The following is a 144,179-nucleotide window of genomic DNA, read 5'->3' as shown; positions in this document are numbered from 1 at the left end:
CACAAATTAGTATGATGCTAGCTCCCAATAGTAAAACACAAATGCAGCAGGTAAACGGAAGCAAGTATTTATCAAATTTTTCATAACAATTTCAAATTGTACTTATTTGCCATTGACAGTTTGACATATCTGTGTCGTTATTAAGGTGTGTAACATCAGACAATACTCTATGTGGTAATAAGTCTAGCATTAAACACTGTAACTTGATCAGATTGTAGTGATTATCACAAGGAAGTTGAATGTTCTCTTGCGACACATTATTTACCCTGAAGGTATTAAATGGTTTAGGTAATCATGTAGCGTTATTAGAAAATAGTCGTGTTCACATTCTGAGTTACACCCGGCGTAAACTTACGCTAACATTGCTAAAAATTCCACACACATTTTCCCTATATCTACCGAGTGTCCACACCAGGCCTACTCCTAGCACTACGCGGACCAATTCCACCAAGCATTCACTTGTGGCCAGCGTAAACATCAGTTACCACTTCTGGTATTACTGTGACCTTTTTCAACCACACGATATGTAATTTCGTAAGTCTGACCCAAAAAAGGTTAAACTTACACCGGGTGCCAGGCGTAGCAGTGTTCACATTGCAACTTACGCCTGGTGGAGATTACACCCAGCTCGCTACTCCTGACTTTTGTCAGACGTACGTATGGCGGAACTTACGCTGACCATCGTTCACACTATCACTACTCCTGGCAGTGCCTACTGCTACTCCTACTCCTAGCAACTTGCGCCGACCAAGTTCCGCTGGGCGTACGTCCGACAATGTGAACACAGCTAAGGACTCTGTGAGCTGGGTTGGTGAAATTTGATAATTTTGTTTGATGTGGAACTTATTTTTGTGACTTGATCTGATCTTTTCTAAGCTACTTGGGTGATCAAGTTGAAAATGTAAACAGAGATATATACGATGGAAACGTCAGGTTGTTATGAGAAGGATTTGGCAAGAACTCGAGCAATTGTTAAATGTATTTAGGGAATTTGTTTCATTTAGGTCTAGTAGTCTAGAGAATAATCTGGTGCTCACTCAGAAATATTTCAGTTTCTATCAGGAATCTTATTTTATTAGGATATATTATGTATCCAGTGGCGTAACTAGGGGGCCAAGGAGGGGGGCAACGTGCCCTGGGCGCTACCACTAGGGGGCGCCAAATCGGCCTCACTTAAAAAAATATTGAATATTCCCACACCACCACGTCAAAGATATTCTCGGGTGGGTTGTGTAGCCGGTGCCAATTTTGTTTCTTGCCCCGGTCGCTACCAACCCTATCGGTATGTTTCAAGGTAGATTTAAAAATATGCGATAGCTAATAATTAACAGGATCATGGTTTTGATATTGATATCATGATATGTCAAGGAGCTTGTAAAACAAAATTTGTACACGGATCATTCAAACGATTTTGACTTATGAATCCCGCTATGAGGTATATCATCATGAAAAATATGGTACAATCAAACAATATGAGGTGAATATCAACTAGGCAATTTGCTTTCCTGCAGTATTTTACAAAATCCATTTATTAGAAATATGATTCAATATTGCTCATGGCATTTTATACAAACTGTAGAATGTATTGCAGCAGAAAGATGGCCTTGTTATTGAATTCCAATAAGAGTGTAATTGTAACAGTGATGTTTCTCCACTATTAGCTTTATCACATAGGTAAGATGCCACACTCTTCTTCTTTTATAAACATCACATAACTGTAGAGGATGAATGGGTTAATCAAATATGTTACGGTTGTATGCCCCTTCATCCTTGTTCATTGCATTTGTCCAGCTGCAAATCCAACTTGATTATTACAAACAGCTCATTACATGTAGTTTGGATATGGGTTCTGTTTTGACGATCTGGACTCTTGCTATATGTCTTTTTCTTCAAATGTGAGATCAATCACAGAGTAGTACAAAACGCCACATTTTCATGTAAAGATTTGTAGCATTTAGTATTTTTCAAAGAGAACCCAAATTTTATTGTTTACATGTACCTCACATTGCTTTGATATGTTAACAAATTATTAATCAACCAGCAGCAAAAATATAAGTGTGCTTCTGTTCATGTAGATGTCAACTGCACTTGCCTACAAATTTATTAATATAATATTCTTCAATAATTGCATATATTTTAGTGATATTATGGGGAACCACATGACGCAACTGTAATTTTAAATTTTTAAAATAAAAGCTGAATCAGTTAGTGCCAATTGAAGCCTCCTGGTGTCCTTAAGAAATGTTGTAAATTCATCAATAGCTGAACACATGAATCAATATAATATTTTATTTTTTACTACAAATGATAAATGAAAACATTGGTAATGTATCATGTCACTTGTTACTGGTAATTTGCATTAACCTAAACCTAGTCTTTCTTTGTCCAACAGTTTTGGGTTGTTTTTTTTTACTTCTGTTAAGAATGAAAATATCAAAAAATTAGTAAAATATTAATTGCGGACTCTGTATACTTCCGTTTCATTGACTTATTAAGTTGTGTTCACAAAATGTTTATATCTGAACAGAATACTATATATAAGATGCAATTTTGTATAACGTTTTTCTGTAGTTATAGAACAGCACTATAAGATATACATTTTTTATATACCAATAGCAATCACCATTAACAAGAGACTGAACCATTCCTTGTTTTTTATAGGCCAAATAAAACAAATGTTATGTTACCCTTCATGACTGACAACAAATTTAGAACTGGGTATGAACCCAAATATTCCAAATTGGACCAGCTGTTTCAAATAAATATGGAAAAAAAGGACCCAAAGTGAAAATGTTGGATGTTTTTTCTGGTGGAAATGGTTTTTTTTATCCGATTTTTGAAATTGCACTGAAGGGGAACATAGTATTTCTTATGGCCTTGTATATATAGAAAACAATGTACATAGCTTTTAAATTGTGTTTAAGCTAGTTGAATGTGATAATATTAAGATTTATTTACGCACTTCAGAACAAATGTTGTCATGTATAACCTAAGTTTGTATGTTTATAAATTGAGTAAGTTTAATGCTTTCCGCAGAGATAAAACAGAGACAAGTATTTAAAAAACAAATTCACTGTAGTGTACATGCTTAAGCTTCAAAATAATGTCTGTAATTTTTTGAAATTTACCAAAACTAATATTCAACAGATTAGTATTGCTTTCTCTAATCGAAGTGCCAATCAATTTGTTTGTGAATCTATTAGTGTCAATTTAGGAAGGTCTTTCTGTTTGAGTAATAATCATGGGCAACTCCACCCATAGTATACACCATGTACACCCCTATGGAAGACATGACCATGGGGTGTAGATTTCAAATGAAGTCACCCATTTGAAATCTACACCCCCTGTGTGGTAGATAAGGTCATGTCTTCCATAGGGGGTGTACAGATTTCAACTGGAACATCTCAAAACATATCAATATCAACAATTTTGTTTGCATTTGGTTTTAAGATGTTATTCTTTTCTTTGACCATGACAAGGCTTGAAAAATAAGATTTATTTGAACTTGGACTTCTAGTTATGAGCATAACTAAGCTTACCTGTAGAAATTAATTATCAGATAAAATGCAAGTTCAACTATTAAGTTTAAAAATATGACTCAGAAGAATTATGCAGATTGCATTATTATCCAAAATACTCAGCTTTGATCAAATAGAGTAGTTTTGACAAAATACTGTGTACAAATATACAATGAATACATTCAGACAAAATACTGTTGGTACTAAAGCCATAATGTACATCAAATTTTAATTTTGTTATTCTTTACTCTAAATGCTGAAATAATATTAGTAATAACTGTCAGGAAAGGTTTCTATCCATTTTAAAGCAAAAATAAGAAGGTAAAGTGAAAGTAACATCACTGGCTATTTTGGCCGTAAAATTGACCATACAAATACAACAAATGTTGCTAATTCCATTTAGGTGTAAGTTGGGACATGTGTAAACATTACAAATATGCCAACAAAAATCAGGTTTGAAAAAAATACCAATTATTAGAAGATTGTACATAATGGCTTTAAAAGAAAACAGAGAGCAAAAATCTAAATATTTGCTTCAAATCATATGTCAGTCATTGATCGCATGTGGAAGTGGGTTGCATGCTTAATTAAGACTGAAATGCAGAAGAAAGAAACCAAGAATTGTATATCAAATAAAGTAATCATGGAGAAATTTTATAATTTTTTGCAGATTTCCTTTTACAAATTAATTGTACTGTTAACCGTCCAGCGCATATTCTTTTGCACAAGGTCCACTGCACATGCTTGAAATCACACACGTATACACGATGGTTAACACTGAAAAGGAACATTGCAAAAAATTATAATATGAACAATTTATTTTGTTTATATCTTTTTACATTGTGTCACATTTATGATAAATGTTGCAGATTTGGATGTGTGATTTCAGTTTAAATTGAAAATAAATGTTGAATTGCTTGATTTTATTGTATTATTAAAAAATATAATTCCCAAGTCTTTTGATGGTATTTTTATATAGAAAATGACATTACTAATAAGGCTATGTAATGTCAGGAAAATTAGTCTTGACGGGATACTCAGACAGTGTTTGATGCCCACATTGGGCTATTCCATTTAAAATCCACACTACCCCTGTGGAAGATTTTGGAAATATCTGCCACAGGGGGCGTATGCATTTCAAATGGAATGAACACATTAGGCAGCTCCATTTGAAACTCACCCTCCCTCTGTGGAAGATTCAGGTTGAATCTTTCTCAGAGGGTGAGTTTCAAATAGAGTTGATTAATGTGCTAATTCCATTTAAAAGTCACACTCCTCCTGTGGCAGATATTTCCAAAATCGTCCATGGGGGGAGTGTGAAATTTGAATAGAATAGCCGCTTGAAAGAAGGTCATAAGTGATTTGTTTTATACACTTTCTTGCAATGAACCAACAATTTAGTTCCACTTCTTATAAGTCAATTTGTCACCATCAAGTTGTTATTAAAAAATACATTATTTTTATTATTAAAGTTTCTTTTTAACAAGTGGAATCACTTTCTAAAACTAACGACCAAAGCATAATGGCTACATTGGCTCATATGCTGATTGCTAGAAGAGGACTCCGGTAATAACAGACCCTTAGCCATGCTGCACATTGGCAAACTAAAGTAAAGGGAAATTTGACTGCTATATAAGATACAGTTTGATATGGGGATATTTTCAGTCTTACAGTAAGTAACTGTTGATTGATATCAACTTGCATGTATCTTGATGTGTCATAATTTGATTGGAGCATAGTATATTGGTTAGAATACTCAATTGCTGTGCATGGAGCCCAGCTTCGATCCTTGGTATGATTGCATCCTGCATACGGCATGGAAGATGAAGGAAATCTTAAATGACATTGCTATTATGGTAGATGTGGAAGATTTCTCCTCTTTCTCTATAATACATTTTAGAAATTGTAAATTGAACCTGTACAAAATTTTCTGTTCCATGCACAGGTGGAACAAATAACTTGTATGCAGTGCTCGAAATAAGCCCTGTTGCAGTGCAATTTCCACTCCAAAATTCACCTCTTGCGATACAACTTTAAAAGTGTAGTGTAAAATTGCGATACCACATTGTAGTGACTTTATGTGTTGATTGTCTGAGACTGCACTTCAAATTGATCTGCGTCAGATGAAATTGCATCACAACTTTCAAAATGGGGTGCAAAGGTGCTCTCTAATGGGAATAAAATTAATTTGAAGACTGCTTGTATGCAATCAGTTGAAATGAATTGAGTGTTATCACCAGCTTCTCAGTCCAACCTTATGCATAATTAAGGCCTAATACCATAATGGTATGAACTGAAACTTGTCAGGACTATATTTTCTTGATTGAATAGCCTAACCTGTATATAGAATTAATAAAATATAATTCTTTTAATGCATAATTGATGTACAGATTTGTGTGTTCATTTATAGTTTGTGTGTAACAAATTGGGATAGAAAAAATTGTCGCATTACTCTACACCAGGGCCACAGAGAACCTATTCTTGAGAGGGCACTCTATTCATGTGGTTTCTTTTCCAACGCTAAAAGATCACGAATTTTGGTGGTTGGCAAATGAAAAGTGTCCGCACTATCGATTGATTACGTAACTGTTATGAATAATTTATTAGGTTTTTCAATGCAATCGCCTCGACCCATTAATACATATTATCTGTATTATCAAAGTACTTGGAATAGCAATCCGGTGAGTTCACTGAACTACGCCCTAATACTGATGGAGTTTTAATGGGGTTAATCCTCTCCATACACAGATGAACAAATACAATAGATGAAGGTCAACACGTATGACCTCCTATGTGACATGTTATATGTGATGTACAAAAACCTGAATATCATAAAGATCAGTATTCGTTTGTGCATATGAACTGCACGTTTACGTTGCTAAATATTACTCATTATATATTATGACAAATATTGGTATTATGACAATACGGTATATACATTGTATATAAAACGACTAATAGATCCTGCTATCATGGCGTCAGGTCAATGTTCATCATATCCCGTATGTTTCTTAAAATTCACTCATAGGCCTATTTGAGACAAATTGCTGTGCCCATTTTATAGGTGCACAAGTAGTCCGTGTTGTGTTTAATTTTCATTTCTTTTTAATGAAAGAATTAAGGTTTTCCACTGCACGGGGCCACAAGGGTGATACTAATTTTAATGCTATATTTTCAAAACGAATACGTGTTCCCGGTTGGCTCTATAGCGATTTCACAGAAAAGGTATTTCTAGTACAATGCAGCGTCGGACTCTAGCTGAGAGCGTAGCCTAAGTCATTATAGACTCCAATAATGGCTCTCCATACACAAATGAACAAACACAAAGGAGGGTAGTCTCCTCCGTGGCCAGCTTGATTTCGATGGAGCGAAACCATATTGGCTGCGGAGGAGACGGGTAATTTTGCCATGCAAATGAGCTGAGTGTCGTAGCCCTGCCAGGGCTACCAGGATAGGGTCTTCTTTTAGGACAAACAATTCAGCTACTCCAACTTACTTGTGAATGAGAGACTTTTCCATCAGTTAATCCCCTTTTTTGTGTTCAACCAGGGACCGTGTATAAAGGGACTGGAAACGGGATTATTGATAGCTATTGTCAAGCTATTGTTATCAGATTATCTTTCACGACCTTCGATTGTATGCGAGTCAGGGGCTATTTTAGGCGAAAAAAGTCACTGCACGTTGGCGATATAAAGTCTCGGTGATCAACAAGCGGCGGCGAGCTTCCGGGGAGGAGGGTGTTGGAGACAGCGGTGTAGGTAGGGATGTTCCTCCCTCTAATCATCAAAGACCCGAAAAAAATCCACTTTGCAAGCGTTGCGAGCGAAAAAAACATGCTTTTTTTATGGTTCTTCGGTCAAAAAGGTCCAAATTTGGCCAACTGCGAGCGTAGCGAGGAACAAATTAGGTTCTTTTTTAACTTTCTTGATCAAAATGTCCAAAAACATGGGAAAATGTCAAAAAAAATGTCCCCTTTTTCAAAATCAGCCACACCATCCCAAAAATTGATTCTGGCTACACCCCTGGTTGGGTTGGAGGGGAGTTCCCCCCTTCGAATTTTGGAGATTTTTAAAAATCACTCATTTGAGTGATTAATTTTTGACCGTATCAGTTACCTGTCCTGATTGGACACTCTGTACTACACGTCCCCGGGGGGGGGCACTCACATTTCCCAGCTATACGGGTATGTGCCGCGGCGACGACCCCCTTTTTTAGAGCCACTGGCCGTTCCTTAGACCCTCTGAATTCATTGTTTGCCCGCTCTGAAGCCCCAAAAATTTTCTAGCCGTTCCATAGACCCTCAGATCATCGATTTCCGCTCTCATCGGCATCTTGAGAGACGTGTTTTCTGTCCTACTATTTCAAGCCCAAAAGCAGACCCAAAAGCTACTTTTGCGAGCCCATAAACTTCAAAGGGAATTTTCCATTAATTTCTTCCCCATTGAAACACATTGTAAGGAATAAGGTGAACTTTGGGTGGGATTTTGGGCTCCTTTAGTAGTGGCAACACTGGTTGACTGATAATAAATAAACATTGCAGCAATGCCGATCGCGAGAGTCCAGCTGGTGAACATTTAGCTAGAAATAAATGATTTTGAGATCTCTTTTTGGAATAAAATTGCCAAATATGAGGAAAAGTACCTTAATAATTATGTACACATCCTTGCAGCTCTCCATAAACAATGAATTAAAAGGTAATTTACGATCTACTGGTCTAGTAAAATCGGGGGAGGAATGGCTGTCAAATTCTGCACACTTCACTCAATCATCTCATGGTCTAAGCATGACAGTTCAATGTAGTCTAAATGTTTTTCTATTCGGCACTGAAAAAATAATTCTTGTGGGTTTGTTTTTTATGGTGGGCTTTTGTAATGCTGCTATAATTATCAGTAGGCTAATAGCATAGATTGTAGGTCTACAGGGTCTAGTAATTTTGATTTGAATGCTGGTTTTGCTTTGTTGAGGTTTCCATCGTAATGGGCCAAACCAGACCTATTTTGCATTAATGATTTTCCTGATTAATAATTTAATGCACAATTCAAAGTGAAATCGATTCCTTCAAAAATCTGTGGCAAAAACGCAACAAAATTGAACCCTGGTTTGGCCTGCGGATTTAGTTTCCGAGATTTTTCAGATTTTGGCGGCCGATCAGTTCCCAAGACCCCCCTTTTGGCCAGTCAATCAGTTCCCAAGACCCCCCTTTTTGACCGGCCAATCAGTTCCCTAGACCCTCCTTTTTGGCTGGCCGATCAGTTCCTTAGCCCTCAAGTTCGAAACTGGCGGTGGCACACCCTACCAAAAAAAAATTTTCGAGTGCCCCCCCCCCGGGTACACGTCCTCCAGCTTCCGCAACCTATGATGGTGAAACACAAAAACCTTGCAATATAGTAATAATCAATGAAACCATTTATTTTTTCGTGATAATTTTGCAATAGATTGCACTCCTATAAAACTGATATGAATCAGATTCATTATTTTCATAACCTGCTTAAAATTGAAAACGAATGTGCGCGCTCTTTCAGTAACTGTGTGAAAGTAGGGAGTATTGCTGCAAGAGGGGGCTCTATTCTATAGCAATACTTTCCCAACCAAGGGTGTTGCGCGCGAGTGTCATAAACAGCCACGCGGTTTAAAGTTGTTGCTCCTAGTCGTTCTTTTTCCCTCGTTTTCTCCTTCTCTTCTTCTCCTTCTCTTTCTTGTTATTCTCCTTTACCATGTTTCCCATTCTTTTTCTTTGTCTACATCTTCCCTTCCTCCTTTTTCCTCATCTTTTCGATGCAAGATGCATGCATTCCCTGTTTATATCATGGTTATACTATATAAGAGGAATAACTCAATCTTATTTTGCACGGTTTTGAAGCGAGCAAGCAAACTGGATCATTTTGTTGAGCAAATCATAAATTATCTTCATATTTATACCCATTTTGAGTCCGCTGAAAATGCGTCTGAATACGATAGTTATCGTTCCTTCGATTTTGCGTTAATATATTCAAACTTTCTTCTGGATTGGATTGGACATCAATCAGCAGAAGTTATAGCTATCATCCATACCAACATCAGCTGTAGCATTTAGGAAGTTACCTCATCCAATGCCAATATCATCAGTAGGCGGTTACTTCATCAATACCAATATCATCAGCAGGCGGTTACTTCATCAATGCCAATATCAGATGATTACTTTATCAAGTATAATCTAACAGTAAAACAATTTATACCAACATTTTCTGAGTGTTTGCGAATGTTTTCGAAAACGTTTTGTGTTTGGTGAATACCCATCTACTGTTGATGTATCGATGAAGTGGTTACTTCATCGATGCCAATATCAGCAGTAGATGGTTACTTCCTCAATGCCAATATCAGCAGTAGATGGTTACTTCTTTAATGCCAATATCCGCAGTAGATGGTTACGTCATCAATGCCAATATCAGCAGTAGATGGTTACGTCATCAATGCCAATATCTGCTGCAGTAGATGGTTACGTCATCAATGCCAATATCAGCAGTAGATGGTTACTTCTTTAATGCCAATATCCGCAGTAGATGGTTACGTCATCAATGCCAATATCAGCAGTAGATGGTTACGTCATTAATGCCAATATCAGCAGTAGATGGTTACTTCATCAATGGCAATATCAGCAGTAGATAGTTACTTTATCTATGCCAATATCAGTGGTAGATGGTTACTTCTGCAATACTAATATCAGCAGTAGATGGTTACGTCATCAATGCCAATAGGCCTATCAGCAGTAGATGGTTACTTCTTTAATGCCAATATCCGCAGTAGATGGTTACTTCATCAATGGCAATATCAGCAGTAGATAGTTACTTTATCTATGCCAATATCAGTGGTAGATGGTTACTTCTGCAATACTAATATCAGCAGTAGATGGTTACGTCATCAATGCCAATATCAGCAGTAGATGGTTACTTCATCAATGCCAATATCAGCAGTAGATGGTTACTTCATCAATGCCAATATCACCAGTAGATGGTTACTTCATCGATGCCAATATCAGCAGTAGATGGTTATTTCATCGATGCCAATGTCGGCAGTAGATACAGTTCAGTGCTTTATCAATGCGCAGCATATGTATATAAATTTAGATGTAGGTTGTTACTTCATCGATACTAATATTAACAGTAGATTGGTATTCACCAAACACAAACCGTTTTCGAAAACATTCGAAAACGCTCATAAAATGTTGCTAGAAAACGTTTTACTGTTGGGTTAAAGTATAGAAATGGTATGAAACATTTGTTTAAATAACGTTCGAAAACATTCTGTAAAGTTGCTGCAAAATATTCTACTATATTATTTTGTTCTAATTCTGTGCAGTTTTATGTGAAGGATAACCTGATATGGCGATTGGCATTGATGAAGTCACAATCTGCTGCTGATATTGGCATTGACGAAGTAACCATCAATATCAATATCAGCAGTAGGTGGCTACTTCATCAATGCCAATATCAGCAGTAGATGCATGCAGGGGCGTAGCCAGCTTTCTTGGTCAGGGGTGGCAAATAAAATTTCGGGGGCACAGACAAAATAATTTAGTTGCATCATACAATATACGGCCGGTTTTGTTTTTGATAAAGACTGTACAAGTCTTCGAGCTTCCCAAAAGGCTTTATTGCGGTAATTTTATTTTGCACTATTTTTGCCCATTGTCAGGATAAAAATGGGCTTTATTACGACAACGTGCGCGGAGAGCAGCGCGAAAAATATTTGTATTTTACACTATTTTGGCCCATGATTGGGGTGAATGTTGGAGGAAAAGGGCCTCCTTGCCCTTTTTCCTTTGCCCTTCAGATTTTGAGAGGCACTTTTTTCTTTCATTTTTTGTCAGGGAGGGGGGCACTCTGCCCCCTGGCTACGCTACTGGATGCATGGTTACATTATCAATGTCAATGTCAGCGGTAGTTGGATACATTATTAATATCAATATCAGCAGCAGATGATTACTTTGTCAATGATAATATCAGCGGTAGATGGTTACATTATCAATGTCAATCTGCAGTGCATTATGTAGCCAGGATTTTAGTGTCGGGGGACAAAGTCAAAGTTTCGTCCCCATTTGTCAATTTTGTGTCCCATTTTTAGTCATTTTAAGGACACTTTACTCTTTATTGTTATCTTCATGTCCACGTCACATGCAACTGCATATCCGTATAGGCTGTGACAATAGTATCAATCGAGGTCATTATTTTAATTGAAAAAAGCCATAACAATGATAAAATTGATTAATTTCATTGAAGGTAACAGGTTTTCTTGCACAGCTTATTATTAATTTGACTATAATAAGTTCAAGCATCTAACGTCAGATGAACTGAGAAGGTTGGAGTGATACGACCACATCAAGCTAACATGGTAAGTGCTTTTCTTGATTAATGTTGTATTTATTTTAGCTTTGTTTTATTTTATATGAAAAGTATACCACGTCCTGTTTAAGTATTCTCTTCCAGACGGGTTAAATTATTAAATAATGATTATTAATGAATGAACTACTAAAGCTCGTGCTAATGTTATGAGGAGGTTTACGCGGGGAATGCTAAACGAATTTGAATTATTAAAGCTATATCAAGATTGCGCTATTGAAACCCTTTTTGACAATTTCTTTGAACGTGTTAATGTACAGGGTGTCCCCGTTTCGTAATTTCGTAATTTAATGCCCGTACCAAAAGTTACTGAATAAATGATGTGGTTGAGATCAGATATTCCTTAACCGTGTTTAGTTTTATTTGGTTCGGGCATTTAAATGCCTAAACATTAATGTTTCCGACGATGGAGTTTTTTCAGGGACACTATTATTAAATAAATAAAATCATTCATCATATTGATGCTAGTCACTAATTTAATGCTTGTCAAACGGTTCATCGCGATGTAGGAAGTTTTTTGTGTTTCTTTTGGGTGGTTCTGAGACTATAAATTCACGTTTTCTTTCAGAAGTACTTCTTTAAATCTCACATTTTACCCATTTACCGGAACGTGTGGATGATAAACTAAAAACAAGATTACTTGTTTAGTAGTTTTCACTGGTTCTATTTTGGAAAATTCGCAATGGGTCTGGCATGTTTGCGGAAAAAGCTTTCTTTTTTTTTAAATCGGGTGCGCCGCATTCGCACCTGCTGTCTGCCAGACACATTGCATCAGCAGAGAGGCGAGGTCTGCTTGTTTTCAGTTGACAATGTCAGTCTTCAGTGAACCGGCTATTTTCAGAGCGACCAAATCTTTAAATTTAGCAGATAGGCGAGGTCTTCTTGTACTTTGTTGACAAGGGGCAGTCTTCAGTGAACGGCTCTTTTCAGAACCGCAGCATATACATGTCTCATTCCTAGGTACTTTGTAAGAATTCAAAGCCACTTCTGACGAAAGCTTGACAGTTCTAAGCTTGTCCGACAGCGAACCCGCTAAAATCTTACTAATTGTTATAAATCAGGGGTGTGAAATCATCTCTCTTAAGCTGAATTCCTCTTTTTGGACATTTCTGTGAGGCAAAATTTTAGCTTTTTCTTTCATTTTCAGACCAATTTGAGCATATTTCAGCGCTTTTCCTCTTTTTTCCTCTTTTTTGAACAAAGTTCCTCTTTTTTCAATAGAGGTCACTCACATAAATTAATGTTACGCTTTTATGACTCTTGGTAAACTTGGAGCATATTTGATTTTGCTCCCTATTTGGGGGGGGGGGGGGGTCCTTTTTAGGTGATGGGTTCAAATACAGTTTGGCAGACAAAACTCTAATTCATCATACCCGAATCAACAATAATACAATATAGGTTGTTGCCATGCAGATTTTACGCAAACATGCCGAGTGAAGCTAAACTAAGCAGACCGTATTCCAAAATAAAATAGTCCGCAATGTTTTACAAAATACTTTGAAAGGGAAGTCTCATATCCTAGTCATATGACAAGAGTACACTCTTAGAAAAAAGCGGTTCTAAATATGCAGGACAACTCCAAAGAAAATGGTTTTTCAGGAAATTAAAAAAAAAAGTTAGTTCTGGTGTTACGTTCACTAAAATGACCCAGGCCAAAATCACCTGCTACCGAGTTCACTCAACACTAAACAAACAAACACACTGTTTATGATATTAAACAACTTATGATTATATCAGTTAGTGCAGTATGGCTGTCAATCAGATCACAATGCAATATCATACACAATAATTTAACTTAATTATTACAAAGATTTCCTAATGATTTGGTCACTTGTCTAAATCTCAGTTCTTGATCCAAGATCTGGCAATGTCCAAGATCCTGTCTACTCAAGGGAAACTTCTGATCTCAATCAAGCCTATGTTTGCACCATCCTAGCTGCATGTTAGTGTTTTCCAAATGGTCTTCCATGTTGACCATAAGCTCCTCTCTCGGAGATCTCTTGAACAAGCTCTTTGCTCCACTGGAAGGACAGATAACACACTATGTTAGTCTAACAAAATATTTCAGTCTGCCGTAAGTCGACAATAAAATCAAGCACTATTGACTCTAGACCGCCTTTGCGTATTTTATTCTCTCCAACACACAAGAACCGCGAACCAAAGTTCCGTCTTAGAACTTCATATTGCTCCTCTAATCAATTACTCTCCAGGCCTTATATCTAATTTGCTACCCTTCTGGAATAATCATTGCTATTTATTACAGCATTTCTAAAAATAGCTCATTGCCTCAACACAAACTAATCAGAATCATTAACCTGTGTACATGATTACCGTAATAGCACCACCAGTTAATGTTCTATAGAAACTTCTGAGGCAACCATGATCATTCTACTGGTTTACATTATGTATGATTGTTTACCAGCATTTTCCATTGAGTTTCCAGAATATTCTATGTACAAACCAATGGAGATATCAAAATAAGTGAAAATCAATGTGTAATTAAAATAAGAGTGTAGGCATGTAGGTCTACTATAATGATTGAGAAGGCCGAATTAAAAAGACTAGTTTGCGTCTGACGTCAGTGCAAAGGCGCGGCGTGATTGGTTGCTGTAGTGGGTTGATTTTGGCTTCATATATTTTGCAGTTAAATGACGCATACTTCCATGGGCGTGCCCAACCCTCCTCCACCTTTTCCAACTGACGCGTCGAAACACATAAAATGTTTGTTTCTTATAAAAATTAATGTATTCCTTATCATTTGTTTCTTTATTTTATCAGTAGTTTCAGCTATGGAAAAAAGTGTAGAAGCCCTATTTATTCTTACATTATAAATTGTTGCTTGTATTTATGCAGGTTGCGACCATGGCCCGACTACACCATGCACTTCTACTGGGACTCTTTATTGTTCTTTGTTTGACATTGTATTGCCATGCCCGAGACACACCTTCAACATTTAAGAAGATGCTGATGGCAGCAGGTGCTGAGAATGCGCTCAAGCAAGAACGAATTGACAGCGGACAACATGCATTACGTCGACGAAACGCACCCAAACCGGCCTTTCGTACCCAACTTAAAAGTCTTGGGAAAAGTGTTGATAAACACAACGAGGGTCATGTCATCGATAAGCGATCTCATGGGGGTCCGCATGGGGGTCTTGTTGACGAACTCCAACTCTTACTTGAGGATGCGCCACGTATGATGGAGAAGCGAGCATACATTCCCAAAGCCAAACATCGCAAATATAAACTACAGTCTTACTCAATTTCCAGGAAAACTTATAAACCTAAATCGAAACCATCTATTAATTCGGGATCTGCTGCGTCTAGTCTTCTTAGCGACATAACGAAGAAACTAACGAAAGAGCAAGTAAGCCAGGACAAAGAGGAAGAGGAGCAGAAGGAGAAACAAGAAGATACAGTCAATCAGATCCTAGCTCTTCTTGGAATCGCTCCTGCTTCCGATGACGAGGACGAATTGAATTTGAAATCCAAAAGCGTAATGACGATACGACGGGGTACGATGAATACAATCCTTGGCCTCTTGAAGAAGACGCTCCAGTAAAACGATTCGATCCATACGTGTTTCTTAGCGAAGAATACCAAGAAAAACACGCTGATAATATGGTAGCGCATCTGTTGAAAAAGCGATCAAAGAAAATGGAAGAAGAATTTGAAGAAGAATCGGAAGAAGCGAATATTTTGGAACCAGAGGAAATTGAAATCCAATCACCTCTGCACAGTGCTGACGAAAATCGCCAAGTCAAGCGGGACAGTGGATCTCGCCATCAGTCCCGTTTCGCGGCACCAGAACGTCGTAGTGTATCCTCTCGACATCAGATGTCCTCATCTGGAGATTTCATTCCACGGCACCCTCTTTCAGTTAAACATCGAAGATCTAGTGCTAAAAGAGCAGCGCCTGTGAAGAGGAGTCCGTTGTTTCTTGGTAAACGTTCCTTAACACGATTCGCCGCATGAACACTCGGTCATATTGATCAAACCTACCTATAAATGCTAAATAAACAACTCTGTTAACATTTTGCTTGCTATCAAACTCCGAAATCTATTTTAAGAATTTACAAAGTATCTACAATTCTACATGGAAATGAAAGATGAGTTATAGACCAGTGGCCACATCAACTTGTGGATGTGCTTTGAAGGGAATACTGCATGGGGCGATACTGGCTGCGGCATTAATGCACTGTTGCATTCGTTGAGAAAACGGACAAAATATCTGTTTAAAATGTTATTGACTTATAATTAGTATATTATTACACCAATACCCGTGAAGTTATAATATCCGGGGAAAAGATCTATATAAATATAAAATTGCAGTTATGTGGGTGCGACTGGTGTGACTATTGTTTTTAACATTTGTGAAATTTGGGTTTATGGCTTATGCGCCATGCTCCAGAACATTGAGGTAGTGTCGGTACAATGGGGGAGGGTAGAAATTCTCACAGTCAGAACTCTTGACCCCCATTCCCCCAGTAAAAATTACAATTACGAAAATGTCCACCTTTTGCGGCAATTTTGCGCAAAATGTGTTTGTTTTGTGCCCCTCTAAAATTCACTTTGCTCTCCTGACATTAAAAAAAAATCAGGTGCCACCACTGCATGGAGGTATCTTCAAAGATTGATACCTTTTCGGAAGCGATCTTCAATTTTGGGATGCAATCAGGTATATTATCTTGATGTACAATAGGTTGCATCGTATTGGACAACAGGTTTGATATCAGACACCAATATTTGATATAAATAACGAACTTGGACGAGTTTGAAACAATCGAGCAAAGTTTGTGCGAAACAAAAGTGATTGCTAGAATATCGTATTATGAGTTTGGATTGTCCCATGCATATGTATTTATTTTAGATGTAGGTTATATGATACACCTTAACTGCTGTAAAAATAAATGAAAACCGTAATCAAGTAACGTCAAGTCTTTGGTCATTTTCCTTTATTATCGTGAAATAAAGCTTTTTGTATTGTATTTCGTTTTCCAAATTGCGCTATTCGTGTACAAGAAATCACAGTCACAAGACATATAGGCCAATCGCAATGGTAGAAGTCAAATTATATTGGGAAAAAATATATATTGATCAATTATAAGTATGTATACCTGTTTATTTTCTTTTGTTAATTACTGTAATATGTTCTCTGAATATGCGGATGATGTATTAAAATATGACGGTGACTATTACTAACACATGTTCGCATTTTGTTATTGGATAGCAGCTCCTCGCTATATACACCACTGAAGTCCCGGGTTCGAGCCCCATCCGTTCCCAGATGACTTTAGTGTATTTGGTTGAGTCCATGCTCGCTCTCGATCTCGCATTCTTTTCTCCAGGTTCTCCAGGTTTCTCCTGCATCAAATACTTTGCTTTCTTCCTTGGGTATATTGACATGTCTTTAAATAAAGATATTGGAAAATGGCACAAATGAATGGTACGAGTAACCGATAAGCGTCTATAAACATCCAACATATGCATAGGTCTACCATATACCAGTGAATTCCATCTACAAGCATGCCTCTAATTGAGTAGTGTTTTTTGTTGTTGTGTCAGTTTGTTTTAATGTGTTTTCTGTGGTTGTTTTGTTTTGTTTGGTTTGGTTTTTAAGAGACAATAGGTACAAAAGATACCCTCCACAAAAACATTATTTAGAGCTTTAGCAAAATTAATATATTGCGGATACGGGTGGTTGTACAAACATGTATTATTGTAAGATCAATCCATTGTAATGTTTATGTGGAGGGTGTCTGCCTTTCGTCACTTTTCGTCAAAAACAAAACACTAATTTAGAGGTTTTTGCTAAATTGCAAATTCTACGGTAGCTGAGGTGCAGTAACTATAATTCCACACCATTTACCGCTGCTATCTCGGAGCAAGAAAATACAGGTCACATCATACATATTAATGGAAGCAAAATGATCGGGATTCGATACGTGTTTATACTTCATAATTTCCTTTCATACTTTGTATATACACTGCAAAAACAGCAGAGCAACACTTTATAAACACTCCAATGGTTTGTACATAGGGGTGTTCATTTATCAACACTAAAACGCGTGAAAAATATCGAGACGTTTATGTTATTATTCACACAAGATAGTGTTAAAAGGCACACTTTTAACATTATCTTGTGTTAAAGAACATAAATATACATCTTCATATTTTTTACGGGTTTAAGGGTTCATACATTAACACTCATATACTTTCACTGTACAAACCTTATATAGCTCATCCTCTTGGGACAGCAGGAAGCGGAAAGACTCACCCTGTGGAAAGAGAGATCTCCCAATTCACCAGCTATGGGACTGCAACCCAGTGAGCAGCTACCACCTGGAGCTGATTCCACGTGGCCTGAGTGGCGGTGTCTCAACAGACTAAGATCAGGGGTCGGAAGGTGCAAGGTCGCTTTGCAGAAACGGGGCTACCTACCAGAAGGACAAAACACTACTACCTGTGAGTGTGGAACTGTTCCACAAATTATGGAACACCTGCTGGTCTGTCCACAGATGGGGCAACACTGCACACATCACTAGGACCTAGATGAATTCAACGATTCTGCTCGTCACCGCGTCAGCTATTGGCTCGGGCGCATTTGACCCTGCGCTTGGACACGCAAAGAAGAAGAATATAGCCATTAAAGTTTTCTAGTGATTATTAAGTGTTGCTCTGCTGTTTTTGCAGTGTAGAGTCGAATTAAACCATAAAACAGCAACTTCTGCGCAAATGCTTTAAAGAGTTAACAGTGCATCTGGATTTATTATTATTGAGTGTTACACAAGCTCAACATTTTATGGCAAAACATAATCCATGATAATAAAAGTGCAACGCATGGTCAAGGTCCTGACCAGTCTAAAAGAACATTGTGATATAAGGACATCGTTACCTGCCTTAATCCTAGTATAAACACTTAGTAGTTGCTGGTATTTTAGAGCCTGTACAAAACTTGCCAGTTGGCCTGGCCAACGATGTTAGACCTTTAACAAACTAGAGCTATACCAACCATGCACCAAATTGGTATTCTTTTATTCACTTATTATCAGCAGTAGATGACTTCATTAATACCAATATCAGGAGCAGGTAGTTATTCCTCCAATACACCCATCTGCAGCATACAAATTGCGCACAAAAGAGTTGCCGCACTTTTAAAAATAGACATACACTAGAGTATTATATTACATGCAAACCACGGGCCTTAGACCAGATGGTGGTTTACAAAAATATAATGAAAAGCAAAATACATCCAAATTGATACAAAACTGAAACAAGAAAAATCCAGCTAAAGAGTTACCAACATAAATATTAAATCATGCACTGATTTAGAACAGTATACACGTAGGCTAACGTAGTGTCTAAAACAAAATGTCTGGTAAATATCAGCAGATTAAAATAAATAGAATTATGCAAAACAACACTGGGCAATTTGTTCCTCACTTTGTTTTAATCAAGTGCTTAGATCTAAGTCTTGGTTTAAATTGTGCGCATTTACTTGCCGAAAGCAGCAGACTTCAGGAGAGCAATGGAGGAGAGAAAGATGTGGAAAGTTCGAGGACACCACTCGAATTAAGCAAGTAAGTAAGCAACCTGTATTTTTATAATCCATTAATAACTCAATTGAGCCTAAAATGTTCTTACGCTGACCATCTCTACCCATGGAACTCCTAAATGGTCTTATTGAGAGTTACTTTCTTCATAAAATTATAACAATAATTGTGCGCAAAGTTTATCTAATCCATCAACCCCAATATCAATAGTACAGATGATTGGTATTGATGAAGTAACCATCTACTGCTGATATTGGCATTGATGAAGTAACCATCTACTGCTGATATTGGCATTGGTGAGGTAACCATCTACTGCTGATATTGGCATTGGTGAGGTAACCATCTATTGCTGATATTGGCATTAATGAAGTAACCATCTACTGCTGATATTGGCATTAATGAAGTAATCATCTACTGCTGATATTGGCATTAATGAAGTAACCATCTACTGCTGATATTGGCATTAATGAGGTAACCATCTACTGCTGATATTGGCATTAATGAAGTAATCATCTACTGCTGATATTGGCATTAATGAGGTAACCATCTACTGCTGATATTGGTATTAATGAGGTAACCATCTACTGCTGATATTGGCATTGATGAAGTAACCATCTACTGCTGATATTGGTATTAATGAAGTAACCATCTACTGCTGATATTGGTATTAATGAAGTAACCATCTACTGCTGATATTGGCATTGATGAAGTAACCATCTACTGCTGATATTGCCATTAATGAGGTAACCATATACTGCTGATATTTTTTTTTTTTGGGGGACAGCCATGGTGTTACTGTCTATGGTTTATTCCTGTACTTGAGTCCGGTGGGGGAAGAAAACATACAAAATAACCACCGGACCCTTCACAAAACTTTCCTGACAGCAAAGACTATAATTGTTATATTTTATTATATATTATATAGTTATACATATAAAACCTTTAAATAGGGCCTATACTATAATTATTACACATATTTTACTTAAATGATTAACAAAAAAGATTAACAAAGGATTTTTTTTTAAAACCAATTGACCAGTGCAGAGACTTCGCCATAGTTGCCATTTTTTCGAAAACTTGTTAAGCTCTAAATTACATGCTGCTTGATATTTTAGGATATTATAATAATGTTTAATTTCTTGTTTAAAAGCTTTTAAATCTGGGTTTTGTTCCATCATCTTTGCTCTATAGATGTGGAATTTTGCCATTGTCATTATAAGGGTTAAAGTCAAATCAAATTTAGAACCAAATAGAATTGTCAAAATAGACATTTCCAATTCCACATTAGTTTGTTCTTTTATCCATAATTTAATGGTATTCCAAAATATTTGGGAGACCTGACAATCTACAAAAAGATGTTTAATTGTTTCCGGGTTCCCCTTACAAAATGTACATAAATCATCCTCCCTTACATTAAATTTTAGCAACAGGCTATTTGTTCCTAAAATCCTTTGGTTAATTCTATATTGGAACCATCTATACTTCGAATCAACAGAAAACTTGAAATTTAAAAGACATAATTGTTTCCACTCCTCATTTTCTATATCAACATCCATTTTCCACTTATTACCCGATTGTTTCATTCTCTTAGCCCCTACAAAGACATCGTAGAATAACTTACAACCTTTACGATATTTGAACAATAAGTCCATATTACTCGATCTAAAAGGTGAAACTAATTTTGTCCCTTTTAACTTGTTAATATTGAAATTTGACTGAATTGCTCTTATAATACCATTGTATTCAAGGAAGTTTGTTTTCACCTTATACATTTCTTCAAAATCATCTTTTGACATAAAAGTCCCATTTTCTGACAGTAAATCATTTATAAAAAGAACACCCTTTTCCTTCCAATGAACATAATGAATTGAATTACCCCCAATTTTGATTTTATCATTCCACCACAGGTACTGCTTTGCAATACGATTGAAATCTAATTCACCATAATTAACACTATTTATCAAAGAGGACCAAGAAAAAAATACGTCATACCAGAACTTATTGTCTACCTTATTTTTCGTTGCATTAAATCGGAGTAGACCTGTACAGCAAATATCGTTAGTCTTCACATTCAAACATAACTTTGACAATTTTATCCATTTTTGTCACCTTGAATAACCCTGCGAATCCAATTTATTTTTAGTGCATTTATATGAGATTCGACATCTGGCATTTTAACTCCTCCATTCTCATAATCTTGTACAAACTGAGATCTTTTTATTTTGTCCGGCTTCCCATTCCAAACATATTTAAAAATGATGTCATTAACTGTTTTGATAAAATCTTTGCTCGGATTTGGAAGCATCTGCGCAATATAACTGATCTTAGGAAGAACCAACGATTTTACCACTACAACTCGACCCAATACAGTAAGATTCCTTTTTTTTCAATTGGAAATCATCTTTTTCATCAGTACAAGTGATTTTTCATAGTTCTGTTTAACCATTTGCACCAAATCAGTATTGAAAGAAATTCCTAAAAATCAAAATTGCCCTCAAAATTCCAAGTTAGTTTTTATTTTCACAAATTTTTGTGATTCTATTTTTATATGATCCTATCCATACTGCCACTGTTTTATCAGTATTAATTTTCAAACCAGAAATTTCACGAAAAATATTCAAAGTATCAAATGCGCTTTTTAGCGACTTTTCTGTGCCATCTAATATCAAGGTTGTGTCGTCTGCGTATTGTGTAATTTTAAAATTCATGTCATTTACTTTTATTCCTTTTATATTCTTATTTTCTTTTATCATTAAAGCTAAAATTTCCGCACATAAAACAAAAATATATGGCGAAAGCGGATCGCCCTGTCTACAACTACGCTGAATTTGAAACGGTTTTGAAATATTCCCATTTATTATTACTGACGAAGAAGCATTCTTATATAGGGTTTCAAACCATCTACAAATATCTGTCCCAAAATTAAAAGCTTTTAGAGTTTTAAATATAAAATCATGTGATACCGTGTCAAATGCTTTTTCAAAATCTATGAGTAATAGCAGACCAGGTATTTTATGAATATTTGTATAATTTAACAAGTCATAGAGAAGGCGAATATTTTCGCCTATAAATCTGTTTGGAACAAAACCATTCTGGTCTTCCGAAATTAGATGTTTTAAAACTGATTTTACGCGGTTAGCAATACAAGCAGATGCTAACTTATAGGAAACATTTAAGAGTGATATAGGCCTCCAGTTCTTTAGGAAATGACGAGGTTTATCCCCTTTAGTAGAAGAGTAACATGACCAATTTTTGTTCTTTTGTAAGAGAACCTTTCCTAAAACCTTCATTTAACGACCGAAGAAGAAAAATGGAAATGTCGTCCCAAAACATTTTATAAAATTCTACTGTAAAACCATCTGGGCCAGGAGTTTTATTATTTTTCATATTTTTCAAAGCAATTGAGAGCTCAGACAAATCCAGCTCACCTTCTAAATTATTTGACTGCGTTTGCGTTAATTTGTTGAAACATAAATTTAGATCATCAATATTGACATTGTTTTTTTCTTCCTTTTCTTTGTACAAAGTTTTGTAAAATAAAAATTCCTTTAAAAAAGGAATGGGGCGCCCAAATTATGTGAGCTTGGACGTGATATGGTGAATTCCATGGCATGGTGTTTAGATTTGGTCCCGGGGATTTGGTATCATAATGATTTTTTCTAGGGAAGAGTAGAAGATGATCAAATGCAAGAGAAATGTGTTTGATTGGGGAAGGTGTATCACAGGACCGTTTTGGATGAAATAAATTGAATTGGAATGAAGCTGTCGTGTCAATTTTCGATTATGTGGGGTGGGGAGTTCAATTTTCACGGGCATGATGATATTGCTTTGGATATTGAATATTGTTGAATTTCGTTATGCAGGGGGTATATGATGGATCATAGAGGATCTACCCCTATGTTGACCAAAAGAAAAGTTTTTATGAATGTATAACGTCTGTGATACATATACATCATAATGTCTGTGATACATATACATCATCTACTTGCTAATACACTGAAAATCTAATAGAGATGAAGGATAAAAGACAATTACAGAACATTCATTCTTCATAAAAGTAGCTATATGGGTATACAATGTTTACAAGATAAGAACGTTAATGTTTTGTACATGAACGTAACATCTTTGATACATAGTTGTTAACACACTGAAAATCTGACTAGAGATTTACAATTTGATGATATCCAAAAGAATACTTACTAACTTAGCATTGAAGAATTAAAATAATTACAGAACTTTCATTTGTTAACATACACGTAGCAATGATTAACAATGTTGAAAATACAAACGTAACGTTTTGTTCATAAACATAACATCCTCGACACATCTAGGATCCGCATAATTTGTTGATTAATGTCATAAACAGTCACAAAAGATTTATGGTCTGATCATTTTATCATTTTAAGGGGGACCCGATATTGCATTTGGAAGAACCAGGCTTTTCAATTACTATCAAAACGGCTGGGTACCAAACTTTTTGATACAGCTTGTATAGTAATTTGTTCTAATTTCCATGCAAAAGGAGCCAGTTGTTTCATCCTTAAAACAAATAGGCTACACCATAATTTCCAATTACCCCATGCAGATAGATAAGACCTTGGTAAGATAAGCATGTTAATTGTTATTTCACTATCACTATCTTGATCTTGATAAGATGCCTGACTTTGAAACTTTGGGTACAAAAACTCATACTCTGCAAGTTAGGTCAAATTTTGCACTATGATTGTTTATTTGAGGTTATTGGACTATGCCATTCAGATTAGGCTATTGTAGTCCATAGTGTTGGTCACCGTCTATCGGGTTCTAAGAGGCGGTAAATTGGTTACAAAGGTCAAAGTGGTTACAAAGGTCAAAGGTCTCGAATTATTTGGTGTTTTTACAAATCCATTAATTTGGTCTTTTAAACAAAGAATATACGCACACCATTTTATCCTGTGCATAACAGAAAACAATAATCAAATCAAATCCAAGCATATTGTGGATTTATTTCTGAGCAAGGGAATAATTTTAGCAAAATAGCACAACAATTTCGGAGTAAATCTAGTAAGACTGAAATTAGAAGCTACTCACAAATACATGCCTATATTGTGGGACGCCTCCGTAGAGGGCGCCCCAATAACAAAATTTCTTTTTCAATCTCCTCCTGAGATGTTGCCTCTGTGTTATCTTTCTTAGTAATTTTACATATTTGTTTATTTACAAAGTTTCTTTTTTCAAGGTTAAGAAAATATTTGGAAGGTTTCTCCCTTCTTCTATCCATTTAGCTTTTGATCGAACAAAACAACCTTTAAATTTTCTAGTACGCAGCTCTTCAAGCTCTTGTTTAGCGGCATTAAGTTCCCTCATTACTGAATCGACGTTTTGGTTATTTAAAGCCGTTTCTTCACATATCTTCTCCAGATGTTGTATCAAATTGTCAAGTGTTTCTTCTGTTTTATCTAAGTCTTTCTTTCTTTTGGATGAAAATGCCAAAGTAGCACCTCTAATTTCCAATAATAATGTTTCGAAGAACAGCTGGTCATCGATAGTAAGAACTAACGTCGACGGATTAATACCTCATTAATGCCAATATCAGCGGTAGATGGTTACCTCATTAATACCAATATCAGCAGTAGATGGTTACTTCATCAATGCCAATATCAGCAGTAGATGGTTACTTCATCAATGCCAATATCAGCAGTAGATGGTTACTTCATCAATGCCAATATCAGCGGTAGATGGTTACTTCATTAATGCCAATATCAGCAGTAGATGGTTACTTCATCAATGCCAATATCAGCGGTAGATGGTTTCTTCATTAATGCCAATATCAGCAGTAGATGGTAACTTCATCAATACTAATATCAGCAGTAGATGGTTACTTCATCAATGCCAATATCGGCAGTAGATGGTTACTTCATCAATGCCAATGTCAGCAGTAGATGGTTACTTCATCAATACTAATATCAGCAGTAGATGGTTACCTCACCAATGCTCATGTCAACAGTAGATGGTTTCTTCATTAATGCCAATATCAGTAGTAGATGGTTACTTCATCAATACTAATATCAGTAGTAGATGGTTACTTCATCAATACTAATATCAGCAGTAGATGGTTACTTCATTAATGCCAATATCAGCAGTAGATGGTTACTTCATCAATGCCAATATCAGCAGTAGATGGTTACTTCATCAATGCCAATATCGGCAGTAGATGGTTACTTCATCAATGCCAATGTCAGCATTAGGTAATTACTTCATCAATGCCAATATCAGCAGTAGATGATTACTTCATCAATGCCAATATCGGCAGTAGATGGTTACTTCATCAATGCCAATGTCAGCAGTAGGAATTTACTTCATCAATGCCAATATCAGCAGTAGATGATTACTTCATCAATGCCAATATCAGCAGTAGATGGTTACTTCATCAAAGTCAATATCAGTAGTAGATGGTTACTTCATCAATGCCAATGTCAGCAGTAGATGGTTACTTCATCAATGCCAATGTCAGCAGTAATTTATTACTTCGTCAATGCCAATATCGACAGTAGATGGTTACTTCATCAATGCTAATGTCAGCAGTAGGAATTTACTTCATCAATGCCAATATCAGCAGTAGATGATTACTTCATCAATGCCAAAATCGGCAGTAGATGATTACTTCATCAATGTCAATATCGGCAGTAGATAATTACTTCATCAATGCCAATGTCAGCAGTAGATAATTACTTCATCAATGCCAATATCAGCAGTAGATGATTACTGCATCAATGTCAATATCAGCAATAGATGGTTACTTCATCAATACCAATATCAGCAGTAGATGGTTACCTCATCAATGTCAATATCAGCAGTAGATGATTACTTCATCAATGTCAATATCAGCGGTAGATGGTTACTTCATCAATGCCAATATCAGCAATATATGGTTACTTCATCAATGCCAATATCAGCAGTAGATGGTTACATCATCAATGCCAATATGCCAATGTCCGCAGTAGGAATTTACTTCATCAATGCCAATGTCAGCAGTAGGTAATTACTTCATTAATGCCAGTTTCAGACCATTAATGCCAATGTCAGCAGTAGATGATTACTTCATCAATGTCAATATCAGCAGTAGATGGTTACTTCATCAATACCAATATCAGCAGTAGATGGTTACCTCATCAATGTCAATATCAGCGGTAGATGGTTACTTCATTAATGTCAATATCAGCGGTAGATGGTTACTTCATCAATGCCAATATCAGCAATATATGGTTACTTCATCAATGCCAATATCAGCAGTAGATGGTTACTTCTTCAATGCCAATATGCCAATGTCCGCAGTAGGAATTTACTTCATCAATGCCAATGTCAGCAGTAGGTAATTACTTCATTAATGCCAGTTTCAGACCATTAATATCAGCAGTCGATGGCTACTTGATACTGGCATGTCTGACAAGGACAGGCAGACAGACACACGGACAGACAGATAAAGACAGAGGCAAATATTGCTGCAGAAATGTGTAATTATTTAGCTCTAAAATATATGTTTTGAATGTTAAATAGCCATTGTTGCAGTATTGTGTTTTTGCAGTTTATGTATCATATTTAAATTGGCCTATTTCCGTTTTGGGTCCGCATTTTTCTATGTGAATACAATCCTCTTGAAATTAAATCAACAGTATTATGGTAACATATTGTCTTCTTATATTTTATCTATAGAGCAATATGATAACTGATTAGTAGACAATAAATGAATATAATTGGGCAATTTATGATTGCGTAAGTTGAACCAAAAATCACCAATAGCTGCCAAATAATTTGGTTTACTTGAACTACATAAACTCGATATAGGGGGTTGCTTTCTAGAGATGTGTACAGGTGCACGAGGCTAACCAGAAGACATTCCTAATTCAAACCAGGTGAAACAAGCGTTTTGACTTGTTCTAGACTCTCTATGACTCTTTCACAATAATCTTTTAATAGTTAAATACTTAGGGCAGCTATTATGATATGAAATATATATTTCATACTCTCAAATGTCCATCAATCACATGAGAAAATAGAATAATCTGATTCCAAACCGAGATTGGAAGGCAAGAACTAAATACAAAGAATTCCGTTCTTGTATTATTATCATCCAGTTTTAAACTCGACAGGTAAGGGCATAATGCATGCATTTTATATTTTTTTATTTGTTTGTATTACATTCAATTTCGCAGTATCATAATTTTGATTTTACATTTTAAGGGAAAACATTGACTTAAATGATCCTAAATCATTGTAAATCATGCCATACACAAAAGACATTTCGGAAAACACACATAGACATGTACATGCATGAAACTGGTGCGTGTGAAAAGAACGTCTTTTCCAAATACAACATTTTCATTACACTCTGCAGCAGATAATCTATTCGAAACGACCGTTGCATTTTAAGTGGGTAGTCTATGGTTCATAATATCAACACTGAGCGTCAATTATAACAATAATGATTTATTTCAATATTTTCAGAAATTGATACCAAGAGTATCCGAAGCATGGCGACATTCTCCTTGGTATCCTCAGCATCCGTATTTTTCATCATCCTTATAACTGTGCATGCTAAACAACAAATCGTCAATTCGTTCAGCAGAGAACGAGAAAGTCTACCTAAAGTACGAAGATCCACTCAGTCTGAAAACATGAAGGCACCATCAGCGGTTGAATTCCCTCCACCACAATCATCCAATCTGAACGCACCGCTTGAGGACGCTGTCACGCTCCCACCAATCATAATGGAAGACGATCTGATATATCCTGCGGGTGAGAATGACCCAATTCAACAATTTGCTCCGGGGTTTGACAATGTGACTGTTGTTGTAAATGCTGATGCTGGTGATCTCAAAGATGACCCGTCCGATGACGACATCCTGATGGACATTTTTATGGATACTGTAAATGATTTCATTGAATCCGATAATATGACCGATTTGGATTTACAGATATATGACATTCTATAATAGCATATGGGTAAATAATGGCCCAAAGCGGTCAGTATTCGGTATCCGTGTGCCTGACGGTTTCGAGGTTTCGACAGTTTTTATCTAAACGTATACTTGCATTCCAGAGATTAAGATGACTCTCGAAGAATTCCTTGTTACTATACGGTATATCTCCAATCGTATGCTCTTACCATTCACCAATGCTATTTCCTATAATTTTACCACGTGTAGAAAAGATCCACCTACAAAGGATTGCATAAATAAAACATTGTATTAAATGACAAAGTATAAAACATTGTATTTTGTCAGTAAATAAATAGATGCATTTGTATGATTGTAGATTAAATACATCAAACATTTTGCTTGGCAAATCCAATGAAAAAGTAACTCACTACTTGAGCTTTCGCCATCGGTTCTGACGGCTTGATCACAAGTGACTTGGTCCACTACTTTTCTCGCGCAATGGCTTGTTGACATTTCCCAGAAGTGATAATGTTTTTGTTTTGAGCAGTGGATCGTATACGTGATCAAGAGAGACGACACCTTCGTCACGGTTGATTGCTTTGGCCCCCTTTTTTGCGAATTTGAATTGCTTCTCTTATTCTTCTTATTCTTCTTATTCTTCTTATTCTCTGTCAAGAATTTTAATTTTAGGAGTGGCTCTTAGTAATTTGAAGAAATCGAAAGACATCTTGATTATGGGTGCAGATAAGGGAAAATACACGGTAGTTTCGTCAGTAAGTGAGTACACGGTTGTTGTAAAATGGTATTAGAACATCAGCATTTTTAAGTATAACTCATATTATTTGGCTAATTTAAATTAAAAACCCTGATTAAAAATATATATAAATAGTGCCCTCAATTTGCACACAAATGTACAGTTTATAGAATAAATTTACCTCTGAACATCACGTGGTAAATTCCAAAGCCTTAGCAGAGGAGATGACAGCCGTGATGAGGGAGAGCGTGGCCTAATGGTTAGGGTAATTGCCTTTAGTGCATGAGGTCCCGGATTCAATTCCCAGCGGTGGTGATTTGCTGGGATATTGACTTGGGGAAAATATATGTCTGAAATTAATTGGCAACATCTGTAGATTAAAATTCACACTTCCACTCTCCCCATGGTTCATTTAGAATTGGGTAAATGAATCATAAAAGTACTCCGTCCTTCGAAGGGGACGTTAATCCGTCGGTCCCGTGTACAGAGAGCTATAATACTTGTACATGTAGGCCTATCTCGCAGCCAGTTTCGAAAAGAGTAGGGTGTTTTAACCCTGACTGTTCCCAACCCGTTCCGGTGTTCAAATGGACCACAGTGGAAATAAGCTTCAATAGAGGCTTTCTTGGGTTATCCAGGGTTGTCAAAACCCGAGCAAAATAAATCAAATAGACGATGATGATATTTTGAACTCCCAGGACGTCGTATCTCTCTTCATAAACACACCCATCGACAAATCACTGGACATCATTAACGACAGACTAGAAAGTGACAACACTCTATTAGTACAGAACCAAATTGAGCGCTGACGACATCATCCAACTCAGGCGACATAGGACACGCAACACGTGACGTTCGAGGCTGGCGAAAATACAAGGCTGACAGCCCCATTCAAAATACACGGTTAGCAGTTATAAAATTGAAAAACAACATACTTATAGTGTGGTACATTGTCGTACCCCAACGGTTTTAGAGTAAGATAATTTTGTTTTGACACCACATAACAAATTTAGAATTGTTTGTGAAGATTTCATGATTTATGTGTTAATCCAATGGCGACGTCAGAAATGAAGATATCGCATCCACCATCATCTGATCCAACTTCTCCGTTTCGTACTCGCCACCACATGCTTTCTGAGGGCAAATTTACCGCCAGATCTTTGGGGCTGGGATGGGCAGCCCAGTCAGTCCCATCGTCGCAAACCAAGCGCCTCTTGGTTGTAAACCCAATATCTGGAGAAGATACGTGGATGATGTGCTGGAGATCATACGGAAGGAGAGTACTCAAAAGCTACCTCATAAATTACTCATCATCATCTAAATTCAGTTGATTCGACTGGAAATATAAAGTTCACATTCGAAGAAGAAGACCAGGATGAAATCCCCTTTCTGGACACATTAATCGTCTGCAAAGAAGACGGTTCCATGAAGCTGTTGGTTTATCGTAAAAAACACACACGGACCAATATTTACATATCCCGTCGCAGCATCCCTTACACCAAGCAAGTTGTGATTCTTGCGAGGATTGGGAAATAATTCACCTTAATAATTTTAAATGTTCTATTGACACTCGTCTCCGTTCATTTTATTTCAAGATATTTCACAAGGCTATCGCCTTCAATGACTTTCTTTTTAAGATCAAAAGAAAGGATTCCCCAAATTGTTCCTTTTGTGATAAGATGTCTGAGACAACTGTTCATGTGTTTTGTGACTGTGAAGTTGTCAAACCAATTTGGAATGAGCTTATTTCTGTAATTGTTAACAAACATGATATTGATTTTTCCTGTTCAAAATTTAATAAAATGTTTGGTGTCCCAGGTGATAAATTCCTTACTCATTTATTCCTGATTTTAAAATATTATATTTATATTTGTAAATTTCAAAATAAAAAGCCAACTTTTATTGGATTTAGGGCCCATGTTAAATTTAATAGGGAAACAGAATACTTTATTGCCAAGGGAAAAGACAAGCTTTCTGCCCATTTCCGTAAATGGAGGTTTGATTTGTAATTTTTGCTGTATCTATTTCATTAAGTTTTGATGGCTGCATGATCCATGCTATGAGGTATGCTATGATTTTTCAACATTTGTTGCTGGATTGTATCACAAGAGTTAAATTTGTGCAATTTTTTGTTTGTTTTTGGTGATCTTTTGTGATTTTTTTTTATGATTGCTTTGTAATTCTTTTTTGTGTGATATCTTATAAAAATAAAAAACACAGAAACATAAAAAAAAAAAAAAAAAAAAACTTGGGGTCATCCGGACTTTAATAGATAAGATGGAAAATATAGTGACAGAGGAAGAAGACAAGAAAGAGGAGGAAACTAAGATCAGAACAGTGTTAATTAATTATGGCTATCCAAGATGGTCTTGGACAGAGGAAAACAGCAAATGAAGGATAAACAACCGAAAGCAAGACAGAAAAAGAAGGACGACGCTCCAACCAAAGGAATGGTGGTCATACCCTATGTAGAAGGCTTGGCTGAAAGGCTCCAAAGAATATTCAAGAAGCATAACATCGCTATGTACAGCCATGCGCCCTACCAACACGCTCAAAAGCCTACCAGTCCACCCTAAGGACAAGAAGGACATAGAGCAGACAAGTGACGTTGTTTATAATATCCTGTGTAAAGGATGCGATAAGTCCTACGTAGGGGAGACGGGACAACAGTTTGGGACAAGGCTTAAAGAAAATAAGAAAGACTCTGAAACAATAGCAGAAAGGAAGTTCACACGAGGAAAAAATCAACTTCTGAACACAAATCTGCCATTACTGACCACCATATCGCTCAAGAAAATCATCATGTCATCGAATGGGAAGGGGAAAATTCTTGACAGAGACTCAAACGCATTCACCAGAAGAATAAGAGAAACAATCAAAATTCGCAAAAAGGGGGGCCAAAGCAATCAACCGTAACGAAGGTGTCACGTATGATCACGTATACGATCCACTGCTCAAAACAAAAACATGATCACTTATGGGAAATGTCAACAAGCCGTTTCGCGGGAAAACATTGGACCAAATCACTTGTGATCAAGCCGTCAGCACCGATGGCGAAAGCTATGGGTTTGCCTAGCAAAATGTTTGAATTATTGTATTCACGCTTTATTGTATAGACGCTTTAAAGAAAGAAAGAGAAATAAAGAAAGAACAGATGATTAATTGTACAACTGATTGAGTGTCCCAGGTTAAAGCCACAATCATGACAATGTACGATCTTGTAATATGAAATTGGTTAATTTTTGTAAAACCTAATTATTGGAATATTTGTAACGTTTACAGATGTCCCAACTTAAACCTAAATGGAACCAGCCAAATCTGTTGTATTTGTAGGTTAACAGAGCAATTTGGACATAATATTATGACTTTAAATCTCCCATAGAACTTCATGTATAACGGCCAAAATAGCCAGCCACTTTTCCTTGTTATTTCAGCTTAAAATGAACAGAACCACTTAATTGACATACGTTTCTTTCTCCATCAGATCTGACAGATTTGGTGACATATGGCGAGGTTTATAATTGGTTTATTGTGTCGTTTTGACTCCAATAATAATTGTGTGATTCAACCCAAATAGAGTCAAAATCGTGTTGTGACATATTCTTGCGGCAAAAGGTTCCATATAGGTCGTGCACATAAACGGCGAACTGGGTTGAATTTGTACACAACAGGTAAGTTGTCTAATATTGGTAAATTGTGCTTTACAAATCCACTAGATTACTCACGTTTTTAGACGTTTCATCTTCCGATCGGAAGACTTCATCATGCATGCAAACCAGATGGATTAGAGAATCAATGTGGATCAGGAAACAGGGGGTGGGACGTTATCAACCGCGATGAAGGGACATACTCACTCAATCATGTATATGACCAGCTATTACAAAGAACTACACCCTCTGGAGATGAGAGTAGGAGTGTTGCTGGTTCATCGCATTACTGATGAAGTCTGCCGATCGGAAAATGAAACGTCTAAAAACGTGACCCAGCAAACACAAAACGTTTTGGACATCATTCGCAAAAGGTTATAAAAGGTTGTCAGAAAACGTTTAAATGTCGGGTTATAAAGGGTATATTAAGAGTATAAAATGTTTTCATAACCTTAAAAAACATTTTTTGATAATCTACTGCTCAGCAAACAAAACTGTTTTACAGAAAACGTTTAAACGTCGGGTTATATAAAGGATATAAAAACGTTTTAATAACATTCCAAAAACATTCTTTAAAACTTGATACAAAACATTCTAAACAGAATGTCATTTTAGGATTGAAAAATATTTTGCGAAAATGTTTGCCCAAAATATTTTCAATAACGTTTTAAAAACGTTTTCATGACCTTTATATAACCCGACATTTAAATGTTATTAAAAGGTTTTGAAAAAACATTTTAAGAACATTTTGTGTTTGCTTGGTTCAAATATTTTAACATAATGTTATTTAAGTAATGACACAATATTTGGCAAAAATGTTTGCAAAAATAGTTTACAATAACATTTTTTGATAACTTTTAAATATATTGTTGTAGTGTGTTTTTCATACAAAACGTTTTAAAACGTTATCATGACCTTTATATAACCCGACATTTTAATGTTATTAAAACGTTTTTACCTAAACCAAAAGCCAAAATATAACTTATTTAAAACGTTTTAGGACGTTTTTGTGTTTGCTGGGTAATCTAGTGGATTCGTAAAGCACACTTTACCAATATTTGATATCTAACAGTCCTGGTTAACTTATTCAAGGAGGTAAGTTTTCTGTTAGCATGATTATCCCTCATCCCCTTTCAAATCTTACGAAGCGCCTTGGACTTGGACAAAATGACTTGTGACTTGGACTTGCAAAACTGACTTGTTATAATAATAAGTGATCCACAAGGAGTGTATGCCAATTATGTTGCTTCTATCACTTTGGGCTCATTTGGATCTCTATTCTGCGGTACAATATTAGCTATCAATTGTTTTGAAAAATATGCACATTGATGCCTTATGTGTTTTTGTAGGATAGGAATAACAATTGGACGCAATAAGTTCTTTAAATGTTAATAAACTCATCAAAAGCTATTTGTAGGACGCGTTTCGATTAACTGTGATCAAATATTTGTTAATCTCATCATCTACGATTTCTGATTTGCTGTACTTTAGCGTAAATAAATGCCCATTTTAGGATACTTAGGTCTTGAGTTTCTTCATTATTTTTCCTCTCGTCGCCAAAAGGTTAAAACTGTAAGCCTGCTGAAAAGAAAACCTGCGATTTACACCTTTTTGCACTTCAAGCAAATCATTAGACGGTTGGTCAATAAAAGTAACAAAGGAAAATAAAAACGTACCCAATGTGCGATCTACTGCTGATAGTACTGTAATAAATTTTCTACGCAGATGCGTGTGATACCTGTTAATGTAGTGTAGCCAGGTAGCAGACCTGCATGTAAATAATCACATATGTGACTCCTCGCCACAACTGAGCCCGGATGTCGCCAATCATCATTTTTGAGATATTCAACCAAAATATTCTGCTTGAAATTAGCTTTAAAATGATGTATATCATGTCTATAGTACTTGACATTTAAGTAGTGAAAATCAATAAAACAGTCAATAAATCCTTTCTTTCCTATTGGTTATTGTTAAGTTCGATGGAGCATATCTCAATAGTGGCACTGGCGACATCCGGGCTCAGTTGTGGCGAGGAGTCACATATTTTCATGATCTATAATTTTGCAATTTAAAATAAGGGAGGACGTGCCTCAATGGTTAGAATTCTCGCTTCTGGTACAAGAGTGACCATTTCTCAGGGGCATTGGGCAGTATTTAATCCAGATCCAGAAGAGCTTTCAAGTTCGATTCCCGGCGGTGAAACCTTCGGAGGGGACGACGTCGTCGGTTCTGTGTAAAGAAGAGCCGTGTGTGCTCGCTGTCATTTTTGTCTCGAGAAGAGTAAGGTGTTAACCCCTGGCTGTTCCCACTCCACCTCGGGGTTCAAAGTAAATAAGATTCATATGAGGCTTTCTTTGGTATCAGGGCTGTCAAACCGAACAAATCAAATCAAATCTCAAATTTGCTAATTCAATAGTTTTAGTACTTATGTTTCATTGAATATTGTTGTATTCCTGTAACCCCTTAAACTGAATATTCATGATGCAGGCGCACATGCATTTTATATAGGCCTAATTATTATGTTTTGATGAATCCAAGTATGCCAAGTGTGTGAAAATGTAGGACCCAACACATAATAATGATTAAATTGGATGCTTTACGCCCAATATTCATTGGTCTCACTATGAGTTTTAAAATATTGGACGAGAAACTCATAGCAATAAATCTGGACTCAATCGATCTAATTTTATATCATTATAGGATGCTCCCCCTCTTAATAAGTAAGACAACAATCCTTTTGCGAGGAGCACATAATAGTGATTCTACACTCTAAATTACAAGGATTTAAAATAAATCCTTAAGACTGTAGTTAGGGACCAATTAATTTTAGATTTAAAATTAATCTTATAGATTTGAATTTTAAATCTTAAAGATTTAATTTTAAATCTTAAAGATTTAATTTTAAATCTTAAAGATTTAATTTTAAATCTTAAAGATTTAATTTTAAATCTTAAAGATTTAATTTTAAATCTAACACTTGATTGGTCCCTCACAGTCCCTTGGGATTTATTTTAAATCCTTGAAATTTAGAGTGTACCAAAATATACAAGCAACCTCGCACTATGATAAGAGGTATACTTTAGTAATTCCTACCAATTACACGACTGATTCATTTGATGAGAAGTTCTCACGGAGGACGCGTACTTGCTCTATAAATTGGTGAGAGGTGTCCTTCTCTTCTAATGGATCCTTTTGTGAGTGACAATGTCTTGGTCACAGCTGATCCTATCAAGGACTCTATCGTCAGGGATAACCTTCCTGATGAATAGTGCTCACAAAGGCCAAGTATTAGAAGGTATGACCTCTCCTCTCTTATATATATACAATACCAAGTTCACATTTTGCGGAACAGTTTAAATCTGACAAGCATCTATGAATGTTACAAGTGCATAACGTATAATCGACTAAATAGTCAACAACCTGCTCATAGTCATTATTACTTGTGACTCTTCAATACAACTACATGTGAATCTCTACCTGGGGTTAACTGTGTCTTCAGCTTTGACATTTAGGAAGATCCTGCATAGGGACATTTACGACGAAGGTAAAGCAAAATTATGTTAACTTTATTTGCTATGTTATTGTTTTGTACTAAATAACCGCTAAGGAGACAAAGCCTGAACAATGCTTACAGTCACGACAAGCTGCATTGCAAAATTGAAGAGGTATCCAAAATCATTCTGAACAAGAGAAACATATGTATGATGGAGCACATGTGAGCTATTGTGACCCGTCCCCACACCGGAACATCATACTCTGGAATCAGTGCCTTTAATTAAGGGCGAGTTTCTTGAAAGGCGGCTCTGAAGCCTTGGGTACTCTTTAGCTTTGAGGCTAGATTAGTCAAAGCCTGCCCTTCGAGAAACTCACACTATATATGTGTTTGTAGTCAGTAACGAAGTATTCTAGACAGTGCAAACTATTCCTTGATTGACAGTGACGAACAATTTGAGGCCATTCTCATTCAAATCTCAGCGTTTTTAATTTTTGACCTATGTATGGCAAAAAAAAACCCAACCTGACCGCAACCCCATGCAGTTTGACCTTTTTGCTTATAACTCGACAACGGTATATCACAGGTAGGTTAAACAATGCTTTTTCTGAACCCTTGAGATGAGAGGAACATTTCAGTATGGTTTTTGAGCAAGTTTGAAAATTTAACCTGCCTTGACTTCTCAGTGACCGTTACTTCGTAAAATTGGGAACATGTCAATTGTCTTGTCAAATTCGGTAATACATTGTAATATACACCCTTAGTACTTAAAAACACGTGTCATTAAATCACAGAGGGTGTGCCAAAATTACATCCACAACTAAAACGTTATATTACCTTTATATTGACTTATCTAGGCTGGTTGTTCCAACCCATCTCTGACAATGAAGCTCAAGTTACTCTTCCTAATCTTGTGGTACATGCTACGCACTACATCTGGACAAATACCAGACGAAGAAGAATCATTAACCACACAGGCGCTAAGGACGCAATCTCCTGACGCAACTACTGCTGAACCGGATTTAATTATTGAACATGGATCATATGATGATGTCAAACATAAGCTGCCTCCTGCAATAGTTGAGAGTAAACCATGGCCTGCAGGAGAGTATGACCCACTTGCTGAGTTTGCTCCTCCACCACAGAATGTGACAAATACTACACAAGTACAAATACTGGAGGATGACCCTGCAGATACTGATATCTTGTTGGATATCTTTGTAGATATTCTCAATAATTATATACAAGAATCTGGTAACGAAACTCTTGGTATAAATTGACGGATCAAAGACTTTTTTAACTGAGCCTAGCCATAGACTATGTATACGGCTTCTTTCGTCGCAATATTATTAAGTCGTATACAGACTCCGAGTATTGTACGTACAATATTGTATGTACAATATGTACGTTATTTAATCTATTGCCATTCTATTTCCAGTAATGTTTAAGTTCTAACGAATGTTTGATGACGAAAATCGATAATATGTTACATACAATATCTAGCAGAAATATATTATCGATTTTACGTCATCAAACCATAGACTATGTATACGGCTTCTTTCGTCGCAATATTATTAAGTCGTATACAGACTCCGAGTATTGTACGTACAATATTGTATGTACAATATGTACGTTATTTAATCTATTGCCATTCTATTTCCAGTAATGTTTAAGTTCTAACGAATGTTTGATGACGAAAAATCGATAATATGTTACATACAATATCTAGCAGAAATATATTATCGATTTTACGTCATCAAACATTCGTTAGAACTTAAACATTACTGGAAATAGAATGGCAATAGATTAAATAACGTACATATTGTACATACAATATTGTACGTACAATAAAAAGTCTGAATACTGCTTTAATATACTCATTTATCAATAATCATTAAAAACTGCAAATCCCATAATCTAGGAAAAGTGATGATGATAATGACATGCATTGCTCAATTCAATACAAAATAGGGCCGATATGTTTTGTTTTCATTGGAGAGCAGCGTGGCCCAATGGTTCTAGTTTGATCAGCTCGTAATCGGCGGTCTTTAACCACTACGCCAAAAAGTAGACCCACGATTAAGAGTCAATATAATAGTTGACCTATCTGGTCTATATTGTGACATGTTAAATAAAGTAGACACAGTATGACTTCAATTAGTAATTTGCAATTCTCAAAATAAAGTACCATTAATCCGCGATGTTATAAGGTCCGCCGATTGCGAGCTGATCAAACTATAAGGTCTTACTGCAAGAGGTCCCCGGTTCAATTCTCGGTACATAGAGGAGGCAAATATACAAAATATTATCCGCTCTCTCCATTACTGAATTTGAATTATATGCAGTGAATCACAAAGATCGTGCAGCCAGTTCCGTTCAAGTTAACGCCTGGCTGTCTGTTTAACCTAGCCTAGCCTGGGTATCATGGGAGTGTCTGGTATTGAATAATCCATAGGTAAAATAAAAAAGTATAATATTTTGAACTACAATCTTGGCAACTGGACTTATACGTTTTTGAGTGGGAAATTTTCACGTTCGATCCTGAATGCATCATTCATCTTCTAGCGGTAAAAGTTCATTGACCTGTGAAGCGGATGTTGTTGTATCACAGGTCACCTTCACCTTTTACCGCCAGAAGATCAGTCGGGCTGATGATGCGTTCAGGATCGAATGTGAAAATTTCCCACTCAAAAACGTAAGTCCAGTTGCCTAGATTGTCGTTCAAAATATTATATTGTTTACTACCTGGATGAATGATAATCTTCACAAACGTAAAATAAAAAAGAACAAAAATAACAACAAGAAACATGTTAAAACCTTGTGAATTGTGTATTCTTTGTGTAGGTGTGCAACATGACGGTAAGAATTGAAAGAAATAGTATTGAAGCTAAATACAGAACAGGAAAAAGACCGCTTTAAAGCCATTATTATAATATTTGCTGTCTTTTGCTGATGAGGACGCTCTCAATATTTTTCAAGATTCTGTTTATTAAACCATATACTTTAGTAAACTAACATTTTGAATAAACTAGAGGAATCGCCGTTTTATTATTACGATGGAAATATTAGTCGAATGCGTACACGATGTACACAACACAGTACCGTACGTACACGCCGTGACATATCAAAGAGTCGACACGACTCACGTTCGAATTTTCTTTTGCGATTTCCTTTGTATTGCTTGGTCTGTTTGGGCTCAAATTAAGAAAGGACATATCTGACAGTGAAAACTAACATTTTATACCAAAAGTTTTTTTTAATTTCTTATGGAAATGTTATAATAGGGCTTTAAACAGGAAGCCCCGCTTGCCCAGTTCTCCACAGAAGAACTGACAACACATGTTACTTTGATGACAGATAGAACAAAATTTACATGGATAAATTGTAACCTTGATTAATTCCCCCAAGGAACTTGAACCAAAAGTGGGGCTTTCAATAAGTGAACAATATTATTGTACTTCCTGATTCGATTCAAGACTAAAGTAAATTCATAATCTAAAAGTAGTGTAGCGCAGCAGCTTGCAGATTGCAAGTATTCCGAATTCAATACTGAATATGTTATGTAACAGTGTAATGTAAATTTATAATTAATGTTCCTAATTCAATTAATATCCAATCAAACAGCAGATTACAGTTCAAACAATACTATTATTATCACATTGAAGCTGGCATGTAAATCACATTTTCATATTTGGTTATGCATTTGGCGAGGACGTTTGTGTCTGTGGACCGTCTTTGATGAGGTAAGATGGTTTTCATTTCTTAATTTTCTGTCCATCTCGAATGTTGACAATGTAAAGTGTGCTCTAACATAATTATTTTGTAGGCAACATTTTAAACTTTTTAATGTATAAAGATAAATAAAGACAATTCTGTTAAATTCCAATTTCAGAAGTTTAACGTTTTCGGGATTATAATAAAAAGATGAAATGTAATTCCATTTTAACAACATTTTCGATTCCGTTTAGCCCCAGGCCTATCATTATTTTTGGCTCTCAAAAATAAATTTCATATTGCTGCCTTAAAATGCACTCATTGCAAGGTTGCGATATTAAGAAAATAGTGGTTTTGATGAGATTGTTATCTTCAGTAGGCCTATGTACATAGTAGTCTCTATATTAGATTGCTGTCTAAGCCTGTCTTCAGTAGATAGCACTTAAGCCGTATCCGTAAGTTCGTCACAAGCTGTCTTCAGTAGTTTGCGTGTTATAAAATTGCTTTAAGTAAAATGTCTTTCTATGAGGCAACAAAATAGTATCTCAGCGCCGCCGCGTGCATTTGTTTTGCGGTGTGCATTAATTGTCCCGATTTTCCCCATTTTCTTTAACAAAAAACATCTGTAAAAATATGTTTTAATACCATTCATTTAAAGAATTGTGTGATTAACACTTTTATGAGTAAAAATATATCATTCTTTATCTAATTTTTAAGGTTTCAAGTATCTCAAGCTTATATACTTTGGCCTATATTATTGATTGCGTTTGAGTCGGATGGGAAAGAAAAAAACCGCATTCCGATTTGGATTTTATTATTTTTTGTTTGACCTAAGAACGCTATCATCAGTCGATAAGAACATTATCGTTAAGGTTTTTTTTTAAAGAGTAATTTTGAAATACTGATGATTTGTATATATTTGTATTGTTGTTTGTTTTAGGTTAGACAAAATGGCGATCTGCAGTTTAATTGTCATTCTTGGCGTCTTCATTGCCCTTTTCGATTGTAGTCATTCGCGAGGTTTCCTGGGAGATTATAAACAAGCAGCAATGATCCAAAAAGCAGCCAATAGTATGCCAAAACGATCTGCACATGTCGTAAGTAAGCGATTCTCAACGATCCGAAACTCTCAAGAATTTGGAAAGAGCAAGTTTTCTGGTGCTAATGACGCAGCAGTGTCGTCACGATCTCGCCGTGAGCCTGAGTCACCAGATTTAGTAGAAGCAATTGCGAATCGATTGGCGAACAGTTTGGACGATAAGGAACTCGTTGCACGCTCATATGGTGGGCATGATGGGACATATTCTGCCTCAAAATTTCTTAGCAAGCTGTTAGCGGAGGCTGCTGAAACAGCGAAAGAAAATGCGCCTGTGGAAACGAAAGAGACTGCCAACGATGACAAGGCTGACGAAGATGATCAACCCGTGCGTTACAGTACTGATCTTAAAGACGCAGTCGTGAAGATCCTTTCCATGTTAAGTCTAAAAAAAGACGAAAAGACTGGTGAAGCTGATTCATCTGGAGCTGATGAGATGAAGCGAATGCTTCGAAGTGGTCTTCAGAAGATGAGTGAAGTCGAGGATCAATCTTCTGCCGACAAGTTGAAGAGTCTCCTAGCTGCTTTGGAAGAACATCATGACAGGAAGAAACGCCAGGCAGCTTCTGATAAAGCACCGAAGTCAGCACAAGAGTCCAATCTTTTTATTTCTGGTCATTATTCACCACTCGAACAGGAGACAGCTGAGGAGGATCAGGGTAGTGCTACCATGAAGAGGTCATCAGAGTTGAAGACCGAGAAGAGCCTCGTCCGTCGCAGACGATATGTACCGATTGCTAAGCGACACAGTCGTTCTGTTAAGCACATCATTCCTGCATTTTAGAAGGGAGGATGTTTTAATTTTATGTAGCTTTTCAACATTATCATGAAACATAAAAGCGATTTAAATGAGAAAAAAACTGTCATATTCTTTCATTTCTTTTATTGAAAAATAATTTACGAAAGTATTGCCAACATTGGTATGTGATAAGTTGTGATATTTGAAATACAAACTGGTATCATCAAAGATCTATCTTAAGATATCTATAATTATATGAAAAATTCATGTTACTTGAACTTAGTTTGTTTTATAGACCTGAAGGTGCAAAACTAATGACACGCAGTGATATAATACTGTCGGGTGCGTTACACTGATCTCTTACACAGATGTTCTGCATCGCTTTATATATAACTGCATTACTCGTGTCATTCACCTACTTTAACAATTACATATTATTAGTAGACTTTGCAATAATCCACATATTGGAATCAGTATGCCCATATTAAGGCTTTGCAAAGACCATCAGTTGCACATGACCTACGAGTATGAGGGCCAAAATAAAATTGCTTACTTGTCCTAGCCGACCAGGGCTAATCTTGAATATCTGGGAAAAGGTTTTTACTGTACATAATTTAAAAGAATAGCAACACTAATTTAAAATAAAATCTTCTTTTTTCGTCATTAGTCACATACCTTTATTAATAATCATGGAAAACGGTAAATCCCACAATCTATAGGAAAAGTAGTGAAAATGACATGCGTTTGTTGCTTTTGTGAAAGCAAATTCAGTAAGAAATAATTATATACTCTGTTTTCATTGGAGAGAAGCGTGAATCCCGGGGTCTGCGATGACGCAATCACCCTAAGTTATATATGCTCACGGAATCGCTGCCCGGGGCAGCATAATCCGTGTGACTACCGCACAGTGTCATCGACCCTATATCTTCATGGCAGGAATCGCCATGGTAGGTTGAATCCACAGCCACGATTGGCCATTTGGTTCAGACCTTTGAAGCTCTTTGAGACGAATAATTAGTCGAGGGATATGACTAAGGCTACTCACAATAGCCGCGTAATTGATCTTGGTTGTGCGTGAATAAGCTTGTATACCCCATTGAGGTCAATGGTCATCGACTTTTATACTGCCTACAGTGTGTGCAGCAGTACTACACGCTGTAGTCCATACAGGACCAACGCAATATAAAATGGTCAGATTTTGAGTTCAAAGTGCACGGCCAATTTTCAAAGCGCATTCTAGCGACTATCATATCTGTTCAACACGTATTTTCAAGTGTATGAGACCACATCTGGTTTCTTGAGAAAAATTCATTTGCGGGAGATATTCATCAATTTCTAACCCAGTATCCGAAGATTTTCGTCTGATATCAAAATCGTGCATAGCAATTCACGTGTATCGATCCCGTGTATTCATTTTAGTGTCTCTGCTGCACCAAATAATTATTAGCCAGGCGGTGTCGGTGTGTACCGGTCGGTGATCGTGTGCTCGGCATGTGAGGGGTCTAAGGTTCGAATCTCGGAGTGCCAAGTGACTTCTTTGTTCATCTTCTCTCCTTTTACGTTTCTTCTTTAACTTCCGATAGCAAAAAGCAGGGTTGGGTGTTAGGGTTAATGTCTTTGACTCTAGTGCAAAAGGTCCCCAGTTCGAATCCCGGGGGAGGCAATGGAGGCAATATAAAAAAAATATTATCCGCTCTTTCCATTACTGCATTTCAATGTGTGGCATATGCAGTGAATAACAAAGATCTCGCAGCCAGTCCAGATCAGGGTAACGCATGGCTATATGTACAACCTACCCTGTACATTATGGGAGTGACTGGTATATTGAATGATCCACCCAGAATAAATAAGAATTTAATAAAATAAATTTTAATAATTTAATAACAACAAATACGTAGAAGAAACATGTTAAAGCCTTGTGAATTGTGCATTTTTAGTATAATCATACGTGTGCATTGGTGTTCTGCAGCTCTTGAGTAGCCACAAAGTATGTAGCTGAGCAGCAGTGTACCTCTGGGGTTGGCAGCATTAGCAATCCGGTAGTATAAGAAGTGAAAGAAACAGAATTGAAGCTAAATGCAGAACAGGAAAACAGCCACACCCAAAAAAACAACAACTTAAACGTGAGCAATAATTGTACTTCAAGATTAAAAGTAAATAATAATTCAAAATTTGTGTATGGCAGCAGCTTGTACAATACGAGTGTTCAATTCAATTAATATCCAATCAGACACCAGATTACAGTTTAATATATTATTATCGCCTACAAGTTGGCATGTAACTCACATTTTCATAATTGGTTCGGCATTTGGCGTGAACATTTTGCCTGTGGATCGTCTTTTATGAGGTAAGATGACTTTCAATTCGTAATTTTTATCTTTTTTTCATTTCTTCAATCTCGAATGCTGACAATTTAAAGTATTTTGCAGACACGATTTCAAACTATTTTCACGTACATGTATAACATTGATAAAGACAATTCTGTTTAATTCCCATTTCATAAGTTTAACGTTTTACGGGGTTATTATAAAAAGATGCAAATAAATGGCCATGAAATATAATTCCATTTTAAAAGCATTTTCGATTCCGTTTAGCCTTAAGCCTACCTGTTTTTGTTGTTGTTTTTTTAACTCTCTTCAATAAATTTCACTAATTATATTGCTGTCTTCAGTAGACAGCACTCTTTATCAAAATTATTTCTTCCGTTAAAAGTCACTCTCTAACATCTTTCTATCATTTATAAGTAGATGTCCTCTATGGATATGAGAATGCTCACCTCATTATACGATTACGGCATAACTACACAATACCCACCACACCATGGGCACAGCCCCGAGCTGCTTCGAAGGGAATAGCCCCCTCAATTTGATATTTTCTTGTATTTTGACAAATAATCCCCCTATAGTCACATCATAATTTCTTTTACATTTTGGTTCTTGGACAAATGTCTTCAACGAAGCGCCATCTATCTAGAAGTTGGACAAATAATCCCCCTACAGTCACAACATGGCTTTTTGGATTCTGGTATTTGGACAAATAATTTCAGACAGAGAGGGCGTGTTGATTGAAAACAGCCCGACGGTGTTGGTCGGCGTAGACGCAGTGTCTTCAACGAAGCGCCATCTATCTAGTAGTTGGACAAATAATCCCCCTACAGTCACGTCTTAATGTCTTGTATTCTGGTAATTGGACAAATAACCGAACACACTTGTACACAGAGAGGGCGATTTAGCCATAAGGTATTCGCAGTTGAAAACTCATTATTTGAGCAGTCCAAGGTTCCGCACCATGGGCCATTAACCAAGTGCGTCCATGTCCAAATAGGATATGCACGCAATTCTTGGTTTTATGTTGGCGCAGTCGGCGCAGACGTAGTTCTGAATTCGATAGAGGGCTTATAGGTCTTGGTTTTATGTTGGCGCAGTCGGCGTAGACGTAGTTCTGAATTCGATATGGGGCTTTGAAAACAGCATGCTTCTTAACAGGACATAGACACACTTGCGTGTAGGTTTTGACCTCGCCGCAGTCGGCGTGGACATAGTTGAGAATTCGCAGTGTTCCGTAATTAATGGACACACTTGCGTGTAGGTATAGACCTCATAGTTGAGAACTCGCAGTGTTCCTTACTTAAACACAATGCACGACTAAACATAATGTATGAGGGAATGCCTCGTTCTAACAAGAAAGCCCGACTGCGCGTTGGGACGAGAGACCTTATTTTTTGTAATATATTTAGAATCAATCGTATCAAATTTTTAGTTTAGTTGTAAAAACCATAAAAAGAGTCTCAATCAGTCTCATTAATTTTTATCTATTTTGCTGTTTGTTGGTATAAGAACATGTGTAATAGTGCAATGCATCGCAACAAGACCAAACTCATATAATTTGGATTCTATTATCTTTTAGAATTCAGTTTTTCCAAAGCCATAAATTCGCGGGACAATTGTCCCAATTTTAACGTGATAAAATGGACTTTACAATCCATACCCGATGACCCCCCTTTTTTTTTTTTTAGTTGCGGCCGTCCCAATGAACCCCTTTCTTTGGTTGCGGCTACCCATAACCCCATTTTTTCTATAATAGCATCATCAAAATGCAACTAAAAAATGCCGAAACTGTCCAATTTTGCTTCATTTTTTCCAAATTATGCCGAAAGTTTCAAAATTTTGCTACATTTTTTCACAATTTTCTACCCGATGACCCTTTCTTTCAATCTTATACTCGATGACCCCTTTTTTAAAAATATTGCACCCAATGACCCCTTTTTTTATTTTATTTTTACCCAATTACCCCTTAGTTTTAAAAATAACGCTTTGTACCCGATAGGCCCCTTCTTCGCGGCTCCGGTAGGCACATACCCGTCACTTCCAAAGTTGAGTGCCCCCCTGTCCCCGAGGTCCAAGTTGGATATGGTATACAAATGTGACTCAAAGACAGAGATATACACAATTATTGTTAAATTCTTGATGGTTTATTGATAGTAATAACAAAATATACTTACAAAATTGGATGCAAATATAAGTGAGATGATTGTAGTCATACAGTTATATCAAGATTAGAATGTACACGAATTTGTTTGCCTTATTAAGAAATACAGAAAGGTGTACAATAGAGTTGATGATGGTAATCATGGCTATGTGTCATTCATGTTAACTGTGTTTTCTTTTGAAAATATGCAAGCTTCATAAGCATGTAATTGAAGATTCCGCATGTTTTGAAGGTGATAATGATACTTTTTGATAATTTTGGCTATGGAGCACGGGCCCAAAATGGGGAGGATGTATTGCACGTCCCACGGCTGGTACCAGAGGATGAATTAAGCACTTCCCAGCAAGTCTTGCGGTTAGCATCATTACTCGTTGATGGTCGATAAACGTCCCAATAAATCGGACTTAGTCACCGGTCAGTTCTACAGCATAGATATCCATGGCTAACGATGGTTAACTGTGGAAACATGTTAAAGGACATCAAGAAAATTTTTTAAGTTATTTATTTTGAGCTCTTTCGAGACGAGTAATGGATATATTCTGTAGATTTAGGTTTTGTCTGTCACTGCTAATGTGAGGCCGTCGTAGGTCGTACGGGGCTCAAACTCGGTGGGTGGGTGTAGTTCTGTCCTGGCAAGAAGAAGTTTATGTTCGTTAAGTCATCCGACCCCGGGGCCCTTCCAAGGGGTCATTTGAGGTCAAATGACTAAAACTGCCATATGGGCATGAAACTAGGTCCTACGGGACTCAAACTCGGTGGGTGGGTGTAGTTCTGTCCTGGCAAGAAGATGTTCATGTTCGTTAAGTCATCCGACCCCGGGGCCCCCTCCCAGGGGTCATTTGAGGTAAAATGACTAAAAACTGTCATATGGGCATGAAACTAGGTCGTACGGGGCTCAAACTCGGTGGGTGGGTGTAGTTCTGTCCTGTCAAGAAGATGTTTATGTTCGTTTTAAAGTCATCTGACACCGGGGTCCGCTCCCAGGGGTCATCTGAGGTCAAATTACTAAAAAGTGTCGTATGGGCATGAAACTTGGTAGGTACAGTCAACATTTAAAACAACATTTTTTGAAGATCATTTTGGGGTCATCCAAGGTCACCACGGGTCATCTGAGGTCAAATTAGTAAAAACTCATATATGGGCATGAAACTTGGTGGGTACAGTCAACATTTAGAGCCAAATTTTTGGAAGGTCATTTTGGGGTCGCCAGGGGTCATCTGAGGTCAAATTTGTAAAAACTGTCGTATGGACATGTCACCATCAGCCTGGTAATCGCGCCCAGCATTTTGGGGTCATCCAAGGTCACCCAGGGGTCATCTGAGGTCAAATTACTAAAACTGTCGTATGGGCATGAAACTTGGTGGGTACAGTCAACATTTAGAGCCAAATTTTTGGAAGGTCATTTTGGGGTCGCCAGGGGTCATCTGAGGTCAAATTTGTAAAAACTGTCATATGGACATGTCACCATCAGCCTGGTAATCGCGCCCAGCCGAGAACCGCCAAATATGGTAACCGCCTAGTCTATTTTAAAACTGATGCATCAATGACTATGTTCATCATGTCATTATTGTATCATTCTCACATACATTAGGAAATGAATTTGGAGAATAGAGGCCTTGCATGTGACATATCATCCCGTAATTATGGCGGACTACTCAAATGCATTCAACAAAAGCATGATTGCAATCAAATAGGTTGATGACAACATTTGATTGAATGGACTGCACTCCGCCATAACTACGGTGAAGGACACCGGCTCAAATCCTTTGTTTGGAGCCAATCGATAATTTCATGCAGGGCCTCTATACTTTCTGTTAATAAAATACTATGCTGACCTCACACTCCAGTAATTTCAGATCATTGAGCTCAGTAATACATCAAAGAATGTCTTCCAATTCATGAAAACAAATAGATAATCTGCATATCGGATTAAAAGCTTGAGGCATTTCAATTGCAAGGCCCATTACTTATACACCAACAACAACATAGGCCTACAAGTGTATATAATGTAGCATGTGCACACATTATCATGTTGTGGATGGTGAATCAAGCTGCAGTGCCTACCCATTCCCAAATAAATGCAGTGACCAACCGGTGTTCACTCATGATTGACGTACTGATCATTATGTATGATTTAAACTCATAGGTTTTGGCAATTTGGGAGGGGGTGGGTTCAAAATGACCCCATAGGATTATACGGGGTAATAATTTCAAATTGCTCAAATACCCCTTTCAAATATATCAAATTATTTAAATAAATGAATGAATGAATGAATGAATGAATGAATGAATGAATGAATGAATGAATGAATGAATGAATGAATGAATGAATGAATGAATGAATGAATGAATGAATGAATGAATGAATAAATAAATAAATAAATGAAAAAAAATTGAACAAATTGTAGCGTAGCATTAAAATCATAATAACCATTGTTGGCAGGCGGATTCGAACCAACGATATTGACATTACAAGTCTGATCGTGACAAACTACTTGAATTCAAAGACTATGGAAAATCCACTCATATCAACCCTGATGTTTGGAAATGTCTTAGAGCTTTAAAGATCAATTCCATGCCTGTAACTCATAGAGGAAAAGGTCCCAGGATAAGATTCCGCACAGATTCACCAAATGAAGTTGAGCCTGAAAATAACAACGTTAGCCAGGACACCGGGATCTCCACAAGGAAAGATGATAGAAACTGTAAAATAAACAATATTAAAATAAACAATATTGACTCTGACGATGTTTTAAAAACCTTTTCTAAGAAGGGTATTCACATTATCAATCTCAATGCCCGTTCTGTTTGTCCCAAAATGAGTGAATTGAAATTGATTGCATCCAATACTAGAGCCAAAATAATTACTGTCTGTGAAACATGGCTGGATGATTCAGTCACCGATAATGAAATCAACATTCCTAATTTCTCTGTTATCCGTAAGGACCGTAACAAAAATGGCGGCGGTACCTGCATCTACATTCATTCTGATTTGGCATTTAATCCCAGGCCTGATTTAGACATTCCCAAAATGGAAGCTATTTGGACTGAGATTTTGCTACCAAGATGCAAACCTTTTATTGTTGGTTCCTGTTACAGGCCTGAAAAGCATTCACAATTTATCAACAATCTTGAGAATGTCCTTTCAAAATTGCCTGCTGATTCTGAAGTGATTATTTTGGGTGATATGAACATGTGTGCTTTACGTAAAGACCGAGTATACACCAAATATGCTAACATGTTGCACTTGTTTGGACATAAACAACTTATTCATACCCCAACTAGAATCACCCCTACCACAAAGTCTGCTCTTGATCACATTATATGTAATTATGACAATGTAATCAGTCAATATGGTGTGGTAACAATTGGGTTAAGTGATCACTTTTTCACGTACTGTACAAGGAAGTCACCCAAAGCAACATTCAACGAGCATAAAAGAGTTAAAGTAAGATCTTTAAAGAATTACAGCAAGGAATCTTTCATTGATAAGTTGTCTGAATCTGACTGGTCTGAAATATTGTTATGTAACGATGTTGATAGAGCTTGGTCCATGTTTTGTAACATATTCTTGAACACTCTTGACTCTGTTGCTCCTCTAAGGGAAGTTCGGATTAAACAACGCTCTGAAACATGGATGACAAGTGAGATTATTGATAACATCAGAGAAAGAGACTGTTTGCTTGCAAAATTTAATAAAAACAAACATATGTCTGAGTATTATAAAGAGTACTGTAAGTTACGTAATAAAGTCCAAAGAGAGATACGATCTGCTAAACAACAGTACATGTTGCATAAGATTGAGGCAAATAAAATGATTCTAAAAAGCTCTGGAAAAATCTCAAAGAGCTTGGGTACCAAAACAAAACAAAAGACTCTACCAATATGGTTTTAGATATTGATGGTAAAAAGTGTTTTGAGAACAAAGAAGTTGCTAATCATTTCAACAAATTCTTTACTGGAGTTGCTGCCAAACTTGTTGGTGAGCTACCTGAGCCAAGTGGTCTTTATGATGTTAACTCCAACAGGTTCCAAGGCTATTACAGTCATATCAGGAATGGATCCTTTGATCTCCATGAGGTCAGTGAGACCTTTGTCTATGATGAGCTAACCAATCTTAACATCGATAAAAGCACTGGCTTAGATGGCTTGCCGGCTCGTTTTCTGAAAGATGCTGCAGAAGTCATTAAAACTCCAATCACATCTATTATTAATCTCTCTATCAAGACTGAAGTGTTTCCAAGTGAAATGAAAATTGCCAAGGTCAAACCATTATATAAAAAGAAGAGCAGGTTGGAAGTAGGCAACTACAGACCTGTTAGTATTTTGTCTGTGGCCTCCAAAATTTTGGAGAAGGCAGTGTTTGTACAATTTAACAGGTATCTCACGGAAAATAACATCTTATTTAAATTTCAGTCAGGTTTTAGAGGTAAATATTCCACAGACACATGTCTTATCTATCTTCAAGATCATATCAGAAACCAAATCAGTGCTGGTCTGTTTACTGGAATGGTGCTTCTTGACATCCAGAAAGCATTCGACAGTGTTAATCACTCTATTTTATGTCAAAAGCTTACTGCTCTGGGAATGAACTCCACTAAATGGTTTGAGTCATATCTGAATTGCAGATCTCAGATTGTTAATGTTAATGGCTCAGACTCCAACTCTATGGCTTTAACATGCGGAGTTCCACAGGGGAGTATCTTGGGTCCCATTTTGTTCCTTTGTTACGTGAACGACATGCCCAACTGTGTTGATTGTATGCTCCTTCAGTATGCAGACGATAGCGCTCTTTTGGTTGCTGATAAAGATCCGTTGAAAATTGGGCAGCAGCTTAGCAAAAATCTTGAAAGCTGTAACAAATGGCTCATAGATAACAAACTTTCTCTCCACATGGGTAAAACAGAACTCATTCTTTTTGGAACAAAACGTAAATTGAAGAATTGGCAAAATTATTCCATTGAGTGTGAAGGGCAAACAATTCATGCTACTCCCTCAGTCAAATACTTAGGCCTTACTATTGACCAGTGCTTGAATGGTGACGAAATGGGTCTTGGTGTCATAAAAAAAGTAAATTCTAGACTCAAATTTCTTTACAGACAGGCAAAGTTTCTTGATCAAAATATTAAGAAAATTTTATGCTCTGCTCTTGTACTTTGTTTGTTTGATTACTCTATTTCTTCTTGGCATGCTGGCACACATAAGCAGATGAGTAAAAGCCTACAAATTGCTCAAAACAAAGTTATCAGATTTATTTTAAATAAGAATTGCATGTATCATATTACAGAAGATGATTTTAAAGATCTTAATTTCCTTAACATACAAAATAGGGCTAAACAACTCAGGTTGAACCATGTTTTTGATATTTTTAATGAAGTTGGCCCAGACTATCTTAGTTCAAATTTTACCAGAGTTTCAAACGTGCACCAATACAGTACTAGAAACAGTGCTCAAAATTTCCGTGTTCCAAAATCCACTACCATCACTTCTGGCTCTTTTTTATTATAATGCCATTCAGGATTGGGCCAGCTTACCAAGTGCAATCAAATCAATTTCTAATAAACCAAGTTTCAAAAAGTCTGTAAAAACTCATCTTTTTAACCAAATTTAGTTTCTAATGATTTTAATCATGTTTAAAGATTTTATTTTACTTTTAATATTCACTTGTATATATATATATTTCTTTGTATGTTTTATATGTATGTATGCCTTTTGCCCTTCTATGTATAAAGGACCCCTTCGGAAATAAGCCTTTGGGCTTAAAGGGCTATCCTGTGATATCTCCTTGCCTTGTTTTTTGTGTATTATATGTTATTTATCTTAATGCATTTTATATCTTTTCCCTTGTATTGTTGTATGTGCAATATGGAGATACCGAATAAAATCAAATCAAATCAAATCAAACACTGAGCTATGCCATCATCTATATAGTAATGAGGGTCAAGTTTTTAGCGTATACAGTGGTTTGTCTGTGAAAATGCCGCCTTGTGAAATAAATAAATATAAAGTCTCAATTTTTAATTTAAATTTATTTGATAATTTTCTAACCTATATTTTCTTTAGAGCAGGGACAAATATTTCCCCTTTTATCCAATTTGGCCGCTAAATAAGAATCTACTTCTTTTATTACTGATTTAATTCCGCGATTTGTTCCATTCAGCAATATCAAAGATTAATGTCAAGCATCTCACGACAGATATTTAGTTGGCTTAATGGTTTTGCACAGTGCTTTTTAACCGGGAGGTACCGAGATCGATTCCCACCTCTGCCTGAAATTTTTATTCAAGACTGGGAAATAATAACCTGACATTCGCCGCTGACATTCGTACTGCAGAAGCGGAGTTGTAACTTGTTAAACTTTGCTCCTTCCGTAAAAGGGTACATTATTTTGGCACTACATTATTTTTTTTTCCACATTGCTGGTAGGCCCTATTAAATATCAAATGGTCATAATTGGCGGTCACTTCAAATCATCGCCAACTGAACGAGGTTCAGGAATGTACTCTCATTGTTAATTGTTGGTTAATCCACCACTTGAACAGGACTTAACCAAAGCAAACAAAGACTTAAGCTTTTTTACGAATGCTATACATAAGTATAAGCTTATTATCCTCTTCAACAATAGGATTAAAGATTGGCGCTTGACTGGAATTACGTGCTAGTGTCATTGGTTATTGTTAAAAGGCAATAAGGTGTGTAATTGCAATATTTCCTCTGAATAGGAAAGACTCTCTACATCGAACCATGGATGCTGGTGGTTCGAATTAAGCCCGATCCTGACTCCACTTCGCAGCGGTATGCGATGCTGCGATGCTTTTCAAACATCTCAGCATCCCGCGATGAAATTAAAATGTACAGGTGGAGTCAGTATCGGGCTTTAGGAATAAAAACTCAATTCGAAATGATGCGCTTGAGAATTCAACAATATAAATAATGGTAGCTCTATTATGATACACATTAATGATAAAATTCCAAAATATAATACGTTTTCTGTCTTTGCTTGTCACGTGGTAGCGATTATATTTTTAAATAAGTTTCAAATTAAATAACAACAAGACAAGTGGTCGAGTGGTCTAAGGCGCTAGGCTCATAGAGTACTAAGCGTTGCGCCGTGAGTTCGAACCCCGCCTCTGCCAAACTTTAAAAGAAGTAAATTAAAATTTGACTTTTTTAATTTCATATTTGGGAAATGTGACTGGGAGAATTTATGTATGGTGGTGTGGAGTGGTGTGATAGGGCATGTACTTTAACTGGCCGGCGCGGTCCGGTGACTAAGTCTTTATTGGGCGTTTTATCGGCAGTCAACGAGTAATGATAGCTGTGGGGGTGAACATGACACCACTGCCCGCCCACTGCATACACACGTACACGTGCATGGTTCAATTTGAATTTGGACAGATATATTTACAATAAAAACACCTTCAAAAAGTTGGTCGATTTCACATTTTATGTTATCTTATCTACAGAAGGTGTGATTTATCCTTCATGCATACATCACTTTACATCTGAAATCGACCAAGTAATAATGACACACGGACAATTCTTAAACAACATCTTTTGCACAGAGTTCAATGGGATTTGAAAAATATAGTGGCAGTTGAAACTCTAGTGATAACACTTTTACAGTGCATGATGGGCCTTCCTTAAATCATCCTCTGGGCTGGTACGTTCAATCTCAGCCCATTGTCATTCCGAAGCAATAAACATTTGACTTCAACAGGAAGGCCTGTTTCCATTGCTACATTCTTGATGTTCTTATATTAAACGATTGCCGGATTCCGAATGATATTGTTGATTGTAACACATAATAAGTTCTACGTTAAAGCTTTGTTTTACATTACCTAATTACAATTGGGTGAACAATGTGTTCGTATGTTTACTGCGCTCTGTACAAAATAGAAGAATAACATTACATAAAACCCTCCACCACTAAATACTTACAAATTAATACATGAAGAAAATAATATTTAAACTGGACTACTGCCTAACATTTTGTGTCTTGAGCTGTTTAAGGGCTGGGGTATGAACGTTTGGACAGTATTTATTTTGGGACATTAGAGCACATCAGACATATCGAATTGCATTCTGAATACGAAGAATGTCATTCTGATTGCAAATAATTTTGATTTTTGAAATTCGCAATTTAATACACATTTTATGGCAAATCATTAAAATCGATATTTTTGATATTTAACAGTACTTGAAGTAAACTTTATAAATCTGATGATTTATACTTAAAGTGTATGTAGGTGGGATGAAAAGCCGACGATCAATTGAAAATTTTGACCTTTCATATTGAAGATATGGATTTTTTTCCCAAAACACCAAAAAAATAAGGTCTTTTGGGAAAAAAATCCATATCTTCAATATGAAAGGTCAAAATTTTCAATTGACCGTCGGCTTTTCCTCCCTGCTACATACACTTTAAGAATATATCATTAGATTTATATAATTTACTTCGAGGACTGTTATATATCAAAAATTTGAAAAATATCAAATTTTTATAATTTGTCATAAAATTTGTATTATATTGTGATTTTTAAAACTGAAAATTATTTGATATCAGAAAGACATGCTTCGTATTCAGAATGCAATTCGATAGGTCTGAGGTGCTCTCATGTCCCACAAAAATACTGTCGAAACGCAAAAAACGCTCATTTTGGATCCCTTAAGGTGGTAATGCAGGCATTATAAAAGTGCTCTAAACAGATTAATTGAGTAGACCAAAGTACACTGATCAATATACCTTTTCTTTGGAATCAATCGGACATAGGCCTACGGTTTTCAAAATACATCAATTTATATTTTCTTTGTATCGTATTGTCTTTATCAATAATCAATCAAGTCAATAAGCTAAAATGACTGGAGAAGCTCATTAACATATAATTTTTGCCAATAGTTTGCTAAAAATCCATGCATAAATGTTCGGGGTACTTTTATTTTGCATAAATTTGCCCTGAAACTTGGTCAAAGTGTTTCTAATATGTTTTAATGTATTATATAGTGAAGGCCAAGTTCAATAATAAACAACCTGTTTTACATCCGACTTATTCAAAACAAGGTGGAGGAAAGGGCATTTTATTTTTTAGAGCAGAATCGTGAATACCCATAATTATAGTTATTCTAGCATACACTATGTCTGCACAAAAGAGGAGAAATCTTTTTATTTGTTATACTGACATAGGACCCCCTTATTTATCTCAAAACATTCCTAAAGTGTTTCTAGTTTATTAGCAAGGCTATAGGAAGAATATTTGTTTTGTTAAAATAACTGACTTTCACAAAATACAAATTTAATTGAAGAAACCTCAACAAAGGAAACAAAGAAGACGTGAAACATGTTAATTTTGTTTATTTGGCCTAACTTAAGGGCTATATGTTTTACATCCTACAGCATTATCGTTGCTCAACAATGTAAAAACGTTTTTGTAACATTCCTAAAACATTTTTGAAAACTTGGTACAAATCATTCTAAACAGAATGTTATTTTGGAGTTGCAAAAATATTTTGAAAAAAATGTTTGTCCAAGTATTTACAATCACGTTTTAAAAATGTTTTCACGACCTTTATACAACGCGACATTTAAATGTTATTAAAATGTTTTACGTTTTATAACATTCCAAAAACATTTTGAAAACTTGGTACAAATCATTCTAAACAGAATGTTATTTTGGAGTTGAAAAATATTTTGAAAAAAAAATGTTTGTCCAAGTATTTACAATCACGTTTTTAAAATGTTTTCACGACCTTTATATAATGCGACATTGAAATGTTATTAAAATGTTTTACGTTCTTATAACATTCCAAAAACATTTTTGAAAACTTTGTACAAATCATTCTAAACATAATGTTATTTTGGAGTTGAAAAAATATTTTGAAAACGATGTTTGCTTCAAATAATTCGTTTTTATAAATATTTACAAATGAAGGTAAAATGTTTCTAGTAAATGGTTGAAATTTTAAACAATGTTTTTGCTTCCTAAGACTATAAGTAGGGATGACCAATGAACCATCAACTTGATCATGTTGATTAGAACACTCCCATAGACATGCAGGGAGCTCAACTGTGCACTGCTTGCATAGACATTTCTAAATTAATCTCATTCTTTTATTTTTCAATATTTTTCTGTAAAAAATTAAATCAATAGTATCTCGCTATCAGTTGAGCGATATTTAATCCGATCCAACTCATATTTTATTCGTTGCCGTATATATTTTGACGTCACAAAAAGTATTCGAAGCCGAATATTCGCCTTCGAATATTCACTATGAACCGACCCTTACTGTTTCAAAATAGCCCGCGAAAGTCATACAGGTAACTCCGAGGTCATGCATTGAATTGTTTTGAATGAGCAATACTACAGGAACCAGCACCTTTTGTTAGAAGTCACACATGAGCATGATGAGTGAAGTGGATAACCTCTATTGTTGTGAATGAGTCAATGACCTTCAATGACAATTAAGATTTTGTTTGCATACACCTACTAATTGGTCATATAAACCCAATAACATTGAAATTTTTGGTTGTGAAAACAAAAGTTCACCTGGACTTAGTGCAATTTTGATTTTGTGCCATATCGGCTATCTTGGATGATTTTTGGCAAATATTCTCTAAATGCATGATTTCAATGCCTCGGTTTGAAAAAATAATTGATGCCATTGACTAGTAAAGTGCCATTTCATAAGAAACCCTTTGATACTTTCACAATATGCTTGTTTCATGTTTGCATATATATGTTAAAATAAAGAAATATAAAGGCAAATATATGCTTATGCCAATTTTGCTCCCAATTGCTATTTTTGGACCTTGTCATTTTATTTCGTTCCAATGACCGGTCAGAATGGGAAACTTTGAAAATTCATAATTCGAAAAGTTTTGACCGATTTTGACCATTTAACCACCAAAATACTTCTATTGATGCGTTCTATCCAGAAAACAATCTTTTGTAGCAATAGGGACAACATGAAAATTTGATGGTTATCCCTACTATAAGACTGATGTATTTATTATCAATATCATGCCTTATACTCTGTTTGACCAAACTTCCTATTCAATCATGAGATGGAAATTTGTTTTTTAAGATGTATCCGTGAGTTGTATAACACTTTCAATTTTCATTTCATCACGCTCTAAAACAAACGATTTCTTATGTATTACTTTGTTTCGTGATGAAAATCGCGATGTTTTATTTCATCACTCACGAAAAATTGATTTCTTATGTATTACTTTGTTTCGTGATGAAAACCGTGATGTTTTATTTCATCATCACGCTCTAAAACAAACGATTTCTTATGCATTATATTTGTTTTGTGATGAAAATCGTGATGTTTTATTTCATCACGCTCTAAACAATAATTATAGTTACATGCATTTTAAGAAAAAAATCTTATTAAAACAGTATGTTGTTTAGAAAAAATGTAGAAAGTGATGATGATGATGATGATGATGATGATGATGATGATGATGATGATGATGATGATGAGGATGATGATGATGTCTCCAAAAGTGTCCCGGGGTTTTTTTCTTGCCCTAAATCGTGCGTATATCTATAAAATAAGGCACTTCAATAATCAATAATCAGTCCCGCGACGGTCTCCGCTAACTAGCTACTAACTTGGGTTATGGGCGCTGATTTTCATGTTCACTGTCACTTACTCATCAGCGAAGTACGACCCTTTGTCAATCACCTTCAGTACCCCATTTTGGCATACTATATAAGAAACTCATCATGATGATCGAACAGAGAGTACTTTAAATGTAGCTTGTACCGTTTTCGTGTGGCATTCTTCAGAAGTGAGCGGTCCGTTTACCAAAATTTTCGGTCAAATCTCCATTCAATTAACACGGGAGTTGGCTAGCTATGCCTTGCCCTCACTCACTATTTTACCAAAGTACCAAATTTCTGAACATCTAACCTATAGCTGTAATTTTAGGTCATGTACTTTTAATATTGGCCGGTTAACCCTAACCCTACCACAATATACTGCCGGCCATTTTGAAAAAGTCCACTGAACCAATGTAGATACATTTTATGCAAAAAAACCGGCAAAAAAGCTTTCCGGATTCGGTTTCAGCAGCCAAAATGGCTATAGAATCCACTCGTCTAATAAATGATTTGCAAAAATGCTATCATTTGCCCAGGTACGGTATTGTGCAAAATTTTACTAAACAGCAGAGTAAAATCTTTCCCTTACTCAACACCGGGTAATTTTACTCAATTCATGTGATGTTTGGTTTATAATGTGATTTTTGGTTTACATTGTGATATTTTGGTTTAAAATGTGATTTTGATCAAAAATTAGTTTTTGGTCTAAAATGTTCTTTTTGATCAATAATTTGATTTTTTTGTTGGTCAAAATCAAAATGTGACTTTTGGTCAAAATTAATGTGATTTTTGGGTTGGAAGGTGTTTTTGGTCAAAAATGTGATTTTTTTTGGCATGTATGATTTGTTTTCCTTTTCTAAAACATCTTGTTTTAAAATTGGGAAACAAATGATAATGACGTAGATATTCATTTGTTTTATACACATTACCCACCTAAAAAATGCGGACAGTCCTATATTGCATAATATGTATTTCGATTGAACATCTGCATTTTGTACCATTCAAAGAACAGTAGTTTTAGCTAGTAGTAGCTATACAGTTAATATTGATGAGAATTTCAATAATATGATATTGGAATTAAATTCATAGTCCCTCTTTAAAAATAAAATGTTATCAATTTCAGACAATTGAGGCCGATTTAAGGAAAGTTAAAATGAGAAAGAATCCTCACTTTGCAGTTTTTTATGTTTCTTATTATTTTGTGATGATAAAAGTAAGGATATTTTAACACTTTAGAAATTTCTCGTTTGTTTTGTTTCTTATTACTTTGAAGTAAGGAATTTTTGTATTACTTTGGAAATTTTTCACTTGTTATCATCATGTTTTGTGATGACAACAGTGAGAATTATTTTCATCATTTCGCCAACTTCTCATTTGTTATGTTTAACGTTTCTTATTATTTTGTGAGGAAAAAGTGAGGATTTTTTATCACTTTGGAATGTTTTCATTTGTTATATTTCTTATTATTTTGTGATGAAAAAGTTGTTCATTACGACGCCAATTTTTCATTCATTTTTTAAATTATTTTGTGATGAGATACGTGAGGATTTCTATCACATTCGAAATATAATTAGATATGGCACGATTTGGGGAGAAATTTTGGCACCTATTTTTTTGACATCATAATAATTCATCACTTTTTTCATCACTTTAAAAACAATATTACAAAATGCAATCAAACAATATCAAGGCATGGAATAATAATATTAAATTTCTCAATCCATGGGCTTAAAGCAACATTGTACATTATACAGAAAATTAAAAAAAAAATCCGAAGTAATTTCAAAATCTTTTTTCCATACAAAATAATGTGAAACGTAACAAATGAAAAATTTGCGAAGTGATGAAAAAATCCTCACTTTTGTCATCACAAAATGATAGAAAACATTAAAAATCAAAATATAAAAGTAGTAAAAATCCTTACTTTTTTTTCACCAGAAAAATATAAGAAACATAATAAATAAAAAATTTGCAAAGTTATGACAAAATTCTCACTTTTTTCCTCACAAAATATTAAAAGACATAAAAAATTCAAAATGTGCAAAGTGATGAAAAACTATCACTTTTCCTCACAAACTATAAATAAGAAACATAACATTAACAAATGAAAAAATTACAAAGTGATAAAAAATCCTCACTTTTTTCCTCAAAAAATATTAATAAGAAACATACCAAATGAAAATATTACAAAGTGATAAAAATTTCGGGTTGGTACAATTTGTGACCCTAACTTCTCATACCCGACTTTTCAACCTAAAATTTTCAGCCAATATGGTAGGCCTACATATTTTCTAATGATTTAAGCAAAATATTTTTTTTTTTTTTTCAAAAACCCAACTTAACTAAATAACAAAAACTGATGCTAAACTTAAAATGTGTATCCATTATTTAAATTCAATCAATCCCGGAAATTAAGCATGTTATTAAAACCCTAAGCCACGATGGGTAGATTTGTTTTTGATTACCCAGATCAGCTATAATGCGTATGCGTAGCAAAAGCCAACTATAACATATTATTATAAAGGTACTGCATGGAGGTGAGGTTTATGACCAAGAAATGTAAATATTGACTTTCCCTCTGTGTGTGCCATCACATGAACAATTACGTAATCGTATTGACTTTTGTTGAACCATGGTTGAACTTGTTAAAAGGTCAGTGAACTCATCATCACTCCTGCCAGAGACCATTATCTCGGGGTGCCCTGTGCAAGGCAACATGATTCAGCTTTGGCCCTTCAGATCTGTAACCTAACTTTTCCAAGCTGTCCCAAAAAATCTCTTTTCCCGTGAAAATTTGCTATCAATGCTAAAATGCGAAGGGGGATACCGGAGCCAGGGACCAAAATTTCCACATCGCCTCGTTCAACTTCAACTAAAAAACATTAATTACCAGGACAAATTCGCGCGAAAAAATTGCAATGAACAAAATAATCATGTGCCATAAAATCGTGCCAAAGCCCACCCCTATAGCCAAAGTCATCCTTAAAGAACTAATATCACTTTCAAAACATACTGAATCTTCAATTATTAGGGGGGCTGAAAAATATGTAGGGGGGTTATAAAATTTTGGAGTTCTGAATATAGGGGATTCAAAAGATTTGGGTGTATGAACAGGGGTGTTAAAAAGTTTTTGTGCACTTAGAGGGGGGGGGGGGGGCTGTATAAACTTTAGCAACATTAGTCCTGAAGCAAAAAATAAAGAATAGCCTGCAATATTTTCGTAAATGTTCCAGTATTAAAAACCAAAACAAAAGTTCATTCCAGATAAGGGTATTTATTTGATACAGTTAACATAATTTAACTACGTCCACGCCTAAACGCAAAACCTGCTATTTTGAACTACGTCTGCGCCGACTGCGCCGACATAAAAACCAAGACCTACGGTCCAAACACTGCATGTAGCAGCAAAACACTCAAACACTTCTGGTATCAAACACAAAACAACATACTCCCAATTCAACTTCAACGGGGACAAATCCCCTCCAACACTGCGTCCATGCCCCATTTATAAAATCACCCATTTTAATTACGACCACACCCAAAGCCCAAACATGCTAAATTTCGACTACGTCTGCGCCGACATTAAACCAGGACCTATACTTTGTCCAATTTACATGTACCAACAACAAATTCAAACACTATCAAACACAAAACAACATCTTGTAGGCCTACTCCTTCAACGCCATTGGGGGACAAATCCCCCCCCGCAATACTGCGTCCACGCTCCATTTTTAAAATCACCACTTTTAACTACGTCCACGCCCACATTCACACACAATTTAACATATTATACTAATTCAACATCATGGGCACAAATCCCCCAAACACTATGTCCCATTCATAAAATCGCCAATTTTATCCACGTCCAAGCCCAAAGCCCAAACCTGTTAATTTTCAGCTACGTCTGCGCCGACTACGCCGACATAAAAACTAGACATAGAATTTGTCCTAGTAGGCCTATACATGTACCAACAACTAATTCAAATACAATCACACAAACAAATACCACATCTTGAACTCCTTCAACGGTATAACGGGGACAAATCCCCCCGCAATACCACGTCCACGCCCCATTTATAAAAACCTGTCAATTTTCAACTACGTCTGCGCCGACTGCGCCTGGTTAAAACCGACACCTATAGGGCCTATAGGCCTACTCCCGAGTAGTACCAGCAAACATACTTCCTTTGTTTCAACTGCAACTTAAATAATGCATCTACGCTGCATTGATCAACCCGCCAATTTAAACTGCGTCCACGTCAAACGCCAACTCTGTCGGTTTTTCGACTACGTCTGCGCCAACTGCGCCCACAAAAAAACCAAGACCTATACTTTGTCTCCAGAATAACACACTCACAACATTACCATACACAAATCATTAAAACAGAATACCCCACTCAAGCACAAAACACCCTATTCCAATACATACAAACATGTTACAACTTTATACAACTATACCCCCGAGAGGGGTATTCTGTAGTTACTCCACGATTACTATAATTATTCAGAAAATGGCTCTTTCAGCGAAATTACTATGTTCAGTTATCACTCTTTTTAGCGTGACTTCCGGATGGATACATAGTACCGTTTTGTAAAATCATTTAGTAGTTTGCGCGGTCATTTAAAATGATGAGTTAAAGAATCGCATAGAAACGTTTGCACAATATTTTTGTGGGACCTGAAAGCACATCAAACATTCTGAATACAAGGAAATGTCCTTCTGATATCAAATAATTTTGATTTTTTTTTGAAATTCGCGATATATAAAAATAAATACAAATTTTATGGCAAATTATTAGAATTTGACATTTTTGATATTTAACAGTCCTCGCAGTAAACTTATTAAATCTAATGATATGTACTTTTAAAGTGTATGTAGCTGGGATGAAAAGCAGACTATCAATTGAAAATTTAGACTTTTCATATTTAATATATACGTTTTTTTGCCCAAAAGACCTACATTTTTTGGTGTTTTTGGGAACAAATCTATATTTTCAAAATGAAAGGTCAAAATTTCATATGATGGACGGCTTTTCATCCCAGCTATACATTTTAAGTACATATCATTAGATTTAGCTATTAAATTTCAAAAAAATTACTTTTTAATCATTTGCCATAAATGTGTACGGTATTATATCGCAAATTAAAAAAATCGAAATTATTTGATATCAGAAGGACATTCCTAGTTTTTATCGAATTGCATTTTGAAAACTAGAATTTGTGAGTAATTGACAACTTTATGCGATTCTATCGCAGTTAAACTTAAATAAAACACATAATAAACCAAAATATAACACTTAAAAAACAAACAAAAAACGCGACTGTGTTTTTTTAGATTTTTAGGTCGGTCGATAAGGGCAAGTCAATTTATTTTTTAAGTCTAAAAATTATATGATTTACACTTTAATTGAGTGAAAATATCTATTACACTGCTGTCTTCGGTAGATAGCATTATATCAGATTGCTACCTTCAACAACCAGCGCTCTTCATTAGATTGCAGTTGATGGCGCTCTATTAGATTATTGTCTTCAGTAGATAGCACTCTTGATGTCTTCAGTAGATAGTGTTCTATTAGACTGCTGGCTTTGATTTTTGATTTGTGAAATCTTTATTGAGGGGTTTAAACTACTTCAGTGGCTAGCACTGCTTTCCAAGCAGGCCCTCATACAATGATATTTACAGGATATTACTCTATTAGATTGCTATATTCAACAACTAGTGCTCCTTATGATTATATTGCTGTCTTCTGTAGCCCCCTTTATTACTATTACGAGTAGATAGCACTTTATTGAATCGCTACCTTAAATAACTAGAGCTCTTTATTAGAATGTTGTCTTCAGTAGCACACTATTAGATCGTACCTTCAACTACGGCTCTTCATAGATTGCTGTAGCACCCTTTATTACTGTCACTAGCAGATAGCACTCTATTAGATCGCTACCTTCAGCAACGAGAGCTCTTTAGAATGCTGTTTCAGTATTATAATAGCGCCCTTTTATCCTAGCTCTTTATTACTGTCAATATCAGATAGCACTGTTTGAGATCGCCACATTCAAGCTCTTTGTTAGATTGCTGTCTTCAGTAGCGCCCTTTATTACTGTCACTAGCAGATAGCATTCTATAGATGATACCTTCAACAACTACGGCTCTTCATAGATTGCTGTCTTCAGTAGCGCTCTTTATTACTGTCACTAGCAGATATCACTCTATTAGATCGCTACCTTCAGCAAATAGAGCTCTTTATTAGAATGCTGTTTCAGTGTAGTAGCGCCATTTCAGCCCCTTTATTATTGCCACTATCAGATAGCATTGTTTGAGATCGCCACATTCAACAACTACCGTATCATGGTATAGCTCTTTGTTAGATTGCTGTCTTCAGTTGCGCCCTTTATTACTGTCACTAGCAGATAGCACTCTATTACAACGCTACCTTCAACAGCCAGCGCTCTTTATTCAGTAGCGCCCTTTATTACTCCCACAAGCAAATAGCATTCTATAGATGATACCTTCAACAACTACGGCTCTTCATATATTGTTGTCTTCAGTAGCACCCTTTATTACTGTCACTAGCAGATAGCACTCTATTATATAGATCGCTACCTTCAGCAAATAGAGCTCTTTATTAGAATGCTGTCTTCAGTATATAGTATCAGATATCACTGTTTGACTTTGAGATCGCCACATTCAACAACTAGAGCTCTTTATTAAATTGCTGTTTTCAGTAGCGCCCTTTATTACTGTCAGTCCCAGATAGCACTCTATTAGATCGCTACCTTCAACAACCATGGTTCCGCACTTTATTGCTGTCTTCAGAAGCGCCCTTTATTACTGTCATTAGCAGATAGCATTCTATTACATCGCCACCTTCAACAACTATGGTGTCTCGTTAGATTGTTGTCTTCGGTAGCGCCCTTTATTACTGTCACTAGCAGATAGCACTCTATTAGATCGCTACCTTCAACAGGGCTCTTCATTAGATTGCTGTCTTCAGTAGCGCCCTTTATTAATGTCGCCATTAGTTAGCACTCTTTAAGATTTCTGTTAGCACTCTATTCATGATATTTGTTGACGTCGTCCTTATGTTTTACATTGCTGACACCAGTAGATGTTGCTTTGTTATCTTCAGTAGATAACGCTATATACTGTTTTCAGTAGACAGCGATCTGATAGATTGCTGTCTTCAGTAAATGTCTAGCTTGTTATCTATACTTAATTATCTATTTTACTTCAGTATAATGACACGCTTTAATATAATGCTGTGAGAATGTTTTTGTGGTCTGCAAATCTTCACTTTTATTAAAGCGGTTTTGATAATTCAAAATTTAATTAATAGTTTCAACTCTATTTATCCGTAACTTTGGCCATGATCTTCGGTACATCCAATCAATACAATTTAGGTAGATTTGATTTCTAGACTAGAAATCAAGTAATATCTTAACGAAATAAATTAAGATAACATTATATTCTTCAAAATAAGGATCTTAAACTACTTGAATTGTTGCACTGACACAAAGTGGGTGAAATCAAAAAAAGTAAATAAGCGTGTCATTTGTTGAACTTGTTGAATGTTTTTTTTTTTAAATTATTTGTCAACTTGCAAGCTGACACTGCGCAAAATTAATCTAGAGATACACTTATTAACTAATATACCATGCAAGCTGTTACTGACACGAGTATGGAACATTATTATGATTTTCTTTGACATACATGACGTTAGTCATTAGTGGGAGGGAACTTGTGACTCGTTCCTGCTTTTGCGGATTGTTCCAGACACAGTCGTAGACCCCACAAACATACAAATCAAAACTATATAAAGACTGTAATCAGCTTTAGAAATAAGACAGACATGTCCTTAAGGGGGTACTACACCATTGCATTTTTTTTGTGCATTTTTTTGCATTTTGTGAAGAAATGAGAAAAAAATTGGACAAAGTAGTATGCAAAATGAAGGGGCAAATCTTCTCGTTCTATTGGTGGCATCGGTATCAATGTAGCTTACATGCTTTTACAGGTACGTAGAAGCCAAAAGGTGGTACATCACCGATGTTTTAAATTCACTTCATTTTGGAAAGCTTACTATAAACGGATTTCGTTAAAATTTTGGATACATGTTGCTAACACATTAGAGAAATAATGATGATATGTAAAATGGGAATAAGTGGTTTTTGATAATTCATGAACTTGGTTATTCTTACTGCCCACACCTATCAACAAACGAACTGGTTAAAATGCTTTTATTTTCAATATTTTGTATTTTTAACTAGCGACATTATTTCACTGAAACCTAATTAAGCCATAGGTAAAAAGTATCCACAACCAAACTGCAGTTATGTTGAAAAAAATTGCATTTCTCTTCACCTATACCATCAGATTAGGTAGTTTTTCGTAAGCTTCATTTTTGTGATTTTGGTACCAAAAATGGATTGGTTTGTCCAATCCATTTCAACTAGACAGTCTAAATTGTACTCACCATTTACATCCATTCCCAAGAAATGTTATTCTGTCCATCATAGCATTATATATCCAGTAAAAAGACAAACTAGACCAAATATCAAAATTGATGCCTCATTACAGCTATGTTGATATATCACATGTATTTCAAAATGGTTGCCTGAATTTGACCCCAACCAGGTAATTATAACCTGACCTATGATGACCTATAACCTTATAGAAATCTCTTTTCCGAACAGCACATGATAGAGGCTATTTAGTATTAAATTTGCTATACCGTTCATTGAGGAAGAGATATAGCATGCCTAGTTAATCACAGTCTGAAGGTGGTATAATAAAGATATAATTTATTCTATTCAAGTACTACTTGAATAGAATAAATTATGTTTTGTTATGAGTGAGGCACACATACTGAGTTACTATAATCCCATAGTAACAGGTAAACAAAAAAAAGTATATAGGGCAAAAATGATATACTAAAATGGTTTAAAAGCACTTTGTAGGTAGAGATATTTCATAAGTTCAGGACATGAGGTGATGAACATATTTATGTACTTCATAGATTTGCAAGAAAAAAAAGAAGAGGGGTACTGATGAAAATCAGGGTATTATTCCCCCTTAAGCCCAATTGCCCGTGAAAATTGACAAAGGCCCCGTAGATTTTTAGACAAAAAGGAAAGGGAAAAAATGTACATAAAATCACCATAAAAAATTACTACGAGCCGTATAATGTCAATTTTAACTTTAAAATCAGGACCGTAAAAATTGACTGGATCCATAATGATACCCAAGTGCCCGAATGGTCCTTGCAAATGTAGACTTATTTATAACACAATCAAGATTTAAGACGTAGAAGCTCCTGAATATAGAATGATTTCTGTAACATTGTCGTAATCTTAACTTGGGAAAAAGTAGTTAATTTGATACTAATGATTTGTATTTGTATTGTCGTTTGTTTTAGGTTAGACAAAATGGCGATCTGCAGATTAGTTGTCATTATTGGCGTCTTCATCGCCCTTTTCGATTGTGGTCATTCTCGAGTTTTTTTGGGAGGCTATAAACAAGCAGCAATGATCCAAAAGGCAGCCAATAGTATGCCAAAGCGATCTGCACATGTCGTAAGTAAACGATTCTCAACGAGTGGGAACTCTCCAAATTTCGGAAAGAGCAAGGTTTCTGTTGCTAATGACGCAGCAGTGCCGTCACGGTCTCGTCGTGTTCCAGAATCACCGGGCTTAGCAGAAGCAATTGTGAATCGATTGGCGAACAGTTTAGACGATAAGGAACTCATTGCACGCCGTGGTGGGTCATATTCTGCGTCAAAATTTCTTAGCAAGCTGTTAAATGACAAGCCTGCTGAAACAGCGCAAGAAAATGCAGATGTGAAAGAGACTGCCAGCGCGGACGAGGCTGACAACGAACCCGATGTGAGTTACGCTGATCTTAAAGACGCAATTAGTAAGATCCTTGCCATGCTAACTAATAAAGACGAAGAAACCAGCGAAGGTGATTCATCTGGAGCTGATGAGATGAGGCGAATGCTTCGAAGTGGTCTTCAGAAGATGAGTGAAGTCGAGGATCAATCTCCTGTCGACAAGTTGAAGAGTCTCCTAGCTGCTTTGGAAGAACATCATGACAGGAAGAAACGCCAGGCAGCGTCTGATAAAGCACTGAAGGCAGCACGCGAGTCCAATCTTTTTATATCTGGTCATTACTCACCACTCGGAAAGCAGGCAGCTGAGGAAGGCCAGGGTAGCTCTGTTATGAAGAGGTCACCAGACGTCAAAAGCAAGAAGAGCCACATCCGTCGCAGGCGATATGTACCGATTGCTAAGCGACACAGTCGTTCTGTTAAGCACATCATTCCTGCACTTTAGAAGGATGTTATAACTACAATATACAGCTTTTCAGACACAAACGTCATTTAGAGAAAAGCTAACAGTTATCTTCTTTCACTGAAAAATAATTTACGAAATGATTTGCCAAAATATGGAAGTGATAAGCAAGTGGTGTTGTATTTAAAATACGATGTGATTATAATCATCCAAAAATCAAGTCAAATTAAGAGCGGCTTAATCGCGCTGTTGGTTTAATTAGATAGTATAGACTACATATAATAGGGGAAATATTTTGAAAACATAATTCGTTACATGATAAGATATACATACGATCAGAATAAATTTCATTATTTTCTATTCAATTATGTTTTTTTTAAATGTATTTTCTTATTGGGAGCATGTAGCCTATATATCTGTAATGTTTACACATGTTACAAATTACACCTTTAAATTGGGATCAGTAAATTTAGTCAGAAAATTCAATATAACTCTCATATGGAGATGGAACTCGTGTTAGTTCAGATTTAAGGGGTAGAAAACCTTCCCGACAGTTATTACTAATAGTATGATCATTTTGTGGAATGAGACTTTTTGAAAAAAATCATATATTTATCGTATATTATATGCCCCACTGCATTCATTTGACTTCCACAAACTTCATAAAAAAATATGAGCCCCAGCAAGCACACGTTTTACAGAAAAGGTTTAAGGGCTGGGGTAGCAACGTTTGGACAGTATTTTGTGGCACATCGGACGTATCGAATTGCATTCTGAATACGAAGAATGTCCTTCTGATATCAAATAATTTAGATTTTTTGAAATTCACGATATAATACACATTTTATGGCAAATGATTAAAAAGCTTTATAAATCTAATGATATGTACTTAAAGTGTATTTACCTGGGATGAAAAGCCGACAATCAAATGAAAATTTTGACCTTTCGTATTGATGATATATGGATTTTTCAAAACACCAGAATGTTAGGTCTTTTTGGGAAGAAAACGTATATGAAAGGTCAAAATTTTCAATTGATCGTCGGCTTTTCATCCCAACTACATACACTTAAAGTACATATTATTAGATTGATAAAGTTTACTTCGAGAATGGTTAAATATCAAATATTTAAAAAATATAACTTTTAATCATTTGCCATAAAATTTGTATTTTTTCGCGAATTTCAAAAAATCAAAAACTATTTGATATCAGAAGGACATTCTTCGTATTCAGAATGTAATTCGATATGCATGATGTGCTCTTATGTCCCACAGAATACTGTGCAAACGTTGTTACCAGAGCCGTTTATATAAAGGGTATCAAATGTTTAATAACATTCTTAAAACATTCATGTAAACGTGATGCAAAACATCGAACTGAATGACATTTAACTTGCAAAAACGTCTTCATCATCATTTACGAACGAAATACAAGAATATTATTGCGATATATAAAAATATTTGTCGACGTTTCGTTTTAGTTTGTGTAGAGTGAATGGTGCTTTCGACTACCACGGTCATATGCACCATTAGCTACAATCTTCGAAAAAAGTACTCGGAACGCTTGACACACTGTCGAATTCCGTGCAGAATTTCTTATGATCATGGAAATGACGTATATTGTGTTTGGGAACAAACATGACATCTACAACAATGATTTACCCTTCCCCTCTCCCCATCAATCAATGTTGGAACACATTGGGAAACCGCGATTGGCATTTCTCAACATTGCACGGGGGAGAGGAGGGACAGTTTTTCGTTATTTACACGCAAGCGTTCCAAGACTTTTTTCGATGATTGTAGGCATCCCGTTAAACTCTAGATAGCTTTCAATACGTTCTATGATTCACTGAACCTTAGTTATTTCCATTGTCCAGACCGCGTGGTGCCACGTTGCACATGTCTCCTGTGTATTAACTTGTACGGTGATTTCATTTCGCCTCCTTGCATTTCAACAAACCAAACGGTATCTTCTCAGAGACACACCAGGCTGAGTCAGCCGAGGAAATAGCTAGGTCGTGGCTAAAACTCAACATAATCCTCCGGCTAGCTGAAATCCTCGCATCCAAGCCTGTTCCCCATTGCCCAAGTTAGAGTGACCCATCCGACACCACGTGGAGGTTTGGGTTGAGTTGCCCGCGGTCGGAGTAATCACTGTGTTAGCTCAGCTGCGGACCTTGCCGGACAATATTTTTGGCGACTTTTTTTTTTTATGTCGAGCGTATCTAGGCATTACTCAGCTGAAATCTAGAAGATAACGCTGACGAAACTTCGGCCAGGCACAAGTGACCTGGTGTCGCCGTAGATAGCTGGTCGGGGAATTTTTACAGGACAGTCAAGTGTAGCCAACAATCGGGCTTATTACCCTGATCGGAACCGACTGTAACGAGGTCTTTTTTGTCATGGATCATCTGCCCGGGCATTACCGGATGAGCCAGACTTGTGCAATATTTTAGTATTAAGTACTTAACGGTTATATATTCTGTGGTGTCAAATTACATCAAGGTTTAGGCTGTTAGAGGCCCCATCAACCTTGCTTTCTTGCCCTGCGGGGGCTTGGAGTCGTATGGAAGTCGCCAGCCTCGGGCCTGCCGGCCCTCAGTGCGGCAGTGATATTTTTTGTTGCCCAGTATCAACAAAAACATCAAGGCCGCTGGGCTAGTATGGCTGACAGGCCCGAGGTCGGCGACTCCATACGATTACTAAATGGTGGGAAATATAATTATATAAGGGCTCCGCAGGGCAAGAAAGCAAGAGTAACATTGACCAATACAACAACTTTCGTTATGCCGTCGATCTACCTTTTCAAAATATTCAAATTTACCATTTTTGTAAACAAAATAAAGCATTTTATGACACGTAGACCCTACATATAATTGCATAATAATTATCATACCCTTTCAGCATCCTTGAATCTGAATCACCAAATTATGGTGAAACTCGAATCAAGGATGCAGGAAGGGGATATTGTTATTAAAATTATTTTCACAATAGTCAACGTATACATAATTAGTATTTTATAGAAAGAAATAACACAATGAACCCTCATCACAGTTGATCTGAGACCGAGGGCCGAACCCAAATAATTTTGGTGTCGGTATGGGCCAGGTACCATATAGGGCCCCAAATAATGTCCACCCTGATAAGACCCGGGTCAATAATACTCCTTTATAAGACCTCAATATTCATATTTTAGGCGTTTTCTACTTTATTTATATCTCGAAAACAAAACAAATGTATGACCCCCCCCGGGTGGTGTCACATGAATGAGAAAATGCCCGAAACACGTGACAGTGGTATACCACAATATACTGCCAAAGCCCCATGGTTCAGCAATTGTGGTATCCGCTGTAGTGTCTCATACTGCACTCTCATTGATTTTGCAGCGCGCCTTTCCTGTGTAAAAGCGACAAGTTAATTTTTTTCATGTAAAAATCGGTGCTGTTGTTTGAAAATTGTTTGATCGTTATGGACTCTCCATGCGGAAACACGCGTTAGTCTTGATAGGAAACAAAATGTTAAGTCAGGCTAAAAAGCCCATTATTTATTTGGAAAGAAAAGAGAGAACAGATTAGAAGATAGAGATGATCAAGGACGACAAAAATAAGAAAGCCATTTTTGGAAAGTTTTAACTGGCTAAATTTTTTACTGAAAAATAAAGAAGAATGTAGGACAGCACTTTTCTCCTTTGGTGGTGCCTAACTATGAAATTCAGTTCAAAAGTTAGAATATTTAGAAGGACTCGGATAGCAACGTTTGCACAGTATTTTTTCTGGGACATGAGAGCACATCAGAAGTTAGTCACCTGAAAAATAGTACTTGTTAAATCTAATGATATACATGTACTTTAAGTGTATGTAGCTGGGATGAAAAGCCGACGATCATTTAAAAAATTTGACCTTTCGTATTGAAGATACACATTTTGTTCCCCAAAAGGTGTATTTTGTTCAAAAGATCTAAAATGTTTACACTTTAAATACATATCATTAGATTTATTAAGCTTACTTCGAGGGCTGTTAAATATCAAAAATTTTAAAATATCAAATTTTAATAATTTGCAATAAAATTTTTATTATATCGCGAATTTCAAAAAATCTAAATTATTTGATTTTAAGAATGCAACACTGGTACCACTTAACGCCCAACCCTATATTGACAAACTTTCCGGAATACTCCCATCCCTAATTTACCACTTTCTTTTCTCCTCAAAATATCAATAAACGATAATCATGCAGCAGGTGTCAAAATTTATCGATACCACCTGTCGATACCTTTCGATACGCGGATTTCGTGTACACAAATACGACTAAGTTTGACATCCGTACGCAGCTGGTGTCAGTGCAGTGTCTACCATATGGTGCAGAGTTAGGAAAACAAGGCCCGTCCGTGTCTGTTTAAAGTCTACGGCGATTGTCTAGCCGGTAGCTGGAATGGAGTGTTTCACGAGATGGCGAGGCTGGTTAGCTGTCTTAGGCGGGGTGCTTATTCATCTAACACTCGGCACAATTTACACATATGGTGAGTTTATTTCATACACATATTACAGCAGCATTCATCAAAGCAATAATAAAGTGATTTGCATGTAGCCTGCGGAACTCAGTCCTCAATGATAGTCAGTCACTTATCTTTTGGTCGTTATATGACTATCATTTGCAGACATATAGACCATAAGTTAAGCCTAAAAGGTAGGCCCCTACATATTTCGAGGAGCATAAAAATACCAAATTGGTGTCGTATGACCTTTGACATGCATGCATTCTTTTGTCGAGAGTGACATGGTCTTTCAATTCGTGCCGAGTGTCCTTGGCAGACTTGACTATGCTTCAGTGGTCATGAAAGGATCAATAGATAACCTCTGCCCCAATAATCCCAAGCTGTCTGAAACTGCACCTCGAAAGATGTACAATGTATCGTAAGAACTCAGTCCTCAAATGATATTCATATAATGACCAAAAGATAAATGACTGAGTGACTATTATCATTGAGGACTGAGTTCCGCAGTCTATATCATTTGAGGACTGAGTTCTTACCATCATAGGCGTAGATCCCGGGGGGATGGGGGGATTTATCCCCCCCAATATTTTGCCAGGGGGATGATCCATACAATCATCCCCCCCAATGTTGACGCCTGTATATGGGTTTCCAATCAAATTAACCCCATATTTGACCATTTCAACCTAAAAAGTGCTAAATTTTTAGCGCTCCGCGCGAATTTATTCAACTTTTGTACAATATTTCACCAGTTTAGCTTTAATATTGCAAAATTTTTCGCGCGCTTCACGCGTATTTGTACCATAACCTTATTTTGTCGCCAAAAGGTGCTGACTTCAAGAATTTTTTTCTAACCCCATGCCCCCAAATGGCGAAAAGAAATCTATGCCACTGCTTACCATACATCTTCCGATGTGCAGTTTCAGACAATAGCTTGGGATTATTGGGGCAGAGGTCATCTTTTGAGTTCTTTCATGACCACTGAAGCATAGTCAAGCCTGTCAAGGACACTCGGCGTGAATTGAAAGACCATCACTTATCACTCGCCACAAAAGAATGTCAAAGGTCACCCGACACCAATTTGGTGTACTTCCGCGCCTCGGGAAATGATGTTTAAGGTTTAGGACTAATTTGCAAGTTTGCATTAAAGAATTTTAAATGTCAGTTTTCACTGCACTGATCACATTGCCCCGTACATGGTCCCCTTTTTATCGAACGATATTAAAACAAATGAGGTAAAACAACAGAAATGGTTAATTCATTCCAGTGCGTACAAATGTAAGCTCGCCGATCGTACTACATACGTTATTCAGCAAAGCTTCATGCGACGTATGAATAAGTCGTAAGACGAAGAGCGATATGCACACAGTTTATACGTCAATGATACATAGGTTCCAGTAACTGTAACTCGGCATAGATGTCATTATGATAAAGACTGAAGTCTTGCTGGCAGGACTAAATGATACACATGTACACATGAGTCCACATGCAAAAGATATAAGCCATCCAAAATATTAAATATTTTGATTGTATATAAAATAAAACAACATGCAACAAATTATAAAGATACACCATCTGAAATCCTTGATTTTTTACAGTACCGGTACAAATTGGAAGGCATTCTCCTTTAAAATATTGCTTTAAATGGCATTCTTAAATATGGCATGCACGCCACAATACAGTTTTCCAAGTGGTACGTCTACAAATTTAAAAAAAAAAGGAAAACAAGAAAGATCCAACTCAAAACTGTAAATTTTTTACTTTTGACTTCATCAGACTTGAAGCCACTAGTGTAGAGTCTGAAGTTTACCGTTTTCTAAAATCCATTTTCCGTGTTGTAATCTGTGTCATAGGCGTAGATCCCGGGGGGATGGGGGGGATTTATACAATCATCACCCCAATGTTGACACCTGAATATGGGTTTCTGACCAAATTAACCTCATATTTGCGCATTTTAGCCCCCAAAGTGCAAATTTTCGCGCCCTTCGCGCGCATTTATTCCACTTTCGCACCATATTTCATCAGTTTAGCTTCAAAATAGCAAAATTTTTCACGCCATTTGTACCATAAACTTATTCTGTCACCAAAAGTGTTGGATTCACGATACTTTAAGATTTTTTTCCAACCCCATCCCCCCCCCCCCCCCCAATGTCAAAAAGAAATCTACGCCACTGATCCGTGTTGTAAAATTTGTAAATCATTGTTTTATGAATTTAAAGCTTTAAGGGGGTACTACACCCCTCGATAAATTTGTGTATATTTTTGCATTTTTTTCAAAAACTAATAACACAGTGGTAGAAAAAGTTATATATATTATAGGGGCAAGGAATTCAATTACTACACTGGAATTTCAGTTACCCAAGACAATCGGTTCATTATTTATGATAAGAAATAAGGTACCGCTAGGATGTACCTCATTTCCGATCATATATACTGAACCGCTTGTCTTGAGTCACTGAAATTTCAGTGTAGTACCGTAATTGGATTCCTTGCCCCAATAATATACATAACTTTTCTTGCCACTCTGTTATTAGTTTTTGACAAAATGTAGAAATAGTCACAAATTCACCACAGGGGTGTAGTACCCCCTTAAATTTAAAATGTATAAACAATGATTATGAATGATATTAATGTCACATAAATCGCGATCAATATGCTCTGATTGGAATATTCTCACGATAATAAGCCGACTGTTACGATGTTTGGATGGATAGAGGGTTCATGCCTTGGTAATATACCTTTATACATGTTTTATATCGGTATTATTAAACAGTATTTTTATCATAAAAATTGACACTTCTCTTATCTGTTAACAATTTTTGTCGCGTCATACATAAATGTCATTTTCCGTGGTGAAACGTCACTAAAACGCGAGTTAAAAAACTTTGTTTTTCATAGGAATTGTTCAAAATGTACAGAATTAACTGTCAAAATTCCTATAATGAACTTGTTCAAAGATCAAACTCAAAAGTTGTAATACAATTGAATTTACTTTGCAACAGTCTTAGCTGTACATGTAGACATGTCTGACCGTCACATCATTTTACACAGGGAATTTGCCCGGGGGGAGGGGGTACTTAAATTAAATTTGGACTGCTGTAACTATAACCCTATCCATGTTTAGGGATTTTGTTACTTAAAAAACAGCTGATTTAACAGTGTTTGACATTTTTTTCCAAATCGAGACCCATGGTTTATTTACCTAAAATACAGCCAATTTGACAGTTTTTTTTACCTTTTTTTTTTTTCAAATCGGGAACCCTCTTTAGAGTGGCACATCCCTGTATACTTTATATATGCGAGTATCCCCCGGAGTTGTAAAATTAATGCTGGCCTTTGACCAGTTGGAGGTGCCAGGATTTTTTTCTGGAGACATTGGGGGGGGGGGGGGTAATTGTGAGGGGGCAAAATCAACAAATTTTGCCCAAAATTGCTGCAAAAAGTGGAAATGTTTGTAATTTTTTAGTTTTTAGTGGGGCCGAGGGGGAAAGAGTACTGACTGGAGTGCTTCCCCATGGCTCCGCTGCTGATCTACATTATGATTGTAGGGGTTGTGAAAGGCTATTGACCTTTTTTTTTAGTACATGTAGACCAGATTTGCAAAACAAGGTCATAGCAGCACATTATTTGAACTCTTTGAACCCCAAAGGGCTGTAGAATTTTGGTAAATGTTTAAAAGGTCAAATTAGGATGGGTCACCTTTATTCTAACGACTGACAACCCTCAATTTCTAGCTAACACCTTGCTTTGCAACCTACATGTACATGTAACACCCTTGTTATGATTTATCAGAGACATATTGAAGTATAATAATGACTGTTTAAATTGAAAACTTAAAAATGTACACAAAACATGCCAAGAGAGCCCATCCCAGGACCTTCCAGAAAGCTACAATCCAGGCCCATGACTAGGGTCCGCCAGGCTAGCGGCACTCGATCTGTACAAATTGCCTATACCGATTCTGAGGACAAGACCTGTATAACAGTCGCATCCCCTGCTTTGTACGTGTTGTCGGTGTCAACCCAGGTCACGGTCTGTCTATGTGACAAACATTGCATGTCATTAAGGGTCTTAGCTTTTATGTGATACTTTATTTGTTAGGAATTATCTTCAAATTCTCTTAGAAAATTGAAAATAGGTGAGGCTACATGAGCTCGGTTGTTACGCATTACAGGCCAATATGATTGCCTTGTTAAGAAATTTTTAAAAGTGCTAATTAAGCAGTTAAGGTTATTAATTATTTTAAACTGTTGTGATTTGGTAGTTCACAGCATCTTACGAATGGTAGTGAGCTTTGGCAAAACCTGCATTGCTCAATTCATAGCGAGCGTGTAGAAGAATTAAAATATCACAAATATACTTTTATAGGTGCTGCGGTTCTTGAGTTACGTTGTAAAGAGGGCTGAAACAACAACACTTTTGTAAAACGTATATAACCCATTAACAACAATAAATTAAGCAAGTTTGCAAAGTATACGATTTGTAGAATGAACTTTTGCAAAACATTAAGGTGTTAATTTTCAATAATATATTGATCTAGATTTAATGAAAATCGATTTTTAGGTTGCTTCGACCAACAATACATCGTCTACCCTTAATTATGAACTTTGTTTTTGTTTTTTTGGCTAAAATACCTTAATATCTTATTTAAAGGAACTTGAAAATTAGATTGATGTTAATAATAGTTTAGACAAAATTCTATTCTACCAATTACAAGATCAGTAGTGGGTACATAATGCAATTGGTAGGTCTAATAAGTCCATATCAAATCAACCAGGGGTCCCCAGGTGACCCTCTCAGATTTTGATGAAATTCCATCAGAATAATCTTTTGTGGCCATAATGAACCCATACAAAAAATTGGCCTCATAGGCCATGTCGTTTTTGAGAAATGGCCCTTTGAAGTTTGACCCAGACCCCCCCCCCTTTTTGGCACTCGCGAGTGTCATTGGTGATTTTTACCAACAGGTATAACAGGTATAAAGCTGCAATGTTGCATTCTAGCTAACCTTATGTCATATATTTAGAATCTGGCTCTAAATTTCAGATATCTGCTTTCCGTTTAAAGTTATGAGCACTCAAAGTTGGTCATTTATTCAACCGCAAGTGTGATTTTGTCATTTTGGGGGTCCCCTGGTGCCAAAAATATGTGGTCATATGACTCAAATGTCATAGATACATTGTCTATAGGTACATATCTAAGCCCACAAGCAAGTTTGAGCAAATCAAACCATTAATGGAGGAATGGGCGGTATCCGAAGTTGGGTTCGGGTGAAAATCTGCTGGAGACCCCCCCCCCCTCTTTCTGACCAATGGTTGACCATGTTGACAGTTGAAACATGAATTGAAATTTACAGCCCTGAAACATACTTATGAGACCTACCTAGAAACAAAAATTCAGCTTTGGTACTCAACTCCATCATAGTTAGATGGCTCTTGAAAATAGGGAGAAAAAACTGTTATTTCTTGTCTAAGGGTGTTGAATTCGGCAACCATGGCAACAAAATATGCCAAATTTTACTAAGTATATGTGCATATTTTTGGGTCGTACATTACAGACCACTCTAGATGTGTTTATTAGCCTCTAAAACACACCCAGAACAAATTTCATATGACACTTGTGGAAAAACTTGGTCAAATTTTGCTGATTTTGTTGTCATGGTTGCTGAATTCAACACCCTTAGACAAGAAATAGTAGGTTTTCCACCCTATTTTCAAGCTGCCATCTAACTATGATGGAGTTGAGTACCAAAGCTGAATTTTTGTTTCTAGGTAGGTCTCATAAGTATGTTTCAGGGCTGTAAATTTCAATTCATGTTTCAACTGTCAACATGGTCAACCATTGGTCAGAAAGAAGGGGGGTCTCCAGCAAATTTTCACCCGAACCCAACTTCGGATTAGGCATAATCGGTATTGTAAAAACCGAAAACCGATAAACCGTCTGTGTAAAACCGATATAAACCGAAAAATCGGTTTTGAAAAAAAAAAAAAAAATCGATTTTTTTTTTTTTTTTTTTAAATTTTTTCACAAGTTTTTTAATGTTTTTCCTACCCATAAACAAACTCTTAACCCTCCCCCAAACCGTACTACATAATATACAAACCCACCCAAGCCCAACTAACCTAACACCCATGTCACAACCCCAAAGGGGAATTGGGGGAAATTTAAATTTCACCTAAAAATCGGACCTATAAACATATAAAAATATTCTTTTTCAAATTTCAAATGTTACTTTGTTTTAATGTTTTTCTGACCTTAAACAAACTATAACCCTTTTCCCAGGCCTTACTATAACTATGCAAACTCACCCAAGCCCAACTAACCTAACACCCCAGCCCCAACACCAAAGAGGGAATTAGAGGTAAATTGATTTCACCTAAAATCGGACCTAGACATGTTTAGTGTTATTAAATGCATAAATATATGTCAATAATATTTCAATTACCTTGTTTAGCCTCATCTCATCAAAATGGCTATTTTTATGGCTAATTATAAAAGGAGAAACATTTCACATAATTTTGGAAATTTCAAAAAAAATCTAAAATTCTGAAAATACAAAGAAAATACATTAGAGTGCACAAGTTGTTTTCTTCTAGGTAAGAATTTTTATCTTACATGCACCAGTTTCTTTCTTGCAGGTTAGAAATTTGATAAATAGGCCCATGCATGAATTTTGTATATGATGACCTATTTATCAAATTTCTAACCTGCAAGAAAGAAACTGCATGTAAGATAAAAAAATTCTTACCCAGATGAAAAACAACTTGTGCACTTGAATATATTTTTTTGTATTTTCAGAATTTTGATTTTTTTTGAAATTTCAAAAATTCTTTAAAGGTTTCTCTTTTATAATTTAGCAATAAAAATAGCAAATCGATGAAATGAGGCAAAATAAAGTAATTAAAACGTTATTAACACATTCATGCATTTAAAACATAAAAATTAAATACCTGTCCGATTTTCAAGGTGAAATCAATTTCTCCCCCAATAAGGGGGCAAGGGCAAGGGGTTTGGGTTAGGTTAAAGGTTAGTTGGGCTTGGGTGGATTTGTATAGTTATAGTAAGGTTTGGTAGAAGGGGTAGTCGTAAGGTTGGGGTGGGTTAGAGGGTTATAAGGTAAGGAAAAACATTTAAACAAAATAAAATTTGGAAAAGAAAAAAAAAAAAAGATTTTTTTTCTTTTTTTTTTTTTTTGGTTTTTCGGTTTTTGAAAAAATTCGGTATCGGTTTCGGTATTGATTTCAAACCGATATAAACCGCGAAATTCGGTATACCGAATATGCCTACTTCGGATACCGCCCATTCCTCCATTAATGGTTTGATTTGCTCAAACTTGCTTGTGGGCTTAGATATGTACCTATAGACAATGTATCTATGACATTTGAGTCATATGACCACAAATTTTTGGCACCAGGGGAACCCCCAAAATGACAAAATCACACTTGCGGTTGAAAAAATGACCAACTTTGGGTGCTCATAACTTAAAAAGGAAAGCAGATATCTGAAATTTAGAGCCAGATTCTGAAAATATGACATAAGGTTAGCTAGAATCCAAGATTGCAGCTTTATATCTGTTCAGAACAAGAAGTTATGAGCCACCAAAGTTGGTAAAATCACCAATGACACTCATGAAAGTGCCAAAAAGGGGGGTCCGGGCCAAACTTCAAAGGGCCATTTCTCGAAAACGACATGGCCTATGAAGCCAAATTTTTGTATGGGTTCATTGTGGCCACAAAAGAATATTCTGATGGAATTTCATCAAAATCTGAGAGGGTCACCTGGGAACTTTTCAGAAAATTGGTTGATTTGAAGTGTCAAACCTATTTCACAGATATGAGTGAGCCGAAAGAAAAACATAGATTTACATTTAATACCTATAGTGGAACTATTGGCTTTTGTACTCTCCGACAGTTAACGCTTAGCTACTCCCCATTCCAGAAAAATACAGCAGTAATTTGTTGAGATTAAAAAAATATTATCAACTTCTGCCAAATGAAACACAGCTCAATCCTAATTATTCGTTTAGTCCTATGACTGGCAATGCAAGTTCAATTTCCCTATTTGGCCAAATTTATGAATTAACCCTTTGAACCCTGGCCTACCACATAGTCCCGTACATCCAACCCTGAGCTTCCTAATAGACTCGAAAATCACCTCAGCATTTTGTCCATCACGCCAAAAGAAAAGGTCTACGACCCCTGAACCCCGGTCTCCCAGATAGCCAAAGGATTCCGATGTAAACAAAACATATCACAATTGATGTTACATGAGCCGCTTTAGCGACTCTTCGGTTTTTGACACACCATGGTAGAAGCCTCTATGGCGGCTCGTCGGGACTACGGTACAGGTTACCGTGAGCCGTTATGGCGGCTCGTCGGGTTCAAAGGGTTAAGGGCCAAAAACATGCATTTTTAGGGTGTTTTTCATATGATGTGACAATCCAGTCTAAAGACTCGTACAAAGTCTAATTTCAATTTATGCATTCTAATTATTGAAACACGCATGTTTTATTCTTATAATGACCAATCATTTTAGTAACACAAAAAAGTGAAAATTGGAGCAAAATTTTGGTATTTATAAACAGAAGATTTTGAATGCTTAGACTTGTTCCAAGTCTTTGATTTTTGTGACTCAATTGTCAGAACATGTGCTGAAAATGCATGTTTCATTAATTAAGTAAAATAGTGAACATTTTGTTTTATTTCCAGTTAGTACTAAATAAATGATTAGGATTAAGCTATGTTTCATTTGGCAGAACTTGGTAATATTTTTTAATCCCATAAAATTAGTGCTGTATTTTTCTGGAATGTGGAGTAGCGTCTTTCCGCAAATTCTTGCCCCCCCCCCCAATTTTAGCCTCTACTGGACCTCATAATTATTGCATCATCAGCTCCTTAGAAAAAGGGTTGTCTCTACTGGATCGGAAGACACTGCATGCATCTAGTTAAAATAAATTGAATTTTAGTGCATTCAGTTTTTTTTTGCATGTTTCATGGTTGGTTTTTTTACAGCTACTACGGTACCATTGCTATCGGACATTTTGTATAGCCCATGATGTCAATTACCTATGGTAAAAGTGCAGCTCTTCCCCCCCCCCCCAGCACACACAAATTAATAATTTTAATCAAGGTTGTTGCATATTGTTGGCATCATTTAATGCATCACAAGAGCAAGCTGTCAGGTGTTATCAGGTTTTCACAGCCCAGCCCATGAGAGTAATTGAAGCCATATTTATGTACAATCTTATAATATGAAATATTAGTTAATTTTTTTCAAACCTGATTTTTTGCCCGGATTTTTTGGCATATTTGAAATGTTTACACATACATGTCCCAACTTACACCTGAATGGAGTCAGCCAAATTTGTTGTGTGAGTACATGTAGTTCAACAGAGCGATTTTGACATAAAGTCATAATTATGACTTTATGTCCCCCATAGGACTCCATGTTTAACGACCAAAATAGCCAGTGGGGTTTCTTTCACTTGTTATTTATAAGCTTAAAATGGACAGAAAAAGCCTTCCCAGCAGTTATTACCAATATTATTTCAGCATTCTGGGTAAGGAATAACAAAATTAAAATTTGACGGAAATCGTACATACATTACGGCTTTGAGAGGTCTTGCATTTGAATATTTTTTTATGAATGGTTGTGAATTAAAAAAAATTATAGTCCTAAAACTGTTAAAATCCTGGCTATGTTACTGAATACAAGCTTTGTAGTCAGTAAACACGTAACCCAATCCTTTTCATATATTTGCACCATTATTTACCCCATGCTTTCTAAAGCGTGGGCTCCAGTCACACCATATACTACACAAGCAGAATGCCATAATAGCCAAGTGCTATCCTCATGACACTGTTTCTAATGCAATAAGTCACTGTTTATCTAATGAGACTTCATTAAAGAAGGTTATCAACGTGGAATAATAATCTAATGTTTAAATTTCTTGAGACTCAAGCAAAACATTATAGTCACACCTATGAGACTTGATTTATAGAGAGTTCCAACACAGAATAATAATCTACCATTTAAATTCTTTGAGACTCTGACAAAACATACATAATATTCAGTGTGAATATCTGTATCAGTTTCATGGAGCATGGTGGTGCAGTCGATTGCATTTATTAATAATTAGTATATTATGGGTTGGTGACGAAGTCTGCGTATGATTTGAATATAAAATACATGAAAGTGGTGTTGATGAAGTAAAAAAGAAAATAACCTGGTCTTTTTATTAAAAAAATAAATTCTAAATAATAATACTAGTAATAAAACGGCTTTCAAAATCAAAAATCAAAACCCAGATCATGCATCTGTTATACCAGTGAATATCTATGTGAATTTCCATTCATTGTTTTATGACTCAAGTAAATTTTTAAATTTTAGTACTGGACATAATTTTCATTATCCAACTGCAGACAGACCCTACACCCCCTGACTACAGTCATTGAGTATAATGCATCTAAATGCTAAAAGTAAATTTTTAAATTTTAGTACTGGACATAATTTTCACTATCCACAGACCCTACACTCCCTGACTGCAGTCATAGAGTATAAATGCTTTTAAATGCTATTTATGATCCAGGTACTGCAGAGTTCCTACATGTATGTGTCCGCATTTTGCCAGTGCTGAAACACCCACACACAAATCATCATTATGTCATATTTTCATTTTCAATAAATATATTATTATGTTTTAAGAATGATAAAATAGTTAACTCATGGTTTTAGTATTAATAATTAATCAAGTTTACTTGCTCGGTGCCTGGACAAAACCGGGCTTAGAACTAAGTATGTCCATGTATGCTTGACTTTTCCTGGACTTTTCTGTCTTTCCATCTTTATCCCAATAAGCATGCATAGAGTTTACAAATTTCTTTTCCCCCCACATTTTTAACCTGTGGTGTTTTGTACATTCTTGCTTCTTAGCTTTCTCCGGAGCTTTCTGTGATGAGAAAATGAAGCCCCACTTTGACACTAATGGAAACGCAGTAAAATGAGTGTGTTCATACAGTCTTGGAATTCTGGAGGATCAGTGTACTCAAGAATAAGCCCAATCGGCATTGGAAGTTTGCAATGCATTGTAGGACAGTTTTTGCAGTTTTAGGACACTTTGTCCTTTGACCTTACAGAAAATTCAGAAATATTGGGTTTTTGTACGTACAAAATATAATCTAAAATGTTTTACAATATTTAAAACAAATGTAAAAAATATAAGTATTTTATAAATTAATTATTTGGTATTTTTAATGATCAAAATTGTGACAATAATAAGAAAATTAATAATAATTACGTCAATTTTCCCGATATGTCAGAGGTCAAAGTGTCCCAAAACTGCTCTCAAAAACCGGAAGTTAGAATGGCGATTGGGCTTATTGCAATTCCTAAGTCAATCCCGACTGTGTGTGTCCACACAACTCCATTGAAGGCTGGAACTCGAGTTCTGCAAATAATGCCTGATGATATCAGCTTTAGAGTTACAGCCTGAAGCTTGTACTGTGACCTACAGTGGCACGCAACACCTTTACTTTGATCAGCTCGTAATCGGCGGGCCTTATAACATTGCGGATTATTATCAAAATAATTAATTTTGAGAATTGTCTTGTGACATTTTGCCAGAAGCATCACAAATTATTAATTCAAATCCTATACACTGGTCCTTTAACACATAAAATACAGACCAGGTAGGTCAAGTAAATTAGCACTCGACTTAACATGGGTCTATTTTTTGGCATAGTGGTAAAAGCCTAACATATCCCGCCTAGTATTACGAGCTGATCAAACTATAGATAACATTATGTCAGAATGTTTTGCATCACATTTTCAATTTTTTTTGAATGTTATTAAAACGTTCTTATACCCTTCATATAACATGGCAAAATGTTTCCTCTAAAACGTGGTCACATTTCTTTTCACACAGCAATAGCGCTCGAGGATCACTCGGGGGAAATCACAAAATCCTCTAAATTTCTTGAGGATTCGCTGTCGTAGTGCACGTTAGAATATGACCGTTGCTAGGTCAACTGGATCACGCTTGCTTTGTTACGAACCACAGATCGAAATGATCACAACACAAAGCATATGGCATATCAAAATTCGCAGCAGGTGTATGAGCCCAGGCTTGGAGCAGTAACCATTGGTTACTAACATGCACTACGACAGCGAATTCAGGGATTGCAATCCTGAAGATAGTTCACACGGCGGATTTCCCCAAGTTTTTGCTTAAGAACCGTGTGTGAACATGCTTAGTAATGGTTGTCAATTAGAGAGCTAGGATTGCAGGTAGATGCAATAAGATAACACCCACTGACTGGCTTTATCAATTGGGGAAGTCAAGCATGTTGCAGTCAGTCCTCAAATGTCACTTTACCATGCAAGGTGAAAAGTCATTTCAAAATCAGGCCTATAACCAGGTTTTATTGGGGTGGGACTGATTTTGAAAAAGTGGACTTGGGGGAGGGGGCAGATTTTAAAAAGTGGAATTTTTTGGAAATTTGCACCTTTTTTTGACCCAAAAGGGCTAAAAACCTCTATTTTTCACTCGCTATGCTTGCAAATGGGACTTTTTGGGTCGAAAATAATGTTCAAAATAATACATTTTCATAAAAGTATCCATAACAAAATCTAGAAATAAAACAGTTGAAGAGTGTAAGTGAATAAATGTTAATTTTGTGTGACTTGACAGAGGGCAAAGGTCTCGTCAGGGTAAAAAGGCTAGCAAGCTCAAGACTCAAAAATATGTCATAATTTATCTGATTACTGTACCACCCACCCAATTCCAATTATATTTTAATTAAAAAGAGTATTTTCCAGACATCCAAGTGAATTTAATTAATGGAATCCCTTTCCATGAAATGCTCCATAATAAGTACATTATAGGCCAAAAAAAATGTTGTGTTGCCCTCCGGCGGCGGGTCAAAATCGCTAATTAATTTTTTTTTTTTTTTTTTAATTTTTTTAACAAATGTTTTTTTATATATATCATACATGTACCCCCAAGCCTATTCCCGGATCCCTGATGTTCACTAAAAAGATTGTGCCCCAAGCCAGCACTTTAATTGGATAGTAGGACTTACTCATTGAATCCCAACAACATGGATGTTAGGCCTTTCACAATTGATTTTGAGTTTCCTATTTCCCACCCGCATCAAAAATTGAGAATTGCAAAATATTTAATTATTTGATTTTTATCTGTCATTTTCTCTGTTAAATGACATTTTTGTTACATTAATTTGCTACTTTCTTACTTTGATCATGAATCCTGAACAAACAAATAACACATATTATTATCATAATTGCAATATGATCTGCAGTGCCAAAATGTACCATGCAAGATGTTGATATTGGGCTGTGACCACTTGTTTCAAAATGAAGAAAATAATAAGTTATAAATAACTAATAATTAAGTTACCTCATGCCTTTTTTAAAATCTTTAAATAGTAAACTAAGAATTAATTGTGAAGGGTCTTAATATTAATATTTACTTCAATAAAATATTCAATATTGGGTAGAAAATACAGCCAATATTATGCATATGCCTCTCTTTGGGCCTCTCTTCACTCATGTTACTGTGAAATAGTAGGTATCAAATGGTTGAGTTGGTAAAATTTTTTTTTTTTAAATCCGGCCGGCTGTACTACTAGATTTTAGGCTTGGGAGGGCAACACAACAATTTTTTTCTTTGGCCTAATTACCAACTACCAGTATCACTCTATATATATATATATATGTAAATAAAGATATTAAAAAAAATACTAGTTTGAAAGGAAACCATAGATTCCCGGGTTTGTAGTATTCAGCTGTGGTTTTGTTGTTATAAAACTGTTCATGCAATAAGTTGTAAATTTAATTTATTGGTATATAAAATAACTACTATTAATTATTATGGAATATAAAATTGAAAATCTACAGGTATTTGTGTTTATACCATCATGCATTAAAGGGGAATGTTCTGATTTTTCATTTTCTGTTTTCTGTCTTACATTGAGGCTTAATTACCTTTAAAAAATATGTTTCCCAATTTTGAGTTGCATTGATCCAGCGCATTTCATTGGGCACAGCCTCAAATCGCTAGCATTTGCTCAAAGCGCTGGTATACGTACGCATACACGCTTAAAGATGCTGTATAGATGCGCAAGTGAAACAGCTGCTTCACTGCAGTGACGTCACTGCCAGATCAGATATGTGGTCGTAATATGAAATTGTCTGTGCTAGTTTATTGCGATAACATTTAAATTGTAAAATTTTGTCAATTTCAATATTCTATTGCAATAATCGTGTATGGGATGCATCATTCATAAATAAAAACATGCATAATGGGTTCACAAAATGGATCCTCCTGCCTGAAAATTACAAAACAGTTGGCAAAAAAAAAAAAAAAAAGCTGAAGAAATTGAAGAAAACAAAGTTGTTGGTACCTTAATTTTCATTGCAAATTAAATCACACATTTAGCCTACAAGAGACTGTTTTGTTTTTGCTTTTTGGATTTTCATTGATCACAGAAATCTTCATCTAAAATTTAAAAAATAAAGTCATCTCCTAAGGCCAAAAAAAAAAGGTTTGTCTCAAAGCTCGAGTGCGCATTTGTAAAATCACATGATTTGAAAAAAAGAAGTGCAGAAATTTTTATTTTTTTTATTTTTTCCGGAAAAATTTGGCGAAAATCAAATTTTTTTTCTCAAAATACCATAAAAATACCAAGTCAAGAATAAAAAAAATTAACCAATTAATCAAACCACTCGTGAGCTTTGAGACAAGCCTTTATTTTTTTTGCTCTAAATGAAAAAAACACAATATATATTGTTTTTAAAAACCCATTTTATGGATGAATTACATTTTCTTTCTAGATATCTATTAAACTAAAAATAAAAATTGCTCCCAAAGACAAAATTGTATGCAATGCAGTCTACAGGAATCAGACTTGTTTTTGAATGTCCAAGAAAGGATTCCCATGGCATATAGCTCTCAGACATGTACCATGGGATTTGTGCCCGGGGATTTGTGTAAGTATAGAGGCCCGAATATATAAGGAGGTTTTTGTCTGATCCATTAAAGACTACTGTTCATTTCTTTGTTTAACAGGTAATATGTCTCCATACATCATGTCATATGTGAGAACCAATACAGACTCTGGAGATGTCAGATATCAGGTAAGCTAGTATCCAGGTTAGTATCCTGGCTATGTCAAATTTGCCTGGAAACCCATAGTCACACAGAATCACAGCACACCAGAAGTACAAAGTAAATAGACCTCGGAAACTGGAGGTATGAGAATAATTATTTCAGTGCAATGCATGTGTAAATGCATCTTTAGCGTGCAAACTGCGATTTGTGCTTGCCGAGCGCACCACAATCTTTATGCATCACATTTTTTAACATGCAGTGCATGTGATGTAGAGCATCAACCACTGATGCCACAGATTTGGTTTGTACTTCTAGGTTGAAGCAGTATAATATATGTAAGAAATAAAAATAAATAATTGGAATTTGGAAATTACATTTATCCATTCTATCTTTTTGTTTTCACTTTGTTTAGCAATCTACTCTGATATTTGCCTTGACCATTTTTGGTCAAGGGTTAGCAATGCCATTTGGTGGCCTCCTGGAGAAGAAACTTGGACCTCGTCTTACTACTTTACTAGGATCATGGCTTATGAGGTATATATAATGTCAATTGCATTGAAGCTTTTGGAAAATATATAACAACTTTAAACTGAGTGGTTTAACTTTATGTCATATACAAATGATTTTACCTGTCCATGTTTGCGTTTTATGTATGCATTGATCCTGGCCGAACGCCTGATGATATTGCCAAACTCACAAGACAATGACTGTGCATTGGACAAGTAAAAACAGAATGGCAAAAATATAAAATATATCTATTTGTATATCTACTCTAGTAATAGTCAAGTAAAACTTGAATGGGATGAAAATATCATGTTGAAGAGGCTGGCAAAATGCCTGCCAACAGGCCCAAATCACTCCCTTAAAATCTTTTAAAACTATTTGAAGACAATAAATAAGTATTTGAATATCAATGTGTTTAATAATTTATTTGCAGCTGTGGTGTGATGCTGTCATGTTTATCGGTGCAGAATTCTTACGCTCTTCTTGTACTCACCTATGGTTTCATGTTTGGTGTGGGTGTTGGTATAGCTTATATCTCACCATTAGTTTGTGCAATGAAGGTATGTATATGGACAAAAACATTATAGGAATAAAGTTTAACTCTCCACGCGGGTGTCGACTGCAGACGACAACGTTCAATTTGTTTTTTTTAATTTAAAAATTTCAGAATTGTAAACTTTCATGACCATATTTGGAATAGCATGAAAAATGCATTCAAATGAGTTCAAACAAGCCGTGTATTGGTTCAGTGGTTCTTGAGATAGCTCTTGATATTTTGAGAAAATATCTCAAAACTTTGTCTTTTTATGTTGAAGCCTATGGCTAGCACCCACAGCACTAATGTGCTGCTTTAACATCACTACTTAATGGAATTTTACAGGAGTGTATTGATCCAGAAACCGACTATGCCGGAAGGCTTATAGTGCAACCGGGGGCTGAGTGGCTGAAATTTACCTAAAAAAGGCTGAATTCATGTGAATTTTCAGAAACCCTGAATGCACCTGCAAAGTGCATCCTATACACCCCTGGATATACCCCCATTTTTCCTCTGTCCTGCTAGTAAAAATCTTTAATTAAAAAAGGAATAAAACAATTTGGAAGGATTTTTTCAAATTTGGATTAACTTCAATTATTTTTCTGAGGTGGGGTGCATGCAGCTTGAGCTACCGAACCCTGTTTCTGTGGGTTAAGTTCTATCAAAAATAGGGACTCATATTTTAATTTTTTTATCAAATTCACATTTGTAGCATAACTTTTGTGCATAGCATGTGAAAAAACAGTTAATTTACTGTGTTTTTCATGCATAGTAGAGTGGATCATTGTTGAAAGGAGACCAATGTTTAAGACTTTTTTTCTTCAAAACAGAGACCCATGTGTAAGGATTTCATGCAAAAAACCCTGGGAAACATACAGGGAGTTGTATATGCTGGTGAAGTTATGTAATCATTGGATTAACGACCATAGCAATAGGTGAAAACAATTTTGAATAAATCGTGCTGCACTGGTACATTCACATGGTACACTCTGCATTGAACTATATCATGCTGATCACTTGAAACTAAAGTGTAAGATTGACTGAAAAGACTGGTATAATTGTATTCAATCTGTGACTGCAGAAAATACACAGGTGATGAGTGCAACCTGCTTGTAGTGCAGCGTGATATATTCAAAATTGTTTTCACCTATTGCTATGGTAGTTAATTTGATTTATTACGTCACTTTGCCAGCGTATAGTGTTTGATTCATCTCAATTGCAAGCATTTAAACTTTGACGATGATATATTTCAGTGGATGCCAGAGAGGAAGGGACTAATTAATGGATTTGTGGTTGGTGGGTTTGGTGGAGGAGCATTCATATTTGATCAAGTACAGACTGCTTACATCAACCCTCATAACTTGACACCTAATGTAACATTGCCTAATCATCCTGGTGAAAAGTAAGTATACATATCGACTGCTCAGTGCCAGAAGTGGGTAAGTGCAATAGCTGCTATGTGTAGCTGCCATGTGTAGATGAGTACAAATACTGTGTGTAAATTGCCAAATGCTCACATGGCAGCTATTGCACTTACCCACTTTTGTCACTGAGCAGTCGATGTATTGTTTGTGTATGTAGGGGGTGAGTCTGTTTGCCTGCAAATGAGGACACATGAGACTTTCCAACCAAGAACCTGCAAACGAGCACCGTCCTCAGTTCGCGGAGGTCTGCAGTAGGTTGCAATTGTATGCCGAATGCATTTCAGAGCAGGCATTCTCAAATGGATTCTGTGAAGTGCCATGTTAAAAAATGAAATAACATAAAGTGCCACTAACCAAATGGAGGGTAGCATCTCATGAGTGGGGTCCAGTGTCCCTCCTTAGGGCCCTGGTTGGGATTGGGTCCAGGGGACGGAGCTCCTGGAAACTTGTGGGTTTGGGCCATTGAAAGTGGGATCTCCTGGCATGTTTTTGTTCATGTTTTCAACTATTTCAACAGACATAATATTACAGATAAACATACATGTAAATACACTTCAAAATGATCAAAAAACTTCAAAATCATCAAAAACGCCACTCGGGAACTGGCACACTACAAATATTACTGTATCCAAATGCTTGTTAAATTACTCGCGCATGCTCCAGCCGCTGGACCAATCACAGTCGACTCAGCGAGATCCTGCCGATGTTTGCCGAATGACCAGCCGAACTTTTAATCTTCGTGTGTTCGCACGGGATTTTAGAAAGGTTTTTGAGGGTTGAATGATGTTTTGAATCTGACAACTTTCAACTTGCATTTAGACAAAATGGCAATATACACGAAGTTTTTTAAACCTTGAAAATCGGTGAAAAGATAAGGCAGATAATGACATTTTTCAGCGCACATGTTTTTGATCATCGGAATTTTTAGGCAAGTTGACAATTCTGGAACATTTTGAGGTATAAATTTCATCGCAAGATTCACAATTTCTTGGATTTTTCCGATGAATACTTTGATTTTTTTCATCATTGGAAAACTACACAGTATGACACTGTGCAAGTTTTAACGTGTTACATTTTCGAGTTTTGTGTTACATTTACGCCAAAGTTGGACCAAATTTGAGTAATATTTCGGATTTTCCCGTTTCTACTGCACGGAAGATCATAAGGCCGAATAAAATAAAACATGTTTCTTGTCCCTCCGCTTCCTTTTTGAGGCCGCTTCAAATTTATTTTCAGTTTTTAAAATTCAGTCAAAACTTTTGAAGAAAGGTGACTTGGAAGTTGAGATGTTTTCTATAGCCTTGCTAATATGCAAGAAACAATTCTGGATGGTTCTGTGATCACTAGCGGGGGCGTACCTACCAGAACAATAAAATAAAAAGGACCTCAAGCCCCTCTTCTTCCTTTTGTTAATCCCGGACGCTTGAAACATGTTTTTATTTTTACTTAAATCATCCTCCAGACACGCTCCAGAAGACATGCAAATGCATGGAGTACAATACCAATCACCTGTTTAACTGGTATTGATCATAGTAATTCTTTGTACTCCATGCATTAGCATATCTTATGGAGCGTGTCTGGAGATGATTTGATTCACGGCGGAAGTGCAGGGCAGCGTGAGTGAACACGGGTCACTGAGTTAGCATAAAGGTCACACAAAACAGCTTCCGCATAGCGTGGTAACCTCACAGTGAAAAATTTGACCTTACAAAGCTGTCGAGTATTTAGATACAGCGGTATAGTGTGTAAGTTTGTAGTGTGGCAGTGCGCCACTAGTGCTGCGTGCACCGCTATTTGCGGATGCCTGTTTTAGAGATATGTTATTGGTCTAAAATTCCTGATTTGTATGAATTATGCCTATACACTATTTGATGTGAGTTTACCTCTCTCATTGGTTGAACATTTTTGATGTATCCTAAAGCAAATAATGTATACTATAAAACCCATCTAGTATAATCACTTGCTTTTGCATGCACTTTGATAGGCCTGAAATGCAGGTGTGCATTTTGGCATTGTGCCAATTTGATTTGATTTGATTTTGCTTCAGTTTGATTTAATCTAAACTGATTTGATTTGTTTTTTTTTTTTTTTGGTCAGGAAGAGATCTTGGCTAAGGTTCCATCTTGTTTCCTGCTCATAGGTGGTATCTATGCTCTCATTCAACTCATTGGTGTTCTACTACTGGCTGAACCACCAGAAGATTTTGTAAGTAAATTCTATTTACTGTCATGTTGGTGGGAGCATCTCACCTTATAAGTGCAAGAAATGTGTATAAGCAAAGATATATGATTATGAGTATGATGATTGCACAACTATTATCAAAAGTTTCACAATATTTTTTATAGGATGAGATCAGAGCAGATCAAAAAGTGCGGGACAGAGAATTGACCACAAACATTGGTCTCAATTGCGACCATTTGGTATATCAATGACCCCTTTTTGTAGGCCAATTTTTGTATGGATGGGTCTTTTTTTAAATTAGGTAGTCAAAAAGTTTTAAAATTTGCTAAACTTTTGGCAATTTGCATTAAATTTGGCGAAAATTCTGAATTTGGTATAACAATGGTCCAAATTTGTTGACAAATTACCTGTAGTAGATGGATGGGCACCCCTCAGTACCAGCTCATGAAATGGGACAATACATCTTTCAGTATTGTTAATCACTCATGAATAAATTCTATGACATTTCATACTTATTCAACAAGAAAACACTAAGTTTTGCTGTTTCATGAACTTTCATGAAAGTGCAATTTATCCATTAAGGGGTACTACACCCTGGCCAATTTTGTGCCTATTTTTGCATTTTTCTCAAAAATTATAGCGCATTGGTGACAAGTAAGATATGTATATTATAGGGCAAGGACTACAGCTACTGCACTGGAAATTTTATTTCAGCACAGACATGAGTAGTGGAGTTACAGTCAAAAATGAGGGAAAACCAATATTTGATCAATAAATCAATAACTATTTGTTTTGAGTTGCTGAATTTTCAGTGCAGTAGTTGTAGTCCTTGCCCTATAATATACATATCTTACTTGTCACCAATGCGCTATAATTTTTGAGGAAAATGCAAAAATAGGCACAAAATTGGCCAGGGGTGTATAGTATCCCCTTAAGTTGCACATAATTAATCAGTGAGTCTAAGAGGTAATTATGTATGTGCAAATCATGCAATGAAGCCGTCTCTTCCCTGCAAACACGTACAGGACATGCATACTGCATTAGCTTAGGAAGATTTTCAACATGGGGGGGCTAAAACTTGAAAGAAATATGGTGGATCACCCTGGGGGTGCCCAAGGGAGGTTTCTCCCTTGGAGTCATAAAATTTTGTAAAATATAGGTCACAAACACCCATTGTCCCACTATTTTATCACAACTTCACCTGGAATTATTGGGAGGCTGAAAGGTATTTAAGCCCCGCACCAAAATTATTGAGGGGGCTGAGCCCCCAAGTCCCCCCTCCGGTTCCTAAGCCTATGTACTGTATTTGGCTAAGTGTGAAAGGGCACAGCATATTGCATCCTAAAAGTGTCATTGGCATGGTAAAAACTCAAACATTTTCAACAATGTGGCTGATGATAGAAAACATATTGCAAAATAATCAACCAATGAACTGGCTATAATTTATGTATGAGTGATGTAAACTTGATGCTTGAGTATATTGTGACAAACCCAGTGGTGATGTCGCACAGGATTTAGTATACTATATATCTAAGAAAGATACAGACCCGTACGCAGAGAGAGACACCCCCCCAAATTTGGAATAGTATACAAAAAGTCCCAAAATTTCAGAATTTGAGAGCGTAGCAAGCAAAAAAATCAGGTTTTTTATGCTTTTTTGGTCAAAAAAGGTTCAAATTTTGGGAAGAAAGTCCACTTTTCACAAAATCGTCCCCCCTTGGAAAAAAAGTCCGCTTTTTCAAAATCAGCACCCCCCAAATGAAATCCTGCGTACGGGCCTGGAAAGATATGTAGCTATTTTACACTATACTTATATTGAAATCACTGCAAATAAGTGTAATTCAATTTGAGTTGAGGTCTGTACACGTTGATGACATACTTGGTAAGGTTTGAGTACAGCATTATTTGTTTTTATGCACCAGGTACTGGATCATACGGAGTCTATATTGCTTCCATCTTTGCTCAGTTTTGGCATGGGAATTGATGCAAGTAGTATAAATGTATTTTGAAATCCCAATGCAATATTAACTTATATAAAACAATGTATGTATAATTGTATATCAGACATGGTTTAAACAGATGATTCAGTTGTTATTCTGAAATACATGTTGCTGATAGATCCAAGATGGCTGCCATTTCAATTTTTATTACCATTTTGATTGGTATATTATTGGGTTAAAGATCATTATTTGGAGGGCTTATTTAGTTCGTAAACCCAATGATTTAGTTATAATCCTTAACCTAACCCTAAACTTCACCCTAACCCTAATCAATAACCTAAGCCATAACTCTAAACATAACCCTAACCATAACCTAACGCCTAACCATAACTCTAACACTTCTATTGTAACCTTTACCTAACTTTATCCCTAACACTTACCCTAACCATAATGCTTACCCTAACCCTAACCATTCTAGCCTAACCATTCTAGCCTTAAACCCTAACTTTATTACCTTTATGGATTAATGACCCTTCAGACCAGTGGCGGTGCCATTGGGGGAGGATACCCAGTCAGAACTCTTGCCCCTAGTTTTCCTCCAGTAAAATCCCAAAATTATGAAAATTTGCACTTTTTGCGGCAATTTTGAGCAAAATTGGTTGATTTTGCCCCCCTCTGAAATTCACTTTGCTGCCTCCCCCAAAAAAACCCTGGAGCCGCCACTGCTAATAGCTGTTCCCTATTATTATTGCATAGAGTCTATTCAGGGATTATGTGAATCTTACATCCCTTGTCTATTATACAATATTTGCCCTGCATGTGATCCAAAGTGAGTAAATGAGGCTTATGTCTGGCATAGATAAAAAAATTATTGCAAAGAATTGCCATCATAATTGTGCACATCATCAATGCATATGTAATGCGATCAAGCTAAATGAGTCTGATATTGATCAAAATCAAAGTTTAATTGTCAAATTCATCATATGAGCCATTCTCAGAGCTGTATTTTATTGTTCCAGATCTATGGCTATTTGAATGCTGCTCGGAACAATAAAATACAAAGGAAGTTTAATATTATTATTGGCTATATCTCAAAATCAATATTCCTGACATACGACTCATTTTGCTTGATCACATCACATATATTGGATTACTTGGACATGTGAATTGATAAGGCCAAGTAAAATTAAAAACATGTTTCATGTCCGGGTTTTTGAAAAAAAGGAGGAAGAGGGGGCTTTTTTTATATTTTTATTGCAAAATCAGTATAAATGCCCATACTTAAAGCTGTTTTCACATACACAATAATGCCTGGAAAAAGGAGGCGGCCTTTTTTATTTTGTTGTTCTGAGAGGTAGGCCCCCTCTAATAATCATAAAACCTTTCAAAAGTGTTTCTTGTATATAGAAAGAATTTCAACTTCCTAGACATATTTTTTGAAAAGTTATATAACTGAAATTGAAGAAACCTCAAAAAAGGAAGCGAGAGGGGATGTGAAACATGTTTATTTTTTTATTAGGCTTAATGTGATGGCGTAGTTTGGGTTTCTTTGAAAACTTTGTTTTTTGGGTATAGATATATTGACTTAAAGTTGGCTTGCAACCAACCAAGCACAGCACACAGGCTGTAAAAAAATTGCATACATTTGCAAACGTTTGCAAATAAAACTTTAGTTTTGACAGAAATTTTCAAAATTTTTAGAATTGTTTAAAAGTATATATTTTTGGACTAAAAGTCTCAGAAACATAGCTGCATGCGAGGTTTCACAATTTTCAATGTACACAGTGCTTATTTGTTGTTGTTAATTTGCTGCTTGTTTAGCACAGCTTTAAACATGTAGTCCAGATGCAAGACATTGATGAGCTTGTTCATGTAGCGGTGAGATGAAGTCAACATCAGAGCTTAAATTTTGTAGTTTGTGAAAACCTTGATAATGATATGGACCAAAAATATGCAGATGGCCATAAAGAGAGCTGTTTAGATATGGGATATGTGAGATGAGTCATATCTACTGTTAGGTGATATATTAAACTAGCCTTATAAGTCACACAGGCTTTCTCAAACTGATATTTAAGAAATATATTTCATATAACTGTATAAGGATACTCCATCATTGTTACATTAAGTTCAGCACCTGAGTCTATCTAAAATTATGGGTCTTGTTTAGTGCAAACTATGTTAAAGATATTATTTTCTTGTACTTTTTCTTAAATGATGACTGTATATAAACCATATTGAGACAGTCTATAAGATCCTGACCCTATCAAAGTATTTGTAGGTCCATTGATCCATTCAAGGTTTATTTTGCAAACTGAAATTTAAGATGTTTATAACTTATCTCATTCTTTTCAATCAATCGTTGTACATGCATGAATTTTGACTGGGTCTACGGGACTAAACATACCTCTTAAATTAAAAACATTTATGATTATAGGCCTATGCACGCAGGACATTTGGTATAGTTTTATGGTGATATTCTTCATTTGCTGATAACCCTCTTATGAATTTTCATTCATTAGGCATTTAGCATTAGCTTTGGATATTGAATTATTTTCTTTATTTTTCACTTTCGGGTAAGCTGGGTGGAAAATAAAAAATAATTAAATGTCAAAGCTAGCGCTAAATATGGCACCTCCACCTAATAAATACCACATACTTTTATGGCATGTTTTAGGTAAATTGTATTAACATTTATGACCATCTTACTTTTCATTTCATCTGAAACTTACAAAATGCATTTAATCAGACAAAGGTCATTCCATGGCAAAGACATTACTTGCACTTTTCGTATCACACTTCACAAGATCATTTTATATAACTCTGATTAACCCGCTCTCTTCGGGGTGATATTTTAACTGTCCCTGTCATATACATGTGAAAAATGGCCAACTCAGATAATTGCAGTAGTGGAGCACCACTGTTTAAAAGCTATGTAATCAAACCAAATACCAAGGGGTAGCATTCAAAAGAAGGCAAAATAATTTTAAAATGTTATCAGGCCCGTTGCCAGGGGGTGTGGGGCATGATGACCCCCCCCCCCAAAAAAAATGCCAATCTCTAAAAAGGCCCACTGTAAAAAAAATAAAAATCAGCTGTTTTTTGAAGGAAAAATTCACAAAATGTCTGCTTAAAAAAATTAAATCAGCCCTTTTGAAGGGAAAATGTCATTTAAGGTCCACTCCCCCTTACACACACACATTCCCAAATAAATCCCAGCTATGCACTTGAATGTTATGGCCTACATAATGAAGCATTTTAATTCAATAATTTCAAGCAATACAATGTACATCATTAGGCTATGTTTGATGTTATGAAAAATGGTTTTAACACAAGTTATTTAAATTCAATGTCTCAAGGCCATTCAAATATTTACTTGGAATGTGGTTTTATTTCTTCTTATATTTAAAGGCATTGCCCAATGAGACCAGTAGAAAAACTGAACTTAAATATGGATCTTGTGTTGAGATGGCAACAGATATTATGTTTTCTGAACATCTTTCTTTATGTTTATTTTTTATTATTTTATGTATTAATCTTTTTATAAAATATTTTCCATCTGTTACTTAATAGGATTGCACCTGTGTCATATTGTACATTTTTGTTCTTTATACTAACTTGCAACATACATTCATTGGGCTATTCCATTTAAAATCCACACTACCCCTGTGGAAGAGTTTGGAAATATCTGCCACAGGGGAGTATGAATTTCATATGGAATGAACACATTAGGCAGCTCCATTTGAAACTCACCCCCCCCCCCCTCTGTGGTGGAAGATTCAGATTGAATCTTTCTCAGAAGGTGTATGAAATTCTAATGGAGCTGCCAAACATGTTCATTCCATTTGAAATTCGTACTGCCCCATACATGGATGGGGGGGGGGTAGATATCTGTGGAATTGCTCGATTAGGCTGCCCTCACCAGTGTTGTAAACTCTTAACCAATATCATAGCCATGTTTGCCATGAAGTATCCTCTCAGAATGTTTTAAATAACCCACTTGCAAATTAAAGATATGTTACAATATTTTAAATTTATTTCAATAAATCTTTCCCTTTGCCCACTTTGGTCAGAGTTGCCCAAATAAAACTGAAATAATTGACACCAGTGACCACATATGAATTTCTTAAAGAGATATGGCAAAAAAGTCCTATGTTGCTGTTTTTACTTGTCATAAATGGAGTGTTTTCATGCATCACGCAATATTTTACCATAAACATAAAGCCAAAATTGTCAAAATTGGTTTTGATTTCAGTGTAATTAAAACAAATATTGGCCAGACAAAGTAACGAAAAATACCCCAAAATAGGCCTGTCTAAATGTGTTATAATGCCCCAAACCCATGCGCTTCCTAGGACTCTGCCCCCTGGACCCCCACCAGGGCTTGCCTTAAGCAGGCCCCTGGACTCTCTGAAGCTTTGCTTGCTACGCTATATTGGGTCACATTTTCAGGAGTGCCCCCCCCTTTCTCAAAATCCTGGATCCACCCCTGACTGCCCCTGTGGAAGATTTCCAAAATCTTCCACAGGTGTAGTGTGGATTTTAAATGGAATAGCCCATTTTATGCAATGTGTAATTACTAATCTACTTGTTCAATTTTCTGTAAAGGTGGATGGGTAAAACTTTCATCCTTTCTGGAAGAGGTTCATTCTATATCAAATTTCACTTTTTTATATATAAAAAGTTTCATCCGACACAGACATACTGGATAGTTTCAATCTTACACAATACCTGCAGCTGATGTATTGTCAGACTATTGACCCAGCTCTCTTATTACTTTCCTCATTACAGGGCATAACTGAAGCATCAGAGCTGGTGAAATCAAGTGTGCAAGCTGCAGACACAGTCAGCACAGACAGTGGTGCAGGATATGTCATGGAACCACAAACAATACCAGATTCCGAGTTAGATAGCAAGAGTTCTGGTCTAAATCTAAGTCCCAGGGAGCTTGTCAAGACAAGAGCGTTTTGGACACTTTGGTTTGCCTTCCTCTTCCAAGGACAAGGCCAACTATTTGTTTCAACTCTATACAAGGTGCAGTATTACGGTGTTTATAAAGAAAAAAATGTTTGTTTGTCTTCCACTTTTTCTGGAGTAGGGTCAGTTGATTATTCAGAAAAACTTTTTGATATTTTTTATCTAGCCAAAATCTGCATAATTAGTTGAAGGTGTGAATTGAGATATTTCCCTATTTATTTTAAAAACTATAGTCCGTATATCTTTCCTTGAGTCAGTAAAGTAAAATCAAATTGAGATATTCTCAAAAACTGTTAATTTTTGCAGGAATCTGTTATGCTAGTTGGATTCCTTGCATCATATCCTTTTGGAAAATGTATATTTTTATATATTTCATCATTACATTTATAGATACAAAATAATATCTTAATTACTGACTCGAGTAAGGTATACAGACTATAGTTTAAAAACCTTTTTACCTTATTTTCAAAAGTAAGAGCTGTCAGCTTTTCTGAAATAATCTATTCTGACACTTTATGTTCTATCAACCTTCCCCCTCAGAAATACTGATGTGGTAATTATTGGACCGCAAGTCTATTGCAGTCAGTGGCCATGCAAAAAGTTATAGTTATAAAGTCTAACTCTAATATTGATTATGTATATGTTTTTTTTCCCTTTTGATCAGGCCTTTGGACAGAGCTTCATTAAAGATGACAGTTTCTTGGCTATTGTTGGGGCATTCAGTGCACTCTTCAACGCTGGAGGGAGACTTTTCTGGGGAGCCTTGGCTGATATGTTTTCCTTCAGGGTAAGTCAACTTGGTTTATATTATTGGAGAGTTGAATACATGAATCCAAAACCCACCCAAGTCCATGGGAAGTGATTTTGAGAAAAAAACCTGTGTATCATTTTAATTCCTTCAGTTAGATTTACCTGGTCAATATGGTAAGTTTTACGTGCAAATAGGTGGGTTAAACTGTATTAGGTATGACGATTAGCATTTCAGGGACTTCGAGAGGTTCATTTTAAATTCTGGACTTGGGTGGTTTTTGAATCATATACAAAGACAATAATGTTTGAATGAGATTACCACTAGTAAGATAATACAAAATAAAGCACACAGTTATGTATAATGTTGATAAGCATTCTGCCATGTAATATAAACCACACACTTTCTTTGATTAAACCCATTTTTTTTTTCAAAAGTCACGCTCCAGCAATGAATGTGTTACAAGTGGACTTTTATACATACTGGATTTCAATCAATGTGTTACAAGACTCAAATCATGGACTTGGGTTGATTCTTTCATACATGCTATATTTCACATGCTCAATAGACACAGAGGATGAATTTGAGTTGTTCTTTCATACATAAGACAGGCCTATGTATAGCAACACTTTCCCATGCTTAACTCAATTTAGCTTAAGTATGGACTTGGGTGGGTTTTGTATTCATATATTCAGTTGTTTCCAACAATTGTAATAACTTCAAATGTTAAAACAAAAATGATGGGTGGCTCATATCAGTTTACAAATTGCATTTGTCACAACTAGTGGTTTTCTATTATCATATGAAATATGAAATTAAATGCCATGGGAAATGGTCACACCGAGGTTATCATGATGATCTACTCTCTCCAGGGGCTCACCTGAGATGTTATAATGGTAGTGGCTGATGTTACGCTTTCTCGTTATTGTTAGGACAACACACGTCTTGATGTTAAAAGCCATCAGCCAGGTGGATGACCATTCAATGAGAATTTCCAGATCTTTTTGGAGTATGGCATGATCTTCTGGATTGGCAATCTCTCTGTAAAGGATGCTATCATTGGCAAACAATCTCATTTTGGATTGGATGTGGTCTTGAATGTCATTGATGTACAGAAGAAACAAGGCTGGTCCCAAGACCAAACCCTATTAAATGCTGAGGAGTCCCCAACGCCAACATACGTGGTGTATCTTAGCCCCATATCTTCAGATCTGTATGGAACATAGCAATTCAACTATGAATTTGTTAACATAATTTTATGCACATTGCTTGAAATTAGCAGCAGTTTGTGGTAACAGTAATCATTTTCTAGTTGATTGAGTAATGATCCATTTCAGCTGAAATGGGAACATTTTATGTAAAGTAATACTTCATTGCGACATTATATTACAACATGTTTATATAAGGAGGCATTGCCACCACAACAAAGAAATCATGAAAATAAGCACCAATCATCGATTGATAACAACAAAGTGCATCACGACAAACATAACAAATCATAAAGAAAATCAATGCACTAGTACATTTTATATACAGAATGACAACATTTAGTGCATGTGCTCGTATGCTACAGTGTTGCTCAATGAGGTCACAGGTGTCCTTATGTCATAAACAGGCTTCATTGTAGCCACCATGGCTGGGCTAAACGGATGCGTCACTTCCTGGAAAGTAGGTGTCCTTACGTCATAAACGGGCTTCATTGTAGCCACAAACGGGCTTCATTGTAGCCACCATGGCTGGGCTAAATGGATGCGTCACTTCCTGGAAAGTAGGTGTCCTTACATCATAAATGGGCTTCATTGTAGCCACCATGGCTGGGCTAAATGGATGCGTCACTTACTGGAAAGTAGATGTTCCCATCTCTTCATCTTGTTTTTTCTTGCACCATGTGCTTGGACATTTTGGTGTGGTCACCTGCATAGTGCAGAAGCCCAGCTGTGGCTTCCTCCGATGCTGGGCTAAATGGATGCATCACTTCCTGGGCGTAGATCTTCCCATCTCTTCATCTTGTTTTTCTTGCACCATGTGCTTGGACATTTGGTGTGGTCACCTACATAGTGCAGAAGCCCAGCTATGGCTAATTCCTCCGATGCTGCCTCTGGGTTGCCTTTGTTGTTTCTGATTACATTGCCATAAAAGCCCTCCATGGCATCAACTCTAGTATGAGTCAGTCTGTTTATGCTGCCAAGTGGTTTTCCATTAGTCAGTTTTAAACCTTCAATCAAACAAAAGTAACAAAACGTTGTAGCATGTGTATTAAAATTCCAGGATTTTGTTACAGCTACAGCACTTATGTAGCCTTCCTTTTTACAGGTTATGTTAGCTTACAAAAGTACATTTAGAATTGAATGAAATCAGAATTTTTAAAACCTTAAAGACATCCTCCGCAAATATTTCAATATTGCTTGATTTCAACAAATAATGCAGTGTAAATGTTCTGGAATAAAATTCAATGATATCCAATATGAAATAAAATAAGTCCATGCAAGTAGGCTTAATTATTTTGGTTATCTAGAAAGTGAATTACACAATCAACATTATTCAAGAATACCTACTCTTTCTCTCTAGTAGTTTCCTCAATCTTGTCCCCATTCATTTCTCTGTGTGTCCTACACATTCCTCCTTCTGAATTGTCACTAAGTTTCCATAGGGTTCCTCGTTGGAATCCTATGGAATGATGAAGAGTCCCCATCGCCAACATACGTAGTGTATCTCAGCCCCATATCTTCAGATCTGTATGGAACATAGCAATTCAACTATGAATTTGTTAACATAATTTTATGCACATTGCTTAAACGTAGCAGCTGATATGCGGCACAGGGAGAGTTACATACACACTAGTAACATTGAAAGTTTGTGATAACAGTAATAATTTTCTAGTTGATTGAGGTATGATCCATTTTCAGCTGAAATGGGGACTTTTTATGTGAAGTAATACTTCATTGTGACATTACAACTAACATGTTTATATAAGGAGTCTTTGCCACCACGACAAAGAAAACATAAAAATAAGCACATAAACACCGTTAAGTGAATCATCAATTGATAACAACACAGTGCACCAAAAAAAAAAAAAAAATCATAAAGAAATGTATATACAAAAAGCAATGAAACAAGGAATAGATAAAAAAACTGTTGTCAATACAGTAAAATGGATCAGTATGTAATGCATTTAGTGCTGTATGTAAAACAACAAAACATTAATATTACAATAATTATAGCATAATAAATCATTATTTTGTAATTAATATTGACAACGTTTAGTGCCTGTGCTCTGTGATGCTACAGTGTTGCTCAATGAGGTCACAGGATGTGTCCTTACGCCATAAACAGGCTTCATTGTAGCCACCATGGCTGGGCTAAATGGACGTGTCACTTCCTGGAAAGTAGATGTTCCCTTCATCTTGTTTTTTCTTGCACCATGTGCTTGGATATTTGGTGTGGTCACCTGCATAGTGCAGAAGCCCAGCCGTGGCTTCCTCCGATGCTGGGCTAAATGGATGCATCACTTCCTGGAAAGTAGATGTCCCCATCTGTTCATCTTGCTTCTTTTTGCACCATGTGTTTGGACATTTGGTGTGGTCACCTGCATAGTGCAGAAGCCCAGCCATTGCTTCCTCCAATGCTGGGCTAAATTGATGCTTTACTTCCTTGAACATAGATGTCCCCATCTGTTCATCTTGCTTCTTTTTGCACCATGTGTTTGGACATTTGGTGTGGTCGCCTGCATAGTGCAGATGCCCAGCCGTGGCTTCCTCCAATGCTGGGCTAAATTGATGCTTTACTTCCTTGAACATAGATGTCCCCATCTGTTCATCTTGCTTCTTTTTGCACCATGTGTTTGGACATTTGGTGTGGTCACCTGCATAGTGCAGAAGCCCAGCCATTGCTTCCTCCAATGATGGGCTAAATTGATGCTTTACTTCCTTGAACATAGATGTCCCCATCTGTTCATCTTGCTTCTTTTTGCACCATGTGTTTGGACATTTGGTGTGGTCACCTGCATAGTGCAGAAGCCCAGCCATTGCTTCCTCCGATGCTGGGCTAAATTGATGCTTTAGTTCCTGGAAAGTAGATGTCCCCATCTGTTCATCTTGCTTCTTTTTTGCACCATGTGTTTGGACATTTGGTATGGTCACCTGCATAGTGCAGAAGCCCAGCCATTGCTTCCTCCAATGCTGGGCTAAATTGATGCTTTACTTCCTTGAACATAGATGTCCCCATCTGTTCATCTTGCTTCTTTTTGCACCATGTGTTTGGACATTTGGTGTGGTCACCTGCATAGTACAGATGCCCAGCCGTGGCTTCCTCTAATGCTGGGCTAAATTGATGCTTCACTTCCTGGAAAGTAGATGTCCCCATCTGTTCATCTTGCTTCTTTTTGCACCATGTGTTTGGACATTTGGTGTGATCACCTGCATAGTACAGATGCCCAGCCGTGGCTTCCTCCAATGCTGGGCTAAATTGATGCTTCACTTCCTGGAAAGTAGATGTCCCCATCTGTTCATCTTGCTTCTTTTTGCACCATGTGTCACATTTGGTGTGGTCACCTGCATAGTGCAGATGCCCAGCCGTGGCTTGCTCCGATGCTGGGCTAAATTGATGCTTTACTTCCTTGAACATAGATGTCCCCATCTGTTCATCTTGCTTCTTTTTACACCATGTGTTTGGACATTTGGTGTGGTCACCTGCATAGTGCAGATGCCCAGCCGTGGCTTGCTCCAATGCTGGGCTAAATTGATGCTTTACTTCCTTGAACATAGATGTCCCCATCTGTTCATCTTGCTTCTTTTTGCACCATGTGTTTGGACATTTGGTGTGATCACCTGCATAGTGCAGATGCCCAGCCGTGGCTTCCTCTAATGCTGGGCTAAATTGATGCTTTAGTTCCTGGAAAGTAGATGTCCCCAGCTGTTCGTCTTGCTGTTTTTTGCGCCATGTGTTTGGACATTTGGTATGGTCACCTGCATAGTGCAGAAGCCCAGCCATTGCTTCCTCCAATGCTGGGCTAAATTGATGCTTTACTTCCTTGAACATAGATGTCCCCATCTGTTCATCTTGCTTCTTTTTGCACCATGTGTTTGGACATTTGGTGTGGTCACCTGCATAGTACAGATGCCCAGCCGTGGCTTCCTCTAATGCTGGGCTAAATTGATGCTTCACTTCCTGGAAAGTAGATGTCCCCATCTGTTCATCTTGCTTCTTTTTGCACCATGTGTTTGGACATTTGGTGTGATCACCTGCATAGTACAGATGCCCAGCCGTGGCTTCCTCCAATGCTGGGCTAAATTGATGCTTCACTTCCTGGAAAGTAGATGTCCCCATCTGTTCATCTTGCTTCTTTTTGCACCATGTGTCACATTTGGTGTGGTCACCTGCATAGTGCAGATGCCCAGCCGTGGCTTGCTCCGATGCTGGGCTAAATTGATGCTTTACTTCCTTGAACATAGATGTCCCCATCTGTTCATCTTGCTTCTTTTTACACCATGTGTTTGGACATTTGGTGTGGTCACCTGCATAGTGCAGATGCCCAGCCGTGGCTTGCTCCAATGCTGGGCTAAATTGATGCTTTACTTCCTTGAACATAGATGTCCCCATCTGTTCATCTTGCTTCTTTTGCACCATGTGTTTGGACATTTGGTGTGGTCGCCTGCATAGTGCAGATGCCCAGCCGTGGCTTCCTCTAATGCTGGGCTAAATTGATGCTTTAGTTCCTGGAAAGTAGATGTCCCCATCTGTTCATCTTGCTTCTTTTTGCACCATGTGTTTGGACATTTGGTATGGTCACCTGCATAGTGCAGAAGCCCAGCCATTGCTTCCTCCAATGCTGGGCTAAATTGATGCTTTACTTCCTTGAACATAGATGTCCCCATCTGTTCATCTTGCTTCTTTTTGCACCATGTGTTTGGACATTTGGTGTGGTCACCTGCATAGTACAGATGCCCAGCCGTGGCTTCCTCTAATGCTGGGCTAAATTGATGCTTCACTTCCTGGAAAGTAGATGTCCCCATCTGTTCATCTTGCTTCTTTTTGCACCATGTGTTTGGACATTTGGTGTGATCACCTGCATAGTACAGATGCCCAGCCGTGGCTTCCTCCAATGCTGGGCTAAATTGATGCTTCACTTCCTGGAAAGTAGATGTCCCCATCTGTTCATCTTGCTTCTTTTTGCACCATGTGTCACATTTGGTGTGGTCACCTGCATAGTGCAGATGCCCAGCCGTGGCTTGCTCCGATGCTGGGCTAAATTGATGCTTTACTTCCTTGAACATAGATGTCCCCATCTGTTCATCTTGCTTCTTTTACACCATGTGTTTGGACATTTGGTGTGGTCACCTGCATAGTGCAGATGCCCAGCCGTGGCTTGCTCCAATGCTGGGCTAAATTGATGCTTTACTTCCTTGAACATAGATGTCCCCATCTGTTCATCTTGCTTCTTTTTGCACCATGTGTTTGGACATTTGGTGTGGTCGCCTGCATAGTGCAGATGCCCAGCCGTGGCTTCCTCTAATGCTGGGCTAAATTGATGCTTTAGTTCCTGGAAAGTAGATGTCCCCATCTGTTCATCTTGCTTCTTTTTACACCATGTGTTTGGACATTTGGTGTGGTCACCTGCATAGTGCAGATGCCCAGCCGTGGCTTGCTCCAATGCTGGGCTAAATTGATGCTTTACTTCCTTGAACATAGATGTCCCCATCTGTTCATCTTGCTTCTTTTTGCACCATGTGTTTGGACATTTGGTGTGGTCACCTGCATAGTGCAGAAGCCCAGCCATTGCTTCCTCCAATGCTGGGCTAAATTGATGCTTTACTTCCTGGAAAGTAGATGTCCCCATCTGTTCATCTTGCTTCTTTTTGCACCATGTGCTTGGGCATTTGGTGTGGTCACCTGGGTTGCCTTTGTTGTTTCTGATTGCCTTGTTTTAAACCTCTTTTTCAATGGTCACAAAGTTCCTGTAAGGTTTCTCGTTGGATACCCTATCACCAACATATGTGGTGTATCTTGGCCCCAAACAAAACAACAAAGATTGTATTCAAATGCTCAGGACATGTACCAGGGTCAACAAAAAAAAAGCTGACCCAGATACGGTGCAGGGCTGCATGCAAGACAACGAAATATAACAAAAAACATAGGCTTATGCATAAAATGGTAAAAATACAATAATGCCAGAGGCAAGTGAGCTGCAAACCACTTAAAGCTTGAGATGAGGTTGACCAGATGAGCCCCATGTCGGTTCATGACGGGCATTCCAGATATTGTAACTTGAGAGGATAACAAGTTTGCTTAGGTCCTTTTTGATTGACTTTGGTGGTTTGGCTTTGACAAAGGAGAAGATATTGGAAATCCTTTTGGTGGTATCGGGTATATCCAAACCATGTGATCTGATTTCTATGCAGGTGAGATTGCAAGTGAAGCCATTCTTGGAATGTCTGATAGGAGGTTTTTTGAGTTTTGCATTCATGAGCCTTACTTTGTTCAATATTTTGTTAATATTAAGTGCAATTATTAATTCAGTGATAATTAACATAGTGAATTCCAGTTAGGATAGGATAGGATAGGATAGGAGGCTTTATTTCACCAAAGTTGTTCTTCCTTGGGGCCTGTGAACATGATAATACAATATACAAAACATATTACAAAACAAAGCATATGTAAGTTATGCATAAAATCATCTTAAAATAGATGTAAGCAAAAGCAAAAAGTGTACACATTATTTTTCATCTCTTACCAGTGTATGAATTGATTTGAGAAGTTTCTGCCAAATTTGAACATAATGGTTGATTGTGTGTTTCCCTCCAGGCTGCTATGTTAACATTATGCAGTACTTTTGCTGTGCTCATGTTGACCTTCATGGCGACACCTGACGGCGGTAATGCGATGTTCTTCATCTGGGTCTGTGCGCTCTTCTTCACATTTGGTGGTAATTTCTCCCTATTCCCAACTGCTACTGCAAGGTAAGACCACCATTTATCAATAAAAACACTTCGGTCCATATGCACAAAAGAGTTAGACCGGGTCTAAATTTAGACCTGGTCTAAGTGGAATCCATCAGGAATGATCCTTTACTCTTATTTCCTTCCTAGATTAGTTAGCAAATTCTAAGGATTTAAATGCAAAGTTAAAAAATAATACGAAAATGTGTCCTTTCTCCTGGGACTAAATTCCACGCGTACCAGGTCTAACTTTTAGACCCGGTCTAACTTTTTTGTGCATACAGACCCTAGTGCACCCACAGGTCTTAGCACTCTCTTACAGAAAATTTCTGATCACTGTGGCACAAGAAACACAAAACATTGTTCATGGATGCAGCTCTGTATCGGTAACCTTTGAGTTCACTAATAAAGGCATACTTAGCTCCGTAGCATTGTGTGTATAGTAGCCTATATGCATGTACATACATGCTGTTTCTTCTCCAATGATACTAATTTTGATAAATGGGTATATATATGTGACTTGGAAAAATGATATGATTTGATGGCTCGATAACTTCCCTGAATTTGTCATTTTCAGTGTTTTGCCAATGATGCAGAATAAAGCATAATTTATTATAATGAATATAACACTGATTTATGCTAGGAATGATGTAATATGCCTTTTAGTAATAGGCTGACTAAATGTTCCACTATCTGTTTAGCAATAATGTATGTCTCAATAAGGGGCTCCTTCCAAACTGGTTTGTTGGGTATTTCACACGCACAACATGGATCTTGTTGCTTGAAATGAGTAGTTACAATTGCATTTATGCATTGGTGCAGGCTACAGGTTGCTGCAATTGGTACCCATCAGTTTTCAGTGATTATGACATGAATGCAACATCAAAATGCAACATAGGATCTGCAGAATCTGATGATAAATGTCATAAGCAGTTGTATTAAAATAAATTGAAGCCCCTACAGATTTATGTTGCATGTGGAAGAAGTAAGCTTTTCAGTATAACCATCAAACCTTGATTGGTACCAATCATTTTGATGCAGCCTGTAGTAATATGGTTTAGGCAATTGCTATAAATTACAATATAATTGTTTTAACCTCTTGTAAATTGGTTGTCCACATTTATTCGTCAGGGCTTTTGGAACGGAACATGTAGGAACAAACTATGGTCTTCTGTTTACCAACCAGTGTGTGACCGGACCTGTTGGTGCGTTTCTGACAATCCTTTTAAAAGACGCCATTGGATGGTTTGGAATGTTTGGTCTTATCGCAGCCTTCTCACTTATATGTATGTATTCTAGCGTAATACCCTTGTATTTATTCTAGTGTAATGAATAACTGCACTCGGTTGAGAACAGAGAATCCACCATTCAAATAACTCTAATATAAGCTTGTGTGCATCAGTCCTCTCTCCTGGAAAAAAGTAGGCTATTCCATTTGAAATCCATACACCCCTATGGAATACATGACCTTAATCTCCCACAGAGGAGGGATAGATTTTAAATGGAGTCACCCATGCAGCTAACCCCATTTGAAATTTACACTCCCTGTGTGGAAGATTATATGGATTTTAACTGGAATGGACCAATGCCAGGGAGGAATATTTCCTATGTGGGTGAAGAATTATCAGTCCATCCTGAAAAAAAAATGAAAATCGTCGCCAATAAAAGGATTAGGGATTAATCTAATGTGATAATCACAACCAGGCACATGTAGCTTCCACGAGTGCAGAGACAGAGAGAGAGAGAGCCCATCCAGGCTCAGTGCACCTTAAGGGCACACAACTATGAATCAACTGGCGTAACTACCTCTTTCTCTCTTTTTGTCTTTTAAAGAAAAAAAAAAAGGATCACTTTCCTCACAAGGAAGTGAGGATAACACTACTAAACAACTACTACTAACAACTGACTTGCAGAAACCAATCTAACAGCTTATGACACTGTTGGTTTAGAACACTCAAAATACGCAATGTGCCAACAGTCAATAACATCAACAGTTCAAGAGTCTTTTTGTCTGCAATGACAAACTGACATTCAACATGAATGTAAAATGGTTCAAAGTTCAAAGAAGTAAACGTCAGTTCCAGAGTTTTCTTTTAGAATTCCAACTGACATACGTAAATCAGTCCAAAGTTCAATGAAGTGACCATATAGGAGGACACCGATGATGGATTAATGTCATAGTACACAGTGACCTGTCCATTTAGTTTAACACATAATCTTTCAGGTGCTCAGGAAGTTTGTGAGGGCGCTCGAACGCCTTTGTGTGAGCAATGGTGGCATGATCTCAGGGCCAACCATACTAGCTTGGGGATACTTTCACTAACCTCACTGCTGTTACCGGTACATGGATTAGACTGTGCAACCAAACCGGAGGTATTGCTGGAGCTATGACCGCTATCGCGCAAGGGATCGCGAGGATCTGACTCAGAACTGGGGTGCGAGTGATTAGCATTCCTGGGCAGGGGGTCACAAGTAGCAGGTGTGGACAACTCGCCAGGTATGAAAGGAGGCTCTGGAGGAGTACATTCAGGGACCACTTCAACAAACGCGGAATCCGCGGTGGGTGGAGACGACTTGGGAAAGGGACGAGAATCCAGGTCAGGATAATACTGGACCTTAAAGCACTCAGATTTCTTGATACGATAAGAAGTATTCGAAGCTGAGAACCCACAAATTTGCGGATGTTGCACCATGGGCCTTCGATAGTAGTGACTAAGTAGCGATCTCTAGCATGAGATTTCTTGCGATCTGAGTAGAGGTAGACAAGATCACCAACCTCCAACTCTGCTGCTGGGGAGGCAGAGGCTAATGGGGCCTTTGAATGAGCACTGTGTGGGTGGTTGGCTTTTCGCAAGGCATGCTGGGCCTGAATCATTTGACAATCAGTGAAAGGAACCTGCTCATTGGTAAACTGGTCTCGCTGACACCACATCTCACGGGCTGAAAGACCTCGGGATCTGATGCGAGTATTAAGGGCTGCAGTAGCAATGGCAAGTGATAATGCTGTAGCCGGACCACCTGTAGAATCTTGTCTGAGCAACTCATCTTCAAGCTCACGAATGGCTTTCTCAGCAACAGGATTCTTGTTATTATTTTTAATACGACCGATCTCAACCGATAGATGGTAACGTGTGAGAAGTTTGTCATTGGCGAGTCGAACAAACCCTGGTGCTGGGTCAGTACGAATGACTGCAGGGGGGCCATCAAGTGGACGAAGTTCAATGCACAATTGAATCAGGGCATCACGCAACGTGCCATGTTGTTCATTCTCGACAATGCAAGAAGCTGTGTAGGGCGTTGAGGTTTCGCGCAGCACAAGGACTAGCTGGCGGCTACGCTTCAGGATATCAGCTGCAAAAGAAATGCCAACTGCATCGGGAGGGTCACTTGAGGACTGCTCGATCAATGTCTTAGGGGCATTGGACAGAGAAGCACACTGGTGACAAGTTGATGTCACTTGATCAATAGCCTTGTCCATATCAAGAGCATAAAAGTAACGCTGGGTCACCAAACTGAGCTGATGTTTGGAGGGATGGTCAAGTTGGATGTGCAGGGCAGTGAGAAGACCATTTAAGACCTGTCTGGGAACAACAATACAATCGCGAGTTGGGGACAATGGTTGATCACGACGAACAACAAGTAGGCCATCTCTAGCGATAGATGCAACCTGCAAATAGCGCTTCACATCTTTGACAGAAGTAGCTTTCTTTGACTTGTTGTTCGTCGTAGATCCGGGCATTCCTGCTGAATAGCATGCCAGGCTGCTTTGCTGGCAAAGGGGAGCTTAGCTTTCCCGGACAGAATGTCATGTGCGGAAACACGAAGGACAGTTGCTTCCTCTTCACGTTTGATAAAGGAGCATATTTGACAAGTGGGCTCAGTGCAGTCAGGGGCATTACGACTAGCAAAGTCTGAGGGGGTGTTAACTGCTCCTGCAAGATGACGAACAGATGCTTGGAAACGACTGACAGTGGAGAGGAATGTGGACACGCGAGGACTGGCTGAAAACTCACCCCGCAGAGCTTTTCATATGCCTGAACACAAGGTTTGCTGTCAGTGAGGATACATGTCTTGTGTTTGGACTGAATAACATAGGGACTGAAGTGCTTGGTGGAGGCAGAAATAGACAGTGCCTCAATTTCGCAGGGTAACCATGTTGGCTGTCGATCACGCAATTTAGCACTGAAGAACCCGGCGAGGAAGAGTTTGTCATTGCGGGAAATATACAATGTCGACCCAATGCTATGTTTCTTCACGGATCCATCAGTAATGATCCAAAGCTGATCATTGGGATGGGGAAGTGTGACTGCCCTAGCGGAAGACAGTGCTGCTTGAGCCTTGTGAAAAGCAGTATGCAGACTATCAGACCATGTAAGCTCTTCAGTTGATTGGTGCCCTGCAATAGCATCATCTAATGGGGCTACCAGACTGGCACAATTCTGAATGACACGGGCCAGAACCTTGTATGCACCGATGAAGGACCGCATGCCACCAACTTTGCTTGGAGGCGAGCAGCTGGAAAGTGTAGGCGATGCTATGGGGGCTAGCACAAAGGGTTCCATTTGACCAAATCCAACCCAGAATTACTGTCTTTTGGGGCAAATGACTGTTTTGGAAGCAGAAAGACGTAACCCAGACTTAGACAAAGCTTGCAAAACTTGACGCCAATTCTCAACAAGTTCATCCACAGTATTACCACCACAGTACAAGTCATCAGCGAGTTTTGCTACGACACCTTTCTCTAAGAGGTCACCAAGGACACGACACATCAGTTCCTCAAGGGCTGTTTCAGAACCTGCATACCCATGGCACACCGTGTATACACACGCACCCCACGAAAGGGAGTTGCAACACCACAGTATTTCATGGACTCATGGGATAAAGGGATTTGGTAGAAAGCACTAGTCAAGTCAGTGGCAATCAAATACTTCCATTTGGCAATTGAACGCAATGTTGAGTCCACATTGGGCATTAGAGAGGGTTGTGGCTTGCTATATCTACCGACATCAGCAAATGCAGTAACCAGACGAAAGCCTCCATTAGGCTTCTTGACAAGAAAGGACGGGTTAAGGTATTCGACACACACACCGACATCTTCAGGTCTAGCAAAGACGCCTGCTTTTTCAAGCTGATCAAACTTTGATTGCAACTCTTGGAGTTTATCCTGTGCATACAATGGGAGACGACCTTGGCGTTGGGGGGGTTGGACCGGTCCCATATTAACCACAGATTTGAAAGGGCCGACAGCACCATTGTAACCTGGGAAACTAGGGTCAAAAACCTCATCGTACTCATCGAGAAGACTGCGGAAGTTGGATTGCTCACAAGTGCCAAGTATACCATCTGGGTCAAGGGCAACAGCAGCTGAGTAGTTAACCGGTGAACTGGGCTTTGGGACATTGACTGATGCTGCTGCAGCAGTGTGTGATGGCTTAGAAGTTAGTGATGGTGAAAAAACAGTGTGTATCTGGCCAAGATGTTCATGCTTTCTGATGACAAGTGGCACACCAGTATTGTTGGGAATGCGAACCCTGCCTGCAATACTTGTGATTACATCAGGTTTGGGCCAGGCTTGTTTGGGCGGTAGGAACCTACCGAGCGGGGTAGCAACACGGGCTCAATGGCAAAAGTAGCATCTGATTCAACGATGTCTGCAGGGAGATTTACCTCAACGTATGAGCCTGGCCATATGGTAGTGTTTTGAGAAGGTCCACGAAGTATATGGGCACGACGAACAGTGTGCTGGGATTTGGGGCTCTTGTTGGCGCCATAAGTGATATTTGTACCATCTGTCAAGATGATTTGGTTCTTAGCAGGGCGAATTGCGACATCATTGCATTTCATGAAGGGAATACCTGCAAGGATTTCTTCGTCAAGGTCTCTAACAACTAGACCTTTAAAGACAAAGGAGTGTCTGTCACGAGTAAAGGTGAGGGTTGTTTCCCCAACTACTTTAAGAGGGGATGACCCATCAGCTTGACGGGCAGACTGCGAACTCTGATGAATGGGGCATCCTAATCGTTGGACAGTGTTTTCGCGAATGAGATTACCAGTGGATCCACTGTCAATGGTGATGTGGACCGCATGGTGCTTGTGGAATGCATCTACATAAGGAGACTGATCAACATGAATTATGGCGCTGTCTGAACATTGGGCTGCGCACTAAAGGTCAGATTGGTCAACAAAGGCGCATGCTAAATCTGAGTCGCTGTCACAATCATCAAGGATGTTAAGCTGACGGCCTTGGGCCAGGTATTTTCTGTCCTTTTCAGGGAGGTACGAGCACTCGCTTAAGAAATGCGCATGGTCATGCCGACCAGCTTGCTCACACAGAGGGCAGGATTTACCAAATGATTTCTTAGCTTTCAATTTAGGCATCGGTTCACGCTGACTACTAGTCATGCGCATGCTGCGAGCAGCATCGCTTGAGCTCAGCTCATCCAGGAGCGAATCCAGAGCTTGAGAGTTTTCGGCTTTGATAGATGCGAAGGTTCGGGATCTTAGCTCTGTACCGTGCCGCTGCTTTACTAATCGGGGCAGATCAGGGTTTATAAGACGCAACCACGTTAACACTACAAAGTTTTCGAGTGTGGGCGTAATCTCCTCATCTTCATCGATGACTTGGTCATGGTGACTGATGCTGCCTCCTTCACGCATGAGGTTGTCTTCGGTGAATGCTACTAGACGCTGGTACAAGTCCTCTGGCCGTTCATCAGGGCCAAGGGTAATATTGTTGAACTCTAGGAAGTGGCCACCTGTTGTTTGGAAGCCAAAATGGAGACGGATGGCTTGCCATATCTTTTTCAGGCTGGTGCAGTTTTTGAGTACCGTATTGTATTTTGTGAGATAATTGGACAATAGTTGGCTATTTGTCCAAGCATAAGCTCAATGCAGCATTTTTCTGGACTGCTGTTTTCCTTTGGGCTTCCTGTATGTCCTCACCATCGTTAGTGAGACCTCGAAGAGGGAAGATTTTGACTTTTGCCCCATACCGCTCCTTCAACCAAGTAGGGAGAAAAGCTTGGGTCTAATGACAGTGTATACTGGAGGTTATGTTTCCAGCTTTCAAATGAGTTTATTGTTTCGTTCTTTGTTAGAGGCCATTGCTTTGGCGCACGATGTGTTGTGGCCATTGCTGATTGTTTTTACACTCGTGTATGTGAACCAGAATAAAAGCTAATATGCAGCCTTGCAGGCTTAAGCTTACTGTTTTAAGCTTACTGGTCGCTCACAGTCTTGTGAAAGATCACACAATTAGGGTTCAAGATGACCACCAATTTCGTCAGGAAGGTCAGCTGAGAGACTTCAGAGATGACTGGTTTCAATCCAAGCTGTCACCACGCCAATAAAAGGATTAGGGATTAATCTAATGTGATAATCACAACCAGGCACATGTAGCTTCCACGAGTGCAGAGACAGAGAGAGAGAGCCCCTCCAGGCTCAGTGCACCTTAAGGGCACACAACTATGAATCAACTGGCGCGTCATGGTTGTACAATTATTTTGATGAACAAAAGCAACTAAGCCGTTATCACCATGGAAAATTATACCAAACTTAAGCTAGCAATTATCTAATTTTGGATGTAATGATTTGCATTCTATTTATTTTCATTTAATTACTTTGCACAGCAGTTGTTCAATTATTGAATTTTGTTGAAATGTATGAAAGCAAACCTGTGTCCGGGGGTGTGGGGTGAATGCACCCCCATAAATCGGTAAAATGTCTGCGTTGTCAATGAAACAGTGGACCAAAAATGTCAAAATTTTGTCTAAAATATAGGTACCAAAATGTAGATGGTCTGCTTTTGGCCAGAATGAAGATTTTTCTTGAAAAGGTCTGCATTTGGAAAATCTGCAACCCCACAAAAATCCTGGCTGCAGGCCTGTGGGAAAGGACTAATTATCTGAATCAAAGGCAATTTTTTTTCTAGTGGTGTTGCCTCCGCATGTTTCACATAACATATGGCATATAAGCTTAATTTTTCTCCATTTTATCATTGTTTCACCAGCATTCTTACTGACGTGGTCATTCAACATCAAGCGGCCAAATGGTCTAGACATATGAAACTACTGACGACATAGACTACAGAGATATCCCTGAAAGAACAGAACCAAATCTACTTCCACATCATAATGATGAGTATCTGGCCCAAGTATAATTCTCTGAACTCAATTCACTGAGTAAGGTTTGACTAAATTAGGCAACAGTAAATGTAGGTAGTTACTGAGCTAAGTCTTACCTTGTTAGAAGAAATGTTACGGGTAGGTACTGCTAGCTGGTGCTTGTATTTTAATTATAGTCAGTCATTATGTTGTGGCTGATATGCATGTTTCATAAGATATATGAATTTTGGTGTTATAGTAACTAAATGTGAATTCAATTTGTGGATAACATTTCCGAGGTATTTAAATGTGGAGTTGCTAGCCACAAATGCCTTAGACATGACAGATATGGAGGTGTCAGAGCCAAAAGGCTCTAAGTACAAAAACAACATGTAATGATACAGGCATTTTTGTACTTCGGACCTTCTGGCTCTCACACATTTCATACATAGTGTTGCACTTAGGGCTTTACATTTTCACTGATAACAGTTTCTGTGGCTATAACTTGTTTATGGCTATACTGGGCACCTATATAAGGTGCCCAGTCTTGTAAGGCTTATTTTGGCACCAAAACATCAATATTAATGCTGTCGATTCTTTGTAGGAATGAATCCTAATTACTCTAAACCATCCCTTTGTAAGAAGTGAATTGGGTCAATTATATATGAGGTGAACTGAGTGAACTGTGATTATGGCGCCCTCATTGCTCGGTATAATCAAGAGGATTTAGCGTAAACGAATGTAGTTTCCTTGTGAGTGGTAACTACCCAGCTCAATCTGAGGGCAGTGATGTCACAGTTGAACATAAGTCTTTATGGCAAGTTGTGTAATATTTTACGTAGCATACACTGGCAACAGTAGCAAGTTTCTGCATGTTAGCCTGTCTGTGGCAGCAGCAAGTTTCTACTTAAAATTCAATTGCTAGCTCTGTGTAATTCTCCTGTAATACACAGATTATCCACTGCACTGTCCACACATTTGGTATTATGCATAAGAGTTGGACATGCTTATGGTAATCTGGATTCCTACCTATAAAAAATAGTATGCAAGTTAACTTGATGATAATTAAAAATAAATAAATATCAAGAGCTCATGCACATGGCAACAAAGTTGTAATTAACTTTATTTCAAGACAGATAAGACTTTAGAACTTTATGGACATAGATCTTTGGCTACACCATCATAACTAAAGATGATGTATAGTGCAGGTATGTTAATTCTTGGATTTTGGATACCAATATCTTTCACAAAGAAAATGTAGTCAGGACTTTGTTGCCCTGTGCCCATAAAACATGTAATGAACCCAAATAAATGTCCTTATGAATGATGCCTTACATTGTCACCAAATGGCTGATATGACTTACATCTAAATGAAGGACTTTATATCACCCTCTGTTGGCTACCATCTCCATATACCTTTATTATATAATCCAGATCTAAGCATGTTTGTTGTGTTACCTTGAAAGGCATACAGGTTTGGTGTATGAAATGTCTCTGTAAATCCAAAGTCAGTATTTGAAGCAGTGAGGGTATACCGTAAAGGTTTGCAATGGCGGTATGGGCTCCCTTGGCGTAAGTGGAATTTTAGGCACAACCTAAAAGTGCCCTCCTGTAAAATTCCAACCACCAAATAAGAGCACAAAACCTTAATTCTTGTTGGAATTTCAGAGGAGGGAGCTCTCTATTTGCACATGAAATTTACCCCAAAGCAAAGGAGCCTATTGGGCGAATCTTTACAGTATATATCAGCATTGCTAAGACATGAGAAAATAGACAAAAGATGACCAAAATTGCTCTCAAGATTTTATCAAAGCACTATGAATATGTTTAAAGAACCTCAAAAGAATGTATTTTACTGGCTTCAATAATATTTGCATGAGGCCAATTACCAGTGTATCTTTTTCATCAATTTCACTCAGTGTATGTACATGCACATGCATGACCAGTTGTTTCAAAAACACACCTAAAAAAGTTCTATCATTCCAGCAAAAATACCCTGTAACCAACAAACTTTGAATAGCTACCCTAAATAAGTTTACCAAGTTCAGAAAAAACTCCCCTTTTTAAATGTAAATTTGCTGTTTTTGACCCCTACATCAAGCACATGAAGACCGGATCCACCATGAAAATAACAGCCCTTTTCAAGTGTTTAGTGGGTACCATTTTCTCAGATGAAATGCTATATTATAATATGGTATTTATGTAGAATGTTCAGCAAGAAAAACTAAGCAGAGCTTAATATTAATGGAAAGTAACAGAGTCAACAGATTTTTGCTTCTTCAAATAAAAATTTGAAGAAGGAAATATTATTTGTGGGTTATTTCAAATGGCATAAATGAATTAGGCTATCATTTTGTTTCATTAAATTGGTGAAAATTCAGAAGCTTTAAGGAACCCAACTTGTTCAAAAAAAGGAAGTGCATGACCATTCCTTGTAAAACAACAGGGATGTCCCTTGGCAGTTTTACTTATAAAAATTATACTGAACTGAATGAGAATTAAAGATAGGATTTTGTCTTTTGCCTATCAAATATCGTGTCATAATGGATGAGCTGGCTAATATTTTTATCGTAGTGGGTACTGGCTGCGCCGGCATCCACTACTCAAAATATTGGCCATCCCATCCATTATGACATGATATTGGATAGGCAAAAGGCAAAATCCTATCTTTTATTCTCTAAATCCACAGACTTGTATGTGTGTGTTGTGTTTGTTTGAACAATTACCTGTCGTTGGTTGTATACAGTATATTATTGGTTTATGTATTGTTGTAGATAATTGAAAAATTCAATTAATATTATATAAAAACTTGTGTGGGTATTGGCCATAATAATGTAGCAGTTTAAAAACATTGTGAATGTAATTGTCATCTAGAATTATATTATATTTTTGCATATGAAATATACATGTAAGTAAATGGAAAATTCACTGTTATATTTATTGTCATAAATGCACTGTATATATTACGTAATGTGTACAATGAAAATTTAATGTATCATTAGCTTTTAAGTTAATTAGACTAATGCTGGTTTCATACTTTCTGCCGCTTCATCATGCCACTAATTGTGACTTGTACTTTTCCACAAGCGGAGCGGAACACTGCTGAGCGGCAGTGGCATGACTATGAAAGCCAATGTTGCCGCTCGATCAGCACCGCCCAAAATCATTTCCTGTTCTCATACTCAGAGCGGTGCTGCTCCCATGTTGACTTGAATTCAACTTCTAGCGATGCTGCCACTTGGGCCCAGTGGTGGAGTGATTGATATATCGACTTGCTGCTAGTCACCAGTAGTGTTTCTGGTGCGACTACACAGTGAAGCAAAATCATTGTTAGAGCGGCAAAGAGGCCGGGGGGAGGGGGAGGCACTCGAATATGAAAGTGACGTACCTGTGCTCACCAGCGTACAAAACTAGGGCTCTATCAGTGTAGAAATTTTCAGAAAAAAGGGGTCATTCGGTGTTGGCAATGTCAAAAATGGGGTGATTTTTGTATGGGAGCTCCCAAAATTTCACATCATTAACAATCAAAAATAGCTTTTTACCCAATTTCACAGTACAAAATAGACAAAACTCATTTATTCTTTTCAAAATGTGTGTGAAGTGCGCCGAAATTTCAATTTTGAGGACTAATTGTTCAAAAAAGGGGGTCATTCAGTGTAGGCTACTGAAAAAACGGGTGTAGGATTTGCCAAAAATACTGGGGTATTTTCATGGGCACATGACGTATGTTAATATATGGGAGTGCCCCCCCCGGCAAAGAGGCAAGCGGCAGGAATGTATGAAACCAGCATAATTGTGCGGGAAATATGATGACACAATATTCACTTAGCTTGTTTGTGATTTACATGTACTTGACCTTGGTCAGGTATGGGCACACTTACAACAATTTATTCGGCTGCCTCTGGGATGCATCAGAATATAAAGTGCAGCTGCTCCTCTCAGCACATAGATTGTAATGATCCCCTAACAGCTTCCTATTACATCTCGGAGGGGTGAGGCAAGTGAGGTAAAGTCATATTTTTACTGCTGAGCATGTTTCAAATATATACCCCTTTTTAAATCGTAAATCGAGAAGTATAGCAGAAAAATATTGGTGCAATTATTGTATGAGTACTATTTGCCAGGGTTTTTATCATGTGCAAACCATTGCAGAACTTTTTTATGGAGTGCATTTTATGTTTTTATTATTTATGGTATTAAAGCCATATTATAACATTTTCATACAAAATAGATTAGCATTTCTTTGCCATAAAATGTTAGTTTTTACTGTCAGATATATCCCCTTTTATTTTTGAGCCGAACAACTACGGCAGAGCAAAGAAAATTGTAATTTACTACCAGCGCATATGTCGCCAATACGTACCACTCCTTCGGTCATGTTATGGTACGGCCCTTTGTTGTGTAGATCACCGTCACAAGCATACGCCCGTAATGTACTGTGTGTTATGAACATCGTGTATGCGTTCGACTAATAATTCCATCGTAATAATAAAACGCTGATTCAGGCGTTTTATTCAAAATCTCGGATTTTGACCAAACTACAGCACCTAGAGTCTTGATTTTTTCAGGGTATATTGGTTTAATAAAGTACAATATAATCGTGTAAAAAAATTAATTAAAAAAAATCAGTGAGGGCGTCCTCCTCAGCAAATGTTATAATATGGCTTTAACTCTAACCAAATTGTTGTAGATATCATGTTCCCTTATATGAAGAGTTCTGATAATTCTGATATTACAGCATTTTCATACTTTCTGTTTTAAGGCCACCAACATCTGCCCTTTAATGCAATATAACTTTTATAATGGACACCCTATCCAATGTATATTTTTGAAACTAAGGTCAAAAACAGGGATGTGATTTGTCTGGATTTTTCCAGATTTTCCGGAATTTTTGTGGTAAAAATTTACTCAATTTTATTGATTTTCAGCCTGTATTTTTGCCCGATTTCATGCTGTTTTTCTGGATTTATTTATATACTATTTTCTGGATATTTCACAAGCTTTGAATCACACCCCTGCAAAAACAGGACATATTTTCTTGTTATGTTCTTTATGTTTGACAAGTTATATTTGCCTATATCTCAAATTGAGAAAATTATGGATATATCGGTTTTTTGCATCAGAACTCTTCTATCCTTGAAAGTGGTCACATTAAGGATATACATGTACCGTTATTTTCACATTTACTGTTTGGTCTTTTTCAAGATTTTGTAAATAGCACCACATTTGTTTATTTTGAAGCAACTCTGCATAAGATGATATAAATCTATTTCTTGCATTTGTTATCGTTGCATGTCTAGTTATTCCACATAAACTCTAGAAACAGTAAAAAATTGCAAATCTTTGAAATAAAAGTGCAATTGATTTTATCTTTTGTTTTTAGTATTAAATTTTATTTTGAGAATTTATTTTTTTATGTATATAGCAGGATAGACTATCAAAAAGCACAAAATCCTGCCAAAAAACAAATGTATAGTAAATGTGATGAGTGCCACTTGATTTGAGTAAATGTTAATTTATATTATGTATTTGTTATTTTTGTATGATTTATTATAGCTTACATTATTTATGTACCTTGAGTCAACTGATACCAGTTGCTTGGTTTTTATGGAAAGTAGTTGCTTCACAACAGTTTTCATCTACTTTTCATAGTATTTTTTCTCTGCATACTACTAAAGCATAGGCCTTTAAGTATAAGTAGTGGGATAAATTAAGAAAAGTTAAAAGAATATGGCCATATTAATTATTTAAATAAGGACAACACTTTTGTCCATGTTTATATTAAAGGGGCATTTTGTGATCTACAACCTCATCCCCCACTTTAATACCTCCAAAAAAGTTGAGATATTTCAAGAACCTTGGACTACATGATGAATGTGCAAATCACATTTCTTGCATATTCTGTCATTTGCCAAAGAAAATCCTCTCTGTCGACAGACGACAGGCAGTATCCTATGGTATCAGCTGAAATTTTATTGATCCATACTGAAAAAAGGAGATGTTGAAATCACAAAATGCATTTTTAAAATAAATTGATTGATTTTACAATGTAAACCTTACCAATATAAATGGGTTCAAAGGGTGTTTTTTAATACAAGTTCTTTGTGTAATGTGCATCCTATGTTAAAATCATAGGCATTGCAAGTAACTGATGTGTATAATCATTTTTTTATATATTAATGGTGCAGGCAGGGTCACTCTCATAAGGTCTTAATGCAATCCAAAGTTAATTTAGAGTGACCCTGCATGTCCCCTTTAATGTGAAAACATAAGCATGGTCAATATGTTTCATAAACCGATTTATGGAACTACATCATTTGAAGAGCCCATAAAGTAAGAGATGCCAAAAATGTACGTATTGTTGAACCATTGGCTGCAAGGTAGCGAGTGCATAAAACACAAAGCACCTTATTGACCTACAGCCTTCTTTCATTCAGGTGTCACAAAAAAAGTCAAATTATATTCATTTATATACTTCATTAATATATTCTTGTTAATTTATTGGTTAAAAGGTGATCACATAGACCTAAAATAGTTCTACCATTAGTATTCCCATCTGTAAATAGGATGTCTCATTTTAAGTCAGACCATCACAATATGCTAATTAGGGTCAGGGGTTACTAACCCTAACAATAACCCTAACCCTAACTCTAACCCCAACCCCCGTAATGACTTTGAAATAATAACTGATTAAAATATATCAAGTTCGAACAGATGGATAAGACTTTGCATAAATGTTTCTTTATTATATTTATCAATACTGTTGTTTTCTTAATATTTGCCAAATTTTCATATGAAAAAAATACCGATGACAATTTTAATGAAGTATTCCGCATGTGTAAGTTACACTCATAGGGGATGGGATAGGGATATTAAATATCCCCCAATATTTTGACAGGGAGGATGGCACATACAATCATCCCACCCCCATTGTTGATACCTGCAGGGTTTCCGACCAAATTAACCTCATATTTGGCCATTTTAGTCTGAAAAGTGCAATTTTTCATGTGCTTGTATTCCACTTTTACATCATATTTCACCAGTTTAGCTCCAATATGGCAAAACATTTGTACCATAACCTTATTCTGTTGCCAAAAGGGGCTGGATTTACTGTACTTCAAGAATTATTTTCATACCCAATCCCCACTCAATGTCAAAAAGAAATTATGCCACTGGTTACTTTTTCGCTAGGATTAATGATAGTGCCTTTAAGATATAGGCTTATTTCTCGTTACATGAACATACTGCTCCCAATTTCAGATAAATACATCACTAATTTTTTGGGATTAAAAACTGGCAGTAAAAGTAATTTTTTGATATTTTGCATATTTTGTGGAAATAAAGCTGATGTTTTTCGCATGATAAATAATTTTGGTTCTGTATTTTTCTGGAATAGAGGAAAAGACACTAGAGTTCATTTATGATATGTAGATAATTATGTTTAAGCATAAAATTTTTATTTGTTTTCATAAACACTTGTAATGTATATCATGAAATGATTGTTAAAAGTGAAAATATGTATTTATTCAGATGTTTGATATCTTGTATACACAATAATGGATTTTTTTGTAAAAATGTCATGTTATGCTCATGTGTTATATATGTCATCAGCAGTATGTGCAATGTTTTAGGTTATACTCGTGTACTGTACGCAATGGTATTCAGCAACTAAATAAACGTCACAAAATTATTTATTTTAAATAAGCACAAAATTGACTGATATGAATGTGTATTTATTTATATATTTATTCACCATCCGATTTGATCAGTTATAAGATAACCCAAATTGTTGACCTGACTTGCTGTAATGTCCAACAGTCACGATGATCTTATTCAAAATGTTATATACCCTTTATATAACCAGACATTTTACTGAATAAAACGTTTTCACATGTTTGCTGGGCCATAACCTAAGAGTGAGCGCACTCAAATATTGAGACAAATGAAGCTGACATTCAAGAGGAATGGTATGGGTTCTGCCCCTGGGTTCTACCAAGGCTTAAGGGGTATCATTTCTGCCCCATATGCATGATTTTTCTCGGGATCGAGGGAAAACGCCCAAACCTTTTGTTTTGATATAGGCCTATTTATTAGCCGCAAGACCTATGAAAATATAAATGCGATTGTTGGCTTATTTCCTATAAGATATCAGTGTATTAATATTAAGAACTGCACTGGAAAATAAAGAGATATCTGTCACCGATGAGATCACTATAATTTTGGTTCCTTATGCATATTGCAAACTTGTGAAGCAAATATACTGCGCCAAAAAAGTATCCTGACATCCTAATTTTAAAACTAAACCATATTTGTGTATTTTTTAAAATAGATGCACTGTCAAATCCTGCACATTATGACACCTCATTGATCCAATGTGACTTCAAGAAGTAAAGTTAGAAGCATGTGATTAGACAAAGGTCCAGGACAATAACGGTGGCCACACAAGATATTGATGGGATCAAATAGAACTAATGAAAACTGAAACAAAAGAACACTAAAAATAAAATAAAAGTTGTGAAAAGTACAGAAGAAAAAAAATTAAATAAAAACTTACTGCTTGACTGAAGAAAATAGGTCAGCGTGTCACTTTTAAGGGTAAACAAGGTGTTGTTGGATTTGGTCCAAGCAAAAATAAATAAATCGATTTTCATTATCTAAATCAATATATTATTGAAAAATAACACTTTGATGTTTTGTAAAAGTTTATTCTATACATGTAAATCATTTACTTGAAAACGTGCTTGATTTATAATGTTGTTAATGAGTTATGTACGGTTTACAAAAGAGTTGTTTCAGCCCTGTTTGCAATATAACTCAAGAACCACAGGACCTACAAAATTATATCTGTGATATTTGAATTCTTCTACATGCTCGCTATGAATTAAGCAATGCAATTTTTGCTAAAGCTCACTACCATTCGCAAGATGCTGTGAACTACATGTTTTTTGCTGCTTCGACCAACAATACGTCGTATACCCTTAAGAACTGCACTGGAAAAATGTAGCTTCTGCCGCGCCATCCCACTCGCTTGAAGTATCTGTCACCGATGAGATCACTATAATTTTTGTTCCTTATGCATATTTGCAAACTTGTGACGCAAATATACTGCGCCAAAAAGTATCCTGACACTTGAAAAAAAAAATCCTTATTTTAAAACTAAACCATATTTGTGTATTTAAAAAAATAGATGCACTGTCAAATCCTGCACATTATGACACCTCATTGATTCAATTTGACTTCAAGAAGTAAAGTTAGAAGCATGTGATTAGACAAAGGTCCAGGACAATAACGGTGGCCACACAAGATATTTATGGGATCAAATAGAACTAATGAAAACTGAAACAAAAGAACTAAAAAATAAAATAAAAGTTGTGAAATGTACAGAAGAAAAAAAAAGGGAAAAACGGGACCTTTGTCCAATCAAGTGCTTGTAACTTTACTTCCTGAGGTCACACTAGAGTCAATTGGGTGTCATAATGTGCAGGATTAGATAGTGCATCTCTTAAAAAAATAAATTTACGAATTTTTTAAAATTTAGTCCTGGGGGGAATAGAATGGGGAGGTCCTCAGAGGGACATACCCCTCCCACCATTTTTTTTTTCAAAATAAGCCACTTTTTGATTTGAGTGAAGCACATTTTGGAAATTCAGGCCTACTACCTGCCCAAACACACTTTTCAAGACATATCGACCCTCTAGCATTTTAGACAAGCGCGCACTGGTCCCATCAGAACTTAGTCGCGTTTCCGTAAAATAAACAAACACACCATGGAAATGACGTATGCATTTATTCAAAGTGACTGTAAGCACCTGCTAGTACTTATACCAGTCCTCTTAATCGTCCTCGTCATTTCTGGCTTCTACCTACAAAGTCATGCCATGCCGATCTCACCAGTGTCCCTCACCATTCAACAAGACCCGCTAATTGCTACCCGTGTTCCGACAACCAAATACACTTGCCAAACGCGGCCGTGCACCGGCGGCATTTCATTGTAACTTTGATTCATCTCTCAACTTTTACCTCTCCTCTTCCCGTGGTTCTTTTCTCTTGTCACAATTCGAATCGGTTTCTTCTGGTATGAAGATGTCGGGTTTCTACCGCTTATTATTGACCACCCGGCCTGAACTTGGATGTGATATCATCACGCACTGGTATACACTCGATAAACCTTGATTCAGATGAAGTTAAATATCTTCTTTTTAAAGTTATCACTTGTTCATCTTCTCTGAAAGTCGTATCTAAAAGGAGAGCATATAAATTTCATGCCAAAACATGCTTCAGAAGAATATTTTATCATCATCTGGGAAATATAATTGTGCATTAACTATGTATTGTGGATTAATATTTGTGTTGATTGCTAACTGTATGTTGATGACATCGGCGGATAATCTTTCCGAAGAGGCTATGTCGATGAGTAAATGTTCAAGATATTACTATACAGAGACTGTTTCACATCCGAAGAAAAGTTGTTCTCCAAAGGTAAGTAAATGTCAACTATTTTGTGTTATCGAAACTTAATTGCCGGAATAGATCTCGTTTAGGCGCATGCAACAAGCTTGTAAACAATCCGAAATAAAGTGTCTAAAAAAGTCCTCTATATGGAACGTACCCTCAAGAAAAAGGTTCTTTAAACCAAAAGAACCCCTTTAGATTCTTTAAAGGATTATTTACCCTTTTGTAGAAGCATTTTGGGCTTTTTATAGAACTTTTTTGGTTTGTTACAGTACCGCTAAATGTTCCATAGAGGACTGATTTTAGAAGCTTTTTTTCTGAGACTCCCGACAAACGTCAATTGATACATCTTATCCATACTTTTGTAAATGAGTACAATATGATTATATTAAGTATTATAATAATAATACTTGCAAGTAACCGCTCGGATGGGCCAAGTTTTGTTATAAATCATAATAAGATATTGCCGCGATAAATTTTAAACTTTCTCTAAAGAAAGCAGAAATGTGAAGAAATCACTGAAATTAAAGTAGCGGTGGTATGAAGTTTTCAGAAAAATCTTATTTTATGTAATTCAGAGTTATAACGAGCAGAAAATGGTTTACCCAAATAATTTACCACTAAAAATGACCACCAAGAGATGTATAATGCAGGTCACCTCATAGCATGTAAGAAGTTGTAAAAATTGAAATGCTTTGTACGTGTCGTCCTTTTCTCCCGGCCTTTTCTAAACGAAAAAGGAATATAAGGGTAAATTACTCTTGTTTAATAATAGAACATTGGAGAATTTTTACCATCTTCTGAAATGATATACGGTACACCCATTTTGAATGTAGATGTGTTTCATAATTAATCATGATTAAAGAATTAAAACCGACGATGTAACAAAATTGGTAAATACGTATACATTTAGGCAACAAACCAAAAGTTCGACACCAATAAAAGTATTTCGTGAGTGGAAGGTCGAGATGGTCACAAGTCCGACTACGTTAGTAGAGAACGGGGCATTTCAGGTAATTTCAGGTAATCGCTGGCGTAATCACCTCATGACGTCATCGCTGGCCTATTACGTAATACCCTAGCGATTACCTGAAATTTAATACCTCAAATGCCCTGTTCTCTACTTACGTTGGTAAAAAATTAGTTAAAACTTATGTTTCAGTGAGGGAGGGTATGTCTCCAAAATAAGGCACTTTTGCTTATAGGACGTTATAGCGAACTTTTGGTTTGTTTGACGTGGCACAGACTTATCGCGTTGTAATCCTATATATTGAATATGCCACTGCTTTTGGTCTCTTTTCAAAACTGGCAAAAAGCAAATAGTTTTAGTAAGTTGATGGGCCTAATGGCATTTATATTATACTTGAGGAATAATTTTTCATCACTATTTATTCCCCTTTATGGATTTATACACACCTCAGGTTTTGAAATTATGGTCCTAACCTCGCGCAGGGATTCGTGTTTTTTTCATGTTTTTAATTTTCCATCAAAGAACAACTGTTAAACATCAAACATTCAAATATAATACACAATGTAAAGTACCAGCTGTGGTGTTTGAATTTGGTCATCATTTTGAAAAAAGGGCAAAATAATCTCGCTTAAGAAAGGGGCACAAAGCATTTGTGCTTAATTTAAGTGATGAAACTTTTCCCCAATGGCATGAGATCAAAATGCACCACTTGTCGTCAGTCGGATTTGACCAAAGTAGCCATTGGAACCGATAGTGTCATATTGAAATTTGCAAAGTAACAATATTGCCGCAAGATAAACACAAACAGAGAAAGTACAATGTGATTATTTGAGCACACTCATTTTAAACGTTCGTTCCTTTACTGTTATTTTTATCTGCTTCAAGCATGTCAAGCGTGAATTTGTTAAACGTAACTTAACTTAATTTCCCTATAATACAGACCTTATTAAGTATGCCTGGACCCGGAACTAAGATGAGCTCCTGGTCCCAAAGATGGCTCATGGTCCTATTATAATAGTCTGTGGTGTAAAATATTGGACACACCAGGAGCCAAAACTGGGCAACAATGGGTGCCTGCTTAATATAAGCCTTGCATATATGGGAGCCTCGGATGAGAGAAGGAGGAGATATTGGGGAGGGGAGGAAGAACGAGAGAGAGGCAGGGAGAGACATTAGTGCACTTGAGAAAAAGCTGGAAAGTACCACCTATTAAATCAAAATAAGTTGGACTGCATGTTAAGAAATATGAAAACAATGTATCATTCATGTAGCCTAACTCCAAGCTATCAACGCATATTTCACAAAATGACTTGATAACTTGCGTAAAGTGCAATCACTGGTTACCTCGAGTGTTTTGACTTTAGGAAGATGATTAGGGTCACACAAATTTAAATCCACACTTAACTTTTGGTTAAGGTTCACTCTCCGTACCCACAATACTACAGGGAGTGTTCACGCCTAGATTTTGGTGATGAGAGAACAGTGGTTAAAATAGGATATTTAGATAGCTATGTGCAGCAAAGCCCTATGAGTCATAGCTGCCATTTGTCATATTTGCATATAGTGATCCAGTCAATGTGTAACATAGGGTGACTAAAACAAAATTCAAGTAAAACTTACTGTAGAAGTCAGTGAAGACCATGCAATACACCAAACTAAAAAAGTATTCTAAAGGCGGTTTGGAGGGAGCATGATCCGCTATTGGTTCGACGAATGAGATCCCAAGGCTAGATATAAGGGGTGTTCCAATAAGGCCAATGTATTGATATTATGAATTACACTGCAGTTTTTTAGTTAAATGGATGGGCTAAAAGAAAAGAATTATCAAAACGCAAGTCTTACAAAATGGCATTTCCTGAAAGACGTAAAAGAGATGGGACAGTGTGTGTTGTAACCCTCTCATATCATGGTTGTTGACGAGTTCTTATGGGAAGATCATTTAAAACAAAACAAAACAACAAAAAAACACCAACAAACTAATGGTCTTTGTGTCATTTGGAGTAAAAAGTCAACAGGCATTTCACGGTTGTCCCAGCAAACACAAAACGTTTTCGACATCATTCGCAAAAGGTTATAAAAGGTTGTCAGAAAACGTTTAAATGTCAGGTTATATAAAGGGTACATTAATGGTATAAATATTTTCATAACATTAAATAACATTTGTTGGTAATTTACTGCACAGCAAACACAAATGTTTTACAGAAAACATTTAAATGTCGGGTTATATAAAGAGTATAAAAACGTTTTAATAACATTCCAAAAACATTTTTGAAAACTTGGTACAAATCATTCTAAACAGAATGTTATTTTGGGGTTGAAAAAATATTTTGCAAAAAAATATTTGCCCAAAATATTTACAATAACGTTTTTAAAATGTTTTCACGACCTTTATATAACCCGACATTTAAATGTCATTAAAACGTTTTGTAAAACACATTTTAAGAACATTTCTGTGTTTGCTGGGTGCAAATATTTTAACATAATGTTATTTAAGTGTTGACAAAATATTTGGCCAAAAAAAAAAAAAAAAATAGTTTACAATGGCATTTCGAAAACATTTTTAAAATATTGTTGTAGTGTGTTTTCATACAACGTATTTTAAAACGATTTCATGACCTTTATATAACCCGACATTTTAATGTTATTAAAACGTTTTTACCTAAACCAAAACCCAAAATATAACTTATTTAAAACGTTTTAAAAACGTTTTTGTGTTTGCTAAGGGTGTTCACGGTATTGGGAAACTATGACAAAAAGCAGCCGTTAAACATACAAGCTCATACAACTTTAGACCTATTACACTCAGATGGAGATTTCTTCTTAAACCATGAAAACAGCTGAAAAGTATTGATGTTAAATCCAAGACTGAGTATCCAATCTAGTATTTGTGACTGGATAATAGTTAGGCTGCTTCTGTCATCATGGTCAATTGTGTACAACAGACCAAAAGGCAACAACACGTGCGTGTATACAAAGTATCAGAAATTCTGCGGTCGTATAAGCATAGACGAATCCAACGAGCCAAGTGATGGTCAGAATTCAGTCGGCCATTACTGGGTCCCGTCTGCACCAAACTGATGCTGTTACTGTCTAATTGGGTGGATTAAATCTGCTTAAAAATCGATGTTGAATTGTATTGTGTTGTAAACTTTCATCATTCTTTTGTCTACGTGTATCACGGGTGATGGAATGCAGTTTAATATCCCCGCCAAGGAGGTGGGATAGACCTAAGGGGGACCCAGTTATGGCTGCCATTGAGGTGTAGGAATGCGTGAAATTGGATTCGTCTATACCAAGGCAAGGGCTCAGCGCAAAACGGTCTTACCTCCATTTTGGGCAAAAATAAGATTTTGGCCTGGATTTTTGCACCAACTTTTAGAAAATAATAATTCAGCTTCCCAGTGACAATAAGGACTTAGGCTATGCACATTTACAACCCCAATAAGTCACATAGTTAGGCAGACAATGACAACAATATTATTGTGCGCTATTTTTAGCATCAAATTTGACACAGTAATAAAGGATTGAATTCTGAATAACAGACCAGTGGAACGTATAGCCATATTATTGAAAGGCATATGGGGTCAGAAATCTTTAAACGCAAATATGTTCTCGAAATTGTGAAAATGGAGATACAATTAGACTTTATCGATTCAATTGGCGTACGCATAGAGAAATCAAAATCGCAATCTAACACGTCACACGCGAGATGGATGGACAGACTGATACTGACAGGGGGTGCCCGCATCAGTCCGAAACGTCTTCAGTCAAATTCTGACTAAAAACGTGCTTTTCAGATTCTGACTAAAGATGTGCTTTTCAAATAAGGACGAAAGGCGTGCTTTTAAGATTCGGACTAAAGACGTGCTTTTCAAATTCGGACTAAAGACGTGCTTTTCAGATTCGGACTAAAGTCGTGCTTTTCAAATTCATAGTAAAGACGTGCTTTTCAAATGTTGACTATTAGCGTGCTTTTCAGATTCGGACTAAAGATGTGCTTTCAGATTCGGACTAAAGACATGTCAGATTCGGACTAAAGACGTTTCGTACTGAAGACTTCGGACTGATGAAGAGTCGGACTTAGTGACGTTTGTATTTTGGACTACCGAATATTTTTTCGGACTAACGAATCTAAAATGACTTTCGAACTGACGAACCCACAGATATAGGAAATTTGCACTTCGGACTGAAGGCATTTCGGACTGACGACGTTTCGGACTGACACATGTACCTACTGACAGACAGAAAATAAACAAGGGGGAACAGTGCTGTACACTGATTGTTTGTCACAGTCTGAATAACATTAAAGCCATAATGTACGATCTTATAATATGAAATTGGTTCATTTTTTTCAAACCTGATTTTTTTTGCATATTTGTAATGTTTACACATGTCCCAACTTGCACCTAAATGGAATTGGCCAAATTTATTGTCTTTGTAGGTCAACAGAGCAAAGTTCGACATATTATCATAATTTAAAAATTATGATAATAGGCCTATGTCCTCCCATAGAACTGCATGTTAAATGGCCAAAATAACCAGTGGGGTTTCTTTCACTTTACCTTGCTATTTCAACTTAAAATGGACAGCAACCCTTCCCGGCAGTTATTACTAGTATTATTTTGAATAAAGAATAACAAAATTAAAATTTGACGGAAATCGTACATTAAGGCTTTAAGTGAATGAATGAAACAAACACAATGTTACAAGTTCTTTAGTTGCGCCGTGCAAAGTTTAACATGCACGCAACAGACATTGTCAATGAGAATCACATTTTTGATTGGTAAATGTGCTGTCAAATTACTGTATGGTTGATATAAGTCGTTTAATTTTGTGTCAAGTTTCATATTTATAAATACATAAGTTTTGAATACCTGCAACTCCTCCATCACATTTCTAATTTAATAAGCGGGCAAAACAAAAAGATCACGCATAGTACTTTAATGATATCAAGCATAGACAGCAGTATGCACACCAGGTATAGGAAAGTTGATCTAGGATTGCTTATAAGTTTGTTCAAAACTTTTGAAAACACCTACGCACCCCAACGCATAACCACACGTATTTACCAATTGAAAAATGTTACTGTACGCCACCACCCCGCAGTTCGTTCGTCTAACCCTCTACCAACGGATACGGACATATTTAAGATAAATGATCATAAATAAATTCAACATTTCTTTTTTTCTTACTGGAATGGTTTAATTATACATTTATATTATTTAAAATGTATGTGTGTAAGCTGAACTAAATTTGCTATAATGGTTTTGAAAAAGCGTCTTATATAAGATCAGCTGAAGATAGCAAATTGCAAGATGTTTTTTGTTACTCTTATAATAATCACTGTCTATGTTAATCACTGGTTGTAAAATGACAAATGTCACGCGTCGCTTTTATCGTCATTACATCTCAGGTGTACAATATAATTCAATAAATCAAGACATTTTTTTTTGTCTATTTGTTTGCGAACAATTCTTTGAAATGAAAATATACCCGCCTATTATGTTACTAATACGTGACATCATGGTCAGAAGAATTAACACTAATATGATAAAAATAAAAAATACCGCAATGAGTTGTATTTTAAAATAAAGCTTGAAAACCGGAGATATGAGACAACAACAAAATATATTGCTAAGATGCTTTCTTGTAGCTCTATTACACTGCAAAACAGTGCTCTTGAACTCATTTCAATCGATTTGAAATGGATAATGACCGCTGCAGACTCCGAGTATTCGACGTAAAATATTTTATGTATACATGTCTTCGTTATTCAATCTATCCAATTATATTCCCAGTAATGCTTAAACACCCATTCAGTGATCCCAGTGTAAAAAAATTAAAATTGTTTATAAATTGCTTATGAAAATCAAATATTGGCAAAAAAAACCCCCGAATAAAACAACAGTATCGACGAAGTTGAAGCCCCATTCAAATAACTAATTCATATACTGTCAGTATATAATTTATAGAAACTATAGATTCATTATGTAAATGCCTTATTCTGTCTTATAAATGCACGGCTTGAACTATTTATTATGTTAGCGCATTTATGACAATGACAAAGATACCAAAATCTGAATTTTGATGATTTTTATGATCGTCCGGATGAGCAAATCACTGAATGGGCCTTTGAGTTCTAACGAATGTTTGATGACGTAAAATCGATAATATGTCATGTTATGTAGAATATCTGGTGGAAGTATAATTATCGATTTTATGTCATCAAACATTCGTTAGAACTTAAACATTACTAGAAATTAAATATAACGAAGACATGTTGCATCAAATATCCTACGTCGAGTAAACGGGCCCTTATAACACTTTTTCTTGCTACTGGAAAAAACTATATTTATTTCCTCTGCGCATTGTTACCCTATACCAACTTACACCTGTCTACGGAAGATAGGCCTACCCGCTATTTAATACTAATACTTTGTGGCATATATTGCTCTAAGTTAAGTGTAACATTTAAGGTTGATTAACTTGTGTTGTTTGTATAATATCTCTCACCTGAGGCGGTTCCCATTGGTCTTTGCGGATATGGCTGACAATTGAAGGTCTCATTCTGTACAACAAATTGCAGACAAATGTAACAAATAAATTGTGGCTATCATACATATTGTTTTAAATTCTTATTTATCCCTTAAATTTATTAGGATATAATTGGTGCACGGTGTGAAAATGCACGGATTATTTTGTTGTTGTTTGTTTAATATATGTTTATATGATCGCATACGAGCGTATTTTAAAGACTGTACCTTGTATAAAGACTGATATATTTCGGAAGATGGCATTCGCTAGAGTTCTGAAAGCTCAGTTGTAGCCTTTGAAAAAGACTTCGCTGAGAAAGATTTAATCCTAGAATCATTGTACCTTTGTCTTTCAAACCACACATATATAAATGATACCGTATACTTAACAGCTCTGGCACCAAATGTAGCTCCACCTCAAAATGTTGAATTCCAATATTTTTGCCCAAATCTTAATTAGCATCCCTGATTAGCCTGCGAGCCGTATATATTTATAGAATGTATTTTTAGAAAGTTTTGTATCAAATTGCAATTTCTTGCAACATTGTTTTATTATTTTTCACTGCTGGTGTTGAACCAATTGACGCGATATCCCGGCTATGTTTACACCAAGCTATTCGCTATACTTCTTGTCCAGTTTGATGTCCGGTCTCCTTGTCAAGGAAACTTACGGGGAAGCTGCTGAGAACATGCCAGGAACGTACCGGGTACCATGCCAAGAATCATGCCGTTATGGTGAAACACAAGAGGTGAAACCAGGGCTGAGAAAATATATTGATGTTTGCTTTGTTTCTAGTTAGATTCAAGGGTGTTACCTGTTGCGGGCCAGAGCGGTGTCCGATCTCAATTTGAAAGGCTTTCCATTTGACCATTTCAAGATTCTATAATTCAAAGCCACCTGATCATAATTTGAAAATTAAATGAAATATACATGAACAATTACAATATTTCTGAATTATATGTCATGCAGACACCACCGGGCAGACACCCCCACTCGCCCATCCTACAATACTATACAGTCAGACACATTATAGATAGATACTTCAGTAACAAGCCATTCTAAGCAATACAAACCCATGTTTCATTAAAACCGTAGACTTCTCCGTAGTCCACTTGCCAAGAGTGCATTCTAAAACCCAACATTTAAGCATTTTCTGCATGGTAACCTTTCTGTGCGCCCATGCAATATACATGATATACAAAAACATTTATGCGTGTTATTGGGGTGTGTATGTATGTGCGCAGGGATATGGGGTGTGTCTGTGTCATGTGTTTGGGTGTTTGTGTCTCTGTGTAAAAATGTTAAAAGAGATGACGTACAAAACATTTTTGAAAACAATAAAATCAATAATGTGTAAAAGAAAATAAGATAATTTGAACTCATTGGTTGGTCGGTTTGTTTGCTTGCAGGTCGTTCTGATGTCCCGTTGTGCTGGTCGATGTGACGGTGCCTCATCTGCAGACCCAGTAGTAAGCTTCAGAACGGTGGTTCGACACCCATTCAAGTACAGATGCGAATCCTGTCAGGACCAGTTATCGATTATGAAAGCAGTAAGGTTAAGATGTGCCAATGAACAGAGACAGTATGCAACCTACAGATATATATTGTCTTGCGGATGTGAGCCTTGTAGGAGCGGTCTGCATTTGAAGAGCAAATCTAAGGTAATTTGTTACACCTTTGCTTTGCTAATGTATAACGTCAACACAGTGAAGCACACTAAATGACGACATATATCACCAGCGGGTCACGTAATTGAGTTTGAAAGCGGCGCGTCTTGAAGCTATGAAAACACAATCAAATAATGAGATTAAATGGATAACTGTGTTGCAGTAGCAATAAACAAAACAAATATTAGATTTAGCAAGAGTTCATGTCTGCAGTCGAGTCTAGATATACGAGACGGCAGAAATACATAATACCATTCATGCAGTCATAATGATTATAAAATGAACCAACCAGCTCACCCTAATGACAAAAACAAAACCATTTACATAATGTAAGTCACACGTATACAACTAAAAGTTATTTCTTTTTCTCCTTTTTCGCTTTATTTAACAGATACGAATGACAGCAAAAAAGCCGTAACTACAAACCTACCCAACCAACTACAACCATTGTAATACCTTGACTGTGTACAGTGACAGTGAAGCAGCTTGGCTAGACATAGTGTTACGATCATTTTGAATCTGGTTCGATACCAATGACAAGACGCTGCTCATTTGTACAAGCAATCAATATATCGATCACCCGTGTGCCATACCCATGTGCTACGACAAAAGAGGAGGTGGAGTATACATATGTATATATGATAATTCATTATATGTTTATAAATGACTGTCAGCCTTATCATCCTCTTTGACGTGCACTGTGTTGTGCACAAAACAATTCTGCTTGGTTAAGGCTGCGTTCACATAGAAGTATACTGTATACGGTATTCGCTATACGAAATACGCTCATTCGATCAGGCTGAGTTCATATAGGAGTATACTATGTGAACTCAGCCTGGTCAAATGAGCGTATTTCGTACAGCTGATAGCGAGTATACATTTGTAGGTCAGTTTACCAATTTTCTTCGTCTAATCAAATGCTTGTAACTTTACTTCTTGAGGTCACATTGCATTGCAATGAGGTGTCATAATGTGCAGAATTAGATAGTGCATCTATTACAAAAAAAAAGAATTTACCCACATATGGTTTAGTTTTAAATTTAGGACGGTATACGCTGCACTAAAATCGACCACGCACGATTTCCACTATACATGCTATACTATACTATACGCAGGTATACGGCCTTTTCGAATAGTGCCTTATGTGACCCGGTACTATGAAATTACATTGCCCGATTTAAGCTATACGCGTGCACCTGCAAAACGTGCACCGTATACCCGAATAGTATACTTCTATCTGATCGTAGCCTTATGTGACCCGGTACTATGGAATTGCATTGCTCGATTTAAGCTATACGCGTGCACCTACAAAACGTGCACCGTATACCCGAATAGTATACTTCTATGTGAACGCAGCCTCAGGCCTATACAAAAAGTGACAAATTGTGTAAACTGAAAACAGCATTTTCGGAGAGGTGAAGGAAAATCTACACAAACCAGAAATGTTTTTGTAATATGAGACGAAGAGGAGACACTTTGCATAGACAAAGAGTGTGTAACAAGTGTATGGTGGATCAAATGATGTTTTAGGTGTCTTTCACAAGCGGAATACGTTATATATATGCCCCGATATACATGTACATGTATAATCAAATAATAAATAAGCGAAATACAGCTTATTTAGCCGATGTCAACATTGGGTCATCAGCAGAAATATTTTCCTATTGGACTAACACCTCAGTTATATACTTCACAATCACAATATAATAGCACAATGAAAAGGAAAGTGCAAATTTTCATAATTTTTCTGTAAAAATAATTTTGACAAAATCACAATTTCTAATAACGTCATGATGCAACAAACGAGTAAAATAACTAATTAGGTAAAATCAAATCCAAAGTATGCAAATTAGAAGGCTCAAAGAGTCAGAATACGATCATTGTATCCAAAATGACGTAAATGAGTTGGAGGTAAACATGCACAGTAATTCGCTTCTACTTGTATATAAGCTCTTTAGTTTAAAACCACTGCGTGACATGAATGGTTCCCATTTCGTAAGTAGGCGCTTACAATAAAGCTAAACGCTTGAGACGAGCGTTTAGTTATACACCAATCCGAGAAGCGTTTACTGTATTTGGCCCTCTATTGACGGCAACACAGATGTACCAGAGCGGAGATTTAATTCGTAATTCAATACTCATGATTGTGTATTGAATATCACTGTGTGTATAATCCCCGGGTACAATTCTGTATAGCACACAATAAATAATGGATGGAACCCCCGACCTCGGGACACCGCAGTTTTACATCGGGGACACCGCAGTAATGGCGAAGTCGGATAGGTGTATAGTGCAGCTATATGTGGGACCCCCGAGGTGGGACTTCGTCCGGAACAATGAAACCAATTCTATAGCATGTCGGTAATTCAATTCGGCATCAAGGAACAATGCGTTACGTAATGCACTTCCTATCCAAGTTTATAAAAGTCTTTAAATTTTAATTTTATTTATTTGTTTATTTATTTTTATTTATTTATTAGACTCTATACACTGGAGATTGCACAATATCATAATAACAGTTAAATATAAAATAGCAAAATACATTCTGAAAAGATTACAATAATATACATGTTTAAAATACGAATTAATACCAGTGCAGAGAATGGGACGAACAGGTGCGTATCACCTCTAAGACCATCCCACCTCAAGACCAAAATAAGCCGCCCATGCCCAGTCCCCTCCCCCCTTTAAGTAGACCTGCACATAGTGCAGCTACATGAAGAAAACCACGTGCACGTACTGTTGGCTTCGAAATTTGAATCAAATTTTGAGTTTAAAAAAAAAAAAAGAACCGCATTAGTTTTAAAAATAGAAAAAGATAAAGAAGACCTAGTACTAGGAGGAAGCCGATTCCACAAAGATACAATGCGGTTGAAAAAAGATGACTTGAATGCCTCAGTCCTACAAAAAGGAACCTTAAGAAGAAGAGGAGCAGTAGATGATCTAGTGGTGGGATGCCCTTGTCCAGACCCAGAGTTGCAAAATTTGACATATTTGTCAATGCCCAGGTCATACACACCTGTAATACACTTAAAAAACAATGAAAGGTCAAGCTGTTCCCTACGCATTGTAAGAGGGAGCAAGTTCAATTGGCACAAGCGCTCCCGATAGTCCAGATCAGGATAGTGCATAATGAATTTGGTAGCTCGCCTCTGGACACCTTCCAGGCACTCAACATTGTGTCTGGAGGTACCACTCCAGAGGCAGCTACCAAACTCAAGATCACTCCTGATCAGGGCTAGATACAGGGCTTTGGTGACTTTCACAGGTGCGTTAAAACCTACAGTGCGCTTAATCAGACCCAATTTTCTATTGCACTTTTTGACTACATTGTTGATATGAGTATTCCAGTCTAGTTTTGAAGATATTTCAATACCAAGATCTTTAATGGATTTAACAGAACTAAGTTTAATGTTGTTCATGAAATAGTCAAAATGAAATGGTTTTCGTTTTCTGGTGACCGAAATAACTTGACACTTGGAGGGATGAAAATTTAACTCCCAGGTGCTGCTCCAATCAACAAGTGCATTGAGATCATTCTGGAGCAATTGGCAATCATTTAAACTGTCAATATTCAAACAACATTTAGCATCATCAGCAAAAAGGGCAACTTTGGTATTCTTGGCAACACTGGGCAAGTCATTGATATATAACACAAAGAGGCGGGGACCCAAGATGGATCCCTGCGGGACACCGGAAACCACAGGCAGCCAGTCAGAGTAAGTACCATCCACAACAACTCGTTGACGTCTGCCTGTCAGGTAAGCTCTAAACCAACAAATAAGATCGGAATGGAAACCAAAAGAACTGAGTTTGTGAACAAGGAGGTCATGAGAAACGCTATCAAAAGCTTTGGAAAAATCCAAATACACCATATCGACTTGCCCAGAGTTGTCAAGAACAGAGTTAATGTCATGGAATACCTCAATAAGCTGAGTAGCTGTGGAGCGGCCCTTAATAAACCCATGTTGGAGATGGTAAATCTGGTCTTTGACTACAGGAAAAATAATATCAAAAATGGCACGCTCCATAACCTTACCACAAATACATAGTAATGAGACAGGTCTATAGTTACTGGCTTGCTGTTTGTCAGATTTCTTAAACACAGGGACAACGTTAGCATCAAGCCACTGGCTGGGGAGTTTACCCTCTGCTAGAGATACATTAAAGATATAACATAAAGGATATGCGATTTGATGGCAACATTCTTTAAGCACTCTAGGTGACAATCCATCCGGACCAATAGCCTTTGATACATCAAGCTTTTTAAGGATTTTAAGCACCTTATCTTCCTGAATTACTGTAGTACCCAAAAGATCATGGTGACGGATGGAAACTGTAGGAAGACTAGCACGGACCCTAGGTTGAGTAAAAACAGAGAAGAAATAGTTATTGAAAAGTGTGGCTTTCTCACTGGGAGTGGAAGCTGACGTGCCATTGTGACTCACAAACTGAGGCAAGGATTTAGATCTCGTTTTGGATCGATAAAAGACCAAAAGCGCTTTGGGTTGTCAGACAGCGTTGAACTAAACCCGGCAATGTAATCATCATACTTGCGTGAGATCAGGTTTTTGAGACGATTGCGCAATTTCCTAAATTTGGCCCAGTGGTTAGCCGAATCACTTTTCTTTGCACGTTTCCACGCAGTGTATTTCTTTTTCTGTAGATGCCGAACCTCTGAGTCAATCCAGGCAGGACTTGTGCTGTCTTTTACTTTGACCTTAGGTATATTCCTGTCAAGGATGGAAACAAAAATATGAATAAAGTAAAATATTAATGTGCAGACAATACCAATATCAAGGTTAGCTTTCCTGTCCCTGGGTTTCCATCTTGTGAGTACACGTGCAGGTCTGTCAGCCATGCTTGTCTGGGATTATGTATACAAGGTTTCCTCACCCGTTTGTTTTTCAGGGTAAGCATGGTAAGTTGAATTGAAGGCACGTTTCCATTCTATATACACCAATCTGAGAAGCGTTTACTGTACTTTTGGCCCTCTATTAACGGCAACATAGATGTACAGAGCGGGAGATTTAATTCGTAATTCAATACTCATGACTGTGTATTGAATGTCACTGTTTTTTGTACAATTCCGGGTACAATTCTGTATAGCACACAAAATAACGGATGGAACCCCCGACCCCGGGTCATTGCAGGTTTACATCGGGGACACCGCATGCAGTAAGTAATGGCGAAGTCGGATAGGTGTATATCAGTACAAGGTTTATGAGTCTTATTTTTTCACCTTATATAAGCCGACAAATTTGAGCAAACTTCTTTTCCATAGATATTATATTTAAGTAATCCGGGATATAAATAGGATACAAATAAAGAATGCTATGCATTAAACATTGCGTGTTGTTTTCTCAATCGTATTAAAATGTTCAACTCATAACTTAAAAAAAGGTGACCCGATATAATTGCAAACCAAATTCTTCAAAACTTACGTATAACATAAAATGTCGTCCCTTTTTATCATTTATGCAAAAAGAACATGTTTCTTGTAAATGCAGGTGTCCCAAAATTCTCGATACCATTTTAAACGTTCATAACTCTAGTATATACAGCACGCGACAACAAAAGTGAAGGTATCGTTGAAAAGAGGAAACTCGGGCAATTTCTTGACACCAACTTGACATAAACCAAGAATCTACGATGAAACATTTGGGCATATTACGCACAAAACTATAAAATAAGTTTACAGCACATCTTCGGATCCCATGTATCCACTACCTCCTCTTAACTTCTACTAGAAGTTCTAGACCAACTTCCCCATTCCATTCAATTGCAAATATCAAAAATAGAATATGCCTATAATATACAACACCAAGATTATGTGTACTTATGCTTTGATTTTATTCACAATTAGGAAATTCGGAAAAGTTGTGTAATATTCCATTTTCCAATTCTCTGCTCTGTCACAAGATTCCTGCACAGGACTGTAAGGACATAACTCTTAATAATTCCTAGTAGATGATGAAAAAAGATGGCGAGATCAATATTGAAGTGTTGTTCTTCATATTGTAATTACAAAATCATGGAAACACAGTTGTTTTCCTTTACAAGTGTTCCAAAGTCAAGGAATATTCTAAACATAAATTGTCACATTTGATCTTCAGTCGGTCGGTGCTTCATCATCAGTGTGATCAGGGCGCAGCATCCCCGGGGGGGGCACATCAAAAAATTTTGGTGGGTATGCTCCCCCGGAATTTTGAGGTGGTGGGTCTTTGGGAGCTGACGGCGTACCGGTAAAGGGGTCTTTCGGAGCTGCGAACCGGGCTGTGAACAGGTAAAATGGGGTCTTTTGGAGCTGCGAAAAGTCAAAATCAAGGGTCTTTCTTGGCTTTTTGGTTGAAAATCGCCTGAAAAAACAAGAAATATGAGGAATGAGCAATTTTGGGGGCTTTTAGAGCTGAAATTATCAAAATCAAGGGTCTTGCGGAGCTTTATTTTGGTCAAAAATAGGGGTCTTTCGAGCTGCGAAACCCAAAAGGGGGTCTTTCCGGGGAGCATACCCGTATGGTCATTTGTGTTGAGTGCCCCCCCAGGGCAGCATCCATCTATCTCTAAGGACCGCTATCTCTATAGGTTCGCTATCTATAAGGTTCGCTATCACTAATGTGTAAAGTCTATGGAGATGAGAATCCCGCTATCTCTATATCGGAAAGGGTTCGCGATACCTAAATAATAAAATGCCGCTACTTCTAAGGTTCGATATCACTAATTCAGAATAAGGTTCGCTAGTTCTAAGGTTTGATATCAGTAATTTTAAATAAGGCTCGCTATCACTAATTTTAAATAAGGTTCGTTATCACTAATTTTGAATAAGGCCCGCTATCACTAATTTATTGAAGGTTCGCTATCTCTAAGGTTCGCTATCACTAATTTTAATTAAGGTTCGCTATCACTAATTAATTAAGGCCATTTTTCTAATTTTAAATAAGGTCCACTATCTTTAATTTTAAATAAGGTTCGCTATCCCTAATCTAAAGTAAGGCCCGTTATCTCTAATTTTCAATAAGGTTCGCTATCTCTAATTTAAATTAGATAGGCACATTAGGCCTTATTTTAAATTAGAGATAGCGGGCTTGATTTAAATTAGAGATAGCGAACCTTATTTTAAATTAGAGATAGTGGGCCATATTTTAAATTAGAGATAGCGAGCCTTTTTTAATGTTAGAGTTAGTGGACCTTATTTAAAATTAGAAATAGCGAACCTTATTTAAAATGAGTGATATCGAACCTTAGAGATAGCGAATCATAGAGATAGCGAACCTTAGAGATAGCGGGCCTTATTTCAAATTAGAGATAACGAACCTTAGGGATACCGGGCTTGTTGAAATTAGAAATAGCGGGCCTTATTTCAAATTAGTGATAAGGAACCTTAGATATAGCGAACCTTCAATAAATTAGTGATAGCGAACCTTATTTAAAATTAGTGATAGCGGTCCTTAGAGAAAGTGAACCGGCGCCGATCAGGGCCAGGGTTGAAACTTCTATTTGAATATATAACCATTATGTTAGATTGAAAAATTTATGAAGAAATGATTTCAATAGTTCATCATCAACCATACCATAACAGAATAAGATAAGATATTTCTTCAAAATTTTACTAGAAAAGAAGGCGAAAAGCGAAGTCTCAAAATCGATTTTATATTCTCAACGAGAAACGCATGTTTTTGGTTACCAGTATTGACATATCGCATTTGAGTTGTATTGTTCATTGGTCATGTATATCGTATTAACGAAGGAAAATGTATCATGTGTGGTATCCAAATAATTGTATCAATTTACTCTTTCCAAATATGTATTTTTATTTCCCCTCGGCCAATCCTTGCGAAAGATATGATGGTTCAAAGTGGTATCGAGACTTTTGGGACACCCTGTATGACTAATTCTTTATGGAGTTACTGATATTTATACAGTGTGATACTGATAGTCTACAGTGCAGTGTTTATGATAATCATCATAATCATGTAATATATCGATATCAAATGAATAACTTTTGAATCCGAGTTTTGATCTAGTTCCCCTATTTTTCTCATTAATATATTGAAATTAGGAGTTCTGAATCGATATATTCGGAAATAAAAACGAAACAGTATAATCTTTAGCAGGATTCTGTGTAAGTTTTACATAGCTATTTAACCATCTTTTTGGTCTTCATTTTCAATACATTAATTTTGGCTTATATAAAGGGCTGGGGTATGAACGTTTGGACAGTATTTATTGTGGGACATTAGAGCACATCAGACATATCGAATTGCATTCTGAATACGAAGAATGATTTTTTGAAATTCGCAATGTAATACACATTTTATGGCAAATCATTAAAAATTGATATTTTTGATATTTATCAGTACTTGAAGTAAACTTTGATGATTTATACTTGAAGTGTATGTATATAGGTGGGA

General features: G+C 36.8%; 5 protein-coding genes across 5 annotated transcripts in view; all 5 read left to right on the top strand.

Annotated features, from left to right (window-relative positions):
• Positions 1–3,811, top strand: part of LOC140155234 (integral membrane protein 2B-like) — a 219,720-nt gene extending 215,909 nt beyond the window's left edge. The window contains exon 6 of the mRNA XM_072177988.1: positions 1–3,811. This exon is cut by the window's left edge and continues 7,574 nt beyond it. The gene's annotated coding sequence lies outside the window, so the exon portion shown is untranslated.
• A 7,991-nt stretch (positions 3,812–11,802) lies between these two features.
• LOC140155225 (uncharacterized) lies at positions 11,803–17,077 on the top strand. Its single transcript, XM_072177977.1, has 2 exons — positions 11,803–11,885; positions 14,747–17,077. The coding sequence occupies exons 1-2, from the start codon at positions 11,883–11,885 to the stop codon at positions 15,452–15,454; spliced, it is 711 nt and encodes a 236-aa protein (XP_072034078.1). The 5' UTR covers positions 11,803–11,882; the 3' UTR covers positions 15,455–17,077.
• Positions 17,078–44,075: 26,998 nt separating this feature from the next.
• Positions 44,076–69,021, top strand: LOC140154237 (uncharacterized). The gene is made up of 2 exons (XM_072176831.1): positions 44,076–44,153; positions 67,314–69,021. The coding sequence occupies exons 1-2, from the start codon at positions 44,149–44,151 to the stop codon at positions 68,227–68,229; spliced, it is 921 nt and encodes a 306-aa protein (XP_072032932.1). The 5' UTR covers positions 44,076–44,148; the 3' UTR covers positions 68,230–69,021.
• A 3,394-nt stretch (positions 69,022–72,415) lies between these two features.
• LOC140155224 (apicoplast pyruvate carrier 1-like) lies at positions 72,416–120,553 on the top strand. The gene is made up of 11 exons (XM_072177976.1): positions 72,416–72,703; positions 87,762–87,829; positions 88,216–88,337; positions 88,741–88,867; positions 90,096–90,247; positions 92,354–92,471; positions 99,176–99,418; positions 100,026–100,148; positions 107,910–108,064; positions 109,175–109,329; positions 116,052–120,553. The coding sequence occupies exons 1-11, from the start codon at positions 72,616–72,618 to the stop codon at positions 116,105–116,107; spliced, it is 1,407 nt and encodes a 468-aa protein (XP_072034077.1). The 5' UTR covers positions 72,416–72,615; the 3' UTR covers positions 116,108–120,553.
• Positions 120,554–126,031: 5,478 nt separating this feature from the next.
• On the top strand, positions 126,032–138,559 carry LOC140155223 (norrin-like). Its single transcript, XM_072177975.1, has 3 exons — positions 126,032–126,624; positions 135,511–135,762; positions 136,160–138,559. Exons 1-3 carry the CDS (start codon positions 126,418–126,420, stop codon positions 136,184–136,186), a joined length of 486 nt encoding a protein of 161 aa, XP_072034076.1. The 5' UTR covers positions 126,032–126,417; the 3' UTR covers positions 136,187–138,559.
• The last annotated feature ends 5,620 nt before the right edge of the window (positions 138,560–144,179 follow it).

This window comes from Amphiura filiformis, chromosome 6 (assembly GCF_039555335.1).
Source record: "Amphiura filiformis chromosome 6, Afil_fr2py, whole genome shotgun sequence".
Classification (NCBI taxonomy): domain Eukaryota; kingdom Metazoa; phylum Echinodermata; class Ophiuroidea; order Amphilepidida; family Amphiuridae; genus Amphiura; species Amphiura filiformis.
The sequence above is the reverse complement of the archived record's forward strand: the minus strand, read 5'-3'. Positions and strand labels throughout refer to the sequence as shown.

Bases quoted from the DNA above. Each gene is read 5' to 3' on its own strand.
- LOC140155224 (XM_072177976.1), top strand. From the start codon at position 72,616: ATGGAGTGTTTCACGAGATGGCGAGGCTGGTTAGCTGTCTTAGGCGGG. The intron at 88,868-90,095 runs GTATGTATATGG...GATATATTTCAG, and splicing joins CATTAGTTTGTGCAATGAAG to TGGATGCCAGAGAGGAAGGG. The intron at 99,419-100,025 runs GTGCAGTATTAC...CCTTTTGATCAG, and splicing joins TTGTTTCAACTCTATACAAG to GCCTTTGGACAGAGCTTCAT.
- LOC140155223 (XM_072177975.1), top strand. From the start codon at position 126,418: ATGCTTCAGAAGAATATTTTATCATCATCTGGGAAATATAATTGTGCA. The intron at 126,625-135,510 runs GTAAGTAAATGT...GTTTGCTTGCAG, and splicing joins AGAAAAGTTGTTCTCCAAAG to GTCGTTCTGATGTCCCGTTG. The intron at 135,763-136,159 runs GTAATTTGTTAC...TTTATTTAACAG, and splicing joins ATTTGAAGAGCAAATCTAAG to ATACGAATGACAGCAAAAAA.